At 33.8% G+C, this 115,803-nt stretch overlaps 8 protein-coding genes, 1 long non-coding RNA gene and 1 other non-coding gene across 18 annotated transcripts; 2 read left to right on the plus strand and 8 right to left on the minus strand.

Annotated features, from left to right (window-relative positions):
- Window positions 1–1,702: 1,702 nt before the first annotated feature.
- On the minus strand, window positions 1,703–3,064 carry LOC128674667 (uncharacterized). 2 transcript variants are annotated; one of them, XM_053753408.1, is made up of 4 exons: window positions 2,812–3,064; window positions 2,506–2,724; window positions 2,225–2,383; window positions 1,703–1,877 (listed from the first exon to the last, which is right to left on the minus strand). In XM_053753408.1, the coding sequence occupies exons 1-4, from the start codon at window positions 2,864–2,866 to the stop codon at window positions 1,753–1,755; spliced, it is 558 nt and encodes a 185-aa protein (XP_053609383.1). In that variant the 5' UTR covers window positions 2,867–3,064; the 3' UTR covers window positions 1,703–1,752. The 2 variants fall into 2 exon arrangements, with proteins under 2 accessions (XP_053609383.1, XP_053609382.1); XM_053753407.1 differs by having other exon boundaries at window positions 2,485–2,724.
- A 150-nt stretch (window positions 3,065–3,214) lies between these two features.
- Window positions 3,215–4,624, plus strand: Polr2D (RNA polymerase II subunit D). Its single transcript, XM_053753410.1, has 4 exons — window positions 3,215–3,519; window positions 3,610–3,790; window positions 3,996–4,196; window positions 4,518–4,624. The coding sequence occupies exons 1-3, from the start codon at window positions 3,459–3,461 to the stop codon at window positions 4,168–4,170; spliced, it is 417 nt and encodes a 138-aa protein (XP_053609385.1). The 5' UTR covers window positions 3,215–3,458; the 3' UTR covers window positions 4,171–4,196; window positions 4,518–4,624.
- Window positions 4,625–4,700: 76 nt separating this feature from the next.
- LOC128674666 (glucocorticoid-induced transcript 1 protein-like) lies at window positions 4,701–14,118 on the minus strand. The gene is made up of 7 exons (XM_053753406.2): window positions 13,369–14,118; window positions 12,557–12,684; window positions 12,027–12,171; window positions 11,407–11,546; window positions 10,793–10,892; window positions 9,357–9,460; window positions 4,701–8,975 (listed from the first exon to the last, which is right to left on the minus strand). Exons 1-7 carry the CDS (start codon window positions 13,580–13,582, stop codon window positions 8,844–8,846), a joined length of 963 nt encoding a protein of 320 aa, XP_053609381.1. The 5' UTR covers window positions 13,583–14,118; the 3' UTR covers window positions 4,701–8,843.
- An 896-nt stretch (window positions 14,119–15,014) lies between these two features.
- On the minus strand, window positions 15,015–25,182 carry Ube4A (Ubiquitination factor E4A). 2 transcript variants are annotated; one of them, XM_053753698.2, is made up of 17 exons: window positions 24,984–25,181; window positions 24,317–24,524; window positions 23,817–23,948; window positions 23,312–23,475; window positions 22,807–22,986; window positions 22,213–22,365; window positions 21,795–21,963; window positions 21,350–21,488; window positions 20,633–20,821; window positions 20,160–20,330; window positions 19,708–19,831; window positions 18,997–19,142; window positions 18,319–18,468; window positions 17,738–17,981; window positions 17,162–17,324; window positions 16,751–16,955; window positions 15,015–16,249 (listed from the first exon to the last, which is right to left on the minus strand). In XM_053753698.2, exons 2-17 carry the CDS (start codon window positions 24,474–24,476, stop codon window positions 16,099–16,101), a joined length of 2,640 nt encoding a protein of 879 aa, XP_053609673.1. In that variant the 5' UTR covers window positions 24,477–24,524; window positions 24,984–25,181; the 3' UTR covers window positions 15,015–16,098. The 2 variants fall into 2 exon arrangements, with proteins under 2 accessions (XP_053609673.1, XP_053609672.1); XM_053753697.2 differs by having other exon boundaries at window positions 24,317–25,182.
- Window positions 25,183–26,427: 1,245 nt separating this feature from the next.
- Window positions 26,428–33,722, plus strand: su(sable) (suppressor of sable). 7 transcript variants are annotated; one of them, XM_053753642.2, is made up of 2 exons: window positions 26,428–26,446; window positions 29,495–33,722. In XM_053753642.2, the coding sequence occupies exon 2, from the start codon at window positions 29,508–29,510 to the stop codon at window positions 33,174–33,176; it is 3,669 nt and encodes a 1,222-aa protein (XP_053609617.1). In that variant the 5' UTR covers window positions 26,428–26,446; window positions 29,495–29,507; the 3' UTR covers window positions 33,177–33,722. The 7 variants fall into 7 exon arrangements, with proteins under 7 accessions (XP_053609617.1, XP_053609613.1, XP_053609610.1 ...); XM_053753638.1 differs by lacking the exon at window positions 26,428–26,446 and adding an exon at window positions 26,464–26,624; XM_053753635.2 differs by lacking the exon at window positions 26,428–26,446 and adding an exon at window positions 26,681–26,803.
- Window positions 33,723–34,056: 334 nt separating this feature from the next.
- On the minus strand, window positions 34,057–35,478 carry LOC128674763 (intraflagellar transport protein 22 homolog). The gene is made up of 4 exons (XM_053753643.2): window positions 35,312–35,478; window positions 35,058–35,236; window positions 34,415–34,617; window positions 34,057–34,183 (listed from the first exon to the last, which is right to left on the minus strand). Exons 1-4 carry the CDS (start codon window positions 35,354–35,356, stop codon window positions 34,062–34,064), a joined length of 549 nt encoding a protein of 182 aa, XP_053609618.1. The 5' UTR covers window positions 35,357–35,478; the 3' UTR covers window positions 34,057–34,061.
- A 370-nt stretch (window positions 35,479–35,848) lies between these two features.
- TRNAQ-CUG (transfer RNA glutamine (anticodon CUG)) lies at window positions 35,849–35,920 on the minus strand. Its single transcript has one exon. It is a non-coding gene; the product is annotated as a tRNA-Gln (tRNA).
- Window positions 35,921–37,684: 1,764 nt separating this feature from the next.
- LOC135309832 (uncharacterized) lies at window positions 37,685–53,004 on the minus strand. The gene is made up of 3 exons (XR_010370051.1): window positions 52,887–53,004; window positions 50,373–50,522; window positions 37,685–37,788 (listed from the first exon to the last, which is right to left on the minus strand). It is a non-coding gene; the product is annotated as an uncharacterized LOC135309832 (long non-coding RNA).
- Window positions 53,005–53,816: 812 nt separating this feature from the next.
- On the minus strand, window positions 53,817–69,069 carry LOC128674954 (uncharacterized). The gene is made up of 4 exons (XM_053753975.2): window positions 68,687–69,069; window positions 58,058–58,190; window positions 54,267–55,390; window positions 53,817–53,957 (listed from the first exon to the last, which is right to left on the minus strand). The coding sequence occupies exons 1-4, from the start codon at window positions 68,933–68,935 to the stop codon at window positions 53,817–53,819; spliced, it is 1,647 nt and encodes a 548-aa protein (XP_053609950.1). The 5' UTR covers window positions 68,936–69,069.
- A 3,599-nt stretch (window positions 69,070–72,668) lies between these two features.
- On the minus strand, window positions 72,669–76,211 carry LOC128674937 (uncharacterized). Its single transcript, XM_053753947.2, has 2 exons — window positions 75,359–76,211; window positions 72,669–74,242 (listed from the first exon to the last, which is right to left on the minus strand). The coding sequence occupies exons 1-2, from the start codon at window positions 75,551–75,553 to the stop codon at window positions 73,043–73,045; spliced, it is 1,395 nt and encodes a 464-aa protein (XP_053609922.1). The 5' UTR covers window positions 75,554–76,211; the 3' UTR covers window positions 72,669–73,042.
- Window positions 76,212–115,803: the final 39,592 nt, after the last annotated feature.

Consider the following 115,803-nt stretch of genomic DNA (forward strand, 5'->3'; position numbering starts at 1 on the left):
ATCCGCGTTTCGGTAGAGTGAAGTCTCTTTTCGTCCTGCAATTTGGTAGCCCAAAATTCCGATCCATACATAATTACAGGTCTTACAACAGCTTTATAAATCTTACCCTTCAACTTTATCGGCAACTTTGGGTCACATTTTATTTTCAGTGGGTATTTTATTTAAAAGATGTCAAAAGTTATATGAGCATGAAGGTACTTAGTTGTTTGATTTAGGTATTCAGTCAAACAAAATTGGAATTCTAGCCAGTAAGTAAGTAGTTGCCTTGAATTTGCTCTATTTCAGGTAATTTAATTTAGGTAAGTATTTTAACTAATATTAATCATTACGAATACACGTGTATAGCTGGATTATGTACGTGACATAATTTCCGTGTTTACGTATGCCGTATAGAGGGCAGGACACAAATAGCTTATGGAAGGGACGGCGTAAGGGATCCCGTGGAAATTGACCCAAATTCCAACAGGAAGATTGTCGTCTGTCATCATTTCACGGCTAATTAACTTTGTGATGATCGAAATAACGATATTTCATTTTAAGCTACGTAACAAATTATGTTATCGTTTTTATATTAGATTTTTTGTGATTTCAGTGCATTTGACCTCAACCAAGCTGATGGAAAGGCAGTGGTAAGATACCTATTACGCGCAAGCTCAAATAGGCCTGTTCACTCTTGCTTGAATATCATTAAAACGTAGGATTAGGCACACAGCGACGCGGAAAAGGAATTACTTCTTGAAATTCTACGAAATATACTATAAATAAATTTTAAAATAGGTAGTAAGTATATTCCCAATAATTTTTTTTACCAGGTAGTTACCTATAATTGGAATTTTATTAAATTCTATATATCAACCGGTCTGACTCTACGCGTCCGTCACCACAGACTCAAAGGGAGTAGTCAACATGGAATTAGTAAGTACTCGGAACACTTACTAATTCCATGGTGGTCAGAGACATTACAAAACGAGGTACTACTACTACTAGTTTTTTTGTATCCTCAAAAATCCATAGTACCTTTTTAATGGAACAGTAAGTCATCGTTGAAAGCCATTGTTTGGTATTGGTTGCTATGGCATCGACCTTGCTGGCGTCACATCCCAATTGTTATGCAAATGATAGGAAATGCTGCTTCTTCACTGCTTATCTTTGAAGGTGAAGGTTGCTGACGAGACATGTCTCGGTCATTGAGTTGTATTCGTATAATGACCTGCCTTAATATTTTCTTCTTTTTTAACTTTCTTAACGCACCCATTGACTAGGTACATAGGTACTCAGTAAAATTTACAAACTAAAAGTATCATGTTAACTTTTTTTTGAAGAGAAAAGATAGAAGTTTTAAAATAAATATAAAGGTATCTATAGAGCTATATATGGTGGCTATAGAGGAGTGCAATGGCGCAGTGATTAACGTGCTCGGCCTGTGATAGTGGCGGTTAAGACACTATCACTATGGTCGGTCATCGGATGGGTGACCAAAAATCTGATCAGCTTATCCACAACCAGCCAATCCACAGTTGGCCCGCGTGTTGGGTTATACTCCTTATCCATCCATAAAGCCCATGCCCCAGCAATGGTGATGTTTAAATGGCTATTGATGATAATCATCATATATAACATAATGATAGCTAATCTATTGAATCATGTTCACCACTATTACTACCAATCAGAGAACAAAACAATGTCATGAAATAAACATGAATAATCATAAAAAAGATGTTTATTTTGTAAACTTGTAAAAAAAATACAACATTAAGTAACACCTGATAGTCCTACTTCCGCAAACAAGTAAGCATTATATTCAAAGTTTGTGTCAAGTTCCCAAGCACTTATGTACACATCTAATAATTTGTCATTTCTGCAGTGAGCAACATTTTCTGAAAAAAGAATTTAATTTGCTTTAAAAATTATACCAATACCAATATACCTATATACCAATAATATTAAAATTGTTATATGTTTAATTAAAATGTGATATTAAAATACATATGTTATTGGTTCCAATTTTAATATTATTGGTTCCAATATATCAGTGAATTTTTAATACTTTCATGAATGCACATTAAACACTATAGCAGTTCTAACAATTTTTTTGGAGTCTCATTGTGAATGCTCAAGTTTAAATTTTTTAACTCATGTGTAATCTATATTGATATATAGATTACACATGAAATGAAATATTTAAAAATATAACCAATTTATTAAACACTTATTCAATGTTCACCTGCAACAACTTCTTTCAATTTACATTCCTTTTGTAGAGATAGGCACATCTTTTCCACACTATCAGAAATTTCTTTAGTTGTCCAAGTGAATATGACTGGTTGATCAATGGGAGGCAGCTTTGAAAGTGATTTTAACTGATTATTAAGCAGTATTACCCCTGTAAAAGAATATTTTGTTATTTAAAATAATATTCTTAAATTAAGCATCATTTGTTTGAAAACAAAATTCATGTTGAAACAGAGAATATTAAATGAATACCTTCAACAATATGTTTCATACCATCGACCGCTTCAAGAAGGCCCTCTATCAAAGGCTTCAGCTGGTGTGGATAGTAATCATCTGCACATTCATATAATTTTAATGCACTAATGCCCCTACAGAACTTTGAACCTTTTTCTCTTATTCGAGCCCAATCTGATAGTAGACTGTGTAGGTTAGATACATGTGTGAATACAGTCTTTGATGTACCGGGAAAATCTTTATTAGGAGTTGTTATTTCTGGAAAAAACACAAAATTCAAGTGAAACATAGACCAGATTTAATTGAAGTGAAGATTATAGTAGATATATTACAATTTTAAGTTACCTCTAGGTGTAAAACTTTGTGTAGAATATGGGCTATTGACATGAGTATGGGACATTATTATAATAAAAGTATATTGAAAGAAGGTAAATAAAAAGAATCACATGGCATGGACTTCGAAAACAAAATAAATGTGATCAACGAAACTTGGTGTGACCGAAAACTTGAAACATAATTAATTTCAAAGGTTAATTATTTACTCTTTGTTGGATTGTATTAACAACAATACAACGAAACAAGAAAAGATGAACTAGGTTAAACAAACGACGTGACACTGACAGTACCGACAGTTCTAAACTTTGGACAATCTGGGCAAGTGAGTGTTAAAAAAAAACGATTTGAGATAAAACTGAACTGTCAATGTCTAATTGGATTTAACAGTCACGGTCACGGCGTCCAACCAATCAATCCATTGTTGATCCCATCAGATCGGGCATCGCATTATCTCCAATACCCAGCTCAATGCAAAAAAAGCACCTTGCTTTATAATTTTGATTTGTTTTGTTCCATTCCAGTTTAGTTAAATTTTATACGATTTTAAAATAGAGTATAGTGTGATTTCTAGTGGTTTGGTTCATATTATATTATCCAAAAGAATTTTAGGACATTGGTATCATTGAGACTAATTACCTACATCTCCAAAACTAGTTATGTCAGGACCGATTCAAGACGTTGTAGAAGAAGATGCAGCAGACTTACAATTTCCAAAAGGTATGTAAAATATTTCACATGAGATTCATTTTTATATAAGATTTCATCTGTGTGACGACTGCATATATGTATATGTTTGGTTGTTTTTAGAATTTGAAAATGCAGAAACTCTTCTAATATCTGAAGTAGACATGTTATTAGAACACAGAAAAGCCCAGAATGAATCTGCTGAAGAGGAGCAAGAATTCTCAGAAGTTTTCATGAAAACTCTAACATATACTAACATGTTCAAGAAATTTAAAAATAAGGAAACTATTGCTGCAGTGAGAAAGTATGTATTACAATTACATGTAAGACAAAGAAACTTTGAAAAAGTTTAATGAAACAATCAATACCTACATATATGTATATCTATAATAGATCTTTACAATAAATACACTTATGTACAAATATATTCCAAAGGTTATTTACTTTTTCATTATTATATTTCTTATTTCAAAATAGACACCTACAACAGTCTTGCATTTTCCTTACAGCCTGCTTCAGTCAAAGAAACTTCATAAATTTGAGGTTGCAAGTCTCGCTAATTTGTGCCCAGAGACCCCAGAAGAAGCAAAAGCTTTAATACCCTCTTTGGAAGGCAGATTTGAGGATGAAGAGCTTAGGATACTGTTAGATGACATTCAGACTAAACGAAGTTTGCAGTATTAGTATAATAATATTACATTTTAAAATAGGTAAATAAACATGATCAATTTTAATTTTGTATTGTTTTATTGACCGACTGATTTTGATGAAATTTAAAAGGTAGGTACCTATGTAGAAGCTGTCAATAGAATAGTTCATGGGGCAACAAAATCGCTTAAGTTGTTTTTGAAATATTCACAATAAAATGTATTGTGTATGTGAAGTCTAAGTTCGCGGCGAATAACTAGTTTAAAAATATTTTATGGTTCCATACCTCGAAGGATAAACCTGAAGCTTTATAAGTCCACTTGTGAGCATTTGTCTGACTTTCACATGTTGTTTTCTAAACTACTGAATTTCATTTTTTACAGTCTTTCTGCCATTGATTTAAAATTCAGAAGATAGATGTTACAGGCCTACAAACAAGACAGGAGCTCTAGTGAAAAATAATCTTGACAATAAATCATGATTAATGTAATGAAGATTAATTTTAATGTTCATAAATCAAATTACAAATGTGGGGTAATATCAGTGAAACTAAATAAAATGCTTAATTTAAATCAGTCTGTATATTGGATATGTCTGCAATACAGCAAGATACATTACAGTGAAAACAGGTAAAAGTGATAAAATATTGGAAACAAAAATAGTAATTAGAATTTCTTCTCTGAAACAAAACTATAATAAAACCATTCTTATCATTACTTAAAAAGTAGATACTATTAATATTGATGTTATTTAATGCCTCTAACTAAACAAGCCTTTTGTCATGCATCACAGGTAAAAAAACTAAAAGAATTTTTTTATCAATAAACCTCAACAATTTTAGATAACTAAAACTCAACAACCCTTTGATAATTTCCTTAATTCCTAATTTTGTTGCCTAAACATTATTCTTTAACAAAATGCCGAACAAAAGGCTTGCCAGAATTATAAACTTATATCAATGGGCACTTTTGGTTTAGTTTAAATGTTAGTATTTAATCTAATATCATAGTAATAAAAATTACAAACTTATCAATCATCTAAAAGCAAACTTTAAAATAATATTAACTGTCTATAAAAGAATCATTAAATCTAGATCCTAGCCATGTTACTTTTTACATCTTGCCTGTCTCCTACCCAACATATAAAAATATCTTATGTACTTTTTAAAAGATTTGGGACACCCAAAATAAAGATGTCTCAAGTTAAGGGTTAGCATTCAAGTGACGAGAGTTCTAACATATTTAAGGCTCCCCGCATGGTACCTTTAAAAGGGGACCATATAGCACACATTTATTAACAGCTAATAATTTTATGGTTCAGTTTCCTAAAAATTACTAATCCTTAAATTAGGTAACATTTTATTGGGAGATACTTACATAAATACTAAATTACAACCTGGACCTGTGACATAAGTATTGTATATTGTTAGTAATGCAAATATTGATTGTATTGAACCGTGGGGTTCTAAAAGCGACATGGAAGCTGATAGGAAGCAAGGCATATAAAGCATGAAGCTTACACTATTACATATGTGTTCATAATGAAAAACGCGCAACTGAACACATTCAATGAAATAATGGAGGATATTTTAAAACATTATATAAATATAACATCAAACGTGATTTAATTATTTTGGGGTTTAGTATGTTCCGATACTACAGCTACATATTGCACTTATTTCAGAACGATCTATTAAACATTCAGATTTTAAATACTGGCTCGGTTTTTCTTCCATGTTTCAACTTTTACCACTAATAAATTAATATAAAATGTGCGATAATGAAACAAGTTATCAAAACATAATTAAAAAGAAATTCTCGCTTATTAGCACTGGACTTTGGTTAGCTGAATCCAGTCCGATACAGTAGACAGTGTTCAGGTGGCCACGGGGTCACAAGTCAGTCACTGTACACACCTACACTATGCAGCACCTTCAATAACACTTCTCAACTCATGGATACCGTTCACTTTGTGCATCTTGTCTGTTCAACATAAATACCACAGGGCGCCTAAGCGAAACCAGTACCTAAAGTTGTCAAAGTCACAATCAACACCACAGAGTACTTACTTCTTACTTACTCTTCTACTTAACGGAGTATGAATATAAAGTGCTCCGTGGTCAACACCCATATTCAAACGATTCACTTACATAACACATTAATTTTCTGAATTTTACTGAAAAATCAAAATATACTTATATACATAAGCAACTGGAAATATAAAATCACAATACATTTCAAATTCGGCATGTACCATAAGTGGCTCATAATAAATTTTTGTTTGAGCAATGATAGATTCAAAATATTCTATTATCCAAAGGTGAGCCGTGGAAAATATATATTTGCCGTTACCGTCATTTATAAAATATTAAAAAATAATTGCGTACGTCCAAAAGCAGATCTAATTATTTTATGTAAGTTGTCAACATTCTACATTATCAGTCTCGATGTTGAAAATGCATTTTGGCCAAAATGAGAGATCTAACTGGCATGGTCCGTCTTCCTTAACGAATGAATACCGCAATACACGCCTCCGCGATACCTGATACAGATACTATGACATTGGCCTCTACAATTTTATTTCCTTATACGGCTAATACAAACTGTAATTACAATTCTAAATGGGTGAAAACATTTTTTATTCACGAAACGATTAAGTAATTTAGGTCTTCCAAACAGGCACTTGGTATAGTACATTTACGCACTGTCAATATACCTGTATCAAAGTACGAATAAAGTTTCAAAATTTCAGTCTATTTTCTTACTTTCTCAAATTCCACGAGTTAAAGCTCTTTACAATAAAAAAAAGGTCTGCCAAGCAATCGATCATGACGACTATCGATAATATTCCGGCCATCTGAGAAAATTGGTCCAAGATTTTTCCGAAACACTAAACAAAAGTTAAAACTTACATTGAGAATTAAATGTTACTAAACAAATTATCCTTACAACAACACACTCACTTTTGCTGTGTATAGTGTTATGTACACAATTTTAAATAATACATAAAAATGAGATCAAATATATATCCAGTCATAACAAATGAGATGGTGTAGCTGGTATAAACAATACAAAGTAATGTATCTTATCATTTTCCATATTTTTACAACACATTCCATTACTTCAGCTCAAACTAATATAACATCCATCTGAAAATTGTTTGGTTTAGTTTTTTTTTTAAAGTTTGAAATTACATTGCTTTGGTTCTTTTTAGAAGCTATTCACATTATGTTTAATACAAGGGATATTTTATACTCTCTCTCACTCATGATTTGATATAAATTGACAATCACGCAATAATTCAAGTATCAAAGGAGTCGGGTCGTGCGGAACCTCTAACGATTATGATTATTGTCATAATAGAGTATGAAACACATACAATACATATATAATACAAAATGTTACGTCATGAACGCTACTCTTATTTCCTGTAGGGTATAAAGCTGTTTGAAAATAATTCGCATATACTACTGATACATATTGTACAAATATAATGCTCACGTATAACATTGAATTGTTGTATTTCGTTTGCAAAATTAGTATTAAATATTTTCGTCTTCTTTAATTACCATAACATAACACGCTTCAGCATAATTATGGGGAATAGTTGTAATAGATGTAAAGTTTAAGGCCATGCTCACCCAATCAAGTTCAATACAATCGTGCTGCGTACGTGGTGCATACGCACTTGGTGTGCACGGGCCTTGAAGAGGCAAAATCTAATGGAATTCAAAAAGGTGTTATTAACATTCCCATAATTACGTAAGCGCACGTAGTTATACATATTGTCACGACTATAATTCAAGAGAGGGACAGAGATATGTGTCATATCAACATACATTTTTATATAGCTGTTTTTTTTAGCCGAGCTATGTGCTCAGAGCATATACATACGGTTGTTTATTTTAATGAATGGCAAGATCGAATATTCTTTTGCACAACAAAAACAGTTAAAATTGCAACTTATTAACATTTTAATTAGCCAACCCGGGTTTTTAGGTACATTTGAGCCAATGATTTGTGTGTGCATGTGTGTGTTGGCAAGTGAGGAAAACAACGGTCACATTTACCTTTTTAATGAAATGATTGGCACCAAGCCACGTTTAGCATGACAGATACGATCAATTTGTATATAGATTCGTGACAAGGTAGGTGTTTGATGAAATTTAATATCTCTATCCGGGCCTCCAAGGTGTTTGATGAAATTTAATATCTCTATCCTGCCATGTTACACAATCACATTAACGATGACTAAAATAAGACGTTTTACATTTCTATCTTGCTGATGTTGAAAGCAATCATTTCCGTTTTGATTGTGTATGTGTGAGTGTTACGTGTAGGTGTTAAGTGGAAATGATTGGACTCGCATTAATTAATGCCTGTCCAGATTGCGTATTTAACACCTATACTTAACAAAATGCAAACTATTATACTATATTCAATAACTATATTCAATGTTGCATGTTGACAGATGATTTTATCTGACAAAGAAAAGTGGGATAGCGACTAAACATATCTCAGTAAAAAAAAACAAGAAAAATAATAATAATTACACGTACGGGTCGGGAAAATTTTTTGTTTTTTTTTTCATTTGACAAAGAATAGTGAGATAGCAAAAATTTTCATTAAAAAAAATTGCATGTGAATTGTTTCTCGAAAAAAAAAAAATAGTTACAAGGTCGTCGGGCCTCGTCAGTGTGGATGGTGGGGTCAGTGGCGGGGGTCGTGCGGCTGCAGCGGCTGGAAGGCGGAGCCCTGCGAGGGCCGCAGCGTGAAGCCGCCCGCCGCCGGCTTCAGCGACAGCGCCAGCGAGTACGAGCCCTCGCCCGCGCGCAGGTTCACCTGATGGAAAGAGGAAAATAATACAAATATATTTATTTCTCACCACTATGGTGGTGGTCCAGTGGTTAAGACAGTCCACCTGTAATCAACAGGTCCCAGGTTCAAATTCACATGAATTTGTATACAAATGTGACTCATATAATAGTAGTTTTCATAGACCACCACTTGCTTCCGGTGAACATGAAACATCGTAAGGAAACCTGCACACTGGTTGACAGCTCTAGTTCAGTATTGTCAATGTGATTACTTGTCACTAAATGCAGTATATAGTCATATAAATTATGTCAGATGCCTTTAGGCGACTTGAATAAAATCTGACACCAGTGTCAGCAATTAACACATTTGAAAGAAGAAATACATATATTTGTAAAAATTCTGTACCTTTTCACAACCATCGGGAGGTTCGCGTGCGAGGAAACGATTGATTTGTGGCGAAGTGCCCAACTTGGAGCCGTCCAAGTCCGGAGACGAACAAACACTACCACCTGGAAATGTTAATAATTTATAATACTTTGTTATATACAAAATGGAAAATTATGAAAAGCTACTTATTGCGAAAACAATTTTACGTTATAACTAATTACTTCTACTTAAAAAAATCCATTAATATTGGTTTTGTAACTCTGGTTACAAATAAAATCTATAATGTTTTTGCATTCTAATTATAATATTATTCATATTGAAGAATAAACTTTGTGATTAATCTTTATATATTAGAAATCCCTATTATAACAAAAATAATAAGTCACAATTGACTAATTACAACTGTTACATAGTTAAATATCTTTTAGACAAATATACATTTAATTTGAAACACCTTATTTTCTTTTCTGATTTAGCATTCATTATTCTTATACGTTAAGCAGTAAACAAAAATCACATAATTTATCTTCAATCTAAATAATTAAATAATTCTAATCCTCAAAAGCACAAAATAATAATAATAAAAAATATGAAACACCATGCGAGGAGAATTGAAAATAATTCTGGTGCTTTGCTAAATATTGCTGGGGATTGTCTAGAAGCCATTAATATATTCAAGAGACCTGTCGCTAGCAGTTCCGCGGAACCCTCGCTGGATAGCGACCCTCGGGATGGTGGATCTATACCCACAATGTTTTCATTTACTTCTCACAATAAAACAACGACATATTACAAATCCTTATTGACATTATTATTTTTTCTTTTTTTGTTGATCTATGTATTTTAAGCATATAATTTGAATTTAAAAATGATTGAATGCAAAAGCCAATAAATGTGTACGATGACTGACATACAAGTCAGTGTGCCAATAGTGCACATGCATGACTGATGAATATGAATTCACTTAATTGATAATTCTGAATTATTATTTTTTTCAGGAACATCCATAACCTAGTGTTAACTGACTGAATAATACAAATAAGTATGTGTGCTATTGACAAAATAACTGTGATTTTTACCAATAAAACAAAAATACAGAATTAATTTAGAAAAAAGAAACAATCTTATAATATGCAGGCCATTTATAAAACCTTCCTTCAAGGAAGAATTCAATAGAATTTTTTTTCGTTTTGTTTTGAAAAAAAATTGAGAACACTATTTTTAGAAAAAACAAAGTATAAAAGAAATGCATATGACGCTCATTACTTTAATTTTTATAGACAAAATCAAATTACAGCCTCGAAACTCTTGGCTCTGTCTATCCCGTAACGAAGAATAAGTAATGATATTCTCTTTCTCTACTTCTTCTTCTCTTTTGATTTGAGAAAAATCACACATTTTGTTCGGGTGTGACGTGTCAGATTTTAACAAGAAAAAACAGCTTTTTAGTTTACCTGATGAATGTGTGGTATGACAGAGGTCGTGCGGCGTCTGCGTGTTGACCGAGCGTCTCAGCAGCTCCGCTAGGGGCGCTCTGTGACCTTCCGGCGTCACCTGCCAAGTAATGACAAAATAAAAATAAATAAATAAATATATTAGGACAATTCACACAGATTGAGCTAGCCCCAAAGTTCGAGACTTGTGTTATGGGATACTAACTCAACGATACTATATTTTATAACAAATACATATATAGATAAACATCCAAGACCCGGGCCAATCAGAAAAATATCATTTTCCATCATGACCCGACTGGGGATCGAACCCGGGTCCTCTCGGTTCAGTGGCAAGAACTTTACCACTGCGCCACCGAGGTCGTCAAATAAAATGGTAATCTCTCCCACGACATAGCAGGTGGCAAAGGAAAGGAAATGACAGAAAAAATGAAGTCAGTTAAAGCAGGCCAATCAGATTTAAAATATATAATTTTTAATTTACTGAGATTGTTATTGTATCTTTAGTTTTAGTTTAGTTCATTTTATTTATGCCCCGAAATATGTGTTTAAACTCATAATGCACAGACCCAATTTAAAATGGAATTTGGTAAAGGACAATGAAAAAACTGTACCTTATCTCGTAATCGGTCAAGATGTGGAGTTTGTGTTCCACTGGCTGGGTAGAGCACAAGCTTCTCAATCTCCTGATTGAGGCCCTCCACTGAAGACCGCGCCGCTCGCAGGGGCACGCTTCCCGTGCTGAATCGTGACCCTGAAACATACATAATGTGTTGCATGTTACTAGTTTTCATGCCTCAGTAAACAAATGATGAAAGGTAATTGGCTATTTTCCAACTAGTCAAATCAGATATTTTTTTATATTGTCAAAAACAAAATTTTATATGAAGCTAACAAGCAGAAAAGCCATTATGATTACAGTGTACAGAAAACAATTTGTTGAGTGACGCCACCCTAGAATAGGATCATATCTTCCAGTGGATGTCTAACAAGGCGACTAAGGGACATATGGCCTTGACATGATAGGCAAAAATGGTATTCTCAAGATGTTATGGCGGCCGGTTGTAAAATCACAAACGAATCTTAAAAAATTTAAGGTTCATCAGGTAGTAATTGCAAAAAAACAATGACCCCCAGCATAGCAGTGTCACAACCTCAAATTAAGTAACACGCGAGAATGAGCGAGTGTAAAGAAAAAAATCACATTTTAGGTTTACATAGAAATGTATCTTACAGTAACCAGGGCTCATTGATTGGGCTGAGTCTCCAGACGCGGATGGTTTGTGAGGCCGCTGCAGGCGACTCCGGCGGAAGCGATCTAGCTTGTCGTCATCGGAGCTCCTGGAGGACCGACCTGACGCTCCGCCACCGTCGTCAGTCTGCAAACAGAACAGAACAGCTTATGAAAGTCCTAAATCCACTGAAAAGTAGTTATATTTAGAAGAAATGTAAGACAGCATGCAATGTCCCGTTCCAGGCGTCCCAGTTCCTCGGTTATTACTACATAAGTATCTACATTAGGGCTTGGGATTATATTCACAAGCAAAACTAAAATAAGAACATAGTTCCAGCAAAAGCCACTTGTTAAGTTCTTCACAACAATTTTCCCCAATGCTTCGGTACAACTTTATTAGAGCAATTTTAAGTTTAAGTTGATGTTGATTGTATCTGTAATATGCAGATTATGTTTTTTTTATTAAATTATGTTCAAACACAAATTAAATTGTTATAAATATATAAAATAGTAAGTAAAATAAAACATACTTGAGTGGATTTATCAACTTGTAGCTGGCCTGCATGTAGGTAATAGTCCCTTGACCACTGCCCCTTCTGATACAATGTGTCCAAAGATGCTGTTCGCCGAATCACATTTGAACCAAAACGTCCTTTGCCTAAAAACACAAAATTTTATGTTACATAACAAATGAAAAGTTATATATCTTATTCAATCAAGTATCTCTGAATTATGAAGTAGAATTATATAAAATTTCAGCATTCAAATGACTTTTTTTAAATAGCTGTGACTAAACCCCAGTCCCCTGATAACACAATCTGGAGGTGTGGTTTCCTACAGTACCCAAGGACAACAAGTACTTGTACAATTCTATTATTGCAATAGAATTTACAGGCATTCTTATGTAAAGGTACCATTAACATTGTCTTCAAATAAAATCAAAATTTCTAAACTGTGTTTCATCTTAGCTTTTAATGTCATAGGTATGTGAAAATGTGATCTACTCCTGTTACTGACCAACCTCTATAATAAATGCATAAGGTAATATCATATTCTATTGCTATAGTTGGAGTCACCTGCTGCACAAAGTAGACACTATGCTGTTATAACTCATATAGGATATAATATTGGATACAAAGAATTCTTTATGGTAGTATTGTCCAATCCAAACTGTCAAGGTCAGTATTCCTCAGGCAATTATATTTACCAAACTGTCACCTTTTTCCTCACTACTGCAGTATCTACTGTAGTAGTATATTGGCATTATAGGTTAATTAATTTTAAAATATCACCTATATATGTTTTGAGTTTGCAAGTTATTCAGTAAAAAGTAAGTACACACCTTTATAGTTTACAGCCCCAGGGCTTCTCTGTCCCGACAGCGCGTGATCTGGAGATATCCGCCGCCACAAGTTGGTAGGAGACAGTGTGGGACTGTTGCCTGTACTTTTCTTCAGCCCACCACTTTGTTTCATCACAGAAGACACTGGTAATGTCGCCCTCATCGGCCCTTTGCCGACCGGGCAATCAGACTGTTTTCTTACGCGTCCTGACATTTTCGCCGATTCAACACTATTTTATTTTAAAACTCCTTAAAACTCAAACAAACCACACCTGTACGAGCACGTAACCAATATTGAATACCGACGCCGCAATGATTCTATGTAGAAAAATTCTTATTGGAGGCCCGATAAACAAAGCTTGAAAAAGTAAATACAAATTCTTATTACGCAATCCGATAAAAGAGAAGTTCTTTGAGTGTTCCCAAATAAAATAATGATTGTACTTAATGTTCATCTAGCACTTATTATATAAAAACAGAATTACAAAGCGAACAAGTCACATTTTTTCTACACAATGGATGAAAAGCTGACAGTTGACAAGGGACATCGCGCCATTCCTCTTCTTTTTTCCAGTAAACATTGAAATAAACAATACTTTTAACTATTTATAAAACATTCGACTCTAAATTAACAAAAACTATAATAAGATATGAAAGAAATTGTGTTATTATACATAATTTGGAATTATTCGTTGGCATTGCAATTAACAGCTGATTACTCCGCCATGATAGTTATGTTATCTTGTCTTGGTTTCACAGATTACAGACTTTTATGACAACAATGTCTATGGTTTTTATTTTTATTACATATAACAAAAATATACCATTGACATGCCTGCCTGGCCTGTGCCATTCATTGACCAATTTTAACAATAAACTACAGACAAGAACATTCTTCAATGTAAAATGTAATGTTCTCTTATTTGTGCAGTAAAAATATTTTATCAGAAAATAAATAGTAAGATTCGTAAATGCTCCTTTCACCTGCACTTTTTATTTTCTTTCTACACTCAAGTATACACAACCGCACGCTTCTTTATCTATTTTATCATTTCAACCATCATCGATAAATGGGAATATATAGGGTGATATGGTACCCGACCCCGAAGGATCGATCGAGCCTTGCGCTGCGCTGGCATCCCCAACCAGGAATAATCAGAGCCGCGCGCGGTGCCTTTCTAAATCTATCGGAATAATAATCCCATTCTAAAAGCAAATACATAAAAAAACTACCCTTTGCTAATAATATTATTTATAAATACGGGTAATAAAATCACTATTGTCTTCGTTAACCTCGAAAATTCACCTGTTATATATATAATGCGACATAATAATGGCCACTTATTTCTTTTTGGCAGTACAATAAAATGTGATAGAAATACAATTATCTTCAATCTTCATTAAACCTACTAGAATCATAAAAACTGTTAGGTCTTTTCTTACGCTAAATTCGGACTTCACGGCGTCACGTCACTGCCTCGAATGAAACCTCTTGTGGCACGGGAGTCTTCGTCGGCCCATTGTGGACATACACATTTTTCTTCATTGTTTAGAATAAAGATATAAGTAAACCGCACACGCACTCGTATTATGCTAGGATACGAAACATAAGACTGAAGAGTTTGTATGTTTGAAAACGCAAGTCATTAGATTCAAAAGATTTATTGAACATCAAATAACACAACAGGAATGGAAAATAATATATAATTAACAAAATAAAATCACTGCACCTTATGGAACTGATATGTAACGAAACTTAAAACGTCAATATAGTAATTATATTTAAAATATTATAATATTACAGGAAATCTGACGTTACCAACGTAACATGACCACAGGAAAGCCACCAGTTAATTGCCTAAAGGTGTATTTCGATCGATACCGTACAAATTTTCGTCAAACAACCATATTGGTTACAGTATACAGTCTAAGAGTATATAGTCTTTAAAATAATATTTAAGCATAGCGGAAAACTAAGGAGGCCGCGTCACGAAAATGTCCCGCAGCCGACATCTTTGCTGACAACAACAACGTGGCCTATTTGTTGTCGATAATTCCACAATTTGCCGCGGGACATATTTCGCGATGCGGTCTCTAATAAAAGTTAAATATGATACAACTTTACCTACACCTTGTAAAATGAATCTCTCGTTTCCACTGCGGCACTACATGTATAATATAAATTATGACCAAACACGTGGCACCACACACGTCGTTCTTAGATAAAACATAATATTTACAATTTCAAAAGATAAAGTTATTCAATTTATAATATAGGTACTGACGACAGTTCACACGGGTGTATATTACACCTAAATATTAGTGAAAACTGCATTGAAATCCATTGCATGGTTTAAGCGCCTATAACGCTTTCAAACCCAGTCTGATTTTGAGTTTTTCAACAATAAAGTCAACTGAACTGAATAGTAAAACATTTAAGAATAAGTTTATAACTCTTTACCTGCCTAATAATAACAGCGACTTGCTGATGCCCGGATAAACCCTACGAGGTTTTTGTGGTGTGGTTTTATCATGTTGTTGGATATTGTAGATTGTACTGAATAAAGAATTTAAAAATAAATAACAGTAATTAAATGTCAGCAACCATCATACGCATCATTGTGTGCTTACATAAAATGGTGTCATAAGAAATCTACACCCTAGAAATTAAACTATTGATACTAGCTTTGCCTAGTATATGCGTAATATACAAGTCTTTTATTTCAGTACTTAGTCATCACTAGACTGGGTTTGAGCAATTTTCTGCTTCTGTTCGGCAATCCAGGCGTGAATTTTTTCTTTGAGCTCAGTATTGGACTTCACTTGATCCATAGACAATGGTGAGCGATTGAAGGGATCTGATTGGTCGCTCAGAAGGTGCCTGTAAAAAAAAATATTAGTCAAGTAATGTGAAATTCAGATATGTAAATACATTTTTAGTGGTATTAACTATTGTACACACACATTTGTACATACATACAACTTGACCTACACTGAAACAAATTATCGACCTCATCCACAATTAAAGGTACCTATGTTACTTCTGACAGATATAAAATCGGTCCAGTAATTTTTAAGTTTATTCGTAATAAAAACAAAAAATAATATAAACTTAATAGAAAAAAGTCGAAATCCCGTAAAACATCGCCAGATAAGAAACTCTCTTTAAGTTTGAGGTAATTAAATAAATAAATTAAATACAATAAAATTAACATCATAAATAACTGGTATAATGTGACAAGAAAAACAAATATTTTTATTAGATTGGTGGGAACCGTTTTTGTATATATGTAACCAATATGCGATCTCTGTTAGAATGTAAGTGAGAAAAAGTTCTACATTACATATTCTATCATGAACAATGTAGAAGTTAGATTTGTACCTGGCTATAGTAGTTCTATCGACAGTGGTCCTGGAGCTGGGCAGTATGACGGGGTCCATCATGAGGGTGCTCATGATGGGGTCGAGGAACTCTTCAGGGGCATTGGCGAGGATCTCCTCGTCGCGTTGCTTCTGTTCCGCGAGGCGACTGACGCGGGACGCCACTTCTTGTAACGACCCTATTAGCCCGCCTCCGCCAATTCGTACTGAAAATGAAATGATCAAATTTTACAAAGTATATCGTGAAAACATAATGGCTGTAAACTTCAGACTATACTTCTATAACTGCTTACCCTTGTCCTTCTTTATTTGGAGTCGATACAGTATGTTTGGCACAGTAAACATTGTGGACAAAAAAATATACTAAATATACTAACAAAAAAGAATATCTCAAAGTTGGATTCTTTCTTACCCAACACAGCTTCAGCCAAGGTAAACAGTTCAGGGCAGTACGAGCGGCCGTCGTCGGACACGGCGCCGCAGAATCGTTCGTTATTCCCGAGCTCTACGTACATCCGACATATATCCAACACTGTGCTCGCTGGGTCGAACTCGAACTCCTTCATGTCTTTCACCTGGAAATATATGATTTTTAAAATTTTAATCATAATTATGGTGTCTTAAGGAGTTTACATCACGTGTGTGCCTGGTCTTTTGAAGCTTGAAGAAATAAACAGAGGTTTTCCGTTTCGATCATTATACATATTTAAAAATAATTAATAATATGACATTACATTTATTACAGTATTTTCATGTTTAGTATGCATCATCAATCGTTAAGCCCCGGACGACATTATAACATACTATTACAGTATATTAAGGCGCCTTGTAGTGTATAATAGTGTCACCATCGTTATCAATTTCTTTCATTTCTTAGCGAAAAATAATAAAAATTTAAGTGATTATGGCACACTTGATAAAGAATTTTACACGAAATAAAAGAAATAGATAAAAATCCGAAAAAAAATGTCGTCAACAAAATAGTAACCTTGAAGTTCTTCTTGTTAGGGCCGACAAGATGCAGCAGGAAGTAGTTGAGCATGGAGGCGATGCGCTCGACGAGCGTGGGATGACAGAAGACATAGGGCGCATGCGCGGTGAGGCGCACCAGCGTGCGCACGGTGTCGCGGCCCAGGATGTTGTCGAAGCGCGCCAGCGTGCCCACGTGCGACAGCGTCGACTGCTGCTGCGCCCGCTCCGGCGCTGGCAAGCTGGCCCACGCACCGCTTTCCCTGACGAATTATTGTATATATGACTAGGTGTAGCCTGCTTACGTTAGACCTAGGTTCAGCCGGTCTTCCTTGGCTATATATATCGTTTTTATCTTCGACTAGATTTAGGTGCAGTTGGTCACAGAAGTTTAAATGTAGATTTAGTTTTTAGACTTGACATGAATACTAGTACCTAATAAATTTGAGTGCATACGATTTTCGACCTTATTCAGGAAAAATTAAAGCATACTTTATACCTACTGAAGTTTATTATTACTATTATTGAAGTTTTGCTTACAACATCTAGTATGAATAAATATTATTATAAAATAGTATTTTAGCAAACATCTATACGTACTGCGCAGCTTGCAAAGTCTTTATCTGTGCCATGTTAGTGAGCGCCTCATCGAGCAGAAATATGGCGTCGTTCATGAGAAGGTTGACGAAACGAAGGAATATGGGGGGCTGGACTGCCTCCATGTTGGCTTCCGCCTCTCGCGCCAGCCGTCTAGAAATACATATAAAACACGAATAGTTGTATTCACGTTTTAAAATAGCCAATTTGCAAAATATTGTTCAAGTCACAATTAGCCCGGCGACCGCGGTGAATCTAGACACAATAGTTGATCGGCGCATTTGCACCGGTTCATAAGGAGGAAGACACATAAGTTACATAAAAAATCTTATGCTATATTTATTTAGATTTTTTTTCTATTATTCATACACAGTAAGTTCGATACTTGTATTATGGAATTTACATTTAGTCAACCAAACTCAACGAGATTAATCTTTACAACTTCTTTTTATTTCTTTTATCGAATGTACATTAGATAAACATCCAACATGACAATCTGAAAAATATAATTTTCCATTTTGACCTGACCGGCGATCGAATTGGAGACCTCTAGAGTGTGGGAGTCCATTGAACATATCCAGCATGATGATCCTAATGGTCTACTGAGGTTAGTGATAACACAATCGGGAAAACGCAAAGATGAGAGATAAATCTTGGAACAAGTGTATAAAGAGAACATACGTGAAGGCGTCCCTATGCTCCTCGAGGCCCCAGAGGAAGTCCATGACGAGGTACATGGGGCGGCGGTAGTTGAACTTCTGCTCGAACTGCACGCTCTGGCCCGTCATCTCGATGCCCACGAACACGTCCAGCAGGCACGGCACTAGCTGCAATTTATAATTATTTAAAATAACAATATAGTTATGTACTTACATGATATAATACAAAACTCTTTACCCTTACTTATTATAATACAAAGTCCTTTACCGTGTCTGTCTATTCGCGATAAACTCAAAAACTACTGCACTCATTTTCACCAATAGTGTGATTCCTGAGGAAGGTGTATAATTTTATAAACCCGAGCGCAGTCGGGACGGGCCGCTAGTTACACATAAAGAAAACATGCAGTTACAAACATGAAAATTAAATTATACACTCAAAAGGCGGCCAACCCTCAGAATTGCACTAGCTATCAATTCTAGCGAAAACTAAAAAAAACTACTAGATAATTGATTTTATAAGTTTTTATAGTTGATTTTTATAGTTATCTATTGGGCACAACAAAATCATTGTCGTAAATTATGATGTTGTAAAATATGACTACATTTTATGTATTAACTACATAGGTAATACGTACGTATTAAAAAATGTAAAAGGCGGATTTACAAGGCCGTCTTTAAAATTGTGACCTGTCACAAAGTTAAACAAGTGAAACATATATTTAAAAAAAACCTGTAATCTGTGAGGGTGCTCCTTGAACAATTGTTCGCGGGAAAAAGACGCGAGGCTGCTGAGGGGCTGTTGGTCGTCGGGGTGGTTCGGCAACATGGCCTCCACGCACTCCGCTAATCGCGCTCTGGAAAATTATGTTCGCATTGGACATAATATGACACTTAGGTATTATACGTCATACTAGATAGTGTGACAGTGAAGAAAAAACTAGTGTGACAGATAATCGGCACACCTTTCACCATGTGTTTGTATTGCGGTGTCTGTATATTTATTCATTTACGCCGCATCTTTCGTGTATTTTCACGAGTTCGTAATAATATCTATATGTATATAAACTTATAAACACTACCTTCTTTTTAGATTTTAGGTTTCCGACTACAGTTTATCGTCGAATTTAATTATATAATATTCATATCCTGAGATGGATGTTTTAATAATGTAATCTCTTTAACCTCAAATGAGGGTTGTAAGTGCGCGTGGAGTCTCCCATGAAGGTGAGCACCAGAGACAACGCGGGCCGCAGCAGACCAGCGATGTCAGCTTCCTCGCTGATCGCACCGTCGCTTCGCCGCGACATCGTGATCAGTACCACTATATTCTCTAATACGAATTCTGGAATGCATCTGAAAATATACAATTTCTTATCGAGTTATTGCTTACTAGCGGTCGGCCCCGGCTTCGCTCGGGTCAAAAATACAATTACTTTCTCTATATGATATTAGTCTTGATTGAAATCGTGAGAAAATCTATCAAGGGCGGCTGCGATTTGTGGGAAGGGGCTCTCCCTCTTCGTAGCGCTAAATAAAATTCAAATTTCAGTATTTTCTAAATGTAGGTATTTACACGGTGAAGATTCCGACAGCGGAGTTTTAGTCATTCTCCCATTTTACACTTTGGACACTGAACGAAATAAAATGTAGTGTACCTTAAAGTATCAGGCGGGGGGGTGTGTATGGGCATGGTGACGGGCACCACAGTGGTGGGCGCGAAGGTCTGCGGGCCGGGGTCCGTCCGGACCGCCACTTGGACCAGCCAGTTGCAGGTCGTGGCTTGCAGGCGAGTCAGGTTGCTCAGCATGTCCTTCTCGTGGAGGGCGCAGCGGAGGCTGACGAACCTGCCAATATCATATTATATGATGGGATTTCAATATATGTGAACAAAGAAAAATTAAATTTTCCAGGCATTGATTTTTGAGTTTTTTCAAAGAAGGTTGGGGAAGCAAGTGTTCGGATGTGAAAGAATGTGTGCCGAATCTGCAACTGTATAAATGTTTCCATCCGTTTTGCCAGAACTTATAATTACAGATTATTTTCACAGACGTCTTTTCTATGATGACCCAGATGATGATAAATTTTGCAAAAACTACTACACAGATTTCTATGAACTCAGGTAGATATGACCTGGAGACACACAGAGTACTTTATATCACAGCAGACATTAAATATTTTAAATCTTCAAACAAACGTCCGTGATCCGAACGTTATATGACACGCTTTAACAAAGTTTTGTATAAGTCGTGAACACTATTAGACTATTACCTATTTTTATAAAAAACCTTGTGGAGACTAAATAAAATGTGGAGCGAAGATAGACTTTTTGTATGTACAATATTCTGCTATTCTGTTCTACGCGATGTGTATACCTGGTCATGAGATGGTGTGTCCGCTGCCTCATGGGCTCCAGCAGGTGGTGCGCGCCCGCGGCCACATCGGCCATCGCCCGCTGAGCGCGTCCTAAATCCTGTCCCGTGCGCCACATCTTCTCCGCGCATACACGAACGCCTGAATGTAGATACAAAATCTTGGATAATGTACCTTTGAATTTTTGAACTCGGCTCGGTACTTTCGGAGATTAGCAGCCTCAAACACACATACTCACAAACAGAATTAGCTGATATCTCAAGAGACTTGATTAAACTCAGTTGTAATATTGATTGAAATGTTATTTTGTTTATAATAACATGTGTGTATTTCTATATTTAGTATCAAACAAAATCATGTCTATCGTGGCTTACGTTTCGATCATAAACTCACAAGGGAACAAATCCCAGGGTGCAATCTCTGATATTAACATAATACATAACTCACCCAAATCAATACACTTCTGCGTCATGAAGAAGCACTCAGTGACAAAGCTGTAAGTTTCTGCAGTAGGCCTTATCACTGCTTGGCCGTTCTCATCCTCCCTTGCTGGCAGCAGACATGTTTCACCGTGCAAACAGTCCAGGTGTACTGACTTTGCTGCACATTCTTCTGGCTGCATAAAAAAAATAGAAAACGTCAAATTCCCAGGCGTAACAAGTTTTTTACATCTGTCATCAGAGAGATCTTGTTTACTCAATAACACATTATCTTCTGAACGGAGTTTGATAGTTTGATGTAATTTAGTACACACTTAGAATATGACCTGGATTAGCACATAAGGTAAATTAATTTATATCTAACAGGAGCAAAGCCCGAGGGTGTAGCATGTTCTTATTATATAAAAAAGTACATGAACACTTACAGGAACAGCAGGGTATGTGGGATCAATTTTTAGCGACTTAGGATCGTCTGGGGCCGTGCAGAATGGCTGGCACAGTTGCAGCAGCACAGCGCCCAAGTTCAACATGAAGCCGTCCGACACACAGCTCAATGTCGCTGCATTTATTTCTCCTGCCTGTTCATAAATAAAGGTTGTAATTGGTCGCGAAATTTCAATGTTTCATTTTGAGAGGAGAAAAAAAAAATCATTTCATTGCTATGTGTTGGTCTTGGAGCGAAAGAAAAACATAGAATATGTTCTGCTTCTCCTCCCACACCAATTATAAAATTCTGTCCAAGACTGAATTATTTAGAAGACTGGATTATTCATACTCTCAGAATATGGGCGAGTAACCAGTCAGTATTTCCGAATCTCATCCATTCCAGGCCTTTGAGTTTCCAGAATCTGAGCTACACTCTATATGGGCTATACTCTCACTCTATATGTCTGTACATAGGCCATTAGAAATAAAGACATGATATATTATATGATATACTAGTAGATAGTTTTGGCACAGATGGGAACTATGCAGTTTAAAAGTATTGCTTTTCAAAAGTCAAAATATTACATATTTACCTGTACATTCCACAACTTCCCTCTAGCTACATTTGTTTTCAGGCATTTCCCTATCCATGTCAACAAACGGTTCTTTAACTGAGGTCCTCCTTTGAGCAATGACAGAAATATTTTGTGCATATTGTTGGAAAGGTGTGACAATGCATTCCATATTGATGTTTCAATCAGTGATATGGCACCCTGGAATTTAAAAGAAACACATTGAGTACTTTATACTTGGCCCAAATATTTTTGTTCTTAAAAGTTAATTTTTGGGCCAAGTTTGTCGTCAGGTATAATATATAGTAAATAAGATATTGGCATGAAGCCAAGTTATTATACCTGACTCCCAAGCAAAGGTCTAGCTCAGAACATTTATATTTATAAGTTAAGTTAAAGTCTCAGACTGCTTCAAATTTAAATGTGGACTGGTTAAAATTGTCTGTATTCAGACAAAATTTTCTTCAAGAATAAGTAAATTGTGACATATGTGAAACTTTAACAGGAAGTAAGAAGGAGTTACTACCTGATCCATAGGATTATCAAAGAACTCATGGAGAGATGTGGCAGTCCTCGGCAAAACAGATAGACTTAGCAGAGCACCAATGACTGAGTCTTGATAGTGTATCCCTTTTGTTTCTAATTTTGGTTCACAAGCTTCCATGAGGATCGGGGCTAGATGGGTATTACCTGTAAATGGAAAGAGTTTAGGCATTCGTTACTTATTTTAAAATAAAAATTATCACAACAACCACTGAGCATGATATGTACTTTTATTAACATTATAATAATTAACTGAATAAATTTTATAGTTAAAGAGATTTCTATTAGGAGGTTAATTCCTAAGGGAGATCCCTTCCAGGCAGCTATAGGTTATATAGTTGACTATAGGTAATGTGGTGTGTCTTGATTTTTTACAGTCAAGGGATTCTTAATTTTAATCATAGATGGGCTGGGATTTTGGATACAATTTAGTTACTTTAATTTTTTTACTTTGTATAGTTAATGAAACAATGAGTATGCATACTTACTAGCAAACAGATGAATAGATGGCAGTACATAAATAGGCAGATTTATCAAAGTGGACTTGTTAACATCTGTATGAATCCTCTGCAGCACTGGTGTCATTGTGTCTTTCAATTGTTGCTGGGTGTCATTGTCTCCTAAAAAAATTATGTTAAATAGCTAACTGTGATGTTGTGGTTTATGATGATTAAGAATTTCATATGTTATACATAAAAGGTTAACCTGTTGTATTAAAATATGTTTTCTGTAATGGTAGATTAAGTTTGGTGAAATAAATAAATAAATCAAGTTGTACTGATATCAATAGATCCTTGATGAAATGATCTCAGAAAGGGATAATCAGAGCTCTAGTGCTGGAACTGGCATACTAGGTAATAATATCAATAAATGGTGTTATATAATTTATATCCTATACTACAAATAAAGTGTATTAATAATTCTCATGAAAATCAGTGGCCAGAATAGATAAACTGTCAAAGAGTATTTTATATAATAAAAATCTTACCACACTCCACAAAAGATTTGACTATATCTAAGAAAAATGTATGGCTTTGAGGATCAACATGTTTTAACAGATCCACTAGTTGTATTGAAAAGTCTTGGTCCTCAAAAAGAGCTGGTTGTTTTAGAGCTGTTACTGCATTTCTGAATACTAACTCTCTCATTTTTTGTATTCCATTTTTGATGATTACAGAGTTGCTATGCTCATAAGTCTGCAAGTTTTGTAATGAACCAAATAAGTACGGGAACACTTGTTTTTGGATTACATGTTCTTTAAACACCTTGGTAGCCTTAGGGATGACACAAGATTCCACATCAGGCAAAAGCAAGCGTTCAAATAAAGCTTGCTCAAGTGCTTCTAGATCGATGTGAATTTTTGGCTTATTAGCCTCAGCTAGTTCTTCTAAATACACTAATTGTTTATCAGAGGACGAACGTCCTTCCACAGCATTTGGGTTAATGGTAAAGTGGAAAACATTCTCGACAACAGTATTTACTATCAAAACTGCCTCTTCAGGTAACTGTTTTGTGGTTATTTCTAAAGGTGCATTTTCAACTTCAGAACTATTGGCTTGCACTCCTATCAAACCCGCAAACGGATTATTCGGTTCCGACATGACGAAAACAATTTTATTCTAAAATTTTAATAACTTCATAGAAAAACTAGTCACATTTTTAATTAGCTTCGATAAAACAACAATTCAGCAGCGTTGATTAGTTTTCTTTGAACTTCATAACTTTTCAACCAATAAACGCTTGATAAATGATTGATTTTCTTTACAAAATCTGCGGAGATATTAAAGTATGAAATAAAAATTGGATTATCAGCAGACATGACATGATAATTTTCCAGTCTAGTTGACAATGACATTGATTCGACCGACTCACAAACTAAACACACAGAGAGACGCACCGAACGACTAAATAGTCGACTACACTGTATTATTGATTAGTCCGAACGTCGATTTTTAGCGTGAGAGAGAGCTATTTATTTTTCACAATTAATATTTGTCACTATTATTTTTCTTTTGAAAAAATTCAGAACTTACAAATTCCAGGTTATATTTTACCCGTGTACTAAATGTCATAAGAATCTGTCCAGTATATTTTCCATGCTGGAAAAACCATCCTCACAAACTTTCGCATTTATAATATTATTAGGATTATAAAGGCCTATTCCCAGCAGTGGGAAAAAGCAGGCTGTCGATTATGAATTTTAGTCTACAATAAGTCAAACAACAGAAGTTATTTGCTGTTCATGTACTGTTCAAATCAATGGAGCATGGATTATTATTTCCATAGAATATCATAGTTCTAGCATGTAATGTTTTTATATATGTAGTTTTAGCAAAGTGTTTGTAGATCAACGTAGTTTGATGAACAAAACCAAAGTTGTATTAATAGGGAATATTATTGTCACATTTATCCCACCAGAATTTGTTATTATTTCGAAAACTATGGAATACGGCTCACGCTGTAAAATTTTCGAGCCAGTAAACGGTCGAAAAGAAGCTCGAAATAGTTCACATGTAATTTAGACATCATCACATGTGTTTATTAGTAAGATTTTCAGTTCAAATCAAGTTTATATAAATTTATGACCACAGTTGACCAAATAATGCAGAACATAACCTAAAATAGTGTTATTATTTTCAGAATAATCAATTTTTTCTTTAAACTCGCACTACGATTGCGTAGAAGGTATTTTTGGTCGTAAATCTCAACAATATTGAAAGTTGGCGCTTTTTGCCTTCATTGGCAATGTTCGTGTACCTTCGTTGTACCAGTAGGGCCATCTGCGCTGAGCTTTGCGTAATATGCCCTATTATATAAGTTCTTTTTTTTTACTGTGTGTATTCTATACAAATCACATCACTACGTACCATTAATTTTTAATTTTTCTGTAATGTTTTTCTGGTGTAATACCAACCTTTCAAAATGTAACAATGTTTTTCATGCAAGTACTTTATCTTCTGCTTTATTTATTACTTTATTAAATACACATAATTATACTTTAAAATTTATCAAATAATTAATTCAATATATTATTTGTATTCATTTTGAATAATTAATAAAATAACATAAAAAAGTGACGAAAGTAGCACACTGGTGATCGATACAAGCGCCATACTAGGTGGGTGTTAAAAAATGGAACTAATTGTTTTACGGCCACTCTTTGTTCCGCTGCAGTCGTCGTCCGAAATCATTATTGCGTACATTCTCGAATTGTTACGTCTTTATGCAGCAATGCTATGAAATATTCCATTTTTATATGGAGTACAGTAGTCGCACATAGTGAATCGTTCATTAATGTAAGATTGGTAACACTTACTATTATAATAATTATTAGTTAGGCCATGGCAATGCGTGTCCCCTATTAGAAAGTGCTTGATGCTATGACAAGGAATAATAATTATACACATGTGCTACATTTTCTGGAACACAAACATATTGTATTCGCGTATATATCAAATACATTATCTTCAGAAGGGTAATATCACTAAATCTATCATTATCATTGTGCAATGTAACAAAATGGCGGTCGTAATTTCCACGGGTAATATTTACTGTCAGCTGTACGTCTCGAAAAATATTGGGACTACGTACCTACTTATTTTATAATAGAGAGATTTGTGCATGTTGGCTAATTTAATTTTCTATTTTCAAATATGTTTTTTAAACCTCTTACAGTGAAATTTATTTTTCTGGGGTTCTTTGGTTGGTGTTGGTATTGTGTTTTGAAATGTTTCTCATAGTTATAGGTACTAGGTATTTCACGATTAAAATATTGGTACGATTATGTAGTAATGCAGAACATGATATTCATGTGATCGTTTTGAGATAAAAATAGTTCAAATGTTATGCGACCAAATTGAAAACACGCATATGGGCTGTGGTCGCCTCCCGCTGATGAAAAAATTCGTTTTGTGCTAGTGTGAGTTCATGTATATACATGCTATGACCTCGATAAAGGAAAGACACATAGATATCTTGACACTGACGTCATTCATTCGTGGCGACTTTGCGTAGTGAGAGCGCAGCGACACCGAAACATTGTGAAATGTGAGCGGCCACTGCTTGTCTTGCTTGGCTGTATCTACATAATTTACTTTGAATTTGAAAGTAGTGGCTATGAACAGTTACTGTACTGATTTCTGCCATAATACATGTTGAATTTCTTATTGCGCATAAATAATTGTGAATATTGGAGAACTGCCCATTTTCAATGCTCATTGTTCCAACGAATATTAGGTATAGTATTTAAGAGAAGAGAGTTGCCTTCAGGTAGCACTTTTTAGGTTGTTCAATAATTACCTACGCATTTAGTTTTAATATAATTACTACACAATTCTTTGTGCTTAATGCAAGAAAACAAAAGAATAGTGGGAATGTATGTGTGCGTAATAGTGTATATGTGTGCGACTTATTTAAATCGATTCAAGTCTATCAATTTTGTTTACATTTCTAACCTTCAAGTGAAAAAATCTCAATTTGTAAAAAATGTTACCTATAAAGTACATTGAAATAACTTATTGCAGTAGTATCTATATAAATCATTTTCTATAAAATTCGATATAATTATTTACGACATGCTGCCATTTTGTTGGTAGGTATAGTGGTAAACATAGGAAATCTCTTAAATTCGGTAGGGTTATCAAATATGGCTGCTTGATGAATCAGTGCTAGGCATTCCGTTGAACTTTTTATGCATGCTAACAAATTGATAATTTGATAATATAAGTATCTTTATAATAATGTATCTGTTTAATACTTATAGATCTTAACATATTTCTTATTTTATAGGTACCTACCCATACTTAAACTTACTTAGGTACCTAATTATGTATTATCTACACCAAACTATGACCTATATACGTCTATACAAATTATCTAATTATATACCTATGACATTCGATTTAATATTGGCTCTATGTTTTGTGGGATTTGTGTATATAAAATGGCGAAAACTTAATGCGTCATGCAGGCAATGGATCGATAAACTTGACCGAAATACTTGCATGCACATGAAGGTTAGGTAGGGACATTGCTTCCACGTAAAAGTAGCTATTTATCTATTGGATTTATTAAAATTGGTATTTCTAATTAGCGTGACCAAGGTATTCTGTTTCAATAATACTTAACTATTACGTAATGGCATAATGAGCATTTTAGTTCGTGTTTTTCTAATAATTTCTGCGGAAATAAAGTATTTGGTATGTGGGTATTGCAAATTAAATACCTTTTTGTATTATTTATAAACCAATATATGGTTACATAGGCATATATATATACAAAACAAGTTTAATATTTTTCTATAGGCAGGTGTACCTATGTACCTACCTCCCGAAAGCTTCATTGATCAATGATTATCTTCTTTATTGGGGTTTAATTTAGCGGCTAGTATCGCATTGCATGGTCTATTTCGATGCCGTAATATTATGTTTACCGAAGAGTTACCTAAAAGCTAGGCTTTAGAACTTGATACTATAATCTTCAGGCTCTATCAAACCAATTTCAATTTCATAGCAATAATGGATAACAAACATTATGAGTCTCTCTTTTTATTAGTCTAAATTCTTTTTATTAGTGCTTTAAAAACAAGAGTTATTTGTTCAATGATATTTATTTCAGCTTATCCACGAAAGTAAATAAAACGAAAATCTGTATACTAATTTATAAACACTTACAAAAGTGTGTTATATAAAGCTCGAAGCTTGTGTTGGTTTTCTTTTTTCGTGAGTACCAAATTGAATTGTATTCTATTAAGTACCTAGCTAACAGATTTAATTTGGTACTTGTGTTCGGCATAAAATGATGCTAAACTATGTTTATGTTAAACGCGTGACTTTGCTCCCGATTTTGTGATACTGAAGAGGAACCTCTCTTCCTTAAAAATGTTTGTAACAAAAATTGTATTTCATCGAACCGGAATTTTCAGAGATTAGCGCGTTCAGAAAATCGTATCGTCTTCATTAAGCATAGTCGTAGATAACTAATACTAACTTCGCCCGCGTGAAACTAGCTTTCTTGTTTGATTTTTTGTTCCTATTTTTTTTTACTAAATAGTTACTTCTATAAATGACATATTTTAGTGCTTTCAGCGAAGGGAGAGAATTAGGCTTTGATTTTGTATAGCACATAGCCACGTATCGTTCTAATTAGTTATTTTTCTCAATTCCAGTGATACCTTCATAATGGCGGATGCAGCAACAAATTTGGAAGACTTAGAAGATGGGGAGATTGAAAGTGACGGAGAAGATGCATCTGGCCCGCAAGCAGAAAACAAACAGGAAGACAATGTACAAGTTCCTCAGGAGAAAAGTAGTCAAGAAAATATGGATACTCAAGAATTTTATTATTCTAAATCAGGTAAGAAAAAGAAAAATAAATCAAAAGGCGAGCAAAAGTTTAAAGATAAAAATAAGAAGAAAAATAAATATTCTAGTCCAACCATCGAAGAAGATTTTGCTGGTAATATAGAAAAAGCAATTAGAAAAGCGATGAACAAAAATGATGAAGATAGTAATGTTGAAGAAGATGTTGAAGATCGCCGAAAACATAAGAAAAGAAAGAAATATGACAATAAAGATGGCTTGCCAAAAAAACGTAAAAAGCAAGAATATTCTGATGAAATGGACGAAGATGAAATGATGTGTGTGAGGGGTGCGTCACCAGTTCAGAAACCTTTAGATTCTTTTGGAGAAGATGACAGGGATTCATATGCTTCAGATAGCAGTCATGAATCTCGAGAACAACAGCATCAGCGGGCTCAAAGAAAAAGACCTCAAAGGGAGCGCAATAAGAACCATAAAAATGATCGGAGAAGAGTTCAAAATCAAATGCAGGATGGAGATGGAGTTTGTTCCTATTATATGCAAGGGAAATGTCATAAAGGTGACGATTGCATATACTCACACGATGCCCAACCTCCTCGGAAAATGGAACTATGTAAATTTTATTTAATGGATTGTTGTGCAAAACGAGATAAATGTCTTTATATGCATGCAGATTTTCCTTGTAAATACTACCATACTGGTCTTCCTTGCATTTTTAAAGATGATTGTAAATTTGCACACGGTAAACCATTGACTGAAAATTTAAAAAATATTTTATTAAAACATATTGAATCTGCGCCTAAGGAAATTTTGGGAGATTTTCCTAGGTTACACAGAGAAGGAGCGTTACAAATGATTCAAGCGACTCAGTTAAAATTGATGCAGCAATATTCAGAGAATACTGATAATGATGATAAAACTATTCCTTCTCTGTTTGATTTAAATATACAGAACCCTCAAAATGTAATGGATAATATACAATCAAATCAGTTTAATAACGAAAGGCAAAATAAAGTTTCTCCAAAAATACGGCAGTCCAGGTGGCAACATGACAATACTAATCAAAATTTTAACATAAATATGTCACCAAATAGCAGTGTTGGTACTACTAATGTTTTGAGCATTAAGAACTTAACTGGCGTTTTGACACCGAGGCAGATTTCCGATCTCACGAAAATGGGTATTGATAATTTAGATCAACTAGGACAGTTAACCGTATTACAACTGAATAGCATTGGAATTTCCCTAAAACAAATTACTGAAATACAATTGAATACCATGAACATACAAAAATTGGGGTTGATTAATCCTAACAATGAACAAACACAACTACCGTTTGCAACTACCACATCTTCTAACAAGGACTTGGACTTAAGAGTTCCGCCAGTAATTCCAATTTCTAATAATGCAACAGTAAGTACGTCTTTGCCTGGTCAGGATGTTGATATGCGGTTCCAAACGCCATCGCTTGCTATTCCATCGCCAGATGATAATAGTACGAGTAATATCATTTTAAAAAAAGAGCCTCAGGCAAATAAAGACATGATTGATATTGATCAGTATACTAAAGATGCATTAAAGTTTGCCTTGAAAGATAAAGAAAACATAGATGTGTCAAACGATACATATGAAAGCGAAAATTCTATTATGCCACTTGAAACAAAAGATGTCGATCACAGGGTACTTCCTTTCACAGACGAAAATTTACTAAAATTGCAGTCTAATATTAAAAAAGAATTAGAAGAGATTAATTCGAAAACAGAATTTGATACTGATATTCGTTTTCCTACTATGAAGAGAGAATCCGAAGATACTGTCATTAAAAAAGAACTCGATACCGACATCCGTTTTGGTTCTAATAAAAAAGATTTTGTAGATAACACTATAAAAAAAGAATTTGACACTGATATACGTTTTCTTCAACCTGAGCCAATATTCAAAAATTCAGAAAAGAAACATCGTCGTTCAACGACAGATGACGAGGATAACTTGTTGATCGATGAAAAATGGTACTCAAGTGATGAGGAAAAAGGAATTAAAAGAAAGTCGCCCGTTTCTTCACCGAAACCACATTCACAATCGCCTCTAATTCCTGCCCCCCATGTTATAGAACCTTCTTCCGTTTTAAGTAGGATTGGAGACCTTTCAAAAATAGATATAAGCGAAGAGGTTACAAAATTGTTAAATACAATGAAAAACAACTTGCAGGAACCTAAATCTGAAAACATCATTGAACAAATAGGTTCACCAAAATCAAGGGATCCTAGGTCTCGAAAATCTCCGGACAGAACTAGTGATACGAGTAAAATTTCAAATAAAAAACCTACGCGAATTTCAATATATGAATGTGTGGATGGGGAACCAACTGATGGCCGTAGAAGAACGGATGTAGATTTACGACAATCTGAATTTAAATTACCCACTTTTGGAGACACGGATCTTCGGCAGACGACCAGTGGCGATATTGATTTTCGTATAAGTTTGCCATTTAAACCAATAAATAATTATACTCCAGCGACTGAAATTAATGGGTCAATAAATAGTCACCCTCCTATTCCGTATAAATTGATACCCATAGATATACCACGACCGGATTACACTGATATTAGAGACAGTACAGCGAAATCGCAAGCATTAATAGATCCGAGACTGAGAAAAGTGTTCAGGTTATCAATAGAAGAGTCAAACAGTGATAGTGAAAAAACAAGCAAACCTGTAACTCCTGCTGCGCCGCGAGTTGACCCACGCCGAAAACCAAAAGATATCTCAGACGTTTCAAATCCAGACCAAAAGTCGAGCGCTTTAGAATTACAAAACATTTTACAAAATTCTAACTGGTATAAAGATTTAAGCTCTACCCAAAAAATATTTGTTAATCAACATCTTGCACCGGTCGTTCAAATCATAAAACAGTATCAACAAGAAAAGGCTACTGGAAAAAAATTAGACCTTACATTTTTACAAAGTAATACAGTGTTGTGCAGTATCTTTACTAATTTAGGCGTATCCCTGGGAGATAATGGGGAATTTTCTTATATTCCAAAGCCGAAAGAAGCTTTATTAAAAACTCCAATCAATTTTAACCAAAATCAGAGTCCTTTTGGTATGAACAACATGCCGATGATGCCCGGTAGCATTGATGGCAACAACACGAATATGATGAATATTCCAGGGATGGGCATGGGTGGTATGAACAACATGAACGTTGGTCCGATGCATAACTATAACCAGCCTATGACAGATCCGCGTGGTGGACCTGCACCCGGTCTTCTAGGCATAGCTCCAAATATTCCTCATAATTTTAGCAATAATAACTTTGGTGGTCCTAGTAGTTTTGGTAATATGGGTTTTAATGGGCCAGGACCGGGTAATGATTTTAATTTTATGGATGGCGAACAAAATTTCCCAAGATTCCCTAATCGAGGAGGTCATCGAGGTCGAGGTAATGACAGGTGGAACCGTGGAGGTTCTGGCAGAGGACATCGGGATAGAAAAAACTTTAACGACCGCGGTGGGTGGAAGAAATGAGAGACATTAGTGTATATACAGTTAGTTTTATACTTACGATTATAGTATAAATCCTGTTAAATTTATTTTTGTTTAAATAGAGTTAGTAGTCCTTCCACATACTACGAAATGTGATCAAGGTGATAATTATTAATGACAGACTTTTGTAGGTACACTTTTATAGGTAATTTATATAATTGTAAGTCTAAGAAATCTCGTGTACAAGGTCTTAAGTGTAAATATTTTTGCAAAGTACATGTATTATCGGTCAGTGGTAGTATTACGTGAAAATTGTGGAAAATAAAAAATATGAATTATGCTTGTAACAAGAAGTATCTATTATAATAGCCAAATGTGTAAAGACTGAAGGCAATTTTTGTGTTATGTAATTAATACGAAATAATTTAACATTATACGTGAAGTTTTAGTTCGACAGACCTAATAAGTTGTGTAGAGGTCACTATTAATTTATCATGTTTGTTTAAAACCAATTTCTTGATTCATACTTTGCCATGCAAGTAATTTAATATTTTCTACATGTGGACCTAAATAAATCTAGAAGCAATATATAGACTTTCATTATACTGTACTTTAATTTTGTTCAAATTAATTAGGATCAGATTATGGCCATGTAGTATCGAGTCGTTGTACCTATAAAAGCCTACGCAATTTAAAAATAAATTCCTATTTATATATATATATTTTTTGCTTTGAATACATACAAACCTTTTTTACTACTGTACAGACCGTATATATTTTTCAGTATTAATTTGTGAATTTATATGCTTTTGGAATGTGTTATCGATGAAATGTCACCGGTGTTTATGAATGGATGTTTTTCAGTTCAGTTTCAGCTGAATTAAATCGGTGAGTATATGCCAGGTAAATAATACCATTGAGATTCAGTTATCCTTCCATATTTATTGTCTGTAAAACTGATGCTATATAGTTTGAAAAATCTATTTTCAGTCTATTACTGCCACTCTTTAAGTTTATAGCGACTTGTGATACCTTAGTGAACGTAGCAGCTGCAAAAAATAAAAATTAATATCTAGTTAGGTTACTTTCAACTAGTTTCAACTGGATAGATTCATGGTGACGAGACAGTAGAAAGCAGAAAAAGCAGAAAGATTACATAGTTCATTTCAGATTGGTTTCATAATAAATGAATCCTATCTTCGACATTTTTATCGCACTCCCATTTTATTTACGACGCTAATATTTGTAAAGCAAATTAATCATGTTTTGTGGACACTTACATAAGTTCAAAGCGTCGATATCGTCATTTTCATCAGTGCAATTATAAAAAAGGACACATTGTTTCGGCGACAACTTTGGCTGTGATACAAAGTAGTTATATAAAAGTTCCATTCCTCTGGCCGCTGCTTGAGCCGTGCTTGGCGAACACACGAGAATCACACCATGTACACCCACTCTTAGTGTTGGCCAACAAGGTTCAAATCTGAAATTAAGGGAAAGATAAAAACTAAATTGTAAAAGAACACAAAACCCTTATTACATAAAGATTAATACAAATGCTATGTATATTTGTTTGATATCTAAATCTAACTACAAAAAAAGTAAGCAAATGCTTACTTTTCAATTTTACCTATTAAGTATGATTTTTTTGCCTCTGCGACAATGGTCTGTTTTATATTTTTATCAGTAATATTTTTTCAACTTGTGGAGATCCAAATTAGTTTAATAGTAGCTAAAGTAAACCCACACCAGCTTACCAATTTTTTCTTATATACTTTTCACAACTATTCTCATCGCACAAGGATATTTATATATTGGAAACAAAATAATAAAAGTAGGTAGGTAGTTATTACACAAGTGTTGCTGACCACGGGGTGATGGGAAATATTGTAATATTTGAAATAAACTTTGAAGTTAACTTACTTATGGTCGCCACTACAATCCCAAAGTTCAATATCAATGTTAGTAATTTTTCCGTTAATACTCAAATTGGACACTTCGAATTCAACTATTCTGACTCCTTGGGTAGGCCTGGGTGTTCCATACCACTCGTCTATATTCATGGACTCTGATATAAAGTTAGCAATTTGTGTCTTGCCACTCTGTAAAGTTAATTATTATGTTGTCAAAAGTATTTTTAAGTATTAAAATACTAAATTTGATATTGGTAGACTAACTTCAGAGGGGCCAATCATCAATATTTTCAGCTTAGGGGGAAGCATCTTCTGTTAAAGATTATCTATTCGCAAATCATGTAAAATCACACAGGAAATCCAATAATATTTATCACAAAACACAATAACAATCTCTCAGTGGACACCACTGGTTATGTTATGCAAGTTATTTCCATAGCAACGTTGATGATTGTTGTCATCATAGAATTAGTAGATACTCCGTAGATTATATACTAACTTCATAGTCGTCATAGATTTAGAAGGGGCCCCATTGGGAATTAGTAGATACTCTGTAAAACCCTTATCCAAAATCTTTTCCATAAAGTACTTATTAAATTCATGCCCATACCTTATCTCTGATTGTCGTAGATTTTTGTCAAGCTGCATGCAAGCTATTAAAAAGGTAGGTATGTAGTATCTTACAGAGAATTGAGGTACTTATTTATTAATCAGTTTTTATTATAGAGAGAAAATAAACTAAGTAAAAATACTTATTGGTAGCAGTAACGAATGAAAGTTCGTAAAACGAATCAAAAATTCAGGTTCCACCGAGATTTGAACTCGGATCGCTGGATTCAGAGTCCAGAGTGCTAACCATTACACCATGGAACCGTGCTAGCGTGTTATGAAATATTGACTTTTAAACTGGGTTGTCGTGGAGATTTTATTTTCTAATTTTATTTTAAACGAGAGTGGGAATTTATGACTTTCCATCATATTAAAACTGCATCTACTATTATTTTTTTCGGAGAAATGGAAAATAAAATAGAATCTTTTCTAAAACCCATGGCCGAATCATCTGGGCCAATTTTTATTAAATTTGGTATTGAGTTAGCTGTACCTTGGATTAACACATAGGTTACTTTTTATGCCGATTCCAGTAGGATTTGGTCAAAAAGTCTGGTAGTCAATGGTGCGTTATAAATTAGATGGCGCTATTGTGCATAACGATTGTTAATCCGCGGGTAACACCACGTGTTGCAGCTAGTTATTGATAATTTAAGCCGAAATTTTTTATTTCGGTGACATCCCTAAAGGCAATGATACTCCTTATCTTTAATACAGCCGTATAGCCGTGTGCCCTAACTATAGGGTATCAAAACATTTTCTTTTTTCAATCGTGGCCAAATTCAGTTCCGTTTTCCTTCCTATGTACCTACCTACCTACATAGGAATAATAATAAGATACATTTGTGTAGTGTATTTTTAAATATTTTTTGCATGTACCTAACATTTTTTACATTTTCGTTATTGGTTTAGTACCTTTGATCAACAAAAAGAAAAAAAAGAAACCTACCTTGGTAGGTCTATCTTGGTATATCTATACTTACCTACTAAGCTAATACGATAATGAAAATATATGTTGCTAACACGAGGACAGATGGTTCAACCCTGAGGTTCAATCAATACTATACACCAGTCTAGCGATATATTTTTTTATTTCTCATACTTGGAACGTGGCAATAGTTATATTTTACTCAAACAAAGGATAGGTACCTACCAAGGTATTTTTTTTTCTTTTTCTTGATCTATGGTATACCTACCTAGTAGGCTAGATAAATACATTCAATGAACCTAACCAAGTCTTGTGACTCACAAGACTTAGTTTCATTGAATGTATCTAGTCTTAATTGCTTTTAATCTGATTAATTTCAATCTCATTATCGATCGAATTACAAATATGCTCCAGGGTCCACTGATATTTAAGAAATTTAATTGTCCTTTGAGTCCACTGGTAACTTTATCCATTGTGTAAGTAATCCGAACAGAAATATTATTAGAAATGCCCAATCATTCTCCAAATAATCTGAAAACAAATGATAATTTTTATTCATTGGGGCAGGTTATATATCATACCGTTATAGCAACTAGTCTTTTAGTATCTTTGTTCTATGGAAATACTCCATTCCAATGAGCAAAAACAAGGAAGTATTCAACGGTGTCTACATGCCTACGTCCTGCCAATATCGCAGAGGTTGAAATTGACTGAGACTAAATCTTATCGAGATTACAGACCTTTAGTTGCCCTTTACACGGATGATATAGTGTTTATATAATAAAAAAAGAAAGAAAAGAAATTACATTACTGCGGCAATTTAATGGTAATTCCAATAAAGATTTTTAATTACAATAGATCTTAATTATATCGGATTTTTAGTTTCTACCATATAATATTTATTCATAATGCGCTATGGTTCCTGCCATAGCAACATGCTTAACTGATTATACTTAGGTACTGAATTGTTAATTTTAAGTCGCATAGTTGTAAGTTTATGTATATTTTTTTGTCGAATGAAATTATTTTCTTTCTTTATTTCTTAATATTACCTACATAATATAAAGGTAAATGCACGTAGGCATCTACATACCTACGTTCATATATGTGCTAATCCCTGTTGTTTTTATTGTTGCTTATCATAGACAGGTAATCCAATCGTGTAGTTTGAGATTGGTGCTCAATGGGAATGACGTCACTGCACCTAAAATTAACAGTTTTATGGAAAATCCAGGCAGTACCTTTGAAATAGGTACTGCCTGGATTTTCGATGCTCAGAAAAATAGAGGAAATTAGTTTTTACCCAGAATAGGGATCTACACTACAATGCTACCTAAGCACAAGCCAACTTACAGACAAGAGAAACCTATAAAAGTGTTACCTCCTTATTTATTGAAAAAAAAATGAATCTACATGTCACTGTACATACATGTGACACAATGTATTATACCTATTCTGTAACCTGTGATCACGAAATAAACGAATCGAATTGAATTGAAGTCACATATCCACACTTTCCTTATTTTGCCACGATGGATGAGCTGATAACTGTTCCTAACCACCGACGCCCCTAGGAGTTAGATAAAAACTACACGGGCTAAGGTTTTCTCATTCATTTATTACCGAGCTCCACTAGTCGGGACCGTTATCTAGGATTGCAACGGAGGATTTAGCGAAATAAAAACAACACAACAAGTTAACAGTACTTATAATAAGTAATTACATTTATTCATTTAACTCGAAAATAAGTTAATTTATCAATGTCAATTTGACAGATTTATGTTAATTAATGAATAATGCAGAAACTCACTGCATTTCTCTTGCAATCTTGCATAAACATCAATTCTTATAACATTAAATATTTTAAAAAATTACTAAGTATATTAGCATATAGTTTAGCAGATAGAAGGTGTGTTAACTATTTTGAGACGACAATAGAAATTCTGAAGTGCGACCTTGCTCCAGACGGTGATTATAAGCAGACAAGGCCGTAACGGTGAAAGCCTATGTTTTGCATAGTCCTGTTGCACAGATTACCGTCATTACGCGATCCGTTACGCACTTGCAAAGCTTTATAAATAAAATATCGAGAGGTGTTCTTTGAAAGCTCAGAATATTATGAAGCAGACAATGACCTTATTTCGGTTTAGTTATAAAAATGTGCGGATTTTGATGAAATTTCGTTAAAGGATAATGTATCGTATAGGTACCACTGGAGCAAATTCCTAAAGCTTTCGTTAAGTGTAGCGTAGCGTAGTTTTTTGTGCCCGGGTATATGGTTACATAACATTGTCTATCTACAACACAAAAATCTGATCTACAATTAGGTATTCACTTTATTCTTTAGCATCCAACTTTTGATTTTTCTTTGGAATGCACCGCTTTTGGTTCGTTACAATAGCTATGAATAACTAATACAGTTGCTTTGACGTCGCCGGTGGCCGTATATAGTGAAGAAGCAATTTGCAAGACGCGCAAAGAAACAATGAAGGCAAATACAACTCGGCCACATTTACTCTAGACTTTAAATGTGCAAAACTAGCAACGAAAATATATCAGGATATGGATCGGTAGCCGAACTGTCATGGGCCATAAGGGGAATAAGTGTGCTATTCTTTTCATGCTGGTATGGAAGCGGAAGAAAAATGTAGAATGTGCCAGCTGCCTCTCTTCCCGCTTGCTATCGGCAAACAGTTTGCTGAACTTTCAGCGGTTTCAAGGGCTAGCAACTTATCACTATTTACATGCATTTAATAAAATGTCACACATGCTTTTAAATCACTATTTAATCTCAATTTCACTAATAAGTCTTTGAGTTTTGCAACTCTTAGCACTGTCTACCCCGTAAGATATATAAACGTGCGTGATTCTGTTATCTGCTAACTATACTAAAGGAGCTGGATGTCCGCGGGGTCTGCACATATCACCGAGGTCCAATGTTAATGTGTCAGTGCTATACAACGGTAGGTAGCTCATTTAAATTTACTGAAGCCCTTCATTCGTCATCGTCAAATCAGTCCTGACATTTGAGAGACGTTTAAGACCTTTAATTTCTCCTGACGAGACGAGGTACAGACATGTTATTATTTTTTATTAATACGAGTATGTTAAGTTGGTACCTAGTTTATTACTCCTCTAGAACTGTTCCTATTACTAATACGTTCGATGAAAATGAAAAGCTTTAGGGTTATATTTATAACAAAAACCTTCTCGAAATATATTTAGATGTTAAGTTAATGCAGACTTTATCTCTAGTGCCACTATCAAACTAGTTCTAATTGACTAGGTAGTCAAAGTAGGTACACATTGTTATTGTTATACATAAATATAATCTAGTTATTACAGTTAGAATGCACCCGGAAGCCGTGGAACCCGGCCCGGACCAGTCCAGAACCTACCTATCTAAATTCACTGCATTCTTAGGTTACAAAATGCTGTTATAGCTATAGATCCTATACCGTATTATGCCTGTGCCAGTGTTTTGTTTTTGTAAAGCTGTGTTCAGCATATGTTTTCTATCGTAAAATCTGAAAAAATGATTTCTCACTTATCAGTCTAGTAAATTTAACTCAGGCACGTAAACACATTAACTATACGCATTAGCTACAGTCACATATTTTCAGTAATAAGGGTAATAAGTAGGTACCTAACGTAGAAGAAACCATCTATATCAAAGAGGAAATAAATTACCAATATCTGGACGGAATAATCAGTGAGTGATCAAGAGTTCTGACCAGCCTAGGCTAAAATTCCTCCCAAACATTTTTAGTTCGCAACGCATTTATTTATTTACTAGCATTTGTCTCGATCTAGTTGAAATATGTAGGGTTGTGAATCGAATTGAGTAGGTAGGGGCTTGTGAATCTTTATCTATGCGTCCTACGCTACCTAAGCAAATTCATATTTGGAAAGGTTCGATCCTTTGATTGGGAACTTCTGTAGATGCAGAAAAAAAATGTTACCTTGAAATGAAAAGAATAATGTAAAAAAGGTAAAATATACATTAGTGTGTCTTGGTTTTCCTTAATTAGCAAAATATTATAAATTCAGTAACAATGTACGAGTAGATTTTTTGTAGATGTTAAAACGATAGAATGCGTTCACATATCATGAAGGTTTTTAAGCCACTTTAGAAGGAATAAGTCATTGCTTCAGAAACTTCCTGTAAGTAAAAGCAGAAGCATCTCTACAATCTTTGCACAACCATATACTTTGAAATTGCATTGGCTTGACCACTAAAATTCTAGATCTTTGCGCCGAGACGCATGTCTGATCGTGTGATACCTCTATGTTTTATTTGCTAGAACCATTTGATATAAAGCGTTTTGTTCACGGAGGCGTCAACTCTTATTTCACTTACCCACGTCCGCCCACCTGCTCTACGTACATTGTACAGTAAACAGCACATCGGCTGCCCAAACTCATTGCATTTTACTGTATCACAATTACATAAGGTTCATGGAATGTTAACTTGACACACATACAATTGTACTCTACACTACAAATGCAATGTTATGCAATATTGTACTGCACAATCTGTACAATATATCACGGTTCGCAAATTATTTCTCGTCTAGGTACGTCGCTCGTGTAAGCGTTGTCTTTACACCAGTGCTAAAAATTAAGTGTTTTGTCTTTAGTTTCAGAATGAATAAATCTTAAAACTCGTTCGATAAAATTTATCAATCTGATTTTAAATTGGAAGGCTGTGTATCGTACTCTATCACTGATCCAAATTGAACCAGAACGAGTTCGCTGAAAGTTAATTAAGAAATGAATTGTGACACATCGGTAATATAATGGCATTTAATAATACCGCTATCGGGCATTATCTATAAAGTGTCCCATATATTTAATAAAGTGATCGCTGCCGTTATTAAATAATTTTAATGTAAGACATGCACTCGCTATTTTCGTTCGGTTTATGGCCTATCGGCCGAGGCGCGGTATTAAAAACTGTGTCGCTTTATTGCAAAGAGATGACCAGAATGACTCGGAGTCATTATGAGAAATGGGGGCTTGTTCGTAAGTGCAGTGTTTATGGAAATACTGCGCACGCATGTTAACTTCTGATGCATTAAGGTTTTATCATAAGTAGTTCCAAGTTACTACACGCCGTATTATGGCGATTTTTGAAATTATACTTAATATGAAGTTACCAAGTACCATTCACGACTTGATCTAGTTTGCAAAATAGCATGTATAAAGAAGGTTGACAAAGACATTAAAATAGTTTTGAGAAAAAAATCTTGATATTTTCTCGGACAACATAATTAAGGTAGGACTCATATCGTTATAATTATCAAAATTGTCTTACTTAAAGTAGGTAAAAACAACAATTTCAAATTTGACAAAAGTAGCTATCTAGCTAGAGCTAAAATTGTAAAATAAATCTTTCGAGGGAGACACTAAACTATGAAATAAAATACTCAATCAACTAACAAATGAGCCTATAAATAAGAGCGTTCAGAAACATGTTCGAGAGCCCTACAGTGCTATAAAACGCTACTCGGGAAAATCAAAACCAATTACACAAGTTTGCTGTATGCGAAATGAAACTACTACGACACGACGAAGAATACAGTGATATTATGTAGATTTAGATCTTTGAGCGGGAGTAGTATACTATCTAGCATAATAAAAGCATCCGGGTTCGTCGAACATCCCGCGTAGGCGCACCTAAACGAAGTAGGCACCAAGCTAAGTATCCTAACGTTGTTCCCAGGTCATTGACCGAGTTTAGCCTCGCCAGCGGTAGATTCGCAGGATACGATAAATTTCAATAGTGCATTGACTGCATGCTCTATTCTAGGGTTGCCAGAACTCTTGATAACCAATACGGACCCTTTTTTAGAGAAAAATCTTTTGTTAAGCTCCTTAAAAAAGGTCAAGAGCACAGATTTTGACGAATGAGCTCTTTATTTGGGTCTTGTCAAAATACGGGACAAGATATGGGACGGGGAGGACTAAAACACCGGTGATGGTCCCGTAACCACGGGAGATATGGCAACCCTGGCAATTCCAGTCCTGCGTCGTTAGACAGCCGGGAAGTTCTATATAAAACCAGATTTAATTGCCATTTTCCCATGTTACTTCCCTTATTAACATAACCATTTGTAACTGAAATATGATGACATTCGTTACACTTATTTGAATATGTAAGATACGTAGCTGATTACGCGTTATCTAATAAATGTTGGATTAATGCATCGTATTTAAATTTCCTATTGAGTTACAAACCAGATTTCCCGTAACGAAGCATTTTTTTATCACGAATTTATTAGTGTAGCATGGAATGCATAGATTGTATTCATTAATATAAAGTTTTAGTTATCAACTTTTGACATTTATAGATTTTTGAGCAGATAGATTTTAGGAACAACTTTATATATCACTGAATTTAGTTACACGGTTTATATTGAAATTAGAATTTGAAAGCTGTTATTAAAAATATAGTTACGTATATGAGGTTTTTATTTCAGATTTAATGTGGTAATTTTGAAAAAATAACATACACAATCTTAATTCCAAAACGTTTGAGGAAAATGAACCAATATGAAGCGTCACCTGCTTGAAGGAATCTACATGCTCTATGACATGCATTGCTCGCTGAAAATTGCAAGTAAGCAAACACTGTAGTGGCATGTCTACATGACTAGCAGGATGTCAAAATAGTAAGAAATCATATTGTGCAGTCGTAGAGATATCAGAGTGATTCTACGTTATTGTCTCTACACTGATGGCTTCATTATATGAAAAAGAAAACTTTCAGATTAGTTTATTTTTATTTATGTAATTGATTTTATAAATGTAATGTTGATACATTTGTTATTCTTCCAAATTAAAAATGAGAGACACTATCTTTTCTTATACAAATTGGTTTCGATATTTATGTATTAGACCTAAATTATATTTATAGATATTTTAATTTTAAATGTTATATCATGTAAACAAAAATCTGTAAATTAGATGTTTCTGAAAACTATGTATACACAATGAAATATGGTTTATCTTCAATCGTGCAAACGATTGATGATAAACCATAGATGAGATGCAAATCTTTTTTAGGGCGATAGTCGGTATGGTAACAAGATTTTAGAATAAATAGTCATTACTGTAGATAAATATATTATCGCCTTAGAAGACGCTTCAAGACAAGAAAACATCTAGATGGAGCAATTTCTACGTCTCGCATTTCTTGCCCGGGTTATTTATCACAACGGTCGTAACAATCAATCTCTAATAGGTTTAGTCTGCGCTCGGCCTTATGTTTTGAGTCGAGGGGTAATTGTATCGTTAATCAAAAAGGCTTTCTATCGGTTCGTCATTTACCAACTTGTACAGTCAGCAGCGCATCAACCTACCCAAATTCTTAACAAAATTCACCGTTTTTACATCAGTAAAACGGAAACATTTACGCTATTATGTGTATCTATACAGTTCCTGGTTTATTTTCTTTTACAATTGCATTAATAACTCTTTTTAAATTATTTAATTCGTACGTTTTTTATGGTTGTAATAGTATATAGTTGAGTTTATTGCCCTATAAAATGGATATGAAACTGATACTACAAATACTTTATTTGTATTTTTACTCATGTAGATAAGTATCGCATCTACGAATACTGAGTTAATGAAAAAACTAATCATTCATGGAATACTTAATTGCCACTGCCGGGTCTTGAAATATTACTTTAAAGTCAATGTTTTTCAACACACAATTCTAATTCTAAGTAGATGTACTATGGTTCTGATTCTGTTGAAAAATACAGAACTGCATAGTCGGCCACAAAAGGGAGTTTAACTGGAAAATTCTCTGATTTATTGGGGCCACAAAAAAACTGTTCATGTTTGCTACGTGTATTTATTAGCAAGTAGGTAAGTAAGTATCTACAGTACATTATACATATTTGGTTATGCTATACCATTTCATGACACCAAGTTAGATTTTTAACGAAAAATAACTTTTTTGCCCATATTTTATAAACGATTTAGAAAGTCGAAGAAAGATATAAATGGGTTTTAAAGCTTTTGATACCGATAGGAACGGAAAAATCTCAAATATTGAAATTATAATCATATTCTAATTTCAATACTTGAGATTGTATTTGAAATTAAAATCGTTCACGGGCGTTTGCTAGATTTCTTCACATTCTCGAGCCATTATTAAACACACTATTAGTGCGTAATAACTGGGAATGCTTTTTGCTTTGGCTGTTAAAAATGTTTTCTAACAGCAACGTTTACAACTCACAGCAGTAAAATTAAGCTTAATGCTGCCTCTAAATGCTAGGGTTAATATAATTCAGTTTATGGTAGGAATAAACTTGATACCTTCATTTTTATCGTGTACAACTTCGAATTATTGCAATCGATGTTTTTTTTTGTATATAGTCCAGGTTGTGTATATAGCCCCACTTGACGATACAGAAGGTGGTCATAGCATTTCGTAAATTTTGTAGATTTATTCTGTTTTAATGTAATCACATTAGGTGGACATAAACGAATTACATAACTCCAACTCCTCTGTGCTTAATTAATTTACTTATAATCAAATGCTTTGTCTGATAAGCCCTTAAGTTTGATATGTACCAAAAAGTGTACCGAAATACTTATTTTCATTTTATAGTGAGAAAGGACTGTTATGTGTTTCCAAGGAAATGATTATCCTGTTGTGAAGATATTATAGCATCATTAACGTGTTACGCGGAGTAGTGAAATTAGTAAATTTCTGTGTAATTCTACCGGTTCGGAGAGGCGGCGCAGGCGCAGGGACGCGCGACGCCGCTGCGTGCTTCGCCTTTAGGAGTCAAATTCCTCTGGAATATTATCGTTTTATCTGTAGTCTAAAATGAGTACTTAAAATGCAAAAAAATATTTAAATATTTTTTTTAGTTACTTCTCGTTTCATGCCAATGAAACAGCGCGATAAGTATTTACTTTTTTTAATATATAGTACGTAATTCTTAGAATAAGTTTAAGCGCAATATATTTCGACACCAAAGAATCACGGCACAGTAAACCTATCTCACTGTAAATGTCATTTTCATAATTTACAACTGCGGCTCGAAAGTGCAACATGGAATCCATCTGCACAGTCTAAACCAATTTTGAGTCTTTTACATTGCACACAAAGTTGAATTTTAAAAGATGCTGTGCAAAATATAATCTTACTTGAAATGGGATGAGTAAGCATGTGTCAGCGAAAGATGTCCAGGCCTGTATGACTTCCAGTATCTGATGCTTTTTTGAGTCATAAACTTGAGTGATCGTTTCGAAATTTTATGATAAATTAAAGTAATGGTGTAATTCTTTATTATAATAATTTATGTATACAAGTAGTTATTTTAGAATTCATAGCGGAATGCAATTATAGTGTTTTAAAGTAATTATAGGTATCCAGGAAATTAAATATAAAATTTTAATGCATAGAATCTTTGTGTAGCTGAACAACTAGTCTTTTCCCCTATCAACTTTGAGATTGTAGGTCATTTTAAGAGGATACAAATCATTTACTTTTATTTTTTGCCCTCGTCATATTCTAAAAAATAAATTGGTTTACAGATCTCTTCAACAACTGCTGCGGTAAACATGTTCAGATGCAGTGCTTGGGCGACTGAGATCGACCCATCTTATCGTTCCATTCGCGGGTCTCAAAATTAGGATGCTTTTGTTTGCAATCTTTCATCTTTGCGTAGCATATCTTATGCGATGCCTTGGTAATTGATATTAGGCCCTGCTGACGCCATATCTTCCATCACTGGAAATAAATGCTCGATGGTATCAGCAGCACAATGAGCCTCCATGACTACCTACTCCATAACTATTGCCCCCATTGAAAACTCGCGTCCCGATCGCTATCAGTTATTTATTGTTTTTAACGTCAACTTTGCCCATTACTTTCACTTGCATTTTGCTTTTTACTTTTTTTGATGCCCGTGGCTAGAGTATAAAACTATTAGAAAATCAAAACTATTTCAGTAAGACACTATCGTCATCATATTTATTAAATACTTATTAAGTATATATATACATAACTAGACTGTCTATACCATGGTCTATACTATATAACTAGAGTGTCGTATTTGTGTATGAATTAGAGATTGTGGTATATGTTTTTTACAATGTTGGTTTTGATTTTATAAAAAGTATTAAATTAGAAATAAAATAGCTTTTGCCAGCGGCTCGCACCCATCTTCTCACCTCCACATATCTCCAAAGTGAGGTGTATATTTGCGGGAAGTTCAGAATCATCGTATATATAATTTTTTGATGTGTAATGCGGTTAACCGTTCTTATTAGAAGCAAGATATCTTATTACTATTTCAAAACTAAACCATAATAAATCAATATCATATCGCTGAAGCTCTAAGCCCATCAGCTGTGAGATTGAGTGCCTCTGATAGGAATTTGCATTTTCATTGCAACCATCTGATGTAATTGCAACAAGGCAGCTTGCAGACAGAGCTATCAAATTGATTTATTTAGCTGTTGCGTGGAGTTATAATGAATGCCCGTTGGACCTCATTTTTCGATTTTTTCTGGTGCCCACTGGATCTGGATTTGATTGTACCCACATAATAAGTCCATAGTTTTGGTAAAATCAATTTATGAAAGTTAAGTGGGCACAAGGATTTTAATGGGATATTGAATTTTTGAGGTCCAATGAGTGAGCACAAAATTTTTGATAATTGATGCAAACGCATAGATAGATAATAGATAAATTACGAATAAAACTGCAGTAATTTAATTAGACGGCCATTAAAATGTTAGCAATATGGATATGAAAATGGTATTAGCAAATTAAGAGATTTAATAGAACTTTTTAAGACTATCACATACGTGGAGATAATTAAGCTATGTTTAAAGACACATTACCTAACCTAAAGCGTGTACAAAATTTCATAACAACCCGTCCAGTAGATTTTGCGTCAAAAAGTAACAAATATATACCTCACAAACTTTATAATATTAGGTGGATTATTAGGATAAGAGGCACTAGTTTTATAAAAAGGTAGGCTACTGTATGTAATAAAATATTTATAGGGCGGTCTACAGTTTTCCGTTTTCAAAAGAAACATGTTAAAGCTACCTATAAAAGTTTTAGCAGTTCAATCAGCTAAATAAACAATATAAATTCACTTTCAATTCATTGGCGTTTTATTGTACATCTGCTAATGTAAAGAGTGTTTAATTTTCGCTGTAATCGTAATAAACTGCACTAAATGGCAGCGCCGCGCCGCCGACGTGGTAAGCCCTAGTAAAGACAAGCTCACAAAGGCTAGTTAATTTCTTATTTACGTGGTATTTGGTATATCTTGAATAACATATTGATTAATAATTAAGCTTAGATCGGACAATTCTAATATTTTCTTTGCAGACCATATATTTCACTGAAGTACCTACTTTTTTGTTTTGTCCGTTTTGTTGGCAAACCGGGAATATATATAAAAAGATTTAAAACAATAAAAATAAACCAAATAAAAAAACGGATTGCAATACTAAATAGTAAATAGTAATTCTCATTTCTTCACCTGTATCAATCGACTATATTATTGTAATAGTGAGAGAAACCTTTTATTGGCCTTATTATTGAATAAGAATTTGTATTGTATCCTTTTGTAAACGCTGTTGGTTTCTTTAATAAATAAAAAAATAGTCAGGATTGGTTGACACACACACAGTATTGCTTGGCTTGCTGCAGCCAACAGGAGCAGGAGACGCTTTCATTTATTTTTATCACTTTCTTGACAGACTGTATCTATGCAATATCAGATAGCAAAAAAAAAAACTTGTATTATGATATAATATTTTCTGCTACTTTACCAAACATAACCGATATACCTAGCTCTAATCATCTTCACAAAAAATATGTCTCAATTCACAAGATAAAATCCGGCCAAGGAGGCGGTAGTAATTGATTGTTGCGCGAAACACGCTATCAGGTCTATCAGCTGATCTGCAGGCACAATGTCCAATAAACCAGTCGCCGCTATCAGATGCTGCAAATGGATCAGTTCTTGCGTCCGTAACTCTGCACATGACAGACTTTAGCTCATGCAAGCGGGAATCGATGATTTGTATTTTAATTTAAATAATGATTTTTTTAAATTTTAATTTAAATTTTAATTTTAATTTAAATAATCGATGATTTGTATTTTAATTTAAAGATGAAAATTTCTGTAGCGGGACTATTGACAGCATGCCGCTAAGGGATACAAAGCCTATAGGCAGCTGATAGGCAAAAATAGAATTCCCAAAGAGGGTTCACGCCAGGCAGGCGGCCGGTTTTCAAATATGCAAAATGCAAAATGTGCAACCATAATAAAGGTAGCCTTTGTCTATCTCTGTGCAAAAATTGCATCAAAATCGGCCCAGTAGTTTTTGAGCTTATTGATTAACAAAAATACAAATATTTTCTTTTTATTTTATAGTGTGGACTATCAATACTATTCATACTAATATTAGAGAACAGATTTGTATTTTTGTTTATACTAATAGTATGGAAGTGGTAGTGGATTAGTAGTATAATATCGGCTAATAAAAATGAAGGCGTAAGATGGATGAATGGTTTTAAAAGGAGATTTGATTTATGTACGGTAACATTGTTTTATGTGATTGAATAATTAAATTAAAGTCGTTTTATTATTCATTCATTGCTGATCGACATCGGAGGTACGTCCATTTCGTCTTGTTGTAACTAGTAATTAAAAGGCATAAAGCTTGTTTCTTTATTTTTTTAATAATATATTTAATACTCGTTAATGCGACAGTAATTTGTTTTCATATCGCTTGTTCCTGGTTGCATTTGAGGCCGTTAAGCCAAGCCCAAGGTCGGCATAATAAATAAACCTTAAATTTTGAAGATTGTGAAGGCTGTGTACAACTGACTCTTGACTGACGTCACCCCTCCTTGGGAATGTTATAGTTGCAAAGGCCATGTGCCAACCGCCTCATGCCACGCCCCTTAATCGAATGTAATTAACGTTTTAGGATAAATCGTTATTCGTATGTTTTATAAAAACTCCAGATTTATTATAAAGTCAAAAATATTTTTATATAAAGTAAATAAGTCAAGATAATTACCTAGTACTGACCTTTATTTACACTTGGAACCATCAACGTTTTGATAACATATTCAATAATAAAATAAGATCACTTTCTTCCTTCCTAACTATATGAAAACATTCCTATGTTAGATTCCTTCGTACTATATTATTTGGTTAACAATATTTGTCATTTTAGTACGGAATCCTAAACCACTTAGCATAAAAACACTTTTGCCATTCAAATTTGACTGGGTTTATCAATTGCAATAAAGTACGTGTTATATTGAGAGTTTGCGCCTAACATTTACGCAGTGTGGTAATAATATGTTGGTATAGTTGGAATAAGCTTGCCTTATAACGCTTCATGTGGGTGCGTAAAAGGTAATAGTAATATAACACATTGACTATACAGTCATTTAAAGAGCGTGCTTGTCGTAATATGAAACTCGAACGATAATATGTTGTCATATTTATTAAATCCATGGATTTAGTAAGTACTTTACGGAGTAGGTGCCTACTAATTCCATGGTTCAGCCAGATACTTGATTTTAACGATTTTGAAATGATATTGATATTTTTATGGCGACACGAAATAAAGTTTTTCATTACCGCTCATTATTCACTAGACGTGCCGATTACGTACTTCCGAGGTCTGTTCACGTATAAAATTACGTTTATGATAATAACACAGTTAAATGTAAAATATTTGTGCAAAATAGAAAAGATATATTGTACTTACTCTGGCAGAAGAGACAAACCCAAGAAATGCTGGCTTGGTGTCGTCAAGGATGATATGCGTGCAACTGACAACTAGGGATTCCGATGAACGTGCGAAATGGAGCCAGACGAAAAAGTACAAATGCGGACTCTGGGCTCCGACGCTCAACGGCTGGGAAGAAACCAAGAAAACGCTCAGATAAGGTATAAAGTAAATTTAAAATGAAATACAAGTACATTTTATTAAATAAGAGTAAAGGTAAATTTTAATAGAAATCACATGATACTTTATACTTTATTTAAAAAAAAACGATCCAGCGTACGTAGCATGGAGGTTTTCGTAAAATTAGCTTTTTTCGGTTGTATACCTCAGTATACCTACATACAAATGTATGTCTTTTTTATTTATTCTCTAGTGCTGTATGTCAATCAATATGCTTGTTGAAAAATTTTATTTCCCATTTCGTCAATGAGAGTTATTAGGTTTTGATTGCCTCGTGAAATGGCAAAATATGCGGCATTAATGATCGATCATATCATTTGATACCGTTGGCTGAGGTATATTTTTAAATATTTTCATAGCTGAGAAAAAGAGGACTGGCTTATCCCGCTGATAGGTTTTATAATCGAATCATCATTTTGGCAGATTGTAATATTATGAATTTATGTGAGCAAATACATTTCAATTAATTCTTAAGTATTTATTATTTATTAGCATTATTACGTAAAGTGTCTACCCCGCTATAATGACATTACCAAGCTATTTTATTTCGTCACACGCTATTTACTGTGAAGAGAGTCCACAATAATTTTCCAGTGTCAAATTATATTGTGAGGGTAATCACAATATAATTTGACACATAACCGCATTAGGTTTTGTACTGTGTGAACTGTATATTATATGTCCCATACAATCTCGTCATTAATTTGAAAAGTCTTGAAAATATTTGTTTTATGGTTTTGGGTATATATGGTAAAGAAGCTAAATAATCAACCTTGTGGAAATAAAGGTTAAAAATACGTAAAAAATAAACTGTTTTTTTTGCCGTCTGTTTTATTTATGTTAGGTTAGCTGTTTTTAGGTATATTTGGGTACAAATATTATAATGTACAAATATACTAATGCTATATACTTGCAACAGTTTTCAATCAATAACAGATTTGAAAAATTGAAATAGTCTCTGCTGCAGTAAAATGTTTTCATCATATTTTTCCTAATCTCTCTCTCTCTCTCTCATCAGAGCGTATTCTCGGTTGCTTTCTTAGCCGTTGAGCGACGGAGCTTAGGGTTCGCTATATATCATCATATTTGAAAAAAAAAACTTATTACAACTTTTCAGATTTAGGAAACAATAATCGATATAACAGCTACCTATCCACTTTATTGACGTTCACTATAATTAAGTCATTGCACAAACTGACATGAGATGTAAACATTTAGTTTAATAGCTATAATGACATGTTCGGGTGGAAGCTTATCTGTTATTATGTGTATTGTAAACGGAAATGTACTGACAGTTTTATTTTCTTTATCAGTAATTTTTAAAACAATATTCTCATGGGAATTATTTTGATGCTGTTATTAGTTGAAAGCTTTGAAAGTAGCTGAGTGAGACAGATATACTTACTTATTGTAAAGACGTTAGAATAAGCTATAGTATAGTGATTCGCAAAACTATTAAATAAATGACTATAATATGTTGATGTTTATAATTAAGTACCATCAAGTTTAATAAAAAGTTACTTGTTTTTGTTCCTCCCAAACGTATAGGACGTTTGGGAAGAATAAAAACAAGTAAGTACTGAAGTATAAGCCTCTATTTTTATATCTGTAAGTATATCTTTAACAGAGTTTATAATAAATGTGATCTTCCATTCAAACTTGGATCTCAAATGCGGCTTATTCTATTATAAATGATAATCCCAGGATAGGCGGCAATTGAAATACTGCTCGGGGTGGGATTTATTTTCTATTGTCATGTCGTACAGAGTGGTCGCCATGCGCACGTAATAAATAGTCTATAAGGATAACGATTACTCTATATGTTTGACTGTGTTAATATTAGCAATAAAGAAAAAGTATGACAGGTAGTTAACACAAATCTGCGTGCCATCGTTTAGACAAAATGACGTACGTTCTACGTTGCGTTTTTCTGCGCATGTTAAAGTTAACGGCAAGTTAGTTTGATTTTTTTTTGTGTACTTACTTCTTTTTTTTTTGCCTAGCCTATAAATTTCTAGTTCCATGCGCTCCTTATTGTGTGAGTGAGTTATCTGATGTGGACCTCATGTTTATTAATCTAGAAGACAGTTTGTGTCGTGTTTTGATTGATATTGCAGATCTTTTTGCAAACAATACTAGGCTAAATATTTATTATCATTGTTCTGTATCTAGTTGACTATTTCCAATACAATTACAAAAAGTTTATCATTAGATCATTTATCTTAGCAAATTTTTAAATAACTTAAGTCCTGAAAATTGTAAAAAAAAGTAACTTATTTAGTATATTTACTTTAAAACTTTTTTATTACTTACTACAAATTTTGGAAACTGTTGGTCATCTTTCTTGATATCCTGTAGGTAGTATGTATTAGAAGAGAAACTTGTTGATAGAAGTTGACAGCGAAGTCATCACAGAATAATTTATTTGTTCTATTAGCTCCACACGATTGCAACTGATTAAGTTTGAGTTGCACCGTCAAATTTGACGTTGATTTTAAAGGGCTCGTCGATGACATTTACACCAAATGGCATACTTTGCGTATTTTTGCGCACGTCAAAGTTAACGTAAAAGTCGACGGTGCAACCCTGCCTAAAACTTAAGAAAATATCCACATAAAAACATGGAAGTAATAAGCGCTTACAGCAAAGGTGTCTGATATGACAGGTTGTGTACCTTACTCAGATTCCTAATTCGCCACAGTGGTTATTATGGTGGAAGATTTATCATCAATCATGGGCTGGATTGCTGGCAGGCGGCAGCAGAAGCGAGAACATGAAAAATGTAATCATTCATCATCATTCACTCACTTGCTCACATGAAACACGTGTCAGCTAGATGTCAGCAGTAAACAGGAGAAGCCAGTTGTATTCCAAATATCAACTTTATAATTTTTCAACGCTTTGAAAAGTTTTCTACTAATTACACTTTTTACAAGCTTTTATTTAGTTTCACCTGTCCCCTCTATATGTCTGATTGTAATAAAAAATTGCAAGTTGAATAGTTTTGCTTGTCCTGCACGATTGAAATATTTCACGTCGCTCATCGAAACGTTCCCAATTCGACGGCACAGGCCTTCCGTTTTATTTAAATTGTCAATTGATAAAATAGAAGCCTATATATGTATAGAAAAGTTTTTACTCATATGAATGATCTTGGCTCGAACGCCTTAGCTATTTCTGAATAGGAAAAAGAATGTGACGTGCGAATTGGAACGTCCGATATTTAAATAAAAGGCATTATTCTCAGGTAATGTTTATTCCTGTGCAAATGGCGTCGGCGAGGGCGCGCGTGAGGCGGCGGCGCAGGCGCAGCGCGGCGCGGTCGATGCGCGCGCGTCGCCCGTACCGCTCGCACTCCGCCACCACCGTCGTGTTGCACGATTCCTGCAACGTGACCACGACACTGTTATTTATTAGAGAAATGCTCGCAATGATGGGAATATTAGAAAATGCTAGGCTTTAGTTAATAACCATAATATTCATTTGCAGCTCGGATGTTTGTCCTGACATTGATCGGTGTGATACCCCTGCATTGGACGACACTGCGTACTTACATAAACATGACGTGTGTTCAGTTCCAGAACGAATGAATGTCAATGAGGAATAAAATATCTTTCCACTTGTTTTTAAACTATTTAGGAGTTTATACAATTAACTTATATCAAATTTGTTGTGCATTTTCTGTTATAATACCTTGTAATGGTTGAGCTGCACTTCGTTGTAGGGCGCCGACCAACCGGCGAAACCAGACGCGCCCAGACTGACCAGAGGGTAGTGATTGAATGCCGTCAGTACCTTCCTGGTCAGCATGAGGCTCTTGCTGTAGTACCCCACCGGACTCACCAAGGCCGAGCTCACAATATTGTTAACTAGTTTAGGTATGACCAGATCTCTTCCACATCTTGATCTATATTTGTCGTACAAATCTTCGTCTAAATCTCTAATATCTATGACTTCATTACTTATGCTACTTGATTCATGTATCAGTTCTATTTCACTTACATCTAAATTTTCATCCTTTTTTATTCGAACGTCATCTCGTTTCACGTAGACTTTATTTTTACTGCGCATTTTTCTATTTTCGTATTTATCTACTCTTTGCATGAAACCAAAGAAAAATACATTTTGTATTAAAATTGCGGAATTTTTCGTGGGATCCCATCCTTTATTAAACAGTCGCTTTATCAGCTCTGGCAAACTTTTCGCTATCTTGGGTAATATTATCTCATCTACATCTAACGGTATTATAAATTCAGAATCTTGTATGTTTCTATATAAGCAATCATTGTAAGTTAATATGTGATCTCTTCGTCTTTGCCAAAGAGATCTTTCTGGCTTATTCTTAATAGGAACTTGAAATAATCTAACGTATCCTTTTTCTCGATAATGCAAAAGGATTCTTTCCGTTTCTTTTTCCACCTTATCGATGTACATGTCTATAATATCTACACCTAGTAACTTATTTGTTTCAATCCATTCTACTAAGTTTTGTGAAACATCATTATCGAAATTCATATCTTTGACACATATTGTAAAAGATTTTTTATTTTTAAATGTGTTTTCATTAGATTCTAAAATAAATGCGTTGGTGGGATTGTTGCATGGCTCAGTGACTATTGAGACGATAGCAGGTCCATTGAGAGGTTCCGTCAATGGGCAGGAGAGCAGAAGTGGTGTCTCGACTTTGGACAATGAGACGTCCCATTCATGCCACCAAATCTCCAAAGGTTTCGCTGCCACGACCTCCACAGAATCTTCATATGTATTAAGCGGGCGTGTTTGGCAAAATAGTGGTTCTTCTATTGAGATGTTGCGACCTGTCGACGAAAAAAATGTAAAGTTAGTATACCTCAACCAAAATTTTAAAAATATCAAATAAACTAACTAATAACTATGATCTGATCTGCAAAAATATTCTTTATATATTTTATGGGCAGAATTATTATAACGTAACTTATATAATAGCAATTTGTTGGAGTCATTTCCTCGGGTGTGCGGCGCAGCGGTACTACAAGGAACTGTCATTAAAACGGGTCTCAGATTGCTGCCTTCTTCGAACAGGATAGAACTGCTTTCCATTAGAAATGAGTTGAATTACAGCTTCAATTCGCCCTTTGGATGATTTGCTTTCAGATACCGTTGTTCCGGATCGTTTTATCTGATTCAACGTTGTAAAGGCTTCCAGACTAGATATTTTAATAACTAGCCAGTAAATTATGACATAGTGGATAAAGAGGAATATAATAATAATAATATTCCTCTTTATCCACTATGTCATAATTTAGGAAGTATAATAATACTTCCTAACAATGAACGACAAACGACGTATGAAATACAAAATTCGTTTTTAAATTATTTCATAGAAGCGGAACTACTTCGGTAGTTCATAATGAGCTGATTTCCGATATTTACGTAATTTGAATTTAGTTATTATTATTATTATATTTAGTCTTATTTTGTTTCAAAGTTGCTTTTATTATACTCTTTTGTTTTTTTTTCTAATCCGTAAAAATATAAACATATATTTTTAAAAATCTCGATTATATTAAAACCTAGTTTCACTCAAATTATAGGAAAAGTACACAGAAGAAAGTTAAAAAGGAAAACGAAGTGTAGAAGTGTAGTGTTTTAATCCGGCCAAAGGCAATATAGGAGTGGCATTTATCTTGGCGGGAAGGAATTTACACGACACTGGCGCTCGCCAGGGATATAAACTATCCAATGTTCAGAAGTACACATACTTCAAATTCTAAATAATTAGTACTAGCCCATCCCGTTTTCTGTCTGTCAGAACATCAAAGATCACGTCCGATATAATTAAGTTCTGCTATATACCCTCGAAATAGACGGAATATTATGGTCCTTCGTTGTAGTAATGTATTTATTATTCTATTATTAGACCATTGGTCTGAAATGATTATTATTATAGTGTAGAAGTTACACAGTACATGTTTTAAAGGCAGATAAGAATTATATGTGATTATGAACTCGAGTCATGTTTGCTTTGCCAGGTATGACGAGGTATCAAATAGGTATATATTTCTTTAACCGAATGATAAAAGAATGTATAAAAATATTTTCTAAAAGGCACATCTAATACTAACTCAGTAATAATTCTAGTACGGAGTAAATATCTGTTAGCTGTTTAATTTGTGCGGCGAGTGACAAATGAGCGGCACTTTATCTCGCCTCTCGTCCGAGTGTGTCGCACTGTGCCCACTTTCTGCACTTTTGTTGCACCACACATATAGATAAAATTTATAAATGCCGCTATTACTTTAATGTATATTTAGCACAACCAGATTTTAATGAGACAGCCATGTGAGTTACCGTAAGGCCAAAAATAAAAATATTTATTCTTCTCGATTAAGTTGCGGCCGTAGCTTCTTCTTGTCGTTTTTCTCTGTCCTTGTTTGTTTCCCTTGGAACAAACGAGCAAGGGTCCATGTTCACCAATAATTATGGTGTTGTTTTTATCACCGTTTGAGATTTCGCGGATATCTTTATTGGGGCAGATTGCGTCAGTTTTTTACTTAAAGTACATACGTACGATGCATTTTTAGTTCGTTTTGTGTCTCGTATACGTTGTTACTTTTTACTAAATTATAACCTCGGCACATTTTGTCTGTCGTTGTTTACTTTTTACGCAGAATGCATTTCGACCGTAAAGTTATACGACATAATCACGTTTTTAAAGCTCATGCATCACAAAGGTAATTTAGTTTGCACATTGTGTTGATGCGCGAGTGCACTTCTGATTTTTATGATTGCTGGGGGTGTATGCAGGATGCACCTACCAATTTTCTCATTTTAGAGGTGGTGTAATTTGTTACAATTATTTCAAGTCTCATAATTGTGAAGTGATTCCGGCACTACGTGAATTTATGACTTTGTGTAATGAGTATCAGAAAGTTTTATAAATATCCAATTTTCAGGAGGTTCACAGAGTTAGGTCACGTATGTGATGAGATGAATCTTTTGACAACCTTACTAATTTTAAGAATACTTAATCTAATTAAATTTTTCCTTTGGGAAACTTAATTTAAATCGTTACATTTTATAAAAACAAGTCCCACTTGCGTCTTTCTGTCTAAACGCGATTAACGCAAAAACTAGCGAACGGGTTTGCGTACGGTTTTCACCAATAGATTGTGTAATTTTTGAGAAAGATATGTATAGCTTATATTAAGGTTTTACCTGAACGAAGCCGGGAGAAGCCACTAGTAAGAAAATATAATTACTCTTATATAGTTGTGTAGTATAAACCTGAAATTATGTATTTTAAACTAGCTTTTATTTCGGGTTCTAAGCAATATATAGCGATAAAATCTATACAAGATTTTAAGTTAGACCATCCGCTATACAACTGAGAAAACCGAATCTAATTTCATCTAGTAGCCGACATACTTTATATTATAAGAATAGAAATGAATAAGAGATGTATAGAGAATAGAGATGTATACATGTATAGAAGATGCACAAACCTTGGAATTTGGCCAGGATGCGAACGAAGCGCTGCGGCTGGCGCTGGTCGTAGTACGCAGCGTACAGCGACACCGTGGTGCCCGCCAGCTGCTGCCAGCCACGCTCGGCCGCGTCGGGGAACCAACTGCGATTCTGGAAGAGAGAAAATCAAATTAGGTACTATTTTGGCGAACAAAGTAATTAAAACACAGAAATGAGATGTGGAAAATATGTAATACGTTATTGGTTTTTCTAAAATATAGTCTAGAAAAATGAGAAGGAAGGGCTTACTTACAAACGGATTGTAGAGTTTTTGCCAACCAGTTTCAGAATAGAAGAGTCGGTCTAAAAATAGCCACAAAATGAATAAGAATCCTACGTGCGTATATCTCTAAACGAGTTTGTTATCCAATCAATTAAATATGAAAGAAAATAAATCTTTAAAATGATGGAATGGAAGAAAGAAGCAAGATCTAAATTATCTGATATATTTCGATTTTCTATGTGACAATTTTATAATCTATTCCATAATTTTATGTCATATCGAAACAGGATATTAGAAATAATGATCAGTAGTCAAAATGCTCGTGACATTTAAATTATGCGACATCGCTTGGAATGATGGTGGGCAGTTTTAGATACTGGTAGTAATATGCAGGTGATGGCTACACACTGGGTTTGTAGATTATTCCCAATCGCGATGTGGATTCGTTCCCTTTTTTTAGGTTTCCTTACATATTATAAAAAAGTGTGTCTATCTGTATAAACGCGTCATACTCAAAAACCATCAGACGGATTTTTATACGGTTTTCATTAATAGATAGTATGATTGCTTTGGAAGGTTTTACACCGAAGCCGGCTGCTAGATATTTATAAATTCGAGATAATTAAGATTACAAAATATTATATAAGTTGCAATAATTGTATCATGTTCTTGATAATAAGTAAATCTGTCTGATATGTTTATTTTAAGTTCTTTGTCAATTTAATTATAATGATTGAAAACAAGTCTGAAAATAAATCTAGATGTGGATGAAATTTATTGAAGGGTTTTCTTTCTACTTTAGTAAACACAAAAGTTACATTAATAACAGAGAATATTTATTATATAAAACATTTTAACATATTTCTATTTCAGATTAAATAAAATTAAAAAATCAGTGGCCGAAGATAGAAAATAATGCGGCGAAAAGTTTATATGTAAATAAAATAATGTAAATGATTTGCAAGTTTTCAATGAAACGAAAGCTAGGGGTACAGACAGACAATAGTTTAATGTCAATAAATGAATACGCAAGGTAACTCTGAGCTAACTATTAATAGAACAGCGCGTTGATGTCTAATCAAGCGAATACGTAAACAGTAATGTGAAGTACGAAGAAACAGGATATACGTATGAATGAATAATGCATAATTCTGTTTCTAATCTTCAAACATTCACTACATTATCAGGGTATGTGAATTAATAACTATTTGCATAAATTGGAATCCGTTTAATCCAGATTTAGTAATTAAAAAAATCCTGTTACACGAACCTACAAACACTTATATTCGAACATTTATTATCGGGATGAACATAACTACTTATAAAATATCATAGTTAATTCCACACTCTATGGATTAAAATATTGTATGTACTTAATTACATACTCTAATGCCAGCTCCACACTGTCGCCAAACTCAGATATATGACGACGCGAATGCGTGAATATTGCGTTGTTAGTATGAGTGCTTTTATATTTACCGAAAAAATAATTTTCGTGACGACCATTATCACGACTAGACTATGGGATCATGGACCAACTACACGACAATCTGATACGACACATGAAATACTGATACTGGTTGACAGTTTAATTTCACTAGTGTGTGTGCGATGTGTGCGTCCGCTAGACGTAGTAGGTAGTCCACAATCATGTCAGATGCCTTAGGGCACTTGAATGTGATCTGACACCCATAGAAAGACGTACTAATATGCAAAAGTTTTGATGTCTCATTCCCTGGTCGTCTGTAATATATGTATATATATATATATATATATATATATATATATATATATATATATATATATATATATATATATATATATATATATATATATATATATATATATATATATACACCACTTTTTTTTATTAAATATCCCAAGGAAGCAAAGCTCCAGGGCGTAGTGCGTATGATATTATAATAAGGTGATAATAGAGAGAGACGTAAATTTAGTTTGCCGTTTCCCAACGAATGTCACATTAGGCAGGCGGACAGTAGTAATGTCACAAATCATCAATTCTTCAAATTGTAACGTTTATTATTTCCACGGAGTTCGTGACGATAGAATGCGCACGCGATGCAGGGTGGTTACTGTGCTTGCTGTGTCCTCTCTCACGAGAATACACGAAGAGACGAAGACATTTAGATTATTACTAATGAGTAATATTTGTGGTTTTAAGGCCAACTTTACATAAATAGAATGTTGTAATTTGCCATAGATTTTTTAATTTCGGTGTCTGAATTAGATATAGCGTATATTCGGTAAAGTTTTCTTTCCTTTGGCATGTGTGCTCAAACTCGCATTAGTTACATAGTTCCTTTACGATAATAATATGGTAAGAAACCACAAATATATTCCCCTTAAAGTTGTGAATTGTGTATGCGTTTAGATAACTAGTTACTTTTTCTTCTTAGCGGCTCGGCGAATCTATTAGTGATACGGATAAACCCCACTCATACATTATCTTTGGCGTCATACAGATCCTGCAGGGCGCTAGATACAGAAAATTATTTAAGCAAAAATATTATGTAAAATATCTTGCAAGGACATGACAAACTAAGCTAATGCACCAAGCATATGGGCCACGATATAGGTAATAATAATTTTGCACACCTATTTTATTATTACTTGAGCATTTTTTGTATTTTTTAAGTTATTTTAAGTGAGACGTTTTGGCTCAAGATGAAAAAATATATTTTTTATTATCACTTTAATAAATTTTTGTGAAGCGGAATAAAATAATAAAGTAATTAAAGCTTTTCCGTTCGTCGTAGGCTTGTTGAACTGTTATCTATGCTAAGAGCTAAATGTTAAAAGCTTACGTTAATGGTTTAATCTGCAGCCTATCTTACCAATTCTTGCCTGTAGATTACGCATTATAAAAAACTAGCACCCCGTCCCGGCTTCGCTTAAATTGTACACCTAAACCTTCCTCTTGATTCACTTTATCTATTATATAATAAACCTGCGTCAAAATCCGTTGCATAGTTTTCAAGATCTAAGCTTACAACGGGTCACATGTACTGGATGTTCAAAGAAATCCATGTATCCACAGATCCGTGGCTGAAAAGCATAGAAAAATGCTGCAAAGACATAGACAAAGACTTCGAAATGACCATTATAAATCACATTTTTAAACTGAAGAGGTTTAACGATAGACTAAACTAATGAAAACTTTGAAAAAAATGTATACATACAAGTTAAAAGATAAATAATATTTATTCAGACTCATGTAGGTTATATATATTAATGTATAGACATGGAGTGATTAGAACGATATAAAGTATTTTTGTTTTTATTTGCACTCTTAGTAATCTTTAATTGTTGATAAATTGTCGTTTTATGTGACATATTTATCGACTTTTTATCGAATACGCATTCAATTTGATGAGAACTCCATAATGACTACAAGTAATTTATAATTTACCTGTTTTCATTCTTTTTGTATTATAACCTTTATAATATTGCATGCATCAGTAATTGTACCTTTCAATTTTTATGGAAAACTAGCTGCTGTCTGGAGCTCCGCCCGCGGTAACTTGTTGTTTGATACCAAGACCCCCATGAAATATATCATTTCCAAATTTCATAAAAATCGGCCTAGCGGTTTAGCTGTGAAAGCGTGGCAGACAGACAGACAGAAAACTGTCTGTCTGTCTATCTTCTTTCTTTTCTATGCTTATCCGTACTAAAATATTAATACGGATAAGCATAGAAAAGAAAGAAATTCATACACATACCTACATACCTACGCATACCATGCTTGGAACTTGAAACTCATATTAAATTTGAATATATCATGCTATACTAAGAATATATTGTCATAGAGTGACTACGCGACATACAAACGACTGTGAACCACCGACATACACCTCGTTTACATACTAAGTGTTTGGTAGGATTATTTTACCAGGTTTTTGCAGGAATATTTAATTTCATATCGTAATAAATAATATTTATTAATTATATTAAATTTCGTTCAAGTTTAAATCAAGTGAACAGCTGCTAAATAAAAACACCGAAAAGGAGTCATTTTGTATAAAGGGTTTGTTGGGACTATTCAATGAGTTTGGGAATGTTTATATGTTATTGACTATACATTATATCCTCAATACTAATACTATATACAAATATTCAACATATAAATACTTTGCCGTACGTTAAAGCCAAAGTACGGGTTTATATATTAACAAGACAAATTAACTAAATATTTCAATTGAACATTGGTATGTCTGTCCTGTCCCGTCAACACAACAAAATAATGTCGTTGACACAGGTCACAGGTATGCAGTCACCTTTTATATCATTTCGTGGGTCCGGAACTACGTGATGTCACGTCGTTTCGTGAACGGAGTACTGTTTGCCGCTCTACTTTCCACAACGCCGGCGGAAAAGCTGTACTTTGTCCTTTTAATTTATTTGTATGTGTGTATTTATAGCATTAATTAGATGCTTTTATCTATCTATCCAGATATCCACTTCAATCCTACTTATTTTTTATGGCATTTTATATGTTACTTTGCCTAATTATCTAATACAGTTAAATATCTTTTTGGCTGAAATAAACAAGACCAATTTTAAAAAAATACTTACTAAATTAATTTGAATGATTGAAAATGAGCTTGAGACCGGTAATATGTCAATTTCATACAACGTCTCCTAAGAAGTTATATCTTAATGATAGGGCGCGGGACACACTAAGAGCATTGCGTCATCTACAAATTGTAGTTTAATGGGCAGTTGGTCATAAAAACTTAAGTAGATTTATTACCCTTAATCCATGGTTAGATTTAATTGAATTTGACGGAATTAACTTCATATATTTGTAAATTTTAGTAGGAATGGAATAGCTCAATTGAATAAACTACCAATTAGGCTATTCCATATTATGTCAACATCGGTAATTTTATCTCTCTAATAAACATTTGATGGGTACCTATGTACCATGGCAAATATTAACTACCTATGTAGTTAATATTTGCCAGTTAATCAGCATTTATGTAAACCATATTAAATAAACTTTTTATTATCAAGAACTTATTAGATTAGCGTGCAAATAACTAGTAAATACGTTTACTAGTACTTAAAACATATTACGATATATTTTAAGTGAACTTATTCGAATAAATCAATCAAGTACCTTAACTAGTTTCAAGTAAGTAATTTATTTCAGGTAGAACTCGAGAACCTAGATAAATCTGTCAGAATGGTGGATTGCTCAGTTCCTAAGACCGGGACATGGATATAGATGAGAATTATTAATTTATTACAGAGATAGTTTTTAAGACTACGTTGTCGGTGTGAGGCTTAAGCATATGATGGGATATTAAGGAAAATGACGTTTTTAACATATTTTTATTATATGTCCAAATTGCCGACTAATTAAATAGGTCATTATTTCATTTAATATTCATTACTTCAGATTCGTGACTGCTATATTACAAGCTTTTATTTAGCACATGTCTCGTCCTCTGTTTGTCTGTAATCAAGTCTTGCAAGCTAAATTTCATTTATATCCGCTGCTGGCATTACAGAGCTGAAATTGTCCACGACATCGCTTCAGTTCCCATGGAAATGCAGCATTGTAATAAACATTATCCGATGGCACAACCAGTATCGGCACTCATAGACGACAATAAATTGTTTACAAAATGATTTATTATAGAAAAAACTCATTTTCTTTATATCGTTTCTTTTAATAAAATTAATAAAAAGATAGATATTAAACACTTATTTTAGTTACTGACAATATTTCGGTAGAGTAGAGCTATGTATTTATGGCCTTTCATAGTAAATAGATTTGATTAAGTAACATAAGTCATGTCTCCTCTATACGAACAAATACTTATTCCGCAAATTATTGTGGGTACATATTGGAAACGTGATTCAAAAACTTCGTTATTACAATCATCTTCATCTTCAAGTAATAATGATGGTATTATTCTGTAATCATGGCAAACACAGAAAATACGTGCCAACGTTTCACACGTACCAAATATATAATTTATTTTCTTGTAATAAAATATAATTGTAGGACGTCCGAACTTCATTTGTTATTTTATCCTGGTTCGTGGCTTTCGGAACTATAATGTTATGTATTACATTAGATATATTATCTAGATTACTGGACTAGACACTTGAAACCGTAGTGTTCCTATCCTGTAAACCGAAAGGCTTTTTGAATCCTACTCTCACATGTCATGAGTTTGTATACTACTCATATGACTAACGTACGGTAATTTTAATCAATTACCTGCTTCCAGTGAAGGAAAGCATCGTGATTCCTCACGACCAATTTGATGACTTATTAGCTACTATGTAAAATGAAGAAGGTAATCAATGGCAAACTACTACAAATAATTGCCACGAAAGTAGTTGTGTACATTTCATTTTATGAAATAGCCACAACCCTCAGCCATGAAGAAATTGTTAATATCCGGGAATTTTTAATCTCAATAGGCCTAAAAAATAACCAAGATTCGAAACCAGATTTCTTGATTTCGCAAATGGTCGAATGTTAAAGTTATTACAAGTTTTTGTCAAATTATATGATTGAAGTAATTTTACGACGAAAAGGCCATTAGGCAGGGAAATTAGTGATAAGATGGATTTTTTCCAGTCCATTAATTGACCAATTAACATCACCGCTGTATTCGATAAACATCTGATGATTGATAAGACGATAAAAAATATCTTGGTGCATTTAACGATCATGTATAATGCTAAAAATGTATAAGGCATCTCAAAGCAGGCATTTAGCGTTTGGTTCCAGTACTCTTTTAACGTCTTATTAAGCCAGCTTCCGCTCGCAACTTGAATTTTAAAAAAGGATTATAAATAAGTATACACAATGTATGTGTGACAATAAAACTATATTTTAAAAAATGCATTTCTAATCGTATTTAAGACGAGATGTTTTTACGCGAATCCTGGGGTTTCGGCATCATAGCCATCATCATAGAAAGACGTGAGTGGACTTAGAAAAAAATATTTCGTAACTAGGTTTGAATATTTTTTATCTTTAACCTTATCCCACAAAATAATTAATTTAGTATATATGTATTTTTACAAGTAGTTATTAAATATTTTATCTTTAATATAAAAAAATAGTTTTTATTTAATTTACAACCCGTCCGTGGCAGCGCCAGTGCCTTTATGTACCTTTAATTGGCTAATAAAATCTATTGTAATAAATATTTTATTTTATATATTTTTAAATAATATCGCTGTCATCAGTGGAAAATTATCGCGATAGTTTTTATGCCAAGTCTATGTTTTGTATGTTTAGTTTGAATTTAATGTCGTCTCATAGATAGCTGGAATGAGCGGCTCTCGAGAACACCAAAAATGAAGCCACCAGAATGTATGACCTACCTAATTAAATTAAGTTCTAAAAGTCAACTGATGACTTTAAAAAGATAGTGGGTAGCAACTGGATTTTAACTGCTCAATATGGAAAACAGTAACAAATTTAAGTTTATTCAGAAATTAGACACTTTAAATTTAATATAGTAATTTCTCAAAAAGATACAAATTACTAACATTTCGGAACGACCACTACTGAGAAGAAATGCTGGAAGAAAGTCATTTAAGCATTTTTGGTCTCTATCATACTAGAACTGAAGGATATCAAATATTTGATTGGGCAAAGATGAAAAAAAGAAGAAGCATAAAAATAAACCTAAGTTCTCACTTGATAGCATGTGTATCTGAACAACACAACAGCCCAGGCCGGAGTGCCAGTGGCAGCATGCCATTAGAAATACCCGAGGAGGATATTGATTTCGATTTATTTTCTGTTCGTGACCGGCATCGGAATACATTATCGATATTCGAAACAAGTCCACGTGAATCTATTGCAGCGACTCGATTACGCCCGATTGTACGATATCGACGGATACGTATCGCAATTTGTTCCAATCATTTCTATTTAATTGACATCGTGAAAGAAATTATTGCTTCTTGCGAGTGCCGGCGAAGGCGGTTTATGTATTTGCAGCCTGCTTAAAGAACTTTCACTGTGATGAGACCTGTGAGTATTTATTTATGCTTAGAAAGTACTATTAAGTTAGCTTTAATTGCCTATTGCTTTTAAAATTTGACTCTAATAAAGTGAAAAGTTGTGTTTACTGCTAAATATTTGCGTTATGAAAGTAAAAGCTTTTTTGTAATTATTTGCTATGAATGAAAGCAGTTTCGATTTTGATAAAAAATGTGTGTATTTTTAATGAAAAAACTCCAATAATAATATAATAATCAGTTTTGTGAATTTGCCTCTTTTCTTCCTAATTTAATCCTACCTAATCCAATATTTGTGTTTCTTCTTCAATCTACCTATAAAGGATTTCACAGTCGTATTTCCTCATGGCTGAGTGTCGTGGTCGTCACGTGGAATGAAACACACACAACAATTTTCTTCGCATTAATTAATGAAGGAATCCAATATTATATATAATTTATTTTCCACTTATTTTATATTCAAAAAATGTGCGAGCAAGCCACCGTCTACCCCGTTGTAGTACAGGAAGTGAGGCTGCATAATAAATAATTGCCACAATGACTCGTATATTATTATTTTCTCAAATTTTTTGTCTTTCATATTTGCATGTTAATGTGAGACAACCGTGTGTTAGTAGCTGAATGTGTCTGATTTAAATATAATCAACTAGAATTTTAAGATATATCATAAAATTAAAAAAATATGCTTTAAGTAAATAGTTAATGGAAATATAATATGTTTAGTAAACGGCTTTGTCCGCGTGAATTTCGATTATTTTACACAGTCTTTCTTTACTCCTTCTACATAAATATAGTGAAATTGTACTTGTTAATCTATTTTTTATTTAAGTATGTTAAACCTTTCAAAATCTAAGGGAAGTCACACTTTAGTTCCTCTTTTCATAAGACTTAAACCTAGTTAAAACCTATAGTTTTGGTTAAGTATATTACTACCAACATACTATTATTAGCAAGTGGCAACCCTAGTATTTGCTTGCCCATGGTAAACATGCGTGATATTATATATATATATATATATATATGTATGTAGAATATTACGTGTGGTAACTGTAGGTACTATTTGTTTAGCTAAAAGCAAAAGCAAGTCTTTGACGCGGACATTTTTGTGAGTGGCTTTTTGGATTCAGTACGTACAACTATAGAGGTCATTGGTGTCAGCGGTTTATACACAATTGTCCAAAAAAGAGTGTCATGTTTGTTCAGGGTTCGTATATGAGATTTTTATTCCATTATTCCTATAGGCTGTGAATTACTTCGAGATGTAGGGAAGACTTAAAAGCAGTCAACCAATAAAAATCTAGAGTCTATTTTAAACCAACTAAAAGCAAATATAGTAATAAATAAAGTAGGTACTTTACTTATAACTTATACGACATACGAAGGTATGTACGTATTAAAAATATCCAATTAAAATAACGGGAAATTTTGGAGTTCTCGAAAAGAGAAAACAATTACACATTAGTTGCGGACTTTTATCTCTCATTCGTTACTAATACAATATGCTCAATTAAAAATATAATGGTTTTTATACCAGTTTTTAAATAACTGGTCTTTCTGTCTGTGTGTATTAAAAAGTCATTGTTTTCTTAGTTCCCCATAAAAAGGTTATTGCTAAAATACCGGTTATTAGACTGTAAATCAATGAGAGCGTCTCATAACAAAAAATATTGTAAGTATGTATAGAGCTCGCTAGAGCAACGTGTAAGGTTATTTTTATTATAAAGCTTGATAATGTTATAATTTACCATCAGTATTTGTATTTACGGTAAGTACTTAACTTAAAAAAATATAAATACTTAATATATTATACTGCTACATCATCAAACTGTAGGCAATTGACTCTTATTTCAAGAATAAATATTCGGAATGAAAATAAATTATAAATGGTTTTCATGTTATAAGTACTTTATATTGCTTACCATCAGCCAACCTGTAACTTCTTCTGCCTGTTATTTTATAAATAAAAAATAAGTAACGCGAGCTCTACAAACGCACTCTATGCGATCGTTGATGGGTATTTTCAACTATTTTCCAATCTGCTCTGCGATATTACGACCTTGTTCAATTTATAATACGGCGTGTTATTTATAGTTATTATAGTAATAGATATAAATATTTGATGTCGATATAATTAGTAGCTTGTTATTATGTAAGGTATAAAGGTATAAAGAATTTATACGATAGGGTATCCATATTATTAAAATATTTTTAGCAAAGTCTGGTTGACTTTTTTCTTGCAGAATTACAATAAAATATTTATGATAATTGCTCTGGTCCCCTATTTTTAGGATTATTAGGAATGATTATTATATTTAATGTTACTACCATGACCCCCAAAAATAAAATAAATTAAAATTCTAACTATATGCGGTATCTTCGGGAAAGCCGGCAGCCGATCGCAGGTGACGGGCGAGGGTCGGTCCATCTCCGCCTGTTTGCCCTCCGAGTAGGCCACTATGGTCCTCATGGTGGGCCCCTGGGCCCGTGGGCCCTCCCAGCGAACCCCGCCGTGCCATTCGTTCACACTCACTACCCAGCTAATAAAGAACAACGTTCCTCCAGCCAACAACAGCTTTATAATGCGCATGAATTTCCTAAAACTACACGGCATCTTAATTAAGTCATCCGTCCACGTGCGGAAAATACGTTCGCAAGTTCGCGCGACAGCGAGTAATCGCGAGCCGGCGCCGCGCGCATGCGCTGCGGACGCGTTACCATGGCGGACTGCGCACGATCAGCTGATAGCGTATCAACAATGCTTCCCTCGCGGCTAATCGTTCTAAACGCTAGCGGACGTGAAAATCTAGTTTTCTATACCAGTTTGCTGGATACGTCTTACGTCGTGAACGTTCTAAGATTCTATAAAAAGCCTGGCAATCTCACACGGAACTATGAAACTAGAAATTTTATGGCGAAACTAGTCCTGGCTCATCTGGATGTTTGTAATTGCGATAGATCGATTATGCAGAGCCTGCATGGTGCTTATTAGCTTGGTGTCAGAGCCTGCGAGCGGAATCTGAGACCGAGACTGTCACTCGTCCTCGTGTGAACTTGGGTTCAATCAACTTCAAGCATCCAATGTGAATACTAACAACAGGTTACATAATTCTATTTTATAACGTCTAATTTAACCATGTAATATTGAAGGTAACAATGTGTAATACATGTTTAGAGACCACAAAAGCATACAATTTTATATCTTTATCCATACTTGATGTGGCGAGACGTTTTTAAGAAAATATATTTTCCATCTGAATTAATGACAGTAATTGCTTTCATTTTTTAATGAATAAAAAAAAATGATTAAGTAGTTTCAGATTTTACATAAACCACATTACACCTACTCAATTTATGTCTATAAATTGCATTCTGTAGTACAAATCCAGTTCATTTAAAATTCATGTAAGTTAACATATCCAAAAAACATAGTACATTAAAAAACTAGTACGCTCATTAAGTAATTGCATGTTTCAGAGTAAAAATTACAAATAAAAAATATTAACGGGTATTGTGGTCATGTCGGTCATGTAAACCGAAAATAGGGTAATAAAGCACTCGATCATTATGTAAAATAAAACGGACAGACGTCGCTTGCTCGTAAATAACGCAAGACATTTTAATAAACACATCAACTCTTAAATGCTCTTTCAATAACTCTCTGATATCGCATCAATTCGACGTGTGGTAGTGGCAGATACCGAACGACTATAATTTGAGTTACTTTGGTTTTGTTTTATGAATATGCATGGATGCTAATTGTAATATTAACAGATGTTTGCTACTTATAGTATATGAACTTAATTACCTCGTGTATATGACTCATTGTGATTTTATGTGGCTTTCTCCAGAGTTAGTAACTCTTCCTTTTATATATTCTTTTTATATAAAGAATTTTTGTAAAATCTCTACAAATTTTGACTCCTTACAAAAAAAATTGTTCGGCCACGCGAACAAAGTCGCGGGCATCATCTAGTGAAATATTAATTATTTTTAGTATTATAAAAGTGCTTTTTCAAAATAAAGTTTAGGTACATTTCTTTTTAATTTATGAGGACGAAACGAAGCTACCGCATTGAAAGGAAGATAGCGGATACGTTAAGCCCGTCGTCCTCTGTTCCGTAAACATTTACAATGTTGTTTTATTTGCATGAAGCAGAATTTGTGCCTCTGAATTACCAAGTTATATAGATAGAGCGGACCAACACTAGGACCGGGGAAACAGTAAGACGAGAGAGATAATGACAGTAGCCTATCTAATAATTCTAGTTATATATTTTCATTACTATCATATGACAGTGAAATTTAGCTTATTTTTGTGGCACATGAACGGCCTTTACGAAAAGAGAAATATAGATATACTGTCTCTGGTTAATCTGGTAAGCCTTTTTGTGTCTTTGAGACTCAAAGTTGAACTAATAAGCAACGACAAATAAAAAAAGAAAAGGACATTGATTAGAAAAAAATTACTGACGCTGATGAACAGGAAGTATATATAAAATAGTAGATATTTCTCTAAGTAGTATATCGTCGCCTACACAGCAATAGACGGGCACCCTTATGCCAACAATCCAAACATTCGCAACTCCTTGCCAGGAACACATGACGGAGCATTAAGGAAGTATGCACTTAAAGCATACAGAATTTCAGATATTTGGCGCGTAGCCGTAGATATTTCACGTAATTATACGTACCTAGAAGATTACAGACGGAATGTACTAAGTACTTATACTCTCTCGTCGTCGCATATCGCCGTCGCGATTAAGTAAGTGGTTATTTCCTAGTATGGAGTATAAATAAATCACCATTTTCTCTTAAGACTTATAAGTAAATATTTAATCGTGTGCAATTATTACATTAAATAGGTACTTTAGCTACTTAAATAGAAAGAAATGAGATAAATGCTGTAGTACTTATTTGGGGCATTTATGACAAGTTAGAATATTTATTCTTCTGCCGGGAAAAAACAATTATGTTGTTAAGAAAAATACAGTAAATTAAATCCATACTAATGTTATAAATGCGAAAGTCTGTCTGTTTATCCCGCTTTTATGGCTAAACCGCTGGACCGATTTTGATTTTTGACTAAGACCCCAGTTAAAACATAGGCTACTTATGTTTTGAAATATCAACCCCACAATGACTATAACGCTTGGTATACACGCGGGCGAAGCCGCAGGAAAAAGCTAGAGAATAATATCTTTCTTTGTCAATGAAAACATGGTGAAAATAATATGAAAAGGGCTTATGCTCAAATACAATATCTATATACTGTTTTCATATACTGAAACAAGATGTGGTATAATTATAATGTCAATACCAATATTTATTTTATCTATGGTCAACACAATATACTATATATAAATAAATATAAATATATTAGGACAAATCACACAGATTGAGCTAGCCCCAAAGTAAGTTCTAGGCTTGTGTTATGGGATACTAAACTCAACGACACTATATTTTATATCATATACATATATAGATAAACATCCAAGACCCGGGTCAATCAGAAAAAGATGTCCATCTAAACCATTAGTATTGTATTTTAATGATTGTTAAGTATTAGATCAATATCCGCGGACTGTTTTTTGCATTATCGATCTAAAATAGTGTAATAAATGTGACTCTATAACTTGTTACTTGTCAGCACCTGTCCATAACTGAAGCTACTAATACTACCATAAGTATGTGAGCCGCACACACGCAATTTTATTCAAGGCGCCTAAATACATCTGACATGCTTTTACAACTACTTACCGCCATCTAGTGGCAAGTTGCGTACACACTAGTGAAAAATAGTAAACCAGTATGTAGATTTTCGTTCATAGGAAACAAGCGGAGGTTTATGAAAATGAAAACTAGTATAAGTTATAATATTTTTTTAAGCTAAAGATATAAGCTTAAAAAAAGAAAAGATTACCTAACATGTACTATGGATTCTGTAAGAAATATTTTAGTTATTTAAGTAGGTTTATACATTTAGATTTTTTGTTGAAATCTATATTATTATTATAAAGAGGTAAGCGTTTGTGAGTTTGTGACTTTGTGAGTTTGTATGTTTGAGGTGGACAATCTCTGAAACTACCGAACCGATTACAGAAATTCTTTCACCATTAGAAATGTATATTATTCAAGATTGCTATAGGCTATATTTTATTTCAAAATTCCCACGGGAGCGAAGCCCCGGGCAACATCTAGTTATTTATAAAGATACTAATTAATCGTGATTGTGTTATTTCAATAGGGCATAATACGCAAAGCTCAGCGCAGATGGCGCTACTGGACAACTAAGGTACCTACACAAACATGATAATGGAGGCAAAAAGCGCCAATTTTCAGGTAATTTCCAGTCGGATACCACTATTTGTGATCCTCCTACCGTGAGTATTATTAACAATTTCTCGTCTGATCCCACTTGCAGTTTGTACGTCCCAACGGATCCTACTACATTCTTGCAAAGTTAAAAAAGGGGTATGTACAGTCAGGAAAAAAGTCATTCGTTAAAAATCAACATTCATTTATTTACAACAATTATCACAGATATCATAGAAAAATAAATCATCACAGAAAACACTTTACATTTAAATTAAAACTATCAAATATTAATTACAACGACTAGCTTCAAATCAACTTGTTATCTTAACTAAAAATATAGATAAGTCATTCATATAATCTGTATATAAAAATTTACAAAATAAGGAAATAAAATAAAAAGAAATCATAATCTTAACTTTTCCAGGCAGTGACCAACTGTGATTTTACCTGACAAAAGTTCATTAGTTACGTGTTTAAACCAGTTGTCGTTAGCAATCACTTTGGTTAGTCTTCGCTTCGGGTTCGGCAGCTCAAAATTATGCTTTTTAATGTTAACCTTTTGAAGACTGGCATCATCTTTTAAAACTTTTAAGAGTTGAAATAAATTGGGTTTCTTTGGCAGAGTACTGTTTAGTTTTTTATGCCAAGATTCTACAGCATTGGTTGTGCGGTGACGTTGATTATGAACACACCAAATGTTGACAAAATTTTCGTCTTCCAGCCATTGTGTCACCATATAATCGTTGAATTGTTGAATTTCATTAGATTCAGGACTGTCTTCCATTAAATAGCACCACCCGTCTGAGATGAATTCTCGAGGTAGCAGCGGCAGGAGAGCTGAGAGCGCTACATGTTTTCGGAGTCTCTTTTCTTTAGTTAAATTTAGCGCTTTAGCCTTCTTCCACACGTTGTGTGAAAAATGAAAGTAACATCCTTTTACTTCGACTGAAGGGAAAACTTTTGATATGGCATTCATAGCCGCTTGTTCATAATCTGTCACATATATCAACGGTTCCCAATCTGGAATATGTTCCTTTAATACTTGAAAAAGTGTTGTGTAAATTTCTTCAGTTTTTCTATTCAGCAACACGTACATTAAAGGCACTATTCTTGTGTGCTCTTCATTGCTTCCGAGATCGCCGTGTATAGAATAAAGTTGTACAAATGGTTTTGGGCAGCACTCAAAAGTTCCGTCACTAAAATAAATCTTGATATGTTTAATTTGTTCCAGGACTTCGCTATCAGCAAAAACTATAATTCGAGTTTCGGAAGATTCATTATAGTAGTCGGCAAGAACAAATTCCTTGAACTGCAAAGGAACTATAACTTCTTCAGGCAAATTGCATTGTATTTTTGTCACTCCGGCTTTCTTATTTCTGGCATTATATAAAGAAGATTTAATGTTTCCGAATGACGGAAGCTTTTTTAAGAGATCCAAGCCTGCATTTTCGAATTCTGACATAAAGTTGTTGTAAATATTGGGTATTGGTGAAAAATTCGAAGATAGAACCTTTTCTCGGCATTCATGTAATTTTTGATCTACTACATTTTTTATTTCGTCCGGCTTACATTGGTGACTTTTTTCTTTTATAATGTTGTTTTCCTGATGAAAAAAAAAACTTCAAGTTAGATTACACACTTTAATGAATAATAATAATACTGTTAGACTAATCCACACAGCGCCATCTAGCCCCAAGCTAAGCAACTAAATGCTTATGTTATGCGTGCTAGATTAACGGATATTCCTACTATTTATAATAGTTTTTTTTGTTGTATATATGTCGCAGTCATCTGGTTGAATCTACTATTTGATTGAATGACTAGCTCCTATATTGAATGACGATATTCAATTGAATGACTAAAGGACAATTCGTCAAGTCGTGTAACGTTTAACGTCTTGACTGAACGTCATTTAGCGAAGTCGTTGAATGGGATATAGCCCATTTTGTAATGTTTGGTTAGGATGACCATGAGTTCGCAACTTAAAAGTTAACCTTACTTTAAATAAAAATAAGTTAATTATAAAATATCTCGTTAAATAGAATCTGTACGACTTTGTAATATTTGATTAGGGTGAACATAAGTTCGCTAATTTCGTAAAATTAAAAAGGTAACCTTACTTTACATAACAAAAATGAGGACATGATATGTTGCAGGATAATATGGCACACCTTATTTATGATATCACAAATAAGGCACTTTAACGCTAATTTAATCGAAAAGAATTTCAATACAGTGCTTTCTGTGCAAGCTGTTTGACGCCACATTTGTTTTGGTGACTACTAGCGCTGCAGTGGGAAAAAAATGAACTAAATTTGAATCACCTGACTGATTTTACGTCCGCCCTGTTCAAAGAGCTATGTTACAATCAGCTAACTAGTTGGACGTTGAGTGACGCTTGTTCTATCAACGTTTAGCCTAGTGATTCAATTGAATATCGTCATTCAATAAAGGAGCTAGTCATTTAATCAAAAAGCAGATTCAACCAGATGACTGCGACATATACACATTATACATAGTAACACCCAGACCCATCACAGATAGTAAAATTCATCATTTCATTTTCTGCCCGGCCGGGGATCGAACCCGGGACCCGTGCATAGCAAACCCGCCATGGTGACCACTACGCTACTCAGGTCGTCAAAATGAATCAATGAATGAGCCAAAAAATTAAAGCAAGTCAGTTCGTTATTTTATGTGGATATAAAGTAGCTCATACCTTTATATTTATATATGCCGGGCACTTTTTGCGCCAATTTACGCATCTCCACGTAATACATCCACTTTTGAATGTTATTTTCTTAGTATATTGGTAACCAGCCCGCAACAAAACTGCACCACCGTTCCTCTGTATAATTGTGAACTCACCACCAGAGTTATTAGAGGTAGAGGGCTTGCTATTACCTTCTGACATTTCCTAAAACGAATAACATTTTCATTATTATACATCAATTAAAAACATAAAGTTCTAGGATAATGATGATAATAAAATTGATGTGTTGAAATAAACGTTAATCTTTTCTATAAACGAAATATAACTATTCTCTGCCATGCCTTAACTGTTCTATAACAATAAAACTTTGTAAATGAAAATAGAATTTAATAAATCTATAGCAATCGTTTAATATTACAAGATGCGTACTTACTGTCTAGTAATTCACTTCAACACGTCACGTACAATGAGATGCACATAATTTCACATTGGAAAGCAAAATGACGACTGGCAATTAGAATAAAGATAACCCCTTTCTCAAGGTCAACTAGCTCTAAGTATGAAACAATTCCTGGAAATATTAGTTATACTTGTCTCTGATTGGATGGACAAGCGCGCCTACTACGTTCGCAGGTAAAAAAGCTGCATGTATGGCTATTATTACTTTTTTTAAATTAGTATCATTATGATAGTAGAAATTATGTTACTGGCTGTACTAAAAATATGTTTAAACCACTAGTAGGATCAGAATGGAATATATAATAAATTAAAAAAAGTTGATCCCACTGGTATATTATGCAAGTGGTATCCGACGGGAATAAAAAAATAAATAAAATAATCGTGATCCCACTGGGATCAAAACTTAGTAGTATCAGACTGGAATAAATCAATTTTCAATATTGTTGCAGAATTACGACCAAAAATACCTTCTACGCAATCGTGGTGCGAGTTTAAAGGAAAAAGGAAGGATTTAGTAGATTATATCCTGAAAATAATAACACTATTTTAGGTTATGTTCTGCATTATTTTATCAGCTGTGGTGATAAACTGATATAAAATTTATTTTGAAGTCCATATTTTAATAAGTCTTCACGTGTGAAGTGTTCCGAGCATCTTTTCGAGCGTGAGGTGTATTCCATAGTTTTCGAAGTATCGAAAGTATACATAGTCCTAATATTTCGGCACCCGAATATGCTACATTGTCGTATATTTTCATAAATGTATGCATAATGAAAGGATTAATAAACTAAAGGTTTAGGTTCACTAAAATAAACGTTTTAATCGACATAACAAAAGACAGTAAAGCTTTTGTGTACCTATACTCTGGCGGGATAAATGTGCAGTAATACTCCACATTGGATCTCACGAAGTTTAGTAAAAAATATGCGTGTAAATTAGTATTTGCTACATTAGCTACTGGCTACTTAGTGTATTTCTTATATTTTTAGTTCAATGATTGAGGTAATCTTTACCTAGGTCTGTGTTTAAACTTTTTACTCTTGTTTTTAAGAATAAAAACTGTGTAAGTAGTATTACATTGTTGTGGTATAAGTGAGTAATAAGAGTCATAGAATTGGACGCAAGTGAAGCATAAAATTATTTCCTTCACTTGTTCCCACAAGACTATATTTGAGCCATAAAAAAGCTAATAGTGCGTTTTGTGGTCTCTCTTGACCACAATTGCACAGATCTTAAATGGCACAGCTTAGTTACAAATAAATGTGATATTAAGAACGTGTTTTCATTATTTATTTATAATATTTATTCAGCGGTATTTTATTTACTCAGATGGGATTAGTTGGAAAGTAAGACGAATGTTTTATTAGGCAATGAATTGTGGCCTATTGTGTTATGTTAGACTTTCTTTGTTTCGTACAACAAAAAATTATATATACCAAAATTTATTTTTGTAATTAAAATTTTAAATAACAAAAGATAATCTTGAAAATAGGTTTAAAGTTACGCGAATATAATAAGAGGGTCAGATTTTTATGTACATACAGTAAGTATAGCAAAAAGTAGCCTGTCACTCTGCAGCTCTCAAATTATCTCCACATCAAAAATCCCTTCATTCCTCCATTCAGACTTAAAAAGGGGACAATCAGACTTTCACTTTTAGAAATGTCAGTAAGTCTTAGATTGTAATTTTGCCAATTTTCATCAAAGAATGAACTACTTTTACTCCTGAACAAGTAAATAACAATTATTATTAAGTATTTAAGTATTCAAAAAGTACTAAGCATTTAAGACAAAGATTTGTAGGCCGCAAATAAAAAGTTATCCAGCTTTTACAAGCCTTAAGAGGGCATTGTCACTTTGGAACATCTTAATAAATGCGCGTGTAAAAGTGTTGAGTTAACGAAGCGGACGAGACGAAGCTATGATAAAATGTACATTTGCCTGTTAGAGAGCGTAGTGCAATGTCGACACAGAATTTATTCCTATTTGGACTGGTGGTTCGAGTCTTACGATATATGTAGTATATTGTTAAACGAGACGTATGATGGAATCCTCTCCAGCTAAGGAGGCCATTCTAAATAACAAATGATACTTTCCCAGCATTCGTCGTCCTGAATTATCAGTAAGTAAGGTTTTGATTTTTTGTATAATTTAAAATTTCAAGTAAAAACGTGCCTGTAAAAACCTAACTTTTAAAGAAATGTCTTTACTGACCTTAGCAACCTAATTTATTTTTTATTACTTTGCTATTTTATTTTGTTTATCCAAATAAACCTTTCCTGATAATATTGCCTAAAACTCAATAGTCTGTTAAGCATGTGTTGTTTAAGAAGCAAGCAAGCAAGCAGAAATTTCTAAATTATCGACACATAATTAATTCACGCAACCATTTATATCAAGACTATACTTTTAAAAAACTTAGGTACTTTTATAATAGAGCTAACAAGCAGAGCCCACTAGGAAAACACCCATGGTGGTAGTATTGAAATGCTGCCTTATCGAGGCACGAGTATCGCGTTCGTTAGTGCCCGAGTATTGAACCCTGGACCGCGTTAGACTAGTAATAGTACCCATATACGCCATTCTTCTGGGTCTGTCCTGCAGAATAATGGGATAGATTGACGGCAGTCGAGTAAGGTAGAGGTAGCTATTTTAATTAAAACTACGTCATGAGGTGATCTTGTATTCTATAAGTTTATTAGTAATTGTTTTGGTCTCATCTTACAATACCGAAGAAAAATTAATTAATGAAAATTTTAAGAACGTTTTCTATCCTTGATAGTTTCAACACCAATGAAAATGTTATTTTTATTGGCCTTCATATTGTTTTAACCCTTTTTACTATTAAAAAAAGTCTTTTGATCCAGTAATATATAATTGGGCCTTGTTTATTCGGAAAAAGTGTTATAATTCTCAGTTCAAAGCTTCACACTGGAAATGCACTGTGGTCAAAGTAAATTGGATCCACAATACAAAGAGGTTGTAACAGTGAATTGTGGAATAAATACACTTTGGGATTCCACCTCGCTCCTCACTATTCTAATGAAGTGAATGTTTTTTTAAATATCCAATGACTTTCAATTATATATTAACTATGCAGGTTAGGCGCACATTTCTGAATATTGGATGAGAGATTGAAAATTCTGATGTGTCTGTCTATGTCCTACAAAAATGTTTTTTTAAGTAACTAACAAAACTCACCCTTTTTTTCTTTGGTCTGTAGTACATAAACCAGCTATCCAAAATCATTGCAAATTTGCCACTCACAACCGAGGTCAAAAAGGTTCATGCAGAGTAACTGACTTGCGGTTGAGTGTCTGACCTAACCCTAAACAAAAACTTTTCCACATTTGCTTTTTAGTATTAGTATTATCAGATATTGTTAATTAATTTTTCATTTATGTCAATTCCATTTAAATTTAGACGTAGTATAAATTTATTTTACGAGAGAGATGATTTCCAGTATGTAGCAGTGGTAGTTAGCATTCTCAATGATATCAATAAACCAATTTGCGATGGCTGCTGAACTTATGTTGCGCTCGGTGACGCTTTTTATGGTCCTTTGTTGTTACTGACTAGTTGTTACTGTTCGACTGAAGATCCATTTTTGGCTGAAGCCGATGAATCGAGTATCACCACAACTCACAAGTTTCCGAAGCTGAAGGACCTTATAAATGTTGTGAATGCTGTTGTTGCACCTCTGCAGATCAAGATGTGTTAAATAAATGTAAACTTACTGGAAAACGTTAACTAGATTTATAATAAATAAAAACGGGATCCCTAGATTAATATAACCTTGCAACTTTTCAAGTTCAACTTAAAAAAAACTTTGTCGTTTTTTTGCCCGAGAACTAAGGCTACTTTTAATATTGGCCGATGATGGCCGAAAGCCGAGGCCGAAACGTAATTTCAGTCAAACACTATTACTGACTCGAGTGGGTTCAGTATAGGGTCAGCTACCACTGTCCTCGTGGTATCCAGCCACCTCAATAAACCAATTTGCAATGCTCCTGTCTCGATGCGATGCCAAGTTTTATGGCCCTTTGTTCCGCCTGACCTGTAGGGTTCACTAAAGGGTTAACTCTTACGAATGACGTGAAAAATAAATCTTAAAATGTATAGAATGCATCAGTACTATGGTTAGAAGTTAGTAGAAATAAGATGATTTTATAAAAAAAAAACTTTGTAGATCTGTCTGCTGTCGAGAGCGTCTTTTAATACAGAATAAGTGCCAAATACATATACATTGTAATTACCTAAATATTCATTGCAATACACATTGCAAGTGCAATAAATAGAATATGTGCTGAGTTCGAGTATATGATTGTATTGACTGTATAGAATCTCATTATATTTTATTTAAACTTGCCAATATATACATATTTTATGCAGCTATTGAAAATGTGCTTGTACAAAACTCCCAGTAAGTTATTATATATTGTCTTGTTTTTGACAACCCTGATCCGGTCATGCAGTCCATCCAGGACATATAAATGGTCATATTTCCTTCATCCAGAGCGTATCTTGTAGTTTTATTTATTGTCTGTTTACTTCGCGTATATTGTATTCATATCGAATACGCATGGGACTTGATTGTATGTAGATAAACAACAGTGCAAACTATAGCTACCTATATGTATAAATTTTCCACATTATTTTAATTTTTCCACATTTTATTTTATTTGCAATTACAGAGTGTTTTTTTAAACCAACCAAATCGCTTTGGGCTTGGAAGTGGTTGTACCCATATACTAAGCTTTCTTTGAACATTTGGCTCATGTTTAAAACAACCTGTAGCTGTAGGTATTATACCTATTAGTAAAAAAACAGTTGTGTAGCACGAAGAAATTCTTAAGAGTTATTAATTTTATATTTTTCTTTAGCGTGAGATATTATTAAATATTCTCAGATTTGTTTACTGTTGCTAATTGTGAATTGTAGAGTAGCTTTCGCATAGACGTTCAGACATCATTAATTGTGCATAAATGTACCGTTACAATTACCCTATTGTCGTGGTGAGTAGGCTGACCAAGCTACTTAACTATTTTTTTGTTTTAGACATTAGTCTAATCTCTAGTAATTGCTAAAAATTGTAATGTAACTCAGATTGTGATGAGGATATATATATATATATATATATATATATATATATATATATATATATATATATATATATATATATATATATATATATATATATATATATAGTTACGACTTAATTTTTATATCGCTATTAATGATAATAATACGTAAAGTAATGTAAAATAATTAAATCATATATTTCGAAGGTAATTTATTTTTAGTAATTCTATTAAGTATATTTTATTTTACATTTTGTTTAGTTTTTATTTCACTAAGAATTGTAATAGCAAGTTCTATTACAATTTCAGATATTTGACTCGTGTTATATTGTTTTGGAGGACATCAATGGAAAATATTCCTATAAGAAATTTACTCGGATTTACATAAAATTTATTGATTGCAAATGACGATCTAACTGCATAAGATCGATAAATTTAATTTGTTTGATTTCACTCACAAACCATTGGTGAACCTACACACACAATGCATGTTAAGTCTGAAATTGCATTGCATGTGCAAATATTGGGGGCATTTGGGTTGGCGCGTGGGAGACCCCGGCATTGTTCCGGCTGTGGGTTACTTGTCCAGTACAGTTACAATGTCAACAATGCCAGCTATGTTTTCCCTGCGGTTACGGTAAGTGTGTGAACACCTTTATTGCTGTGTCTGTCACAGGTGAGAAAATATGAAGCTGTTATTATATTATCAGCTTCTTCCGTTTTTGTATTTAGACACGCTTGCGCTTTTCCACCAATTCATTTTATTTGTTTTCTTTAAGTTTTATTGCACAAAAATACAGTATTATTTTATTTGCACATTATTGCACATATTATTTTATTGCATAAAATTGCAAAAATACTTAAATATTTTTTTGGCGTTAGCATTACCCAGGTGGTGGTTTTCTCTGACGCAAAAAATATAGTTATTTCTACAATATGGATTCTATGATCTTATAAATATTTTTTGTTACGACCAATCAAAGCGAGTTAGAAACTTACAATATTACATTTTAAATATCGATATAGACAGTTGAGCAACAAGAATAATAAGACAGTAAAAAAACAAGCAAAAGCAAAAAAAGCGATAGACAAAGATAATTTGAAATGCGTTAACATAATTAGATATGATTTTGATGGATGAGTGAGAAAATAACACGTTTCTCGCCGCAAGTAACGAACTTGATAAAAACAGAGGCTAGATAAATGCATTCAGTTAGGGGTTAGTAATAAAAATAATATGAAATTACTATTTTATAAATATATCTTTCAGTATTTTTAGACCGCAAGGGGAAACCAGATAATCTGTGTCTATCCCTGGCACTGATTATGTTGAACTATTTTTTAGTATCCTGCTTTTAATTGTATGCACCTAAATAAAAGATCTGTAGAAATATAAAAAGATTTCATTTCTCCAAGGGAATTATTTTGGTTTCTAATGTGGTTGACTTAAGATGAATTATTTACTATGTTAATTAGTAACTTGTATTTTTTTAATATTCTTTATACTCCATTTGATAATGAACCGGAACCCTTGACGAATGAAACCGATTTACGCTTGATATAGTTATACAAACAAACGCCAAGCTAACCTAGCCTTATCAAGATCTAACAGTGACTAGGCTTAATATTTTTTTTTTGTGTTTAAAGCTTTAGCAAAAAAATATAATGGCTAAATAAATGATGGGTTACTGTAAATGAGTCTTCGTTCACACTGTTAAATATGTAGCTGTCAAAATAAATTGTTTATCGTCGGTGTGATCAGCTTGGTAGCTCACCTACTTACCGTTTTTGTTTAAAGTCGTGATTAGAGTTTTTTGAAAACTTTTTGTACCCTAAAGTGAAGCTCGAGTTATGTGAACCCTCTGATTACATAGATAATGGGTAAGATAGGCGGATGAATTTATATATTGCTTCGTAGTAACTATTACATAAATTAGCGCTATTGCGTCTTAATATTATGGTTCAGTAATATGAAATAAGTTTTGTATCCTACTAACGAATTGTTAAAACATTTTTGAAATGTAGAAACTGTTTTGTATTGTTATGTGCCAGAAGGGGGAAGAATGAACGACTTCCACAAAGTTTAGAGATAATAAAATCAAATCACTTTTAATGAAACATTTTATATGTTTACTACATATTAAATGTTTAGTATTCTCACCCAGACTCAACCTTCATTTGTCACCCGTCCAAATTAATTTCGATTTCACCGAAAGCATAATATCTCGTACTGCAATCAAAATGTAGCATTTAAATATTCCCTGACATTTGCAAATGCATTGTCTCGCCTACGCATGCATGGAAGTGCTCGAGAGTGCATGTGCATATTGTGCATCCTAAGGCCTGAGATCTAAGTCGTTTAAAAAGCAAATGCATGTAGACGCTGCGTGCGCCGGCGAAATCGCAATTCAATTGTATTCGCATTGTGCGCTGAATGTCTCGTACATGGTTCACCAAAAGGTGTGAAATTGCTATCAACCAATATAGATTTTTTGTTTACCAGCAATAATATGCACATCTCGATGTCTTTATAATAATAACATAACAATTACGAAGTTTCTTCTTTTAAAACAATCATTTGATTTTGAATGACTCCAACCTAGGGAATCTAAATACTAAGAAAAATAAATACTAACACTATAATCTACAACATAAAATAGGAAATAATCCTTTAATTGCAGAGGGTAAAAAAAGATACATTTTATTAAAACTTATCAGTCATAAGTTTTACATTTTATAGACGTTGTTATAAAAAATAGATAGACCAACCAAATACGACCACGAATCGAACTCAACCCACAATGTTTTAAAGTTATAATAAATAAGTGCATCGAAAGATGTTACCTTTATTGAAGTGGGAATCAAATGTGATTACAGAGGTGAGGAGAGAGTGCTTGATTCAGTTTTGTTTGCCATTTTATTTTATTGAATTGCGTTGAATTGTTTTGTATTTTTATCATTCTTGTCGTAAAATTACAGTTTACATGAGCCTATTTTTAGTGTCGAATGTGCAATGATTTTCAGTTAGTATCTTTTTACAATTCAAATATTTTAGGTATTAAAATAATAAAAAATCATAAATAATCATGTTGTTTTTAGATGCTTGGTTATGTTAAAAATATAGGTGCACGGTGAATTCTTTTGTAATTTAGGTATATCTCTATTTAAAAACTAACCAAAGTTCAAAATGTTTGAGAATGAGAAAATGTTACGATGTGAAAGTGAAATCAAAATGTCGTATAAAGGTATTGCATACAACTTTCTTCATCAACCGACGCTAGGAATAAACTATTCACCATGTACCCTGGTGACTTTTTATCACACATTACGATATAAAGCATGCACATATTATATGATGCATTAAGTTACATATCCACTCATATGTTTAGGATGTTAGAAACTATACCTTATCACCGAGTTTTAAAGACTACTATTGTTTAAACAAATTTGATATTAAGTATCCATAGTATACACTATACAGTCACCGACAAAGTATTCAGACAGAAATTAACTTTTTAAGACACAATGAAAATAACTTAATAACTCTAAGATATTAACCTAAAGACGTAAAGATAATTTCATACTTCAGTATATTTAAAAAGTTGGTCATGCAGCGTAGAACGGAGCGGAGCTATCGAGACGTGACGGGACGTGCTATCGGTGTTAAACATGTGTTGTTGACTGTACATAGAGCAAACTAGAAACTAGTTTGTGGCAGTATTAGGGCAAAAAGTTGAAATATCAAGTAGCCAGTTACGCAAGAGTAGGGCTGCATAAAAAGTGGTTTCCCTTTCTAGTGTTCGGAAGTTCAGTCACCGTCGATAAACCGGAAAGAACTATACAGTATTATACAAGCACCTTGGTTTTATTATCTCAAGAGTGTGTTAATAGTGAAGTATATTATATATCTATACTATGTTTCAATAACTATCATAGAACACATTATTATATTTATTATTAAAATGATAACTTTTGTTATAAATAAATAAATTTGATTTAAAAATCAAACACACGCGTAACATTTAAAAATATCAAGTACATGCGTTTAATATTTTTAATAACTAAATCGATAGTACCTAACAATAAAGACAATATTAGATTCTGAGTTTTCATTTTTCCCTGCCTTTTATATGCAAATCAAGAGTAATTTATCAAGTGGAGACATTTGAATGGGCAGGCTCTCTCCATACAGCTCGATAAATACACGATGACCGTCGCAGACTTGAGCAAGCCTTGCTCGTAGAATTGAAGTGCGGTGATGCATGCAATCTCTTTGTGCTGTGACATCGGACAAGGTCTCGTAAAAAACCTGCGATTGAACGCGAGATGCGTTTTCTCACCTTTTTGCTTCACTGAGAAAGTGCTCTGTGAAATGTGTGTCGACTAGGGTAAAAGTAGGTGACTAATGTATAACGTTTTTGCGTATTCCAATTTAGTTACTGTAGTATTTTTTAATACTTTCCGTACAAAATTAGATTTAATGCGGTTACTTTTACGAATTTACTTAAAAAGAAAATTCGTGTTGAAATAATTATTGAAATTGTCTTGGATAAAAAAATATTTGATCCATAAAAGGAAATTCTTCCAATGGTTTCTAAGAGTAAACGCAATTTGAGAAAAGGTGCGTTGTACCGACTTTTTCTTTTAATGAATACCATTTCTGGATTTGCCCGGAATGGAATCGAGACTGGTATCTGTGGCTAAAGGAAATATGTTATTTATATTATATTTATTGTTTGTTTGTTTGTAATAACTTTATCGCACGAAAATAAGTACATTAACAAATAAGAAAGATACATGTGCAACGGCGGACTTATCCTATGTAGGGATCTTATTTCTACATTTTCCTTATCATTTATTTCCTCGGTTTTTGTGCAGATCATGACTGTTATTAATAAATTACGTAGCGCTTATATTGAAATATTAGTGGGAAAGTTTAGTTATTCTGTTCTTCAGCATTTTCATAAAAACCAAAAAACGAATTAGCAATTAACAAATAAAAATATTTTTTTGGTTTTCTGTTTCCGTAAGAAATTTAGGATAAATATATTTATAAGCAATTCTTATGTCATCTATTGGATTCCTCTTTCTCTCTCTGTTATACTACCGCATTTATGAGCGTTACATACCATACCACCAAAGTTCATTTCGTCAGTTTTCTCAATTTTTTTATGGAGATCGAGCACTTTTTTCCATTTACAAAAATCACCGTCAAAAAGTCGATCGAACTTTCGTTTTTAAATTTGCTTAAACCAGGATCCGATTTCTTAATGCATATCGATATTATATATTTTGAATTTAAATCCTACATACATTTTCCAGCCAAAATAAAGGACACGAGCGAGATGCGTCAAAAAAAAAGAACCTTTTAGCCGTCGGCGTTGTTCGCACCGGCAAATATACGACTGTTGAAAACAATTAACTTTTAATCCGTTCAGTAACAGAACAGGCTGAAGCGTAAGTAATTGAGTGTGTCATCTAAATCACACCAACACTTTTGTTGATCACTGGGTGTAATTTATCATTAATAGGGTCATTTGTAAAAATAGGGCTACCAAAAACGTGAAATGTGATAAAAATATTTGAATTTTCATGCGGTTTTCACTAATAGATAGTATTCCTGAAGATTTAGGTCTATAATTTATCATGTTTTTATCCGAGTGAAGCCGGGAGATATATTATGTACCTACTTAACATTTACATAACTAGATTGCCGCATTTACCAGCTGTGAAAATTAAGTAGATAGAAGTTATTTAAAATAAGCCGATTTACCATAAGTTAACCTATCTATATCTAGGCAGATATTGTGAAGGCACGCGACTTTGTGAAATAAATAGTTTATTAAAAATAATATGGCCGCTAGGCGGAGGTAATTGCAGTAGCTTCAACATTCATATCAAGATCAAAGGAATTTTACAAATTATATTTGTCTATAGTTATTTATATCTAGTTCTTTAACTAGATCACTTTTTGCACATCGGGGATATATAATATGATAGATAAAAAATTTTCATAGAATTTGCATGGTCGAATGAGATATGTGATAGCTCGTTCATATGTCTTTTAAAACCATGGAATCCAATGTTCTTCATAATTTGAAACGCAAATGCAGTTTCTAATTATTCATTATTAATTTAATTGGAGTTTCTGTCTCTATTAATTAGCTATAAACTAATTTGAAAAGGTATGCTCCATGGAGAGACCGTCTGACGTTCTATTTTAAGGTTCGTTCGTTCGTAAAAGTTCGTTCGTTGGTTCTTTAAACTTTTCTAATAAGATGTAACTTCTCTTTTCCCAAAAAACTGATCTGAAAAGTGTCAATAGAAGCGTGTATATATAGGTAAATAAACGTCCATATTTCTTTTAAAATTATGGTTTGTAGGTCAATAAATTTAATTGGTATTTCAACTTTACAATATATTTGTTCAAGATAAATAATGATTGTCGATGTCGGGTGTAGATATAAAGTATGATCGCTCGGGGTAGAGAGAGGATAGTAAATAAAAGAAAATGTTCTTTAATGGCAGTAGCAAAAGATGTTCAGGGTACAACTTTGTCGAATATTTTTATTTAATCTTTTATTAAAAAGAAAAGTGTTTGAATGCCCGCAATTTGATTTAATTTGATATGAATCATCTCTGAAGACAGAGTTTTTTTAGATTGTGTTTTCGTCAGGGGTTAATAAAAATCAATTATCTTTTGGGTGTCTATATGTAAATAACATGGCAAATTTATTTCATTAAATTAGGCCAGCACGAGAATTTAAGAATTCAGTTGAGGTATTTAATATTAAATGGTCAAACTGTTTGAAAAAAATAAAAAATGGAGCTCGTAATATTTTAGTTTCGGTGCGCAAGCGCACGGCGAACGCTGTAGGCTATGCGCCAGCTCGTCATTGAAATACGCTGGCATTGTCAGGCCAGCTGAATAAATATTAGTGTACCACCCAGGCGGCGGCACAAAGACCTCCTCCGTGATTGATCCTTCAAGGGCAGAATTAAATAGGATTTTTAGTCGTTTTTGCATAAAACATCATGTAGCAATTATAGAACTTGAGGAGCTACGAGTTTATTTATTTGCACAAAAAGGTTTCATCGAATGATGGTAGAATAATGTTTGTTATTATTACTCTCATTATTTTGTTGCCGTATATTTTTCATAGCGAATTTGATAAATATGGATATCAGATCCTTCTGTCCGCGTATTCTGAAATCTTCTTAATGTAAGTAGTAATCTTCTTAATGTAATCCATGCAATATTTATAAGGGTCATAAAACAACTTCAGTAGTTTGCAAATTAAATGGCTTAAGCGCAAAAGAGTCTACCAGGTGCTTCTCCTGCGCAGATTATAACTACGGGTCAATCAAGGAAAAGTAAAAACTGGAGACATCATAGATATATTATATGTTGGCAATTAAGGTACTATTTAGCACTCAATACCACCTGTAAGCTCGTAATATCTAAATATTAGCAACTTTTAGCTCTGTCTACCCCATAAGAGACTAAGACGTAATACTGTGTATATATATAGTATTGTATGTGTGTTACTTTCAGTTTGATTTTCAGTCTACCGAAAGAGACAAAACATATACTAGCTTTAAGCATTATTAACTTCTTTATTAATAACTTGGGTGTGTTTGGGTCAGCCTTTAAAAACCTATTTATTTCAAACTATGTGAATTAAACTCACTTGGATATTTGGCATTTCGGAAAAGTCCACTTTATTACAATCCTTAACAATATGTATGCTACATATAAAGTGCGATATTATCTAACAGGTTTAGAGGCGTCGCGACATGGCGTCATCGTTTTCACAACATTGTAATGCGTCCATTGGCACCTTAAAATACCTTAATGGTCGGTGCACACCGACTCCACTTGTAAGCACACGTCTAGGAACCCACGCGATATATATGTTAGAGGCTTCGCTTCATGATTAACTACGCTATAATGCGTCCTTCGGCACCTTAAAAATACCTTAATAGTTGGTGCATATCAACTGCAAAATGAGTGCTTTCTTTTTAATGCAATTGTAAGTCCAAAACGAATCGCCCACGGACGCTTTCGCATTCGGTGTGCACTGGACTTTGTTGATCCTATGCACAGATTATACAACATTTCCAGTAAGCTAAGCGCTACTAGGGCCGCCTTCGTTTTCCTGTGATTAGCTTCTAATTTGCTAGGTAATTCATTGATTACAGGATATAACACATTACGTACGTTTTTTACTTGTAAATAAAATTACGTAATTAATTAAATAATTTCGATTCATTTAATTCCTTACGTTTGTTTTTATTGATTCTAGAAGCTCTTCAACAAAAGCATGTTGCCAACAACCAGATATAGTTCGTCAAGTACTTAGTTGGGTTTACTCCAGTCAAAAACGCAAATGTCCAATTTATTCCCAGGCATAAACCCATCTCTGATTACAATCGGTAAAATATTCTTACTAACGGCACACATTTGTATAGTTCTCATGTTATTAATATACTTCTTTTGTATGGTATGGTATAATATAAACATTAAGCCACATGTGAACAAGATCAAGTCCTGATCGATGGTAATACAGTCCTAACCTAGTAATTTTTCTCATTAAGTGAATCCTTATAAGAACGCTTATATAATATGTATGAAGTTTTTCGCACCCAATAACAACGATGATGTATTTCATCAACTAACTAATAGGGAATTTGTTAGTTTTGTTCGATGGACAAGTTTTTGCACTGGGTGTAGTACTGAGTAGAAGATTTAGTGAGTTCCATTTAATACTTTGGCCACACAAGTACAAAATACCTTAACAAAGTCGTCGCTATGAATACAAGACTTGGCAAAAGATTTTAAAAGCCATTTTATGGGGATTACTGACACACGGCCCACTAGAATTTACATCCATTACAAATTACAAAAGGTTAAGCGCGTGAAAGATGGCGTCTTCAAAGAGAAGAATTATTGGTAACTTAGCCAGTAAAGTGACGCTTAACTTCGAAATAAATTTAAGGAGAGATTCATATAAGTAGACAATGGCGAATAATATATAAAATGTTTATTACATTGAATAAATTTGATAAGAAATCAGAGAGAAACGTGGAGAGTTTTAAAGGAATCTAATATTTGTTTTGTCAGGTCAATACTATTTAGTTACTACCATACAGTACTAATTATAATACCTACAGATGAGGTCAAAAAATGTATGAATCCAATATGGGGCATGTTATACCGACTGTGACAAAATATTTTAAAATTATGATTTTCAGTGAAATAAGGAATCGTTTCAACAAGCAGAGGTAATATGACATGTGCTGACGAGATGCACGAGCTCATAACGACAACACTGGGCTGCAATCTGCATTAATCTCAGATGACAGCTCAATTACGTATTGCACCGGGGCAGACTGCAGGTTATTTAAAATATAACAAGATCTCATCTCGTTAGAAATAAAGTTTTCCTTACTGCGAGGCTAGAGGCTAGCATTATTTCCACATGTAAGGTTTGAAGGGCGCATCGATATTTCCCAAATCTTATGCAGATCTTCAAGGCAAGAGTGAATAGACATTTTTTTCGCTTGCATGTAACACCTATCTTTGCTTTCCATAGATTGAGGTCAAACGCACTCCAATCGTCAATAATAATAAAAAATATAATGTTACACTTCATTTATAGCATAATAAAGTACTTTCAGCTGACGGTTAAGTATTAAGTATGCGATGACTGATGTCGCCGATGATATTAAAGTGACGTTTAATTTTGGAGACCTAGAGTTACTACTATCCAATACCCGTTTCAAACAAAATATATTTTATTTTCCGGTTTTGTAACTCAAACATTAAATTGAATACCCAATTTGAGATGCAGTCTCTGTACTTATTTCATTGGCTCAATGTGCATTGTAATTGCATTATGCTACACATTTAAATCTGTCTTCTTTACGTCAGATGCCTATCACACAAACCGTGGCAGGCTCATTCCATCTGATTGTATTCGTAATTACGTTCCTTTACAAGTTATTACTGCTATTCACAATAGTGTCTCTTTATTTTTATTATTTTCAAGTTTCTTGCCATTGGTTAAACTGAACTTTTATGGCGGCTGTTTATCTGTCTGTCAGTCACAATGATTACGAAATAAAAGATCAGTGAAACGAGAAAGTTTAAAGGTTTGTCGGGTCTCCATATAATTGTGAGTTTGAGCTATTTATTATTGAGCTAAATATTTTATTTTGATCTGTAAAATCTCTAATGTCGCGAAGTACAGATAGCTCGAAGAATGTTAAGGAAATATTATTTTTGTGTGGTTTCTTCATTATTAATCTAAATCCTTACGACCTTACATGTTAGGGAGCTGTGTTAAAATGTATATAGGTAATATTTAATAGTAGGTACGTCTTGAAAACAAATAAAAAATATTTGAGCCATAACCGCACTCATTATATTTTTGGGAATTGGATAAAATGTTTTTCAGGCAATGCCATCTACTAAGTAACTTTGAAACTGATTTGTTTGAAGCTATCCACCAGTTTACTGTGCTTCTCTGGACTCTTCAGAACAAAAGCTTTATATTTACCAAGAAATGGGGTAGATGGCGTTACGTGTCTTAAATCCGATTTTCTCATCGTAGAATGTTCATCAAATGGTTTGTAAATGCTTGGACTTCTGTCTTCAAATAGATTTTGAGTAGTTGTATTTGTTTATGATTTATGATTTATTATTTAATTTCGCTATTATACTACCCACGAAACTCTGAGGCGCAACTACCTAATACTTATATGTGAATTTATTGTTTCTTGATACAAAATTAGTAAAAAGATATATTTGTACACCGCTAAGTAAAACGTAAAGTGAAACACTATACGATATCATTCAATTTGAACTCGAGCAAACATTTTGTGAACTCATACAGCCACCGCGTTTACAGTATCGAAAAGATTAGCTCTGCTTGTATCTACGAAATCTACTTATTATTATAATGTTTTTTTACATTTATCAAAATGTTTTAACATTTATATCATTTGTCTCTTTTGTGGTTGTGATTTGTGAAATATACTTTTAAACCTTTGCCTAAACATGTCACAATGATTTAGAAAAATAAGTGTTTTGAACTTTATAAATATAATATAAGGGAGTTGTGTTTATAAAATGTAAATACGAAGAGCGCTTGCTGTTTTTCTTCGTCGAGTATTTCTTTGAGGTTGTATTATTTATTTTAAAAGCACTGGGACTCACTTTATTTGTTAGCAAAAGTAAAAGGCGACGTAAAAAGCACTCATTTCGTATTTGATTTGGTATTTCGTAGCAAATTCAAAAGCAAAAGGAAATTATTTGCATAACATTATAGAAATGTTATTTCCATTCAAAGTATATAGGTATTTTTCAGAGGTCAGGTTAGGTACAGTTAGGCATTTCTCATGAGTAAGTACATACATTATAAATGTGAAAGTATGTTTGTTTGTCACGTCAAAACTGAGCATAGGTTTAGGGACAGTATTGGTCAGTGCACCCCTTAGGTATATTTTTACTTGAGATTGGTTGTAATTAAACGAGCTCTGTCCCTAATTTCGTTTATAAAGTTTCATCTGAATTTGGTCTACTTAAATTTTGGCTTAAGTATAAGTATATTAACCAAGTAATTACCAGTTTTTAAGTTCAATCATCCCAAAATTGTCCCCATATTTTCCCAGTATTAAAAGTAAATTAGGAAAGCTCAACGGCTGAGGAAGAAACCGGGAAAAAGCTCACACGAGACAGTAAGTAGTACCCAAAATTACAAGGACTTCTCCGAATAGCCACCCTCTAAAAACAAAATACGAAATAACACTTCTCCCGTAGCATAGTAATCAATACTGTCGGACATTCCTCGACAGCATAACGTTCAGAATTTTGCGAACATTGATGCCCATCGAATGATGGCAAACCGAGGCTTGCCCAACTGGCGGTTTTAATTCCGCCCTGTCCTGGCTAAGTTACAAATGCGAGAAGGCAGTGCACGATCTAATGGGGTGTCAAAGTCGTGTTAATGGCTTTCAGAAACTTGACGATTACAGATCTTTACATATGTCAAGATCAGAAAATGTCAAGGTAGTAGTTACGGCCCGGAGCTTTGCGCCCTTGGGAATAACTATTCCAGATATAATCGACCCAAGTTATATGAAATTGTATCGAAATCTAAGTACCTACTGCGAATAACACATAAATCTCCAAAAATTCTCATGTATAATAAGTATTTGCTAGAATATATTATACCAACTCGTAGGTAATAAAGCCTGTATTATCATCGCAACATTACACTTGTTGCGGTTATGATTCACACACGAATAGCGTCGCACTGCGTCGTGTTCGTGTAGTGTAGCCGCACCGCACCGCAGCTAGAACGCCGAGCGTCGGGGAACGCTCATCAACTTTTCAATAGCCGACGAATAGAACTGCTTTTATCAAACCACTTTTCATCGATTTTACTTCAAACTTGACCGGAAAAAATTGTTACAAAGTTCCTAAATTCTGAGTGATGTTTGATGTAAGTGTTTCCGCTCTTATTAGTCTAAGTAGAGAGGCGATAATAAAAACTCATGATTCTGTATAAATTCACTCCTTTAGGGTTTTTTAAGGTTTTTGGAACTTTAGAACACCGGTGCGTAGCTAGATAGGTTCGTTACAATGATGAAATGTAACCACACTTATATGATATATAACCGTATAATTACAACTCATGAGAGTTAGCTCTAGAACTAGAACCCGCTGCATTGCGAAATCTACACTCCCATAATGAGTCAGTCAGTACACAAGTATGTATCCCTCGTACAGTCTTCACGAAACGGGTTAGTGTCGTATATACAGAAGTTTTAATACATTTTAACCAATGCCTTGAAACTCTTTGCTTTCACTAACGCTGTTTTAAATGCAATGTAAATTTAACTATACAACTTATTTTTGTATAAGAAACTTGAGAACATATTCCTGTATGAGCAATCAATATGAGCCCGTGAAAAATATTCAAACAACACGCTACTATAAGTTTATGAAGCAGAAAACTGGCTAAATGACATTCCTTTAGACACGCCAAGTAATTAATTTACGATATAAGCCTACTGGATGCAAGCATATATTTGAATTAAGCGTAATAAAAAAGTTAAAGAAATAAGTAGAAAGGTTAATTTCCCCGAGAGTGATGTTCATGCTTGAAGGAAGATAAAGATTTGACCCATCTCCGGGATTGCAAGCTACAGCTGCGATTCAGATTCCGAGCGGATAATCTCCCCGGATGCAGGTCAATCGACCCTAACGTAGCGGTTCGCGCTCTCAGTAAATGCATTTCAAATGATCTTCATGATCGTTTGTCGAGGGAGATGTTTCTCGATCATTGTCTTATATAATATGAACCACTACAATTAATTTGGATAATTTGTTAATATGGCGCGGAAAATTTACAATTATCTGCTTTTCTATTTCTCTTTTTGTGTAGTTCTAAGTATTGTTATAAAGAGGTAAGCGTAATATTTATAATAATAGTATAGATTGAACTTGAGTTTATGAGTTTGTATGTTTGAGGCACGAAATCTCCGAAACTACCAAACCGATTTCAAAAATTCTCGAAGATTGCTTTAGGCTTTTTTATTGCTATAGGCATTTTTAACTCAAAATTCTCACGGGAGCGAAGCCCCGGGCAACATCTAGTTATATACAATCAAAATTACAAAAACAAATGTTTACTAACGGAAAATTATAACCAGTAAAGACATTCCCAAAACAAGTATTTGTAACCTTAAAAAAACCTTCCTCGCCGAAAAAATATTGTTTGCTTGTTAACTTCATAAACTAAACCTTATGAAAAGTAAAAAAGCGCCCAAGATTTTCCCTCGTCATACTTTATCCTTGTACTTGGCACATTTTTCTTAACGCGCCCTAGTTAGAAAATGTCTAAACAACGCGCTGCGGTGTATACTACCGGCCCTTCTCGGCTTCGCTTGATTAAAACATAATAAACTATATTTAAACCTTTCTCAGAAATCACATTATCTGTTGGTGAAACCTTAAAAAAATCCGTTCGATAGTATTTGAGTACATCACAAAAAATCTTGAGTTTTATTTACCACCAATTTGAATAAAATGCTCTCACTTCAGACAGGTTCATTCTGAGTGGATGCTCTGAATGGAACACGCTAATAAATTAGCAAATACCCAGTTAGACCTCATGTAAAAGTGTCTCACCTAGAGTAAAATATGTTGTACTTAATTATGCGCAAGGCTTCAAAATAATTCAAATGTCTGACGGAGGACGAATCCCTTTTAAATAATTCATAAGATTTCGGGTTATGTCACAGCTGGGAACTAGCAGATAGATGGGTCTTTGATTTCATTTGTTTCGTTCTAGCAGACTTGCTTTTCCATCGTTAACGTGTCAAACGATTTTCTACATCGAATATCACAGTCGTCGGTTCGTATTCTAAACGATATCTAAATAAATAGTAGGTATATAGACCTTTTAGATATTTCAACTTTTATATAATACTTACTGTGATATTTAGCAAATTAATCAGCATTATATAACAGAGGTTTTAGATCAACTAGATAATTGTCAAAACGAATTGTTTAAAAAAACTGTCATACCTAAAAAAAATATTGGGCTGGAACAACCACACGTCTGATGTAAAGATTTTATGATGAAGGCGAAATAAAGCGTCAAAATGAGTGATTGGCTTAGTTTTATCCGTTTCATGCTATATCATTTTTTCCAGTTTGGTTTATTCATTTTATAAGGATTTTCGGATTATGCTGTAATATGATTTTGTCTCAAATCAAAAAAATATACAATTTTAGGCAGTACACAATACATAGTTACAATTTTCATATTCATATTATTTATTGGCTAATCAAGTGTAAGAAAGATCTTAAAATAATTACAAGTATTGCGGCCCTTACTATATATACTATATCTGTTTAGATGTCACACCAAACAACTATAATTACTTTGTATTGTATGTGTTTATTTATTTTATTTTTTGTTGTGTGTGTTTGTATCATGGAATTAGTAGGTACTCCGTACAACGTAGTGCCTACTAGTTGGATGGTTTTTATAGATTCGGCAACTTCATTAAGTTTAAGTAGCTAAGCCCAGTCGTGGGCGCGGGACTATAAACTACTTTAGTACCAGTAGTTCGTGTTAACACGTCCGACCACAAAACTTTAAGAGCCTAGAATTAAGAGCCTGTAGAAAATATACAATATTTATGGGCCCCCCTCGGCTTAGCACGGGGGTGAATTTCACGATTGTTTGAACGTGGCGTGAGCGTTACATTAGTGTCACATATTTTTTTTTAAATAAAGAATATTATTTTTTAATTAAACATATAAAAAATAATATTGTACCAGTACTTTACTTATGTATAATAGGATAATTAATTTAATTGATTACTGTGTACGGTACAATTTAATAAACTCTAAGGACAGCCCACGGCGGCGTTCAAAACGCTCCTGAAATTCACCCACGGGTGAATATCATGTTATATACATATACACATTCCTCTTGAATCACTGAGTATATCTATTTTAAAAAGCTGCATAATCCGTTGCGTAGCTTTAAATATTTAAGCATACATAGGGACACACGGCGGGAAGCGACTTTGTTTTATACTATTTAATGATTTAACGATAATTATTGACGACATTAGCTACGTGAATGATGTAAACAACTAGATAGATAGATAATATTCTCTCTTTATTGCACCATTCACAAAGGAGTTATAAGTTACAACAAGATATTCAAACATAATGAGTAACATTTTATTGTCTAGTAAGATTTAATTTTATTTATTTTTAACGATAGGCATATAATTCATTGCAGCATTCATTGCAGCTACATACTATGCAGCTAGGTATATAGTATATTTGCTTTCATGAAGGAAAATGGAAATATATCGCTACTTACAGAACTTTCCTTTGGTGGTGGACGGTCTGCATTAGAAAGGTACTATTTCTGTACGCATACTGTTTTAGTCTCAGGCACCTGCTGCAGTAAACCTCTTTACTGTAATGAAACGATCGTCTGTCACCTGTTATTACCAAACGTGGAATTATCGTCATAATTTTGTTTTGTCTAGCTACGCTCTAGTGTTGCCAGTCAAACCTTTCCTTTTTAAATCCTTAATATAAAAACATTATAAATTATACACCCTTGGGTGTATAATTCTTTGAAATCACACTATTGGTGATAAGATAACCACATGAATATACGTGCAGTAGTTTATAAGTTTACACAGTTGCAAGCAAACAGACATGGTAAAAGACTTTGTTTTATAATATGTGTAGGATAGAATGAAGGATTTTCTGTTTGTTTTCAGACAAAGTGATACACATTTCAAAACAATTTCCTTTCTGACATTGAAATTGAAAAGAACATATTCGTAAATAACAGCAAAAATATAAAGAAATAATGCGAGTGACACATACCTATATAACTTTGATCTTTCTTTCTGACTCACCTCGAAGAAAACGGAGCATTTTTTGAGTTACGTGAGAGTAAAGTGTACCGTTTTATGATCTCGCGAGTGCGTGGATATGTTCTCCGGAGACATTCGCACATGTCGGTGATAAAATCAGCATAAATTCCGCCAGAGAAGACACATCTTGCTAGAGACTAGAACGTTAAATAACAATTTATCCAAGTCACTTGATTAACCTTTTAAAAAAATCTATCAATTTGACTGATAGAAAACTTTACAGGAACATACAGCATTTGGTGTGTGAAACTAGTAACCTAATAGAGGGCCCGACCACGCTATTATAGCTTTCCAAGCTACGAATCCTACCAATTACAGATAAAAAAAGAAAATTATTACTAACTGTTTAAATAAAACTAAATAGTTTTACCTGTCCCGATGTTTGGTTATTACAAGTATGTTAGTCTGTAAAGTATTTATAATATAGGTCCCTGGCTTTTGTATTTGGTCTTTATTCTGTACTTTGTTATCACCTAAAATGAATGGATTTATTTATTTATATTATCTATTAAATCTTGCATGTTTAATTTCACCTACTTCGGCATGTCCAGAGTTGCGGACTATAATGGTATCATTACTGCTGCTAAACTAAAGACAACATACAGCACACAGTCAATAACGTATGATCGCAACCGCTTCAGTCAGACGTCGTGAAAGTTAGATAGATTTGGATTGCATGCACGTTGTGATCAAACAATCCACTCGGAATTGGGCCAGCGAATTCATAGCAATCTAGGGGTTATTCCACTTAAACACTAAAAATCTATCCGCATAATTCCACATTTTCCAAAAGTACATAGCTATATCCACTATCCAAGACATAGGCCATGGAATGAACCCGGAGTCCTATGGAATAATAACCTAGGCCACAGAACAACTATACATATAAACTAGGCTTTTAAAAACAACAAATAATTTTTGAGTTTGCAACATCAGTTTTTGATTTTTCATCTTGATTTTGTTGTGGAATAAACCAAGGATCTCTGATCTGATGTAACAATCCTGCTTAATGAACATTACGCCAACAAAAATAAAAACAACAAATATGGTAAAGTTTCGAGAACAATGATTTTCAAGTTAAGTAGAATTACCCAATCTAGATGAGACATTGAGCGTGGTAAATGGATATTGGGATGACCTGAATAACCAAGATGTCGTCATACCAGTGATTGAGATCCAATGCCGTCTCCGAATCCTAATTCCTAGCATGTTTTAGGTCAATACGCTGCACGCTATGTAAAGAACTAGTAGAATTACAATTTACAAAATAGGTATATATAGATATTTATAATTTTTTAAGGTGCTAATATATTTTACAAGTTTAAGAATCAAGCTTTAGCCCAATAAAAATACAATCTGGGGGAGGTTATATTTATATTAGCCCAAAAGCGAAAAGAAATTTGTTGAATCTTGAAATTATCGAAGAAATATGTTTCTTAATGATACTCCTCAAAATGCAAGAGAATACTACGCTGTACAATCATAATAGGTGCGTGCAAAATGCATAATATTTGAAGAATGAGAGACAAATTACTCCAACGGGGTGTCGGCGGCAGAGGGAGGAAGGAAGAAGTCAAAAGGAATCATTGTTAACTCCCTATTAAATAAAAGTTGTACATAACCGACACACGAACGTGCCCACGCTCCGAACCCAAACACACATTGCAAAAGTCACGTTTTAATTCCAGTTTCGGATGGAGTTGTGCCGGCTGCAGCTTCGGTATCACGTACCGTAATAATGACGTTCGTCACAATCTTACCATCGCGATATTAGCTACAAATTCATTAGGAGTTGCCAAACACATCAAAATGAAATATAGATAGTTTATATTGTAAATCACTATTGTAATTATTTTAAGATGACTCTTGGTTGACGAATAAATAATATGAATATTTTAGTTCTATTTGTTTTATGTGAGCAACATACGCACGTTAAATTAGATATTTTATCCTTATCATTAAATCGTCTTTTTAATTAGCTTATGTCATAGAATTTTCTCTTATTAATTACTCCGCATAGATTTGCGGAACGAATCAAATTTATTAACATCGCTCATCTTTATTAATCGGATTACGAACTTAATACCATAAACACATCACATCTTCATGGTTTGTTGATGAATGAGATTGGATGTTCAATTTGTGTGCTCATCCGAAACTCTTCAGCGAATGTTATGAAACGTGTAAATCTACACTTCTATACTATTATATAAAGAGGTAAGCGTTTGTGAGTTGTGAGTTCATATGTTTGCGGCGGGTAATATCAGAAACTACCGAACCTATTTCAAAAATTCTTTCACCATTAGAAGGGTACATTTTAAAAGGTCTTAAAGGTGCATTTTATCTCAAAATTCCCACGGGAGCAAAATCCCGGGCAACATCTAGTGATGTAACACTAGATGTTGCTCGGAGCATTTTAAATTTCGAAAAAGCCGCTTTGGAGTTTTATTTTGGCCATGTATTTTTTATACCTGATGGCTTTGGCGGGAAAAGGCGTTTATTATTTTTATCAATGCACATTATACACGATATTACAATGATTACATTATTCCATTATTCACATCTAGTACACGTGAATTAACTTTCTGAAGTAATCAACGCAACCATTATGGCTAACGCTCAATAAAACAATTGTATTTTGTGTTAGTTTTCGCTACACGGTGCACCGCAAATCAAACAGATATCGCCGGTGTAAACAGTGGCCTAGTTTTTATCCAACATCGAACGTGCACTGAGGGCATATCCCCTTTGTGACCGCTGACTTGCTTTTGACATGCCGGAAATACGAAATGTTATTTTTCGTTCTGCACGAAAAATGCTTCAAATTTATTAATAGCGGATACTGTCCGAGAAACTGACGTTTTGGATACAATCCACCTATATGTCAATCATTGATGGTACACATACCCCACGGGTGCATTATTCTTATTATTGACATGCGATTATGGTAATATCATTTTATTCATTGATTGTTTTTATATTTTATTAGTGCCTATTCTGGTATAGGCATACCTGCTCCAATCCGGTGGTTAGTGATGTTGGAACAGTGGAATCTAATCCGCCAAAGAACAATGTTTAAATGCTTATTCAGGTCATTCTTATTTAGTGTCGGTTCCGCTGGCGGCCCTCATTGTAGCCAACTTGATGTTACGTACTTCGTGTCAGGGACGTGAGGCTACTAAGGGATAAAAACTCATGACTATTGATAGACAACACAAGCATTTCCTCACTTGTTTGTTTTTGTCGAATTAAAAAAGTATTTTAGATACATTTTCAGAAAGGGCCCACGAACATGCTTTCAAAAAGTATTAACACATAATGCATGTACTTACATAAATCACAAGGATCTAGAAGGAATAGTTCATGCCGACCGTCCAGACCTCAATGTCCTTTTATAGTGTCGAGTGGCGGCCATCTTTTTGTCGTTTTGCAGTCCGTATCGATCTGCGATGTCCTTTATGGAGATTTGATGAGAGCGTTCTCTATTTAGGTACTTGTTCCTTTGCCATTGTTGCAATCTATTCAAAGAGGAATTACACTTGCTTTAAAAGGGCTAATACTGGATTCCATTTATAGATTATTCAGTTTTGCAAAGATTTTACTGTTTATTACAATATTTTATGGTTCTTTTATAGAGTGTATTATATTGATGGCATTTAAGAATGTGAAGGTTTTGTCATTTCCATTATGAGTGTTAATAATAAGCCTAGATTTATTGGACATGAAATTGTTAAAAATATTGACGTATTTGAGTTTGGGTTTGTTATTTGAGTATTAGGCGTTTCATCTCGACTTAGAATATGATCCGATATCTTCACACGAGGTAACTAAAGAACATACAGCCTTGGCAACTGAGGTAACAAAGCATCAAAAAAAAAAAAGAATTGATACCAGGCAGGCGGCCAGTTGTAAACCGAATCTTCAATTATTTCAAGTAATATATTTATATTGACCCCGGGCTTCGCATTGTGGTGAGCTCCCGCGTCGGTGCCGTTCGCGCCTAATTCTAATTAGTTCCAGGTCGGCGTTAAATCAAACTTGAGCCCCAAAATAATTATTATACAGAATAAGAACATTGAATGATATTTTTCATCTTAACAACCTATGGGTATGGTGGTCCTGTGCGTTTCAGAGTATGGTGAAGTATTTCACGAAGGAACAAGTTGCCAGTATTTTTTGAATCTATAAAGGCGGATATTAATAGATGGGATTTTGTCGGACTTTTTGGAACCAAATTAGGTAAATACTGGGCATAACCCTATATCTGAGTCTACTCCAAGTAGTAATAAGTACCCATTTAAATGAAAAGGAAAGACTAAACTTTTTACGTGGGTCTGTTTATTGGCGAATATACTTACGTAGATGGTATAATAAATTTGTAAAGAGTTCATTGGCAAGCGTGGGACGTGGAGTCAGGTTTCTGAGTAATTAATTTCAAAAAGGGTACGTAACTATATGACACGAAGTATTATAATTCAATAATTCTGACCTATTCAATCTTTTAAGAATTAAGAAAATAAATTTCAGTGGACAAATTCATGAATAAAATATAACATTAAAATCAAAAAATTAACTACCCAAACGGTTACATAAACTACTGTTTATCCTGGTTGGCCCTGCCGTATCCTAAGTTCCTATGAGACTTGTTCGATGTAATAAAAGCTATTTTATTTATTTCTGCTTTTCGCCTACCTAACGAATGACAAGCGTTGACGATATATGACAATCTTATTTTATGCTTTAGACAATTTTCTTTCGTTTAATTGACCGTAAAGTCGGGCAAGGGAGATAAATTTGCCGCGAGCCGCCTGGTGGGAGATTAATAGCCGTTCTCAGATTGTGGTATTTATCGCGCTTTGTTAATTAGACAAGCCGCCAGAGTAACCCAGGTGGAAGATGGATTGGGCAGGACGGATTTTGGTGTCAACAAACTGTTTGTGGAGTCCTATGTTTGACTTTGACCCGGAGATTCGCACCGTTAGGATTTTCTGGTAAGTTAGCAGCTTAGGTTATTAAGTGAGGAAACACATATAATTATTAATAGTTTATAATATTAGTAGGACTGTAGTTGGTTATATTTCAATTCTATTTAAGCCATCTAAAGGCTAAATGCGACAAGTGGGCATTTCTCCAGGCTTCTACACGTTATTCTTGTTTAGTCTATGAAACGCGAATTCGGTTATCGTATAACTAATAACTTACTGAACTAACCTAAACTATCATACATGAATCAGATTGGAACACAAACTGATGAGGCACAAGTAGAATCCGAATTTGGGAACTTTCGACTAAAAATTCCCAGGATTATTTAAACAAGAAAGATAAATTCTTGTCATCTATGGGAGATTTTTTCTGAAGACAAAATACTTTACTTATTAGATTTGTCCGTATTTAATACTATAACTATAAGTTTCAGCTTCAGTAATAATACGTATAAGTATTTCTGCGGGACTTTCCTAAAGTAGCTGCCAATGCCGAACCCTCAGGGAATAGTTCTTTATTTACGCTTCAAGTACCTATTCCTTTTTGTACAAATGTTTCAATGTGGGCTTAATTGTATTATATCACGTGAAAAGTACAATAAGTTAACTAAATTTCTACGTATAAATATCACTAATCAAATAGTTATCAGGACGTCGTCATATTTACTCGTTTTTGTAAAAAAATATATTTATCTTCGTATTTATTTCAGACTAGCGGCCCGTCCCGACTTCTCTCGGGTAAAAATATAACAAATTATACACACACGCTCCTCAGGAATCACACTATCTATTGGTGAAAACCGTATGAAGTTTATTGCGAACAGACAGACAGGCAGATGCAGCAGAGGACTTTGTTTTATAGACGTAAGTGTAAGTAGTGTTTTATAGACCTTGTAAAGATAAGGATATCCTTTCGATAAATACAATTGGATGTTTTCTGTGAAGATGTTTATCACGCAACAAATTTAATCCAAAGCTAATATTGCTTTATGAAAAAAGGAGTTAAAAAGAAAATCAAATTGTATATCGTAAATAAAAATGAGCTTCGACTTGGTGGTCCGAATGGCAATAACTTGACTTAGTTGGCATTCTGCAGTATCCTCCGGTGGTATCCAGGGAAATTCAGCTGATAAGACTGTACTTATTTGTTTTTAGGCTATTTGAACAGAAAATTGCTATTTTCTTCAATTCTATATACTGAAAATGCAATATATCGCACAACTTGTACTTCTAAACATCAAAACTAAAAAAGTGTCTTAAAGGCTTCCTAAGTACTGAAAACAATCAGAGGTAAATTTTATAAAAATGTCACTTTTGACACAAGCTTTTATTGTTGTTAAAGAAATATTGCATTCAATTGTGATGAAAAAAAAAACATCTGTGCAATAAACCGTAAAGGAATTTCCACGTCTGTTCCTGGGTGCACCAGAGTATTTTTTTTCCCACGTTTATCAATGCAATGTCATCCAAACTAACCGTGTGCTTCAAACGTAATTGCAAAGTGCAAAAATGTAAATTGAGTTGTAAGATTCCATTCGTTTCATTGCAGGTTAATTATAAGAGCTTGTAAAATAATTATGATTTAATAAATTCTGCTTTGTCATTGTCAATTTGCATATAAAAATAAATTATATACTTACCTAGTAAATAATAAAATAAATTCAAATTACGTTTGTTCACCAACGCAATTTAAATCGGTAATCTAGGTATCGCTATGAGAAACCCGAAATCCTTTTAAAATTACGCCAAGACCAGGTTTTCTCCGAACAAATTAGGGCTCTGCACCTGGCTTTGTGCTAAGTTTATTACCCGACACGTAAACTACGAATGAAATATTTTTCTCAGAGGAAAATGACATCATAGAAAGAAGGGTAGGTACGTCGGGCGTCTGAAGCAAGACATTTATTACTTTTGATATCGTCTGTGGACTGACGTGACGTGTCCTGAATTACCACATGAGACTGTAACATGATCACAAATATCTACTATAGATTACGAAGTTTTCGTACATACATAATGTCAGGTGGAATAAAAAGTTTGGTTTTTGTTCATCAATGTTTGAGTCTGAATAAATTATTTTTAATTAATTCCTTCTTTCATACATTCATTCATTGTTTTGTTGCGTACAAAACTTTTTGTAAATAAATGAGAGACTGGTGGCTACAGAAATAAAAAAAATAAAACTTGTGGAAATCGCACCTGCTTTTTTTTCCTTCTTAACTTTTCTTACGAGAAGAGAAGTTGCTGTAATTTTATAGTAAATTAATAATCATATTAGAAGAAATATGCGGTGGCTCATGCAGAAGAGACAATACCAGGAAGTGCTGACTTGATGATTTGCGTACAGTGCATAAACCAAAGATCGCAACTAAAGATGTCGAAAAGCGTTCGAAGTGGTGTAGAAAAAAAATAAGAAGGCGGAACGACCCTGCAAGGGGATTAGAGAGAAAGAAGAAATATCAGATGAAGATGGTCTATTATGAGACGATTTGTATAAGTATAAACGATCGAGTAATATTATAATGTAAGATGCAGTAAATATGTACTTATCTGCGTATTATCTTATGGAAGTTATCCATAAATAAGTAATAAGACCAAGTAAAGCACACTGTATTTTTATCATTCCTGTGTAACACACAGGAATATTGGAAAACAATTTTTGCAATGTTTAACAATATTTGGAAAGCGGAAACATAATATTTATTTTATGGGAGATAACATCGTACTGCGGTATTACATTATTACGTTAAAAGCATTTGCACAAATTTACGTATTTTTGGAAGTTAATGTGGGATTTATAAAAAAATAAATTAACATGTCTGTGTCTTTAGGTTTTAATCACATCCTCCAACGGTGTAATTCCCGTCTCTCAAATGAACAAACCATTTTAAAAAGGGTTTATTAGCTAACTAACCAAGAAGTTTTAGAGAAATTATGTGTATATTTTTTCTGCAAATAGTTATAAATTATCGCAAGAGAAATATAACCGGAAAGAAATAGTTTCGACCATGATTGACTGTTGGCAGATACATCAAGTTATTGTGAAATAACTTCACCATCTGTGCCGTCGCCGCCATTGATTGGTACCGTGATGATTTGTTTGTCGGGCGGAATTCATTTCGTGCCGTGAAAAAAAATCTGCTACGTGACTGACATGGTAATCCGAAATTTTATTTTCCTTCTCTGAGTTTTCTGCCCTTCACTTTGTCATTTCATTTAGGCGAATTTGAAATTGTCGGATTGTATTGTTAATTTTTTTTATTCTTACGTCGTAAGTATTTGTTGTTTACGTGGTATTTTTTTGTAAATACCTAAATTAAGTTTAGGTACGTTTCGTTTACTGTTTAAATGTCCCACATCATTTAATCAGTAAATTTGTTACTAGCTTCAGCTTATTTACCCATTTTCATAAATACTAAGAAACATTTCTGTAAATAAATATACTTTAAATAGATTCTTGTTATCACCGAATGATTTTTTATCCTAGAATTCGTACGCAGACCAATTGACGGTTAAATAAAGAAAAAATAACCAAAATTACAGTCCTCAAAATTTCCAAGTTAAGACTACTCGTACGCACCTTTTGGCCCAAATGTCATACAATTAAACGATCGAATTGAAAGATCTTTATCGGCAAATTATCGGATCCAGTGTCCCGGGGTAAACGCATACTTTAGCAGATTGCTTCTTTAAAAGCTCGACTGAGGTGCTTCAAGAGGCTTTGAGAGATCTTATTGATAGGTCCGATTTTGGCCGCGCTGCGCAATCGAAATAGGATATTTTAAAAATTATATATATATATATATATATATATATATATATATATATATATATATATATATATATATATATATATATATATATATATATATATATATATATATATATATATATATATATATATATATATATATATATAATAAATGTAGCTACTATTATGTAATATATTATGTAATTGAAAAATAATTTGGTTTTTCTACGTATTCTCAAGTACCCAACTATTAGATAATTAGGTATTTCACATGAAGTATTGTTATTAATAAAATTGGATTTTTTTTTATAAATATCGTAATTTTTAGGTCCTAAAGTGGGTAAAATCTATGTATACATTTTTTTTATGAAATTCCGGGCCGCTAGTTTATAATATATATTATATAATTTTTCTTCTACTGAACTATATGTTTGGATATATTAGCACTGGCTAGGGTTTCTATGATGTTGGTATACAGTCTACATAATAATGTATGTACACAAGATCAGGTCGTTTCGCCTGATATCGCACGCCCTGGGACCATTTCGGCCGATACACGCAATCGATGTTGCTCGATTTAATGCTGCAAGATCGGTTTACTGTATCTAGTTTGCCTAGAAATTACTAGAGGTCTTGCGTTTAATACCGACTCCGTACTATCGAATTGACATAGATGTCGACGCGAAAGAAAGTACATTGGGTTGTTTATATATATATGAGCTTTTTTATCTCAAGAAAAAACTAGCAATGTACTTCAAAATAGCCAAATTTGGCGAACTATTTGCCGATTGCGTGGGGTCGGCATAGGAGGTCTCACATATGATTAACTTTAGTTGTAATTCTGCTTTCGCTAGTTTTATAAAACATGTTGCTTTTGTCTCCACAATATTAAGGTTTTGTTCACACAAAATAGTTATGAAGAAAATGGAACAGAAGAAAATGGTCGCAGGAGTACATAGCATTAACGTAAAATTCATTAACGTGTCCTAGTAAATTTTAAAGAATCAGCAAACGGTGTTGCTAAACTATTATATATTTGTAGTAAGTTACAATACTTTAAGATTGTAAATTATTATATAACTATAATATTCTCTGTTGTCATCACTACAACCTCATTACAAGAGATAATACACTTGGGTTCATCGACGACGCTTTCCACCCATAAACAACAACATGTTTTAGTTTATTCAATGCTGGAGTAAAATATCAAAACAGTTGAAAAATAAATGTCTATTATGAATTTATGATACAACATTATTATGATACAATAAAACATGTATCAGTATCACAGGGACATAAAAGATATTTTATTTTCGAAAACACGTCTAAATTGATACATAAAATCTTAAAACAGTCACACCCGTATTCTTAAATCTTTACTCGACTTGAGTTTATTTAATTTATGTTTGGAGATGGATTGGAATTTGATGGATGGAAAAATGTAACTTGGAAGTACATAGGGTATTATTATCCTGAAATTTCCATGCAAGCGAAGCCCCGTGGCGCAGCTAGTACATACATATTGTACAAGATATGATCAATAAACATGTTTACGTAAATATTGGAATATTTACAGAAAATAGTGAAAAAATAAAAATGGTAGTTCCTAAAAATCATCTAGTGCGTAGACACATAGCAACTACATAAACATGATAATTATATTCACAGTATAGAATGTTCAATCTAGCTAGTGTTGAAGTCATTGCACTGCGATTGCTATAGGCTAGGTCTATTTGCCGGCACCTCTGTAAACAAGTCGAAATTGATTTCGGAGCTTATCGAGTCTGCGAGCCTCACACTATGGAATGGGATTTCACAATTTTGACAGGCACTCTCCCCTTTACACTGAAAAGCGGGGCTTAACTCACACAGGTATAAGAGTTTTAAACGAACATAATGTACAGTACATGGTTTATGTATTGACAATACTATAAAAAATATGTGTATTTAATGAATATTTTTTTATTAATGAATAAACAATACTATTTACTTGATTTTATTTTTTAACAATTATATTTACAAAACGTTGATTCCAACCACGTATCGTAAATTATAATTTGATTTAATGAAACTTAACGTTGTTGAAAATTTGTAACGCTTTTTATCAGAGACTCAAAAATACTATAACACATTAAATCTGTTCCATATATATCTGTAAGACTTATTTGGGTATCTTAAAACTTAATGTGTTTTTAAAAAGTCTGCATTGTCTATTTAAATGCCCACATAAGATTCACAAAGTTCAGTTACACAGCTACAAAGTCAATATTCCATTTAATAATGTAGCTTATCAATTAACATTTACAAACTGAAACCACAGCATCAATTCGCCACAAACATTGCGCAAACATTGACCAATTACCACAAAGTTTAATGAAATGATAAATATTTCGGAAGTCCCCAAACGTGTTCGAAGTCACAACAAGTCCAGACTCATAGAGCCTTTAATTAAGGCTTTGATGTTTTGTATATTTTGATGACCGTGTTTTGTATAGGACCAATAGACGATAAACAACATAGTAGTTATATAGTTATAATAACCATATATTTAAGTTTGATTACATATTTAGTAACGAGGCAATAAGCTGCGGTTCCCATCCTAGAATAGGACAACACCAAATCCTCCTGTGTACGAGACTTAGAGAAGTTTTGACAGTTGACAGGAACTAGCAACATTCCCATTGAGGGTTGACATCAGGTAAAATCACAGTTTGTAAACGATTTTTACGCGGATCCCAGGCTTCGAGACGTCACCGCTGCGAATGACTTGGGAACACGTTTCAGAGAGAGAGAGAGAGAGAGAGAGAGCTCAATAGCTCTCGTTTCTTCGCATTCGTAGTTTTCTTAGAAACAAGTTATGTCGTAGTTTTCTCAGCAACAATTTATTTTTTCAGGATGACCGATCAACTGACATTATTAGAATTTTTGCGATAATATCTGTTGAAGATTAAATGTAATTTAACACGAATTCACATAAACACTATAGCTAGTTAGCGATATACGGTAATCTCAAGCCATAGCTATTTCTTATTTCTTAATAAAGTTTTATGGCATGTTCACAGAACGAACGATTCCCAAACGAGCTCGCGTCTTAAACTCCCCTTTAACAACCCTGAGGGTTCACGGGCTATTAACCCGGGGATTAGTGGCAGCTTCCTGAAAGAATAAACCTGGCTAATAGTGTTGCAGCGCGGTAACTCCGCTACCAACCGAAATTGAGTAGTTCGGACGTAATTACTACGAGTTACGTACTGTTGGGGTTCAAAACATGATAAGGGTCGAATTAAAGGCAACTGTTACCTACTTTAATTTTGCTTAGCATTTCATTAAAACTGGATATTTCGTCCTAGTTATATTCTTGGCTGTGAGGACTCAAAACGTAGTCATTGCTCCTTTCTTTATCCTCGCCACTTTCCGCCATATGGGGTGGGCTTAATTTTGAGCACCTCAAAATCTAGAGACCGCTTCAAAGATAAGCTTTAAAAATTCTGAAGATTCAGCTGTGGTTTTACGACCGTCCTGCCTGACGTCAATCCGCTTTAGGAATGCTGTTGTTACTCTGTCGCCTCATAAAACCTCCACGAGAGGATATGGAATGATAGTTCTAATCTAGAACGGGAATCGGAATGTTAAAACACATTTTACTTATGCATAACATGATTTATGTTTATATGTAAACAAGTTTTAATAAATTACTTTGTTGTCCGAAAATATTTCATATTTTATGAAATGCGCGCATGCAGTGACAAAAAGCGGTGAAAGTATTAGCAATGTCGGTGTATTTACCCAAAAGCCCAAGGGGGTAATGGGCGGGTCGCAAATAAACATCTAAAGGAGCGACTACAGACCCTTTGCTGCTTGCAGCATGGTGTTTTTTTAAACTTATCGATAGAAATATTCTGAAAATTATCCGATCAGCTTCGATCTGTAAGTAGTCATTAACTTTATTAGTAAGAGATTATTTGAGAACACATCTTGTACATTACCTGACATTGGTAGCCGGTTGTTTTGAGTCAGGACATACTTGGGCCAGGAATAATTTTATATCCATTTTTTGAATTCCGATACCAAAACAAGGAAATTATTGCTTCATAATATTACAGTATTTCTTGTTCGGTTTCGTGGATTATTGGGTACATCCAGGGACGCCTACGATTAAAAGCATTCATTTATACATATAAAACTAGCTAACTAGTCTAGCTTTTTAAGCCCGGGGCGTCAGACTTTAAAATACGCTACTAACTCGCTCTCGGGCAGAATGTCCGGTAATAACACAATATTAATATCTTATATTTATTGCACCACACTGCACCTGTGGCACGTTTTGTAGACCATTCGAATGTTTCACAGTATTTTGTATTTCTAATTTAAATTCACACACACACACACACAGTTTTAATTCTGATAAAATTTATCTAACTCCAATAGAAGTTATTTAAAAAAAAATAAAGACATGAATTCGAATTGAATATGGTATGGTACGGCAGTTGATCTATTTTATAAAATATTTTTTTATTTTATTCTGAAAAATCTATATCATTGAAATCGGCAACATTTTTGAAAACCATTACGGTTCCACAGGTACGGCACGTAGACACGCAGAGATGCTAAGTTGGTGCAGTGTATGTCTTTATTTTTGTACACTTTTAATAAATATTTTACGTTAATAACTCAACAACTTTAATAACCTTCAACAAAAGTGGCCGTGGCTGTAGTTAGATAAATCTACCTTTCATAACACCACTGAGATTAGGAATGTTCTTGCAGCTTAGTTGAGACAAGGTTTTAGCACGAGTTCTAGCCTGAACAGTTTATAAACTATGAATGTTGTGATTTTTGTGATGTTATTTTACTATTTTATCTTAAGTAACATAACATTAATTAGATTACCACAAATTGAGATGGATGGATTGTGTTACAGTCACTATGTGGATGAGGTTGGATATGTGTAGGTACCTACTACTAGAGACAGGAAATTGTAGAAAGTACAAATATTTTTCGCCGACCATGCTCCGACCTATATTTTTAGATGATGTTGAGGCAAAGTTGAACAAGCTATAGATGCCAGAATTAAAAAACATTTAAATTTAGTACACATATTTTATACGTACAAAATAATTCAAGCGAAGAAGAATAAAATCAAAACGGCTTTTTTTTAACATCACTCTTGAAGTGCCTCTAGATGACAGATCTAGATGACTAGCTGAAGATATAATATAAACATAGACATTTTTCATAGTTTATACGGAAACTCAAGTAAGGAATCGTGTACTAAAAGCGGCAGCAGTAGCGACGCGGGCTTTAGCAAGCAATAGGATACTTCGGGGAGCTATTCCAGCGAACCAACTTGCTGGAGGCTTTATGGCTGCGACGTGTGTTTGAGGAGACACCAGTTCAGCTGGCGGTAATATTCAGCTCGCTCTCAGAGTTAAATGAGTGACGGACGACAGATCGTAAAGATGCGACTAGCGTGTTCCAAGACGTTCTTACATCGTAAAGTCTAGAGCACACATTACATAGGGTTTGCGTATTTGCATACAATAAGTAATAAAAATGTGATTTTTAGATCGCATTTGTAACTCAATCATAATTTTGATAATATACGTTACAATTATTACTAACTAAAAAAAGTGTAGATACAGTTATTCGAAATAACTTATGTACATATCTTGATAATTTTATGCATTACTGAGAAAAGATCCTCATGCTTGATATCCTTTTTCACCTTTTGAGTTGCGGAACGCCAAAAAATAATATCTGCCAGTTTCCTATGCCTACTTATATAAATAATTTTTGTGTACATGATTCAATGATATATAATATTAGTATAATCCCCAGGTAATAGTACCTCTTCCATCACACATGAATATTATAATAACATGAGGGTCTTTGAGCTCAGGATGACCACGCCAGAACTGTGGCCACCGAGGGAATCTTATGAATACATTATTTGAAATATGGCTTGGGGTGGACAAAATACTTACCACATGTGTTTTTATATTTTGGCCCCTTGTGGGCCATACACATTTAGTACCTCATAAATATATTTGCACTTAAAATCTCTAATAGCTTTTGTAGATTACCTTTTAGAGTTGGCGTTCGATCAAAGTGTTCTGATGAATATAATACGTTCGGTGATAGGATAGGTGTATTGACACGAGTATTATGTATCACTTTCCAAGCAAAAGCAGTTCTCTGATTATTATTTTTAGTCGTACTTTTAAAATGATAATTTTGATAGATCAATCAGTATAAAATATAGACTGCACGGTAAATCTCCAATTCGCAGTACCTAACATTTCGAGACTTAAATATTCCGTTACCTGTGGTGCAATTGCAAATTTCCTCGAAAATGAGACTGCGCGATACCGTCATAATTTGGTTTAGCACACAAATTCTCATAGACGTAAAATGGCGGCGGTTGATACGAATCGTGATGTAATCTGATTACAGAGCATCCACAGTTTGCATGCAGCCGACCTCGTAAAATGGTTACGTTTCGATTTCCGAATCTATGGTCGGTAAATATAGTGAGCTTGTTTTAAATAACTTTGCATGCTACAATAATGTAGTAAAATCATGTACCTATTTGAAAAAATATTTAGAAGAACATATAATACCTCTGACAAGTTTTGCAAGCAAGACAAGTGGTGCTTATCTATAGCTTGGAATTATAGAGACAGATATTTTTATCGAGAAATAGCCAGAGTGATGCCTTGGTCAGGCGTCTACTATTTTGTATTATGTTTGTACCCTGTTCTTGGGTAACTAGTAGAAAATAAAATATATATCTTATAAACTTGGGATACACAAAGACACATGCCACAAAGAGTAGCTACGTCATATATATGCTAATGAATATATGCAATATTTTTCTCAGAATCAGAAAACTGAATAGACATAACTATTTTCCGTCAAAATATTTGTAATACATAATGCGAAGTTTCATTCAATTAAAAAGTACTTACAAATAGTAATTATATATTCTGAAGCATATGCAGTCCTTCTTTAAAACTCCTGCTGCGCATGAATAATTATAATATACATTACATATTTATGTCTTGGATGTGCAGTAAAGGTGTGAATACATTGCAAAGTACATGGGGGTATGTACAAAGGATCCAAATGTTCGACATACAACGGATGCCATTGCATGAAAATAATACTGAAAAATTAACACAAACCTCAAATGAACTATGCAGAGAAGGGGCAATGAGTATTGTAATATATAGCAGTTTGTGTATACCGCCTTGGGGGTTCTGAGAGCCATGCATCTCCGGTCTCACCACGTCCCGGCTCGAAGCTGTTAATCCAATATACCCTTAATTCAATTTTTTACCAGCCACGCAGTCTATGCTCTTATTTTTATTTATTTTCGCGCAGTACTTATGTGTTTTGGTTTTTAGTAGATAGGTACTTCTTAAATTTAAGAGCTAGTTATTACCCTACCTGATCGTGTTGAAATATTTACTACGTTTATCTGTTTTAGGCTTTGATTTTAGTTTCATTATTTTTTCTAGCCATGCTGTGTCAGTAGTACCGCCTGGCTTGGCTCCTTTTTCAGAGTTATTCTCAAAGCAATAATTATGTATTTACAGATACTGTCTATCATAGTATATCGTCGGAATATTTGTCAGGTTTGTTTGTCTGCTTTAATTTAGGTTTTTGACACATCATAATGTAATCCTATAAAGTTGATTTGCGAAGCTCTTTTTCGGTACCTTCTTTTCTTTTTACGTTTTCTTCGGGTAAAATTCAAATCTTACTAACTACTATTACTAAAATAAGCTACCTGTTTCCACTGGCTTGTAAACTCGCTGGAAAGACTTGAAAATCAACGTAGGTTTCATTCAGCGGTGCGAAGTGTTGCTCACTGAATGCGCCGCTCTCATTCCCCACAATTGAAATGGTAATATGACCGCTGCCTCTGTTCTAATTGCCATGCAAATGTCAGCCGGTTCTAGTACATATTTATGTCTTGGATGTGCAGTAAAGGTGTGAATACATTGCAAAGTACAGATACGCTGCGAGATCTATATACAAAAATAGTATTGGAGCTGATCTTTTAATTCTAATCCATACTAATATGATAAAGAGAAAATATTTGTATTTTTATTTTTGTAATAAATAAACTCTTGAACAAGTGTGCCGATTTTGATTAAATTTCGCAATTTGGTTTTAGCCGAGCGAAGCCGGTATGGGACGCTAGTGGTCTTTATTGTCCCTTGGATAAAATTATTCATCAATTTAAACAAATTAAAACCACTATATGAAATTTTGTATCGTGAGGCGCTCACACATCACACCTAAATATTTCATGTAAATATTATGTTGTACCTAAATATTTATCACGGCTAGTCACGCCAAGAACATGCTAGGTTGCAAGAGGGAATACTTGAGCGATAGCCTTCATAGAGATAAGTCAGATGAGGTGAGAAATAGCAACTCGAAATTATCAGTGTTATACGAACTTCGGAGTTTGCACTAGTTTAACAACTCGCTGGAGCTCGCTAGCTGCTAAATTAATGGTTTAGACGATACAGTTCATTCTTGGAGCATAGTTTCGAGATGGGAACGCCGTATCTCGGAAGTAAATTGATGTAGATAGTTGGTTTCCCTTTAAGGGGAACCAGCAATTTTGTGCTAGTATTACCAACACAAAATTGCAATGTAACCTACTAGTAAACAATCTAGGTGTAATTATATAACTCATATTATAAATGACAACTGTTTCTTATTCCCACACTCTCATTTGATAGTTATGACTTTGTAACACGGGTAGTCTATGACCTGGATTTACATACAGCATAACACACCCCCATGCTCAGAAGTGTATAATCACCACTCATGAACTTCGCTGAATAAATAATAAGAGTAGTCATCAATGGCATAAAATAGAATGCTATCCACGTTAGTGAGACAATGGACTACAGAACATGAGGCATCTTTCATCAAACTGTCACCAGCTGACACGGCGAGCGAACAATGTAAATGCTCGGTATTGTTCATGCTGCGAAACAAACCGTTCTGGCTGTCTAGTACCCGTTGGACCTTCAAGGTTCTATCCAGAAGCAAAAAAGAAACGCTCGTTGAACATTGATAATACTCTTGGTCTTCATATTTGAAACTAACCTGGTACCCATATTATTGGACCTTAAGTAGGTTACCTTAGAATTTGTATAATTAAATTTCTTATTCGAATTTGTTACAATGTCCAGTGACCTTCTATCAAAAACATACTTCTCATATCACAAGGATACTACAGAGTAGATAAGGTCGAATTATGGAGGTCCAGGAGTTTTAGACTGTTCTGGCACAATAGGAACTTCATCAGGCAAAACTATGGTGAGCAAAGTCTTTAAAAGGTGAAGTAGAACTCATTTCGGCTTTGTTCTGCCAAAGTTTTCACAAGCTTTTATTTTACTTGGATAATCTTGCAAACTTAACTGGAACTACTAGATCTAACTATCTTATGGAGTTTTTATTATATGAAGATTTAAACTAATGTTGGAATTGGAAGCTTAATTTTCTTTTAAATGTTATTTCTTTAGATAAAAATCGTAACTTAGATTATGTACTGCGTATCTGTGTTATGATTTTTGAAAAATTTAAGTAGTTTATTTGTGTAGTTTAATGAGTATTTCATTAATGTATAATGTACTAAATATTAATATACATACATTACCTACT

Source organism: Plodia interpunctella, chromosome 13 (assembly GCF_027563975.2).
Source record: "Plodia interpunctella isolate USDA-ARS_2022_Savannah chromosome 13, ilPloInte3.2, whole genome shotgun sequence".
Taxonomy (NCBI): domain Eukaryota; kingdom Metazoa; phylum Arthropoda; class Insecta; order Lepidoptera; family Pyralidae; genus Plodia; species Plodia interpunctella.

Bases quoted from the DNA above. Each gene is read 5' to 3' on its own strand.
- LOC128674954 (XM_053753975.2), bottom strand. From the start codon at position 68,935: ATGCCGTGTAGTTTTAGGAAATTCATGCGCATTATAAAGCTGTTGTTG. The intron at 58,191-68,686 runs GTTAGAATTTTA...TCTCTCTTCCAG, and splicing joins TCCCGAAGATACCGCATATA to AATCGCAGTTGGTTCCCCGA. The intron at 53,958-54,266 runs GTATTATAACAG...GTCACGTTGCAG, and splicing joins TGCAGCTCAACCATTACAAG to GAATCGTGCAACACGACGGT.
- LOC128674937 (XM_053753947.2), bottom strand. From the start codon at position 75,553: ATGTCAGAAGGTAATAGCAAGCCCTCTACCTCTAATAACTCTGGTGGT. The intron at 74,243-75,358 runs GTATGAGCTACT...TTTTTTCATCAG, and splicing joins CGGCATATATAAATATAAAG to GAAAACAACATTATAAAAGA.
- LOC128674667 (XM_053753407.1), bottom strand. From the start codon at position 2,866: ATGTCCCATACTCATGTCAATAGCCCATATTCTACACAAAGTTTTACA. The intron at 2,725-2,811 runs GTAACTTAAAAT...TGTTTTTTCCAG, and splicing joins ACAAAGTTTTACACCTAGAG to AAATAACAACTCCTAATAAA. The intron at 2,384-2,484 runs GTATTCATTTAA...ATTCTTTTACAG, and splicing joins TATGAAACATATTGTTGAAG to GGGTAATACTGCTTAATAAT.
- Ube4A (XM_053753697.2), bottom strand. From the start codon at position 24,929: ATGTCGGAACCGAATAATCCGTTTGCGGGTTTGATAGGAGTGCAAGCC. The intron at 20,331-20,632 runs GTACACTACATT...GTATATTTTCAG, and splicing joins CCCCCGCCTGATACTTTAAG to ATGCATTCCAGAATTCGTAT. The intron at 16,250-16,750 runs GTACAAATCTAA...TTTTTTTTACAG, and splicing joins GATAGAACTACTATAGCCAG to GCACCTTCTGAGCGACCAAT.
- LOC128674763 (XM_053753643.2), bottom strand. From the start codon at position 35,356: ATGCTTCCCCCTAAGCTGAAAATATTGATGATTGGCCCCTCTGAA. The intron at 34,618-35,057 runs GTAAGTTAACTT...CCTTAATTTCAG, and splicing joins GATTGTAGTGGCGACCATAA to ATTTGAACCTTGTTGGCCAA. The intron at 34,184-34,414 runs GTAAGTGTCCAC...TATTTTTTGCAG, and splicing joins TATCGACGCTTTGAACTTAT to CTGCTACGTTCACTAAGGTA.
- Polr2D (XM_053753410.1), top strand. From the start codon at position 3,459: ATGTCAGGACCGATTCAAGACGTTGTAGAAGAAGATGCAGCAGACTTA. The intron at 3,520-3,609 runs GTATGTAAAATA...GGTTGTTTTTAG, and splicing joins AGACTTACAATTTCCAAAAG to AATTTGAAAATGCAGAAACT. The intron at 3,791-3,995 runs GTATGTATTACA...TTTTCCTTACAG, and splicing joins ACTATTGCTGCAGTGAGAAA to CCTGCTTCAGTCAAAGAAAC.
- LOC128674666 (XM_053753406.2), bottom strand. From the start codon at position 13,582: ATGTCAGGACGCGTAAGAAAACAGTCTGATTGCCCGGTCGGCAAAGGG. The intron at 11,547-12,026 runs GTAAGATACATT...TGTATGTTTCAG, and splicing joins ATCAATGAGCCCTGGTTACT to GGTCACGATTCAGCACGGGA. The intron at 10,893-11,406 runs GTACAGTTTTTT...ATTACTTGGCAG, and splicing joins TTGACCGATTACGAGATAAG to GTGACGCCGGAAGGTCACAG.